The 121,896-nt window shown below is 62.3% G+C and overlaps 3 protein-coding genes and 1 long non-coding RNA gene across 11 annotated transcripts; all 4 read right to left on the bottom strand.

The window, feature by feature from the left end:
• Nucleotides 1-633: 633 nt before the first annotated feature.
• PEF1 (penta-EF-hand domain containing 1) lies at nucleotides 634-3,917 on the bottom strand. The gene is made up of 3 exons (XM_009908504.2): nucleotides 3,743-3,917; nucleotides 2,551-2,694; nucleotides 634-923 (listed from the first exon to the last, which is right to left on the bottom strand). The coding sequence occupies exons 1-3, from the start codon at nucleotides 3,915-3,917 to the stop codon at nucleotides 694-696; spliced, it is 549 nt and encodes a 182-aa protein (XP_009906806.2). The 3' UTR covers nucleotides 634-693.
• Nucleotides 3,918-6,474: 2,557 nt separating this feature from the next.
• On the bottom strand, nucleotides 6,475-30,331 carry COL16A1 (collagen type XVI alpha 1 chain). The gene is given in 68 exon segments (XM_054170894.1): nucleotides 6,475-6,677; nucleotides 6,766-6,843; nucleotides 6,945-7,121; nucleotides 7,209-7,275; nucleotides 7,368-7,556; nucleotides 7,655-7,699; nucleotides 7,839-7,874; nucleotides 7,985-8,074; nucleotides 8,215-8,265; nucleotides 8,386-8,439; nucleotides 8,513-8,566; nucleotides 8,663-8,707; nucleotides 8,897-8,941; nucleotides 9,024-9,077; nucleotides 9,215-9,286; nucleotides 9,419-9,481; nucleotides 9,711-9,746; nucleotides 9,836-9,889; nucleotides 10,003-10,047; nucleotides 10,165-10,218; nucleotides 10,516-10,569; nucleotides 10,676-10,729; nucleotides 12,015-12,059; nucleotides 12,416-12,460; nucleotides 12,621-12,701; nucleotides 12,960-12,995; nucleotides 13,233-13,397; nucleotides 13,624-13,677; nucleotides 13,772-13,825; nucleotides 13,915-13,968; nucleotides 14,055-14,120; nucleotides 14,201-14,227; nucleotides 14,356-14,409; nucleotides 14,514-14,582; nucleotides 14,651-14,704; nucleotides 14,903-14,938; nucleotides 15,063-15,104; nucleotides 15,200-15,253; nucleotides 15,325-15,447; nucleotides 15,644-15,751; nucleotides 15,858-15,893; nucleotides 15,978-16,058; nucleotides 16,240-16,293; nucleotides 16,426-16,461; nucleotides 16,796-16,891; nucleotides 17,138-17,173; nucleotides 17,267-17,383; nucleotides 17,580-17,615; nucleotides 17,847-17,891; nucleotides 18,117-18,155; nucleotides 18,285-18,380; nucleotides 18,465-18,509; nucleotides 18,616-18,678; nucleotides 18,826-18,861; nucleotides 19,419-19,463; nucleotides 19,543-19,584; nucleotides 19,730-19,792; nucleotides 19,958-19,984; nucleotides 20,426-20,461; nucleotides 21,386-21,439; nucleotides 21,898-22,029; nucleotides 22,742-22,822; nucleotides 23,677-23,952; nucleotides 24,042-24,165; nucleotides 26,503-26,620; nucleotides 26,740-26,802; nucleotides 28,760-28,868; nucleotides 30,290-30,331. Coding segments are annotated over 67 exon segments (4,740 nt in total). The 5' UTR covers nucleotides 28,836-28,868; nucleotides 30,290-30,331.
• On the bottom strand, nucleotides 15,643-16,090 carry LOC128898224 (uncharacterized). Its single transcript, XR_008462753.1, has 3 exons — nucleotides 15,978-16,090; nucleotides 15,858-15,893; nucleotides 15,643-15,751 (listed from the first exon to the last, which is right to left on the bottom strand). It is a non-coding gene; the product is annotated as an uncharacterized LOC128898224 (long non-coding RNA).
• Nucleotides 30,332-35,906: 5,575 nt separating the features above from the next.
• On the bottom strand, nucleotides 35,907-70,586 carry ADGRB2 (adhesion G protein-coupled receptor B2). 8 transcript variants are annotated; one of them, XM_054170454.1, is made up of 33 exons: nucleotides 70,366-70,586; nucleotides 61,209-62,001; nucleotides 53,954-54,037; nucleotides 52,925-52,984; nucleotides 52,303-52,467; nucleotides 50,369-50,533; nucleotides 48,968-49,132; nucleotides 47,901-48,065; nucleotides 47,714-47,815; nucleotides 47,385-47,491; nucleotides 46,744-46,938; nucleotides 46,573-46,641; nucleotides 46,354-46,462; nucleotides 46,134-46,280; nucleotides 45,735-45,810; nucleotides 45,560-45,662; nucleotides 45,152-45,195; nucleotides 43,949-44,075; nucleotides 43,315-43,418; nucleotides 42,956-43,058; nucleotides 42,549-42,699; nucleotides 41,953-42,022; nucleotides 41,763-41,829; nucleotides 41,552-41,637; nucleotides 40,864-40,962; nucleotides 39,817-39,988; nucleotides 39,631-39,726; nucleotides 39,353-39,392; nucleotides 38,556-39,205; nucleotides 38,176-38,211; nucleotides 37,768-37,872; nucleotides 37,541-37,594; nucleotides 35,908-36,679 (listed from the first exon to the last, which is right to left on the bottom strand). In XM_054170454.1, the coding sequence occupies exons 2-33, from the start codon at nucleotides 61,984-61,986 to the stop codon at nucleotides 36,479-36,481; spliced, it is 4,695 nt and encodes a 1,564-aa protein (XP_054026429.1). In that variant the 5' UTR covers nucleotides 61,987-62,001; nucleotides 70,366-70,586; the 3' UTR covers nucleotides 35,908-36,478. The 8 variants fall into 8 exon arrangements, with proteins under 8 accessions (XP_054026425.1, XP_054026429.1, XP_054026431.1 ...); XM_054170450.1 differs by lacking the exon at nucleotides 38,176-38,211 and having other exon boundaries at nucleotides 35,907-36,679; nucleotides 70,366-70,461; XM_054170456.1 differs by lacking the exon at nucleotides 52,925-52,984 and having other exon boundaries at nucleotides 70,366-70,585.
• Nucleotides 70,587-121,896: the final 51,310 nt, after the last annotated feature.

The following is a 121,896-nucleotide window of genomic DNA, read 5'->3' as shown; positions in this document are numbered from 1 at the left end:
CCCAGCACACAGCAGCCACTGAGCAGTGCATGGTGCCTTTTATTCCAAAGCTGTACAAATAAGCTCTAAACCATGTCTGAGTTTGGCTTCAGCAGGCAGAGATGGATCCAGAAGGAGCTGTTGGCATCAAGGTGGGGGTCGATGATCCTCCCTGTGGCACCTTCCAGCGGCTTGGAGAGAACCAGGGCTCAAAGCCCCAGAACTGCAGAGTGTTTCCAGCACAGATGAAGGGTTTGCCATGCTCCTGGTGAGGAAGGGCCAGCTGCCAGGTGAGGAAGAACAAGCTCTGCCATCGCTTGTGCCCTTCTCGGTGCTCTTCAAAGGAAGGCTCCGCTCCCAGTCACTAGAGTCCCCAAAAGCATCTCGAGGCAGAGATGTTCCACTGCAAACCCCCCCCAACAAGCACAGGTAGGGGCTAAGTCAGGTTTGGATCTGGCAAGGGATGATCTAAGCACTCCCTGGGAGCCATGGCACAGGCTCCTGCTTTGGCTATCCCCCCCCTAAAGCTCCGCTCTGGCTTCGGGAGGCCAGCCGGTGCCATCCAGCGGGCACAGGGAACCCCCGCAGCAGAGCTCCCCGGGGGCAGCAGGCTGGAAAGCCAGCCCGGGGTGGGGGGCAGACAGGAGGCTCAGCCCCATCTTGAGGAGGGGCTTGGGCTGCTCCCAGGGCGCTGGCAGGCCCGGGCTGGAGGCGTCAGATCATCCGAGTCACCACCATGGTGAGGAAGTCCTCGTAGCTGAGGCGCGCGCTGCCCGCCTGCCCCGCGTCCCGCTCGCGGAAGGCCTCGGTGCTGCTCTGCAGCTGCAGGCACAGCTGGATGAAGCGGTCCAGCTGGATGCTGGGGGGGCAGGACCTCTGCCCATAGCGAGCCACCAGCTGCTGGCTGAACTGGGGGCTCAGGTTGTAGCCCATCTGGGTGAAAGCTGGGAAGGGAAGGGAGAGAGGCTCAGAGGAGGAGCGGAGCAGCCCTGCCCGCCCTCGCTCCCTCCCCTCCGCCGTGTGCTGGCACAGGTCCCGCCTCCCCCCCCCGCTCTGCACGGGCAGGGCTCTCAGGAGAGAGGAACCAAGCCACAGCACAAATTCCTGGCATTTTTCCCCTTCATCAAGCACCAACACACCCAAGCTCCTGCCCCCAAAACAAGCTTCAGCCACATGCCGTTTAGCGGCGGGGGCTGGGGAGGGCACTGTGGGCTTCCTTAAGGAAGGAAGTTCAGGCCACAGCCCTGCTGCAGCTTCTCAACCCCAAGGGAAGGCTCTCACCAGCCCAGTTTGGCCAGCCCAGCGTGCCCCAGCCCAGTGACAGGCGTGGACTGTAGCCATGGCTGCATGGGAGGCACCCACATGGCTGTGGGAGGCACCCAGGAGCTCCCAGACACCCAGCCCAGTGTGTCCCAGCCCAGTGTCAGGTATGGGCTGCAGCCACAGCAGTGTGGGAAGGCACCCAGGAGCTCCCAGACACCCAGCCCAGTGTGTCCCAGCCCAGTGTGTCCCAGCCCAGTGTGTCCCAGCCCAGTGTGTCCCAGCCCAGTGACAGGTGTGGGCTGCAGCCACAGCAGTGTGGGAAGGCACTCAGCAGCTCCCAGACACCCAGTCCAGTGTGTCCCAGCCCACTCACAGGCCTGGACTGCAGCCACAGCTCTGTGGGAAGGCACCCAGGAGCTCCCAGACACCCAGCCCAGTGTGTCCCAGCCCAGTGACAGGTGTGGGCTGCAGCCACAGCAGTGTGGGAAGGCACCCAGGAGCTCCCAGACACCCAGCCCAGTGTGTCCCAGCCCAGTGTCAGGTGTGGGCTGCAGCCACAGCAGTGTGGGAAGGCACCCAGGAGCTCCCAGACACCCAGTGTGTCCCAGCCCAGTGTCAGGTGTGGGCTGCAGCCACAGCAGTGTGGGAAGGCACCCAGGAGCTCCCAGACACCCAGTGTGTCCCAGCCCAGTGTCAGGTGTGGACCTGCAGCCACAGCAGTGTGGGAAGGCACCCAGGAGCTCCCAGACACCCAGCCCAGTGTGTCCCAGCCCAGTGTCAGGTGTGGGCTGCAGCCACAGCAGTGTGGGAAGGCACCCAGGAGCTCCCAGACACCCAGTGTGTCCCAGCCCAGTGTCAGGTGTGGGCTGCAGCCACAGCAGTGTGGGAAGGCACTCAGGAGCTCCCAGACACCCAGCCCAGTGTGTCCCAGCCCAGTGTCAGGTGTGGGCTGCAGCCACAGCAGTGTGGGAAGGCACTCAGGAGCTCCCAGACACCCAGCCCAGTGTGTCCCAGCCCAGTGTCAGGTGTGGGCTGCAGCCACAGCAGTGTGGGAAGGCACCCAGCAGCTCCCAGACACCCAGCCCAGTGTGTCCCAGCCCAGTGTCAGGTGTGGGCTGCAGCCACAGCAGTGTGGGAAGGCACCCAGGAGCTCCCAGACACCCAGCCCAGTGTGTCCCAGCCCAGCTGCAGAGACAGTGCCCAAAGGAATCACCAGGCTAGGCTGGAAGCAAACAGCAAGCAGAGCCTGAGTGTGGCTCCCAGGGAGCTCAGGAAGGGTGATGCTGGGGGTCTCTGCTCTTTGCCCACCTTGCTGGAGCTCGTGGAAGCTGATGGAGCCTGACTGGTCCCTGTCATACTGCTGGAAGAGGCTCCTCCACTGCTGGATGAAGCGCAGCAAGGCTGAGAAGCCGTAGATGTCGATGCGCCCTGACCTGCTCCTGTCAAACATGTCTGGGGGGAAACAGCAAGGATCAGGGAGGAGAGGGACACCTCTCAACCACACCTGGTTGCTCAAGGCCTCCTCCTCCTCCTGGAGGTTTTTAAGGCCAGGCTGGATGTGGCTCTGAGCAACCTGCTCCTGTGTGAGGTGTCCCTGCCCATGGCAGGGGGGTTGGAGCTGGCTGAGCCTTGAGCTCCCTTCCAACCCTGAGAGTAGAATAGAATTAACCAGCTTGGAAGAGACCTTTGAGACCAGCAAGTCCAACCTATCACCTAACACCATCTGATCAACTAAACCAGTGCACCAAGCACCCCATCCAGGCTCTTCCTAAACACCTCCAGGGATGGGGACTCCACCACCTCCCTGGGCAGCACATCCCCATGGCCAATCTTTCTATGAAGAACTTCTTCCTCACCTCCAGCCTAAACCTCCCCTGGCACAGCTTGAGACTGTGTTCTCTTGTTCTGGTGCTGCTTGCCTGGGAGAAGAGACCAACCCCCTCCTGGCTACAACCTCCCTTCAGGGAGTTGGAGAGAGCAAGAAGGTCTCCCCTGAGCCTCCTCTTCTGCAGGCTAAGCAACCCCAGCTCCCTCAGCCTCTCCTCCCAGGGCTGTGCTCCAGACCCCTCCCCAGCTTTGTTGCCCTTCTCTGGACACCTTCCAGCATCTCAACATCTTCCCTAACCTGAGGAGCCCAGAACTGGACACAGGACTCCAGGTGTGGCCTAACCAATTCTATGATCCAACCTGGCCTTGAACACCCCCAGGGAGAAGGCAGCCACAACCCCCCCTGGGAAACCTGTTCCAGAGCCTCACCACCTTCCTACTGAAGAACCTCTTCCCAAGCTCCAGTCTCACCCTGCTCTGCCTCAGCTCCAAACCATTCCCCCCTTGTGCTGTCTCCAGACACCCTCAGGAAAAGTCTCTCTGCAGCCTTCCTGTAGGCTCCCTTCAGGTGCTGGAGGGCAGCTCTAAGGTTTCCCCCTGGAGCCTTCTCTTCTGTAGGCTGAACAACCTCCCAAGCAAAGGCAGGAGGAGGGCAGGGAGAGCCCAGACTCACTGATCATCAGCATGCAGGTCTCATCGTTGAACGTTGACCAGTTGGAGTTGACCAGAGCCTGCTTCAGCTCCTTGGCAGAGATGTAGCCACTGTGATCTGCATCCACTGCCTGGAACCAGGAGAAGGCCTCTGGGTCCACACCTGGGGGGGCACCACCTGTGTGAGGAGAAGCCATCAGCAGCTCTGCAGGGCAGAGGTCACTGCCTGCTGTGTGCCCAGGGAGAGCAGTGCCAATGTAGTCAGCACTGGGGAGGCCATGCTTTAAGTCCTGGGTTCAGTTTTGAGCCACTCACTCCAAGAAAGACATTGAAGGGCTGGAGGGGGTCCAGAGAAGGGCAATAGAGCTGGGGAGGGGTCTGGAGAACAGGGCTGGGGAGGAGCAGCTGAGGGAGCTGGGGGTGCTCAGCCAGGAGAAAAGAAGGCTGAGGGAAGACCTCTTTTGCTCTCTACAGCTCCCTGAAAGGAGGCTGGAGCCAGGTAGGGGTTGGGTTCTGCTCCCTAGTAGCAGGTGATAGAACAAGAGGAAATGGCCTGAAATTGTACCAGGGGAGGTTCAGGCTGGACATGAGGAACAATTCCTTTCCTGCAGGAGTGGTCAGGGATGGGAACAGGCTGCCCAGGGAGGTGGTGGAGTCCCCATCCCTTGGAATGTTCAATAAATGCATGGCCATGGCACTTTGGGACATGGTTTAATGGGCAAGGTGGTGTTGGGTTGATGGTTGGATGATCTCAGAGGGCTTTTCCAGGCAAAACAATCCCATGGCTGCATGGCTCACAGGGACACAGCCAACACCCAGGGACAAGTCAGCACTTCTGCTGTAAGCAGCTTTTCACAGCCACACCATCCTGGGATGAGAGCTCAGCAAGGCCCAGGGCTTGGGAGGCAGCCAGGGAAGTACATCAGAGCTCTCACATAGCTTGGGAGCAGAGGGCAAACCATGGAGCTGCTGCCCTATAAACCTGGCAGTGCCAGGAGATGGATGCATGGCTGTAAAGTTTTATTGCTGGTGCTCAGGGCTGTGGCCTCCTGCAGCCTCCTTGGGATTCCACAATCACAAACCAGGACTCTGCCAGCTCCTTCACAGAGTGATTTGAGCCAGGCTGGGAGAGGGGCACTGAGCCAACCCCTCCAGCATGGCATGGCGCCAGGGCAAGGCTGGGATCTGGCTGAAGCATGTCCAGGGATGGGCAACAGGGCTGGGGAAGGGTCTGGGGAACAGGGCTGGTGAGGAACAGCTGAGGGAACAGGGAAGTGTTCAGCCTGGAGAAAAGGTGGCTGAGGGGAGACCTTCTGGCTCTCTGCAACTCCCTGAAAGGAGGCTGGAGCCCGGTGGGGGTAAAACACCCTGAAGGTGTTCAAGGAATGTGTGGCCACGGCAGTTTGGGCCATGGTTTGATGGCCATGGTGGTGGTGGCTTGGTGGTTGGACTCGATCCTGGGGGTTCTTTTCCAGCCTTTAAAGACTCTGACCCTGCGCTCTGTCCCGGGGCCACCCTGGGGCCCAGGTCTCCCCCGCAGAAGGGACCCTTCCGACCCTCGGCCCTACTCACCTCCGGGCGCCGCTCCTCCGTAGGGCCCGGGCGGGGGGCCGCCGTAAGGCCCAGGCTGTCCATAGGGCCCTCCGCCGTAGGGAGCTCCGGGATAGGCTCCGGGATAAGCGCCGGGCGGGGGCGCGCCGGGGGCCTGCCCTGCGCCGGGGAAACCCTGGGGAGGGGATAGAGCCCTTGTGTGCATCCGGAACCGGCACCGAGCCCCCCCAGCCCACTCTGCGCTCCTTACCCCGGTCCCTCCTCCTCTACCCCCCCGCCGCCCCGGTCCCGATCCCCATCCCCGGCCACGGCCCCACCTGCCCCGGATACGCCGCCATGACACCGCTTCCGCCCCCGCGGGACCCGGCTCGTGACGTCACGAACGATGCGCACACCCATTGGATACGGAGGACGCAAGTCCCGCCCCTGGGAGGTGACTGGGCGGAGCTGGAGGAGGAGGGGCGGGACGGCGCGGGCGGGGCGGCCTTAAAGCGGCGATGGCAGCGAGGAGAGGTGGGGTCCACCTTCCCCGCGGGGTCCGCCCTGAAGCTGCCCGGGATGAGCGCTAGGAGCAGCCGGGGGGTGCGGCTGGAATCCCCGAGAAAGCAGGGCCAGGAGCTCCCTAGAGGCTGCCTTCAGGGCAGCAGGTCCAGGATCAGCCCAAGAGCAGACCTGGGATGAGCCAGGGAGCTGGGCTGAGATCCCTCCAGTGGCAGGGCAGGGATCTCCTGGGAGCAGGACTGGGATTCCCCCAAGATCAGAGCTGGATCGTCCCAGGAGCTGCTCTGAGATCCCTCCAGAGGCGGAGCTGGGATCCCTGGGATCAGGATCCTCCGGGATCACGGCTGGGATCTTCCCAGGATTCCTCCCCCCGCGCCCCGATCAGACCCAGTGCTGAGCGGCAGGAGGATGCTCAGGGGCACCGTGCCCCCAGCCAGAGTGGTCTGGCAGAGCAGAGTCCCTCCGGGACAGGGCCGGGACAAGGCGGCGATACGGCCGAGAAAGGAGGCGGGAGGCAGCGGGGCACCAGCACAGGTGTATTCGGCCGGGCAGGATCCACCCGCCCTCACGATCGATCGCGACAGAGCTGTACAACACCCACCCCACCCCTGGCCCCCCCTCCCGGGACAGGCACAGCCCCCGGCACAGCGGGGAAACAATATTAACAGCAAAGGCGGGGGGCACGGCGGGCACGGGCACCCCTCAGCCGAAGGGACCCTTGACGTTCTTGGGCTGGAAGAGAGGCTGCTCCAGGGGCACGGCACCCAGGCACTCTGCCGGGCTGCAGTGTCCCGTCTTGCCCGGCTGCCCCGTGGCGCCCGGCGGGCCGGGGATGCCGGGGATGCCCTGCTGGCCCACGGGGCCTGGGGGTCCCATCTTCCCGTAGCCTGGTGGCCCTTGAGGACCTGGAAGAGATGGAGAGCAAGAGACGGGTGGCAGGGTGTGAGGCTGGCAGCAAACTCCTGGTGGCCAAGCAGAGGCGGGGAGGCTCACCTGGGGGTCCCGGGGGGCCGCTGTCCCCCATCAGCCCAATGCCCTTCTCGCCCTTCTCTCCTTTGGCACCAGGCTCACCTGCAGGAGAGGTGGATGGAGAGGGGTGAGACCTTGGCACAACCACCCTGGCGGGGCGGGGGGGAGGGGACACCAGCAATGCCCTGGGGAGCAGCACCTACCCCGCATGCCCGGCACGCCCTGCCGCCCTTCTCTGCCAATCTGCCCTGGCATCCCCGGGGAGCCGGGGGGTCCCGGCCGGCCGGGCAGCCCATCCTTCCCTGGGGGTCCAGGTCTCCCTGGCGATGCCACCATCTCCACCGGGAATTGCAGGCGGGAGGTGTAGTAGGCCATGCGCTCTGCGGGGGCACAGGGCCACGCTCAGCACCCGCAGGGTCGAGGCGATGCCAGGGTGCCACCAGCCCCCGTCCCCACCCCCCCGTTACCATCGAACATCTTGTTCAGCTCCTGCCGGATGAACCTCTTGATCTCGTCGTAATTCACCAGGTCCCCCTGGGGACACACGCAGGGGGGCGCTCTGCCAGCGTGCCCCGCGGAGGGCAGGGGGTCCTGCAGCCCAGCCAGCGTGCCCACCCCCTCCTTACCATCATCCCCGGGGGGCCTGGCAGCCCGGGGCTGCCCGCGGGTCCCGGGGAGCCGGGGGGTCCCCTCTCTCCTGCAGGTCCCCTCGGCCCCACCAGGCCCATGGAGCCGCTCTTCCCTGGGCCCCCTGGCATGCCAGCTCTGCCCTTCTCCCCAGGGTAACCTCTCTCTCCGGGGGATCCAGCTTCACCCTGCAGAGAGGAAGGGCTCAGCCCTGGCACCCCCAGCACCAGACGTGGATGTGGGGTGCCAGGACGGCTGCAGTGGCACAGCCAGGCTCTCCCCTCACCTTCTGGCCAGCGGGTCCTGCGGTGCCAGGCTTTCCTGGGGGACCCTGGGGAGACACAGAGGGGCGGGATGGCAGAGATGTCCCCACAATGGGCACTCTGGAGGCATCATGGTCAAGCCAGAGGATGCCACAATCCAGCCCTGGGCCCTTCTGGGCAGGAGAGTGGCAGAGCCCACATGGGTACCTCTTTGCCAACTGGTCCATCTGGTCCCTGCTCCCCCTGCAACATCAAATTGGGACAGCTTGAGACAGTGGCTGGCACGGTGCCATCCTCGAGGTCCCTGCTGCACGGGCTCCATGCCACCACCCCTTGTGCCATGCTGCACTCACCGGTGGTCCCGGGTGGCCCGGGGGTCCTGGCTGCCCTGGCATGCCTGGCAGACCTCTCTCACCCATGGAGCCACGCTCGCCCTTCAGCCCCTGCAGGGAGGAGGGAGGCAGCCAGGAGCGTGGGGGACAGCACAGGGCAGGGATGGTGACCCCAAACCCACTCCCTGTGGCACCCCCCCAGCCCCTGCATCCTGCAGCTGGGGCTGGGCTGGGGCAGGGGCTGCACTCACCACTCCAGCCATGCCAGCGGGACCTGGCTGCCCTGGGCTGCCCGGGGGTCCCTGGGGGCAGAGAGAGGGGGGTCAGCTCTGGGGGGGTCGTGGGTGATGCCCCCACTCGCTGGAAGTAGACCCCAAGATGGGCACTGTCCTGCTGTGCCACGGGGCACGGATCCAACTTACAATGAGCCCTGGGGGTCCTTGCCGGCCTTGGGGTCCCATGGGTCCAGGGTCACCCTGAGGAAGGCAGCGTGATGGGGGGGGGCACATCCAGCTTGGGGCCCCCGTGCCCACCCAGCCACCCACTCACCTCTGCTCCTGGACGCCCTGTGCTGCCTGGGGGGCCAGGCTTGCCACAGTCACCCTAAAACGAGGAAGGGGCACCATGGAGACCCTGGCCCAGGACCAAGGCCCTTGGGGCTGGCACTGCCACGCGTCCCTCAGTGCCAGCAGCACTCACCTTCGGGCCTGGCAGACCTGGGTGCCCTGTCTTCCCCTTGAAGCCCTGGAGAGACAGAAGAGCTGGGTGGGGGGGTCCCAGCCCCAGCAACAGCCCAAGGCAGGTGACCCCAAGCCCAGCCTGCACTGGGCACCCCAGCTTGCAGCACTGGGGGGTGGCACACAGAGTGCTGCCTGCAGGGACGTGCCAGGCACTGAGCACCAGGCAGAGGTGGCACGGGAGGCTGTCACTTACCGGAGGCCCCATCATCCCTGGTGGCCCAGGGGGGCCAGGGTCACCCTGGGGAGAAAGAGACAGAGGTTGGGGGTGTCCCGGGAGGGCTGCAGGGCGGCCAGCACCCGGGAGAGCTCCAGAGCCTCACCCGCAGCCCAGGTTTGCCATCCTTGCCATCCAGTCCTTCCAAGCCAGCAGGGCCCTGTGGGGACAAGGTGAGGCTGTCACAGCGTGGTTGGCACCAAGGGGCTCTGAGTATTCCCTGCTCTGGGCACCCCAGAACCATGGGAGCAGGTCCTGTCCCCTCTGTCCCCAAGGGTGGCATGGGACAGGTCTTACCTGGATGCCTGGAGGTCCAGGGGGTCCAGGGGGCCCTGGCATCCCTGAGGGGCCACGCATGCCCTCACTGCCCTGCAAGGGCCACAGCAGGTTATGGGAGCTGCTGGGGCTGGGCACCCCTCTGCAGGGGCCAAACCCAGGCACCAGTCCAAGGGGTGCCACCAGCAGCCCAAGGGATGCCACACACTGCCCCATGGCACTCACCTTCTCAGCTGCAGGTCCTGGTGGCCCAGCTGGACCAACCTTCCCCGGGAAGCCTGGGGGTCCCTGAAGAGGAGAGGGATGTGGAGTGAGTGGGGGGCACCACCCTGGGAGAGCCCAGCCCCACTGTGCCCCCACCTCCAAACTGGGGGTGCTGTCCCCCCCCCTGCCCCCGCTAGAAGCTCCCATCCCCATCCCTGCCTGGCTGCCCAGCCCCGTGGGCACACAGAGCCAGGGCTGGGCATCAGCTCATGCTGGGGCACCCCTGCCAGCAGCCCTGCTGGCACATACTCACTGGTGGTCCTGGGAAGCCAGGCTGGCCCTGGAAACCCTGCAGAGAAACCAGAGCTGAGCTGGACCCCAGGAGCCTCAGCCTGCCCCGTGGGGGTGTCCCGGGGCTCCCCCCGGCCCCTCACTCACCTGCTCCCCTTTCTCTCCAGCATTGCCTGGGAGCCCTCGTTCACCCCTAGGTCCCTGCAGAGAGAGGGGGTGAGGTGGGTGGGGAGCACCCCACTGCACCCATGGCCATCAGGACCACCCTCCCTTGCCTCCCACAGCCCCCCCTGGAGCCCGAGTGGGGAACCTACCGCTGGCCCCGTGGGGCCGGGGAGCCCATCCAGGCCGGGGGGGCCCTGTGGAGGGATGAACAGAGTCAGGAGGACGTGGCTGGGAGGAGCCCAGCGCCAGTCCCCGTGGCGAGGGGGGGCACCTGGCATGGCCCCCAGCCTGGCACAGCCTCAGGGACTCACCAGCTCCCCTTTCTCCCCGGGGGGGCCCATGTAGCCTCGCTCACCTTTGATGCCCTGGGGAAGGAAGGAAGGAGATGAAGGCCCTGAGCAGGACAGGGGACAAGCAGGGACGTGCTGGGCATGGCCAGGACGTGGGGCACGGAGGGGAGGTGGGGGGGAGGCGGGGCATGAAGAGGGCACCAGTGGGTGGGGCATCTGATGGGCGATGGATGGGGCACCATGAATGCATGGGGCAGGGATGTGACACTTGGTGCCCATTGGTGCCCTGGCAGTGAGGAGCAGGGAGGGATGTGGGCACACAGGAGGTGGCTGGGGGCTGGCACATGCTGCCCAGCTCCCCACAGTACTCACGGGAAGGCCGGGGGGCCCCGTGGCACCGGGGTAGCCAGGCTGCCCGGGAGGGCCCTGTGCAGGAGGAGAATGGTGCTGAGCCGCCTGCAATGCCCAGCCAGGTGCCCAAAGCCCCCAGGGCACCGGTGCCTCCCCCGTCCCCTCCTCCCACGCTGCTCACCGGCTCCCCTTTGGCTCCAGCAAGCCCAGCAGGACCACGATCCCCCTGCAGGCCCTTCGGAGGGAGAAGAGAGGAGTTGCAGGAGGTCTCTTGCAGCCCCTGCCCAGGGCTGTGCCCACCTGGCAGAGCCTGGAGGCTCAAGGATCCAGGCATGGCCCATGGGATCTGTCTCCTCTGCCAGCCCGCACTGCCCAACGCCTCTGGGCACCGAGGACGCCCTTGGCATCCAGCTGGGCTCCCTGCACCCACGGTGCCAGCCTCACGCACTGGGTTCAGTGCCCAGGAGTGGCTGGGTACACTTACACTGACACAGGTCACTGCTGCCCGTGCCCTCTGTGCCATGGAAAGCTCAGCACTGGGCTTGCTCAGCTCTTGGCACCCCAGCCACTGCCCAGGGCACGCTTCAGACCCCGGCTCCAGCCTGGTGCCTGCCCCCCGCCCCCCGCTGCCTCCCCACCCTCCCAGGGCACATCGGGCACGGGTGACACAGCCAGGAGCCCCCAGGCTCTGTGCCCCAGCAGCACTGGGGGGGGTTAGTGGTGGGCACGTGGTGCCAAGGAGGTGGAGGCTGGACAGGACACACTGGCACACCGCAGAGCGACGACCACAGAGCCCCAGACAGCCCCAGACAGACCGTGGTGTTATGGTGACATTAGAGGACGAGGGGACAGGAGCAGGACACGGCTGGCACGGGCAGGATCCTGCAAGAGCCATTGGCACAGCCCTGTCACCACCTGGTGCTAGGAGCTGGCACGGGTGGGAGCAGGAGGATGGAGATGGAGATGAAGACTGAGATGGAGATGAAGATGCAGATGGTGGTGGAGTCTGGCTGAGCCCAGCCGAGCCAAGGACCGGGGAAGGAGCTGCCCAGGCAGCACGATCTGCACAGGAGGACCCTCCCAGCCCCCATAAGTGCCCCTGGCACCGCCCAGGGCACCCAGCCTGGCAGCTGTGACGCGCTGCGGGCACCGAGCCCAGGCAGCAGCTCCCTGGCACACCAAGAGCAGTCGAGTTGAGCCAGCCTGGTGCTTGTGGCTGTCTCTGGCACACTTGAATCCCCTGGCAGTGAAGGACTCCAGGCTGGGGCACTGGGCACGGCGAGTGCCAGCTCCCCGAGCTCAGGAGGATCATTCCCGACCTGCAGCCCCCCAGCTGTGCCCAGCCCACTCTGCGTGGTGCTGGAGGAGGTGAAAATGGGAGGATGAAGATGGGGTGGAGATGATGGAGTGGAGCAGCTGGGCTGTGGCTGCTGCCAGGTGGAGGGGCAGGGGGCAGGGGGCAGAGCCAAACCAAGCGGCAGCGACAGAGGGCACAGAGCGGAGCCGCGCTGGGTCCTTACGGGCAGTCCGGGCGCGCCGGGCGTTCCAGGAAAGCCTGGAGGGCCCTGAGGGGAGAAACAGGGAGGTCACAGCCTGGCAGTGGCACCCGGGAGCCTGGGCTGAGCCCTCGGAGTGCCGCAGAGCAGCCTGGCACAGCTGGCATCCCGCTCTGTCTCCGGGCTGGCAGCGCCTTCACCTCCATCTCCAGCCTTGCCGCGGCACAGCCGTGCCGTGCCGTGCCGTGCCGTGCCGCACCTCCTCCTCCTCACCACGGCCCTGGCGCTCTGCCCACCACCCCGGCCTCGGGGCAGGGCGCCAGGTCCCCTTGGCAGCTCGCAGTGGGGGGGCACCGAGCCCCCCCGGACCATAACGTGATGCCCACGCAGCCTGGCAGCCCCCCAGCCCGGGCAGGGGTACTTACGATGGGCCCGGGTGGCCCTGGGGGTCCTCGCAGTCCAGGTGAGCCCTGGGCAGAGATGAGTTCGGTGTCACCATGGTGGGGGACAAGGAGCTGGTGCCAGTCCAGCTCTGAGGGGCACCAAGGGACCTGGCACAGCCCCCAGGAAGGGCTGGCATGGGGGGGGGGGGGGTGGGGGGTGGGCAGGAGGGACAGGGAGGGCACCCACCTGCTCGCCTCTCTCGCCAGGGATGCCCGGAGCCCCTGGCAGCCCAGGGTCGCCTGCACAGCCTGGGTCAGGGCTGTCACCCTGTGGGCAATGGGCACACATCAGGACCCGGTGCCAGCTCTGCCCCCACAGCGCTGCCAAGCCCTGCCAAGCGCTCCCCTGCCCTGAAGCAGCCTCTGCTCCCCCGAGCCCCTCTTGCTCCCCCAGTGGGGGTAGGGTGCTGGGTGCTGCCCTGCAGGGACCATCCCTGCAGCACCCTGGGCACCAGGGAGCCACAGCTGGGTGGCAGCTCGGGCCCAGGGGCAGGGAGAGGGTGCCAGGGTGGCACAGTTCACTCACCCGAGCCTCCTCCTCTCTTGGGAACTGGGCAAAGCACTGGAAGAAAACCCAGGAGTCAGGTGGCAGCTGTGCCCGGGAGCCTGCTTGCCCAGAGCCTGCCCAGAGCCTGCCCAGAGCCTGCCCAGAGCCTGCCCAGAGCCTGCCCAGCCCAGCCAGTGCCTTGTTTTGCACGAGTGCCACACAAGCTGATGCCACAGGAGCTCCATCTCTGCACTTCCCCCCCAGGACCCACCAAGCCCAGAGGGCAGCTTCCAGAGGTGGGCAAATACTCACCTGGGCGCAGTTCTCGCTGCCAGGGGCTCCTGGCATGCCCCCATCCCCCTTCTCCCCCTTGACACCTCTGGGTGCCTCAAGGGCTGCCTGCAGCTGGGCACAGTCCCCACAGAGGGTCTGGGAAGAAAGAGGGAGTCAGGGGCACCCTGGGGGGCTCGGGGTCCCCTGGGCACGACCCGTGGCAGGAAGGTGCCAGGCTGTGCCCACGCTCTCACCTTCAGCACCTCGATGTTCCTCTCAGCCATGGCTGCCAGCGGCCCCTGGAGGGGATGCAGGAGGGGAGGGGACAGTGACTGGGCAGGGGGCAGCAGGTTGGGTGGCCGCAGGGCTGTGTGCCAGGCTGTGCCAGGCACAGCCACTGTGCCACTCCCACGGGCACGCTGCTACCCACCAAGTCTCCAGCTGGTCCAGGCAGTCCTGGCAAACCGTTGTGCCCTGGCATCCCCTGCAGCCGAGGAGGGTGAGAAGACTTCAGCCCCACAGCAGCAGCTGGGCAGGACTGGTGCCCCCTTGCCCTCTGCCCATCTCCCACCACTCACCTGGCGGCCCGGGGCACCGGGGGGACCTGGGGGGCCAGGGGCTCCGGGGGGACCCTGCAACACCCCAACAGACAGATGGAGAGAGGTAGGGGGGGTGGGGGGGGAGTGTTGGGGGGGTACAGTGCCATGCAGGCAGCACCCACCTGTGGACCCGGTTGTGGCTGCCAGGTGATGCCAGTCCACAGTCCTGGGGCTCCCTGGGGGTCAGAGAAGGGGGAGAGGGCTCAGAGGGGAGGGGAGAAGAGGAGCTGGGGGGGCACTGGTGGGCACTGGTGCTGCTTACTGGCATCCCAGCATAGGTGGGGTCCTGGCGGGGGCCAGCCGGGCAGGCACACTCCCCAGGGTCTCCCTGCGGAGAGAAGGGGGCAGGGCAGGGAGGGTGGCACGAGGGTGGCACGGGGGTACAGCCCAACCCAGACCCCCACTCACCTTCTCCCCCTGGGCACCCTTCTCCCCCTGCGAGGAGGAAAACCAAAGGTGGGCACCGGCAGGGGGCACTCAGCTCCCCAGCCCGTGCCCCCTACCCACGGCTGGGCGAGCACAGGCGGGCACCGCTTGGCACCCACGGGTTTCCCTGTACCTACCGGCTGCCCGCTGGACCCAGGCACCCCGGGAAGGCCCTGCTGCCCTGCGGGGCCCTGAGAGGAAGAGGAGGGTGAGGAAGCTCAGCTCTGGGCTCGGCTCACGGCACGGCAGGGGCCGGGAGAGGGTGGAGATGCCCATCCCGGAGGGCAGGACTCACCGGGGGCCCTGTGGCACTGGGTCCTGGCGGCCCAGGGGGTCCTGTGGCACCTTTGGGTCCCGGAGATCCCTGCAGAGGAAGGACAGCAGGAGTGGGGGGGCAGGGGGGGCAGGGAGGGCTGGGGGATGCTCCCTTACCTTGGCACCTTTCTCTGCTGCCATCCCTGGGGGGCCCTGGCGTCCGGGAGGGCCCTGGGGACAGAGGGGACATTAGCTCCCCCCGGCAGCCCCAGTCCCCCACCCCCCCCGCCCAGCGTGCCACGGTGACAGCAGTGCCCCCGGGGTGGCCTGGGCAGGACCCTGCTGCCACCCCCCACAGGGGGCACGATGCCAGGAAGGGGGAGGCTGCCCCACGGCCCTGGGCTGGGCAGCCCAAATTGGGCGACTTACAGGTGGCCCTGGTGGTCCCCTGCTCCCGGGCTCCCCCTGGCAACAAGAGAGTCTGTGAGAGCTGGCAGAGCCACCTGGCACAGCCTGGCACGGCACAGAACAGCCTGGCATGGCATGGCACAGCCTGGCACGGCACAGCACTGGTGCCCTGCGCACCCACCTGTGGTCCTGGCTGGCCAATGCCCTGCAGTCCTGGCTCACCCTGAGGAGACAGAGGGGCAGTGAGTGGCCCCAATGCCCACCCAGTGCCCAGCCCCGGTGCCCACCCCGTGCCCGGCCCCCTGCAGCCCCACTCACCTGCAGCCCCTTCAGTCCGGGGGGGCCCTGAACCCCGGGCAGTCCTGGCTTCCCCTGCAACACAGCAGCATCAGCACTGCGCCCTCAGCTGGGCACCGGCGGCACTGCGGGCAGGGGGCACTCACGGGTCTGCCCGGCTGGCCGATGCCCGGGGGGCCCTGGTCCCCTTTGGCCCCAGGCTCTCCTGGGATGCCAACCACGGCTGAGACGTCCCCGTGAGGAGCAGGACTGGGCACACAGGCATCCCCCTGCAGAGGAGGGGGCACAGGAAAGGAGGGCAGGGTGGGTGAGGAGAGGGTCAGGGAAGGGTGAGGAAGGGGTGAGGGGTGGGTGAGGAGATGGTGAGGAGAGGGGGAGGGGTGGGTGAGGGGAGGGTTATGGGGAGGGGGTGGGTGACAGCAGGGTGACAGGACCTGGGGCCCCACACCAGCGTGGGGGTCTCACCTTCTCTCCTTTGGGACCAGCTGGCCCCCTGATGCCAGGCTCACCCGAGAGCCCCGGGGCACCAGCCATGCCCGGGGTGCCCGGATCCCCAGGGCTGCCTGCATCCCCCTGGCAAAGAGAGGGGACGAGGCTGGCACGGGGCAGGGGGGCACACAGCACCCCCACAGCCCGGGGTGGGGTTGCAGCCCCCTCTGCCACCCCCAGCCCCTCTCACCTTCTGTCCCTTCTGGCCAGCGGCACCAGGTCTGCCCTGGAGGAACAGAGGAAGGGCTCAGGCCAAAGCACCCCCAAAAAGGGGCACCCCTGAGCGGGGGGCAGCGGGGGGGGCACTCACCACTTTGCCCGGGGGGCCACCCAGGCCTCTCTCCCCCGGGGGTCCTGGCACAGCCAGCACTGTCGCTGCCCCTTCGAGGGCCTGTGGCACAGGAGGGCACTGCCCACAGGACTCACCCTGCAGAGAGGACATCCTGGTGGCACTGGGCAGCAGGGCACAGGGGGTGCCCTCCCCGTGCAGTGAGCTGCACAGGGCTCAGCCTGGGGTGGGGGGAGGTGGTTGATGGTAGTTGACCCGGGGGGGTCCCCAGGGCAGGGCTCACCTTGTCTCCTTTGAGCCCCTGCACCCCTGGGTCACCTTTGACTCCTGGCAGTCCCTGCACCAAGAAGTTGTGGCAGAGGTGACCCTGCAGCCCCCAGCTCCTGCACCCCTGGGCTCCCAGCACCCCCTCTGGGCTCCCAGCACCACCCCCGAGCCCCTGTACCCCACCCCGAGCCCCCCCACTCACCGGTCTGCCCATGGGTCCTTCCTGGCCACCATCCCCCTGCAAGACACCATGGGCATGGGCATGGGCATGGGCATGGGCAGGCCCCAGAAGCAGCTGAGGCTGCTCTAACCCCATGGGGCAATGGGGCCATGGCTGCTCCCTTTGGGGGGTGCAGAAAAGAGGGGATGGGCATGGGGGGGGGGGGATGGGCGCGGGGGGGGTGTCACTCACCTTCTCTCCCTTGATGCCAGCCAGCCTGGGCAGCCCTGCTTCACCCTGCTGAACCCCACCGTGGTCACACACCCAGCAGCCACACAGCCCGGGGGGTGGCCAGGGTGCCCCTCTGGCGTGGGGGCTGGGGGTCGGGGGGGGCTCAGCCCCACAGACTCACCAGCGGCGCCGGAGCTGGGTCGCCCCCCAGCCCCTCGCTGGGTGCCCGCAGCAGCGCCGCCAGGGCGCGGGCATCGCAGGACAGGCAGGAGTCCCCCTGCCAGGGCAAGGAGAGGGAGCAGCTCAGGGAGGGGGGCACAGGGGCTGCCCACCAAGAGGCTGGGGGGCACGGAGGGGCAGACACCTACCTTCTCCCCTTTCAGCCCCTGGATGCCAGGATCTCCCTGGGAAGGAAGTGCAGGACTTGGGCTGGGTGCTGCCAGCAGGGGCCGGAGGGTGCTTGGCATCCCCGGCAGGGGCCGGAGGGTGCTTGGCATCCCCGGCTCAGCCCCGTGGCACCTACCCTGTCCCCTTTGGGTCCCGCGGGGCCAGGTCTGTCCTGGGGAGGGGGATGCAAAGAGGCAGCGTTAGGGGCGCTGAGACAAGCCCCTGCTCTGCCCCGCTCCCTGCCAGCCGCCGGGCTCAGACTCACCGAGACCCCGTCCACGCCAGGCGGTCCGGGCTCCCCCCTGGCTCCCGGCGTGCCAGGCAGCCCGATGGCACCCAGGCTCCCCTCAGAGAGCGTGGGGCACGCCTCACACGGCTCACCCTGCCCATGGGGACAGCGAGACACAGTCCCGGGGCTGGGGGTCCTCAGGGTGGTCCCTGAGACGCCCTGAGCAGCCCCGAGCCCAGGGGATGGGCACCGTGGAGGAGCTGTGCCGGCAAGGGCTGCCGTGCCCGTGGCCATGCCACGGTGAGGCATGGCACAGCCCTTCACCGGGCCACCCTGCCACTGCACCCACCTTGTCTCCTTTTGGCCCCAGCATGCCGGGGGGGCCCTGTGGGAAGAAGAGAAGGAATGAAGCAGCTTCGGGGAGGCTTGAGGCCAAGGTTTGCCCTGGCGGTGCCACCCTAGGACCTTCCAGCTCCTGCCACCGACCATGGCATGGGCCAGTGCCAGTCCCAGATGATGTCAGCAGCTCCCCCAACCCCCTCTCCATGCCTGAGCTGGGATGCCAGCACGGCTCCAGCCAAGGAGCCCATCCCTGAGCCCCGCTCAGGGTACTCACCGGTGTGCCAGGCGATCCTCCAGGTCCTGGAGCTCCTGAGCTGCCCTGCAGCCAGAGATGGCAGAGCCTGAGCCCAGCCACAGCCCTCTGCCCACCCCCCACCCTCCCCAGCACTTCTGTGCCCCCCAGCCAAGCCCTGGACCACCCAGTTCGGGCTTGCCCCCAAGCCAGCATCAATTCAGCCCCCGTGGGTCCAGTTCCAGTCGGGCATCCCTGGCACAACCCACTGCAGGCCAGGGGCTGGCAGGGACCCCTTGGCCCCCAACTCACCTTTTCTCCCTTTGGACCTGGGGGGCCACCAGGGTCACCCTGCAAGGAGGAGAGGACAGTGTCAGCCCTGCCCAATCACTTTGTCTGGCCATAGCCACTGCCTGCCCAGCCAGGGATGCCAGCTGGGCACAGCACCAGGGCACAGCACCAGGGCACAGGGCTCCTCACCGGCTTCCCTGGCAAGCCAATGCCTGGAGCTCCTGGCTTCCCTGGGGGTCCTGGCTCACCAGCCAGCCCCTCAGGACCCACCAGGCCAGGGTCACCCTGCAAGGCAATAGTGGCTGTCAGCGTTGGCACTGCCAGCCGGTACCCCGGCCCCCATTCGCCCCCCAGTCCCTCCCCACCTACCTTCTGGCCCTTGGGGCCCACCACACAAATCTCTCCAGGCCGGCCCTGCCAGGAGGGGAGCAGAGTGTGAGGGGTCCATACCATGCACCCCAGACCCTGATGCCCAGCAGGTGCCCTAAGGGATGCCCAGGTGCCACCTGGCACTACTCACGTCACGACCCGGGCGCCCTGGCTTGCCCTGCAGTCCTCCATCGCCCTTCTCACCCTTCTGGCCCTGTGGAACAGATGAGTGCCACCCACCTCGCCTGCCATGCTTCTCAGGTTGGCACTGGCAGGTCCTGGCACCTCTGCTGCCATCCTGGGAGCCAGGAGGCAGTTGTCCCCACTGCGATGCCAGGACCCACAGGTGGGCTGGACTTACCTTCTGCCCATCGGTGCCAGCTGCTCCTGGGAGACCCTGGTGGGTGGGAACAGCAGGGGAAAGTGGGTGCCCATGGGTGTGCCTCAGCAGGTGCCCATGGGCGGGCTCATGCAGGTACCCACAGGTGAGCTCATGCCAGTGCCCATGGGTGGGCTCATGCCAGTGCCCATGGGTGAGCTCATGCAGGTACCCACAGGTGAGCTCATGCCAGTGCCCATGGGTGAGCTCATGCAGGTACCCACAGGTGAGCTCATGCCAGTGCCCATGGGCGGGCTCATGCCAGTGCCCATGGGTGGGCTCATGCCAGTGCCCATGGGTGAGCTCATGCAGGTACCCACAAGTGAGCTCATGCCAGTGCCCATGGGTGGGCTCACGCCAGTGCCCATGGGTGAGCTCATGCAGGTACCCACAGGTGGGCTCATGCCAGTGCCCATGGGTGGGCTCATGCAGAGCTCCTGTCCTGCTCACACCACTACACCTTTCAGCCCCCACCCCCCCCAGGAACTCTCTCTTCAGGGCCAGGCCCCCAAGTCCCAGCCGAGGGTACCCACAGGCTGAGGGCACCACTGGGTGCCCCCTGGCACATCACTCACCACTTCTCCACGCTGCCCCTTCTCACCCCTCGGCCCCTCGGCACACTGGGGAGGAAGAGGAGGGAGTGAGGTGAGCAGCAGAGGCAGGGTGGGGGCGACAGGGAGGGCTGGGGAGGGGTCTCACCTCTATGGGACCGCCAGGGTGGGATCTCACACAGTCAGCTCCCTGCAGAGGGGGCAGACAGCTCAGGGGCTCTGCCCACGCTGGGCACGGTCAGGGGTGGGGGTCCATGGGGGGCAGCAGGACCCCCGGGCACTGGGGAGGCTCGGAGGGAGCAGCCCCAGGGCAGGGGAGGGCAGGGCACACTCACACGTTGGCCTTTCTCCCCCTTGCCACCCGCGGTGCCAGGCAGCCCACGCTCCCCCTTGCCGCCCTGCAGGAGAGGGGAGGTGACAAGGTGGGGCCACGGGTGCCCCCCATGCCCATGTGCGTGCCCACAGCTCCCGGGCAAGGGTGCCCCGGGCACAGCTGAGGGGCTGCGTGGCCACAGCCCTGCTGCAGCTGGGCTCTGTGTGTCCCTGGGGGGCGGCAAACCTACCTTTGGGCCCGGGGGGCCGAGTGTGACCTATGGAGAGAGGAGCGAGGTGACCCCCAGCCCCTGCCCGGGGACCCTGCCCCAGGCGGCGGCAGCAGAGAGCTCCATCCCCATCCTCCCAACAGCCTGAACCCAAGGGCCCCCCCGGGAGCTCCATGGGGCAAGTGGGGTCCCAAACACCACCACCCCCCCGCCCTCAGCCCCCTGCCTCCAGCCAGAGGCTGCCCTGGGACCAGGGCCACATCTGGAAGGGCCCAGGGACCTTCCTCGCAGCCAGATGTTAGTGGGACCCAGACCAGGAGGAGCTGCAGGTCCTGGGGGGCTGAGGATGATGGCAAAGCCATGGGGGGCATCCTCCCAGCCCCCCTCCCCAGCCAGCCCCTTGGTGGCTTTTGCCATCCCAAGCTGACAGCTCAGCCTCGCCATGCCCTCCCAGCAGCACACCCCACTGCTGCCCAGGGGCACACTCACGTTGGCTGAGGGCATCTGTGCTGAGCAGGGTGGGCACTGCAAGAGACAGGGTTGGCAGCCTGCACCAGCTGCAGCACTACCCCTGGCACCCACAACCCCACAGCCACCGCCCCGCTCCCCTGGGCACCCCAAACCCATGGGGCTTGCCCAGCAGCACGTCTCCCACCAGCCCTGGGGTGCCCTTGTGGGCACAGGGGGGTGCCCAGGGTGGAGGAAGGGAAAGCCAGGAGAGGGTTTGCCCCTGGGCATGTCCTTGGGCAGCTAAGGAGAGCACTGGCCTGGCACCCAGCTGCCCCTGTGGCTTTGTGGCTTGGCCACAGCTCCTCCAGGCCAAACCAGTTCTGCTCCAGCACGTTCCCACGGGACTGAAGCCGGCTGAGGCTACCCCAACCTCATGCCCAGCTGCTGGTGCCAGCAGGGCCGAGTACAGCTCCCACCCCGGGGTCCCTTCTCCTTGCCCCACACCTCACCCCCTCCCTGGATGTCCCCAGCTGCCTGGGGGGACCCTGTCACCCTGCACAGAGGTGACGTGGAGCAGAGGGTGGGAAGAAGCCCCCCCAGCCCCCAAGCCAGGCTGCCGGAACCTGTGGGCACCCAGGGGTGCCCAGCAGGATGCCAGCAGGGTGGGGCCAGCGCCACGCAGGGCTGGGACAGGGGATGCTCCGGAGACGCTTCCCAGCTGCTGGCAGCGCTCCGGCGCCGCTGCGAGGGAACAAAGAGGCTCTTGGCCGCGGCTGGGACGGCTCCAGCGGCAGCCGGGGCTGCGGTGGGGCCTCGGCTCCTGCCTGGGGGAGCAGGGCAGCAGCTTCCGTGGGCGGCCCTGCGGCAGCAGCTTCCGGAGAGCAGCAGGGACAGACCCAGCCCAGGGGGCAGAAGGGGCTCCCAGCACAGCCCTGGCGCCGGTGGGGTGCCAAGGGTGCCAGGCCTGGGCAGCTGGGCTCCTTCCCCACCTCCTCTCACCTTCTCCCCGCGGTCTCCCTTCAGGCCAGGCCCCCCTGACTTCTTCACTGGTTCCTGTGGAGAGAAGAGCACCCATGGGTGCCAGCTGCCTGTGCACCTCTGGGTTAGCTCTCCTGCTTGTGAGCCCATGGGTGCCACCCCTCCATGCACCCTGGGTTATCCTGCCTTGGGCACCCATGGGTGAACCAGCCCCAAGCTCAGCCCCAAGCTGGTGCAGATGGGCAGTGGGGATGCAGGAGCCATCCCCTCCCTCAGTCCTCAGCGTTGGCTGTGCCCAGCTCCCCTCCCTGCCCTTGCTCCCAGCCTGGCACGATGGAAAATGCCAGGCAGGACCTCTCCAGGGGCTGAGGCAAGGTGGCTGCTGGCATGGCAGCACCAGGAACCCATCACAGGGGCCAAGGGCTGCCCACCCCCAGGAGCTGGGAGCATCCTCCTCCAGGATGGAGACCTTTGGCAGGTTGAGGACCTGTGCCACGCTGCCAGCGGGATGTTGGAGGGGTGCTGGAGCTCACCATGCCCAGGGGCTCCTCCAGGCAGAAGCAGCGAGTGTAGACCCTGCCCTCGGGCTGCGGGGAGATCTCGATGAGGTTGCTGCTCTGCATCAGCTCCGCCTGCCGCCGGGTCTTGGGTGCCTCGCTGAGGCACTGCTGGCAGAGAGGGGAGAGAGGCATTGGGGGGGCTGCCTGGGGGCAGCTGGGAGCCCCAGCCCTGCCTGAGCACCCAGGGGTGGTTCAGGAGGGATGAATCCTGCACCGTGCCCCACGCTGGCCGTGGGGACAGGCATCGAGAATCCTGGAGCTGCCTGCTGGGAAAAGACCTTTAAGCTCATCAGGTGCTCAGTGAGTAGCTGTGGCAGTCTGGACAGGGTCCAGTGGTCACTGTGGGACTCTGGAGAGGGTCCAGTGGCCATGGAGGTGTTGGATGGAGGGTTGTGCTTGATGACTTTTTTCAGCCTCAAAGATTCTGTGATTCTATGACCATGGAGTCCAACCACAACCTAGCATCTCCCTGTGCCCAGCTCCTAGACCATGGCTCTCAGCTCCTCATCCAAAGAGCTTTTGAACCCTTCCAGGGATGAGGTCTGCACCACCTCCCTGGGCAGTCTGTGCCAGTGCCTTCACCCTTTGGGTGAAGAAACTTTCCCTGGTACCCAACCCAAACCTCCCCTGCAAAAGGTTTCGTTTGGATATCTAAAGAGACCTCCCGGGGCTGCCAGAGACCTGCCCTCTATCCCCAGCCACCACAGCGACCCACAACAGATCTGTCCTCACTGTGCCTCAGTCTCCCCTCTGGGGAAGACCCTGACTGTGCAGGGGAATGCCAGGACCCGGGGTGGGGATCTGGGGGGGGACTCACCCCACTGGTTGAGATCTCACAGCACCCTTCTTGCCTGGCCAGCTCGGCGTCGCAGTAGATCTGAGCTTGCTGGAGGTCAAACTGCAGCAGGGACAGGGCAGAGGGTCAGGGATGGGCAGGGACGACAACTGCACCACGGAAGGGGACAGGTCCTGCTCCACGGAAAGGGACAGGTCCTGCTGCACAGCAGGGACAGGTCCTGCACCACAGGAAGGGGACAGGTCCTGCTCTGCAGGAAGGGGACAGGTCCTGCTCTACAGCAGGGACAGGTCCTGCACCACAGGAAGGGGACAGGTCCTGCTGCACAGCAGGGACAGGTCCTGCTCCACGGAAAGGGACAGGTCCTGCTGCACAGCAGGGACAGCTCCTGCACCACAGGAAGGGGACAGGTCCTGCTCTGCAGCAGGGACAGCTCCTGCACCACGTAACGGGACAGGTCCTGCTGCACACAGGGACAAGTCCTGCACCACAGGAAGGGGACAGGTCCTGCTGCACAGCAGGGACAGCTCCTGCACCACAGGAAGGGGACAAGTCCTGCTCTACAGCAGGGACAGGTCCTGCACCACGTAACGGGACAGGTCCTGCTGCACACAGGGACAAGTCCTGCACCACAGGAAGGGGACAGGTCCTGCTGCACAGCAGGGACAGCTCCTGCACCACAGGAAGGGGACAGGTCCTGCTGCACACAGGGACAGCTCCTGCACCACAGGAAGGGGACAGGTCCTGCTGCACACAGGGACAGCTCCTGCACCACAGGAAGGGGACAGGTCCTGCTGCACACAGGGACAGCTCCTGCACCACAGGAAGGGGACAGGTCCTGCTGCACATCAGGGACAGGTCCTGCACCACAGGAAGGGGACAGGTCCTGCTCTACAGCAAGGACAGGTCCTGCACCACAGGAAGGGGACAGATCCCCGCCCCGCTGGGGCACTCACCCGGACCGGGGTGCCACGCACAGCATCCAGCCCCAGGAAGGTGTTGCCCTCCGGGACCAGCGCCCTCCGAGGTGCCAAGGGCTTGGAGAAGATGGAGGCACAGTCGAGGTGGATGGAGACGGCATGGCTCTGCAGGGCCACCACCACCTTGTGCCACCGCCCGTCGAAGAGGGACGCCACAGCCTTGCCCGCGAAGAGGGCGCTGACGAAGCCGGTGCCCAGCGCCCGGGCCTGGAACTCCAGGCTCTTCTCTGGGCCGTGCACAGCCAGGGAGAGCTGGGCAGAGAGGGGACAGCGCCGTGCTTGGGGCCAGCTCGTGGCTGTGCCCTCGGTGCCGCTGCAGCCCCCCCAGCCCGGGAGGGTACCTGGGGGTAGCCTTGTCGGTCGGTGACCTGGAAGAGATACCACTGCTCCCCGGTGCTGTTCTTCTTCAGCAGCAAGGTGAAGATGAGGGTGAAGGCAGGGGGCAGCCCGTGGGGAAACACCTGCCTGTGGGGACAGGCATCAGGAGCGGCCAGACCCTGCACCCAGCTCCACCACGGCTGGCAGCTGCAGTGGCCCCAGCGACCCACCCGCCTGGCACCCCCTGGCAGCATCATTCCAACAGCCCCCACGGGACCTGCTGGGGTCTGTTCCACCGCAGGTGCCAGCAGGGGGTGGATCCAGCCTGGACCTGGAGCTGTTCCTGTCTCAGCTGGACACAGGCTGTGCCTGCAGCACTTGGCCCAGGTGCTGAGTGTGAGGCAGAGGGCAGAGACATTCTACCCATCCTGGCACAGCCTGGGGAGCTCACCACAGAAGCTCAGCCCCACATCCCTCCTGGGGATCCATCCTTGGTCTGCTGGATGCACACTTGGTGGAGGGGACCAAGCCCAGACAGCCCCAGCCACCTCCAACCACTGTCCATCACCTCCAGCTCACACCCTCGGCCGTGCACTCATCACCACAGCATCCAGTTGGGTCCCTGGGCAGCTGGGAAATGCATCCCTGACCCCACAGGCTCCTTGGGATGGATGTTCCTATCCCACCCACTTCCCACCAGCAGCCTGGTGCCCCTCACCCAGTGGGAAGCATGGCAGCTGGGCTGTTCCCCAGTGGGACTGTGCCCAGCTCACCCACACTCAGCCACTGGAAAGATTTGCTGCAGGCTCTGCTCTGCTCCCAGCCTCAGCTCCACCACACCAGAGATTTTCCAAGCCACTGCTCTGGAGCTGAACCAAGGCATGGAGAGCAGGCCAGACCCAGTGGTCCTCTCTGCTCTCCAAGGGGCACAGGGTTGTTCATCCTTGCTGGGCACCGAGGAGCAGAGCTGGGCTGGAGGGGCAGCCATGGATGCCCATTCGGTGCTTGTGACCTGGCTGCCAGGACCAACCCCATGCTGAGCACGCCCCAGGGCTGGCTTTGGGCTGCTACAGGCACCCAGCCAAGAGCAACACCAGCCTGGGGCATCTGCCATCTCAGAGCCATCTAAGGACTTGGCTGCCCCGGTCAGGAGCCAAGGCTGGGGCTCCGTCGCCATCCGGAGAGCCCCATGCCCAGCGCAGCTGTGTGCCAGCCCCAGAGCAAGGTGGGGACACAGCAGGGCTGGTGCAAACCACAGCAGCTTCCTCCAGGAACAGCTCCTGAGAGCATGGACCTGCTCCCACCTTGCCACGCTGCAGCATCCCTGCCAGCTCCTGCCCCTTGGGCACAGCGGGGCAGGACGTGCTGGAGACAGCGTGGCCGAGGGCTGGTCTCTGTGTGCCTCCCCCAGCAGAACCCCAGAGCCTCAGCAACCCCAGCAGTGCCTGCTTGGAGCTGTGCAGCGTTTTGAGCTTGTCTAGACCCTGGTGAGCTCCTGCCAAGCTGAGGCCAGCAGCCAGAGCGGCCACAGAGCGGCCACAGAGCAGCCACAGAGCCGCGGTTGCGCAAGGGCTGGCCAGGACCCAGCCGAGCTGCTGCAGCTCATCGTTCACTTTCTAGGAGGAAGGTGGTTTGGGCAGCCCCAGCAGCACCTCTGTGGCTCCCAGGGGTGACAGGGATCTGCCTGGCTCTCTCCAGGGTGAGTTCAACCACAGAGCCATGGAGCTGTTGAGGTTGGAAGAGACCTTTGAGATCACCAAGCCCAACCTCCCGGCCGGAGCTCACAGCCCCAGCGCTGCTGCTGAGCCACCACCACTGAACCACAGCCCTCAGCACCACAGCCAGTACCTGAGGGGGGCTACAGGAGAGCTGCAGAGGGACTTTTGGTAAGGGCCTGTGGTGACAGGACAAGGGGCAACGGTTTGAAACTAGAGCAGGGGAGATTTGAGTTGGACATTAGGAGGAAGTTCTTTCCCAAGAGGGTGGTGAGGCACTGGAATGGGTTGCCCAGAGATGCTGTGGATGTCCCCTCCCTGGAAGTGTTTATGGCCAGGCTGGATGAGGCCTTGAGCAGCCTGGGCTGGTGAGAGGTGTCCCTGCCCATGGCAGGGGGGTTGGGACTGGATGATCCTTGTGGTCCCATCCAACCCTGACTGATTCTATGACGAGCTTTGAGGTCCCTTCCAGCTCAAGCCATGCTACGAACCTATCCACCTGGCTTTCAAACACCTCCAGGGATGGTGACTCCACCACCTCCCTGGGCAGCCTCTTCCAGTGCCTGACCACTCTTTCCTGGGGAGAAAGGTTGTCCTAATGCCCAACACCCCCCCCCCAGCACACCTTGGGGCCATTCCCTCTCGTCCTGCCACTTGCTGCGTGTGAGAAGAGACGAAAGGGCAAAGGCTTCTCCGTTAAACACCGTGGGGATGGTGGCCAGCAGTGCTTTGGCCACCAAAGGCCACCCCATGAGCTACCCACACTCACTGAGTGGGCTGGACCAGGGGCACAGCACCCAGCCTCAGCACCACTGGTCCCCTTGGGTTGCGGATTTTCTTGACAGAGGAGATCTGCAGCAGGTCGAAACGTTTGATCAGGTTAAAACCTGCAGGACAGAGCAGAGGAGGTAAGACCCAGCCTGGCATGGGGCTGATGATCTCCAGGCAGGGCACAGAGACCACCTCTGGGGAGTTGGGGCTGCATGGGGACCCCCTCTTTCCTCACCTGTGATGTTCTCATACTTGTCCCCAACCAGATCTTCATCCCAGAGCTGTGGGCATGGCTCCCCTGCAAGGCAAGTCAGCACCAGGGTGTCCCCAAGGCCATGGGGTGACTGCACAAGCAAGGCCCCTCGAGCCTTGGGGTGATGCCTGGAGCTTGCCCCAGCCTCCCTGGCACACTGAGCTGGGCTGGCAGCTGCGGGGCAGCACAGCTCCGGCAGCCCCTGCTCCCTTCCCTGCCAAGAGCCCACCAGGAGAGAGGCAGTTTGGAAGGGAGCAGTGGTGAGCTCAGAGCTGGCCCCAGCCACCTCCAGCAGCAAGGTCACCAGGTGAGAAATGCTTTTCCCATGTGCTGCCTGCTTTGCCTCAAAACAGCCCCGTGGCTGGAAGCAGCAGCAGGAGCCTCGGATGGGTGCCACGGACACCCAAGGCGAGGAGGTGAGCCCCAGGGCTGCCTGCTGGCCTTCCTCTCCCAGCCTGGGAGCATCCTCAGGTCTGGTGGTGCTCAGAGACACGTGTGAGGGCCCAGCCAAGGGCCAGTGAGAGGCTGAGGCGCAGGAAATGCCGTGTCAAGCTGTGCTCCAGGGGATGCTCTTTGGCACCACAACGATCTGTGATTGCTCCAGCAGCATCAATCCACCTCCTCCAGATGTTGGGAAGTGTGAGATCAAGGAGCAAAGAAGGGGGTATGGAAAGAGGAATTTGTTTTGTCTCCATGCACGCCAGCCCTGGAGCAGGGGTGACCCTGGATGGTTCACTCACCTCTTCCCCAGCCCACCCCTGGGGGGCAGCTCACTGCCCACCGCTGCCCAGCTCTACCCAGGAGCCCAGTCCCAGCAGGATGCTTCTCCCCCAGGATGACCACTCGCTCACACAGGGCCAGCAGCAGCACAGGGAGGGGTTCCTCATCCCCAGGACCCTCAGCAGCAGTGGGGGCTGTGGTTCTGGAGCCATCCCCCCGGCCACAAGTGGGCTCCCCCCCAGCAGGGCAGGGGCTGGACAGTGAGGTACAAACCATCCCCGGGCACAATCTGCTTTGAAGCCTTTCCCACCCCCCCACTGCCCACCCCCCAGTGCTCTCCCTAAGGAAAATCCTCACACCCCCCAACCCCCTCTTCCCTAATGAAGGGTCAGGAGCCTGGGGGCTGTGCCGTGAAGAGCAGGGGGCATCGGTGCCCGCTGTGGGGTCCCATGCACACGGGCAAAGATGAGTAGCCCCTGGGCCCCCCTCGGCAGGAGCCATCGCTCCACCCCCCTGAAGACTGATGCAACCACGGCTTGGCTGCCAGCAGCTCCTCCCCACCAGCCGCCTCCAGCTCCCCCTGAGCTGCGGCCAGCTCTGTGCTGGGACCCACACGCAACAGCCCCACAGCCACGGGAGACCTCCGCAGGGACCCCCGTGGCTCAGTCATCACGCCCGTGTCCCCAGCTGCATGGGGGCAGCCCCAAGCTCTCCACCATGGCCAAACCTCTTCTCACCTCGCAGACAGAAGCCAACCCCCCCACCCCCTTCAGGAGCTCTGAGCATCCTTGGCACCGCCCGGAGCGGTCCTGGCTCACCCACGGAGCAGCCTCCGCTCCCACCCAGCTCCCGGACGGTGCCACCATCGCTGCCAGCTGGCAGCAAGCATCCGGCGGCCGGAGCAAGGCCAAGCCCCCTGGCTCCGTGAGCACAGCCCGGATGCGGGGCTGGGCTCCTGCGGGGGTGTCCCCGGGCTGGCTCCCCGCGGCCGGGCTCGCTCGGCTCTCCCTGGCCCCCTGCCTGCACGGGATGCTGAACAAAGCCCCACAGCCAGGACGGGCAGAACTCAGCGGCAAGATGATGTCCACAGCCACTGCTCTGGCCACCAGCATGCCCCTGCGTGTGGTCCTGGCATGGTGGGGACAGAGCACGGCTCAGAGTGTCCCCTGGTCACCCCTGCCCTCTGATCTCTGGGTCTAACTTCACCCTTCCCTGCCCAGGGACAAGTAAGGAGGGGGCTGCTGCCATGCAGACCCCCAAGCTCACTCCCAGTGCCCCTTACCTTCTGCTGCTGGCAGCTCCTTCCCCTCGCAGGCACTGAGGAGCCCCCCAAGTATGAGGGCCCAGAGCCCTCTCATGGTGCCCACAGCAGCAGCCTGGGGCCAACACGGCTGCCTGCAAGGGAGAGAGGTCAGGCAGCAGTGGGGCAGACACTGGTGGGCACTGGTCCATGCTGGGACCCTGCCAGCAAAGTCACCGGCATGGAGCTGATGCTCAGCCATGGCTTGGGGTCAGTGTGGTCCCCATCCACTGATGGATCCCCCCTCTGCTCCACACCCACCCCAGGCACACAGGCAAGCCCCAGCATCCTGTCACTGATGGGTTCAGTCCGTCCCCAGCACCCAGATTTACTCTGACCCTCCAGAAAGGCAGAGGCTGGGATGTCCCATAGCAGAACCGGGGGTGTCCTGCACAGAACCCCCACGGGAGGGTCTCACTCCCTCCTGTTTGACCCCCCCAGCACTCTATGGAGTCCCAGGGTGGTCCAGACCCTGCAGGGTACCCTGACCTGGCCTCCCCCCAGCCTGTTTCCTGCCACGAAGCAAGGCAGGGCCGCAGGCAGGAGCCAGGCATGGTGACAGCACCGGCAAGCTCCTGTCTGGCATCCCTGCAAGCTCCAGCCCCATGCTCCACATCTGGGGACCCCAGTGACCAGCAGCTCTGCACCTCCAGCCCCATGTTCCACATCTGGGGACCTCAGTGACCAGCAGCCCTGCACCTCCATCCCCATGCTCCACATCTGGGGACCCCAGTGACCAGCAGCCCTGCACCTCCAGCCCCATGCTCCACATCTGGGGACCCCAGTGACCAGCAGCTCTGCACCTCCAGCCCCATGCTCCACATCTGGGGACCCCAGTGACCAGCAGCTCTGCACCTCCATCCCCATGCTCCACATCTGGGGACCCCAGTGACCAGCAGCCCTGCACCTCCAGCCCCATGCTCCACATCTGGGGACCCCAGTGACCAGCAGCCCTGCCTCTGTCCTGCCAACCCTTGGAACTTTTGTCCCCCCCAGCCCTTCCATGCCTGCACCCCAGCTCCTCTGCCCTGAACCTCCCAGTTCCCCTGGCCATGCCCCCAGCACACACCTTGCTCACCCTGTACCCACTCTGCCCCCTCTTCACTCACCCTGCTCCCACCTATGTATCCACACAGCTCTCCCTGCACCCATCCTGCTCCCCCCACACCCACTTCTGCCCCCTCTTCATTCACCTCTTTTTCCCCTGCACCCACTCTGCCCTCCCTTCACCAACTTCTGCTCCCCCTGCACCCACCCTGCTCCCCCTACACTCACTTTTGTTCTCCCTGCACCCAACTTTGCTCTTCCTGCACCCACCCTGCTCACCCTCTACCCACTTCTGTTGCCCCTGCACCCGTTTCTCCCTCCCCTGCTCCCATCTTGCTCCACTCTGCCCTCTCTTCACTCTCCTTGCTACCACCCCTGTGCCCACCCTGCTTTCCCTGCACCCACTTCAGCCCCCTCTTCATCTCCCCCTGCCTCCCCTGCCCGCCCGCTTCCCTCCTTCCCTACCCCGCTCCCTTCGCACCGGAGGGTCCCCGCGGCTCCGGGACGCCGCTCCCGTCCCTCCCGCCCCCGGGGGCGGTGATTAATGACGACGAATTCCGGGGAATCCCCCACCCCAGCCCCCTCCCCTGCCCTGTCCCGCAGTCTCTGCGCCGCTCCCGGGACTCACTTATTCGGTGCCCGGTGGGGCTCGGGGCTGCCCGGGGCGGGCCGGGGCTGGGTCCTGTCGGTTCGGGGCGGTGGGAGAGCTGCGGGACACCGGCAGCTCCTCCGCACCGCCTCCGCCGCCTTCCCCGCCTCCCTCCGGGGGGGGAGCCCGAGCCGCCCCCCGGCTGCTGCCCGCCCTCTGCCTCTCCCCAGCCCTGGGTGGGGGCCAGGCCGAGCCCCAGTTTCACCTCCTGGCCCTCCTCCTGCTCTTCCTCCTCTTTCTCCCCCACACAGGGCACCCTCCCACCCTGCTTTCCACCTTCGCCCCACCTCCCCCCTCGGGGCTGGACCCTCCTGGGCAGAAGGGGGGAGTGAAAGGGGACACTCCAAGTCCCGGGATGGGGGGAGCCCCATCCCTTTGTCACCATCCCTGCAGAGCAGTTCTTTCTCCTCCCAGGGACCAGAGGCGACCCCCGGGGCTGGAACTGGTGGTGGCATCACAGGTCAGAATGGCCACCAGAAGCGTCCTGCCAGGGATGCTCCTTCACTGGCGTGGCACTGGGAGGTGGCAGCAGCCCCGGGCAGACCCCACGGCAGCAGGGCAGCCAGAGCCCACCACGGAGCAGGAAAGGAGCAAGCTGTGGAACAGGCAGGCAGGGAACAGGCAAATAACTGGCAAGGGGGCAGGCAGGGAATAGGAAGGGAGCAGGCAGGGAATAGATATAGGGAGCAGGCAAGAAACAGGCAGGCAACAGGCAGGGCAGCAGGCAGGGAGAAGGAAGGGATCAGGCAAGGAACAGTCATGGAAGCAGGCAGGGAATAGATGTAGAGAACAGGCAAATAACAGGCAGGGAGAAGGCAAGGAACAGGCAGGGAGAAGGCAGGGAACAGGCATGGAGCAAGTAGGGAAGGAACCAAGGAGCAGGCAAGGAACAGGCAGGGAGAAGGCAGGGAATAGGCATGGAGCAAGTAGGGAAGGAACCAAGGAGCAGGCAAGGAACAGGCAGGGAGCAGGCAGGGAATAGGCATGGAGCAAGTAGGGAAGGAACCAAGGAGCAGGCAAAGAACAGGTAGAGAACAGGCAGCGATCTGGGGGCTGCGGTTTGGATCCGGGAGGGAAGCAGAGCAGCCGCGGATGTCCCCCCGGCTGCCCATCCCTGCATCCCCTCTCTCCGAGGGATGCCCGGCACGGCCCCGCCGAGTCCCTGCTCAGCCTCTTTCCTCCCAGATTGTGAGGGATCTGTTTCCTCTGGAGCTCCCCAGGCGGGTGCCGGGGACGTGCGTGTCTCAATAACTGCGCTCTAATTAACAACTGATATTTATTCAGCCCGCAGTAAACAAGCTGCGGCGGGCAGGGCGAGCGGCTCCGCGCTGCCATTTATTCACCCAACGGCCCCCGAGATGCAGTGAGGGAGCACTCGAGTCTCCTGCGAGCCGCCTGCTCGAGTAATTAAGGGTAATTAAAGCAAGTGGCTACGAAACACAACGAAGCTTTCGTAATTCCTCTTTGTCGGGGCAATTCCTCACCCAGCCCCGAGCTGTTCCTCATGGCCACCCCGGCAGCACTGAACCCTGGGCAGGAGTGGGGTTTGAAAATCTTATGGGCAGGTGGGAAGCTGCCTTTGCCCCCCAGCACTAGGCATAGCCCCAGAAACCTAGCTCCACAATCCAGCCTGGCCCCACAGCATAGCCCCATAACTCAGCCTGGACCCACAGCCCAGCCAGGACCCACAGCATGGCTCCATAACCCAGCATGGCCCCACAGCCCAGCCCTACAACACAGCCCGGTCCCACAGCATGGCTCCATAACCCAGCCTGGCCCCACAACCCACCCTGCAGCAGAGCTGGGATGAAAGGAGGCCTCGTCCCTTCCTCATCCCTGCTCCACCCCTTCCATGGCTTGTGGGGCTGAGTCACGGGGTTGTGCCTGATTCTGGGGGCCAGAACAGGTCCAATCCACCCATGAGATGCACCAGGATCACCAGCTCCCACGGCCCTCAACCAGCTGTGAATCAGTTTTGGGGGGGGGGGGGTGCTCCCACCCCTCCTGCTGCTCTTCCCCTGCCTCCATTTCCCTCCTTTGCCAGGGTGACCCCCGGGTAGGTTGTCCCCAGTCCAGTGGCCCGAAAGGACCTCGGGAGCAGCGGGATGGCCACGGTGTGGCTCCTGCTTCCCCCTTGCTTTGCCAGTGCCTGGGATCACCGTCTGCAGGGAAAGGAGGCTGGATCCTGCTCCCTCAAGCCTCTGCTGAGCGGGGGGAGCAGCTTGTCTCCAGCCCGTTCCGGCATCCCCTGGAGCGCTGCCAAGCTGGGGGATGGAAAACAGGATCCTGCCCACCGACCCAGCACGGAAAAAAGTGGAGGCAAGTCGAGCTTCCAAGAAACTGCCACGGCGGCTGCCAAGAAACACGAGCCGGAGCAGAGCCCAGCAAGTTTTTTTTCGGGGCTGGAGGCAATTCTGCTTCCAGCCTCCAGCGTCAGGCTGCGTTACCGCAGGGCTCCCCCCGCCGCCTACCCCCAGCTCAGTCCTTCCCCCCTCCAGCACCATCCCACTGCTGGAGGCTGAGGGTTAGGGCAACGCCAGCCAGACCCCACCAGCATGACCAGCACCCAGGAGGGAATTCCTGTGGGGAGGATTTTGGTGCCTCAGCATTTATTTCTGCCTCGATTCGGGCACAGTTCCCCCGGTTCCAGCTCAGCCCCAGCGCTGCCAGCACAGACTCCCCCTCCCTCCCCCCAGAACCACCCCACTGCTGCGGGGTGAGGGTTAGGGCAACGCCAGCCAGACCCCACCAGCACGACCAGCACTCTGGAGGGAATTCCTGTGGGGAGGATTTTGGTGCCTCAGCATTTATTTCTACCCCGATTTGGGCACAGCCACCCCCTCAGTTCCAGCCTTCACCAGGAAGGAGAAGCCAGCAGGGATTCTTTCCAGCCCGTCGGGGCCCCGTTTGTTCCCGCGCTGTTAAAGCAGCACTTTTGCCTCTTTGGGGAGGAAATACTTCTCCAAAGAGTGAAAGGAGAAGGTGGCTGAGCGGCCAAGGGGCTGAGCTCACTGTCTTCCCCTCTCCTCCCCCCCCCCCATCCTCTCCCCGCCACTGCCGGGGACTGCGCAGCCTCAGAGCTGCTTCTCCATCATTTCCTCCCCCCCAACCCCAACATTTTTTGGCACGGAGTAGGGGTGCAGCTTGGCTCAGATGGAAGCTGCAGATGGAAAACGGCTCCAGACTTCTCCAACCTTCTCAGACCCTCCCTCTATCCGTCCTCCTCCCCCAGTCACTGCGCTGGGACCTGCAGAATTGGGGGCTGGCTCCCTGGCCCCCCCTTCCCTGTGCTGGGACACACCACAAGCCTGTGCCTCTCTCGGCCGGGCTCCGTTCCCTCCCCGCATATGGCGGCTCCATGAGTAATAAAAGCTGCTAATTGCCAACAGATGCCCCAGGAAACCCTGACGCTGCCTCTCACGGCTGCCTTTGGCTGGGAAGGGAGAGGAGGGGAGCTGGAGCTAGCCTCAGGCACCCCCCCGAAGCGTGGGGCGGGGGGATCCCAGTGAGTGGCAGCTCCCAGCAGCTGGGGCAGAGGAATGCATTTGCTGTCAGCAGCAAAATGGCAGTGGGCAAACACCTCTGGGGAAGGACTGGTGCCCTCCAACCCACAGCACCACCCACCTCACACTCTCCATGGGGCTGGGAAGCCACAGATGAGCCCCACTGCAGCCCTTTGCCAGGCTGGGCTCTGCCACCCACCCACAGCCCTGTCCCCCCACAGTGTGGGCAGCCAAAGCCCTCACATTTAGACCTGGCTCCTTCCCTGGGTCACAGCATCTGTTGCACAACTGCAGCTGGCACCAGCCCAGTGCTGGCAAACCTGGGGCAGGAGGAGGCCTGGGACCTCCTGTCCTCATTTACTGCTTTGTTTGAGGTTGCTTTAATGGGAGGGGGAAATCTTTTGCCCCTTTCTCTCACCCCCTTCCTGCTGCAGCCCCCAGTTTGCTTCTCCCTGCACCCCAAGCCTGAACTAATGCTGCAGCAGAGCAAAGAGAAGCTGCCCAGGTCTGGCAATGCCCCTGACCCCCAGCACCCAGGGGACGTGGGGTGCTTGGGACATCACAGACAAGAAGCAAACCAACTGGGCAGCACCCTTTGCCCAGGAGGTCTGGGCAGTGCTGGCATCCCTGGAGAGCAGGGGGCCACTGCCAGCCCTACAGATCCCACCAGCTGCATCCCTGTGGGAAAGCTGCCTGCCCAAAATGGGAGTGCTGGGAGGGAGCTGTCTGCTCACCCCCAGCTATGCCCTCACCAAAGTGAGCCCTTGAGGAAGCTTCTGGTGGCTTGTCCCAGTGAGAAGAGGCAGCCATGAACAAGCAGGGTGTGTTTCCCACCAGCACAGCAGCCATACAACCCTCCCCATGCCATGGTGGGAGGGTTTTGGTGCCAGGGTCCAGCCAAGGCCCCTGGGCACCTGCCCCATGCTGTGGATCAGCACTCAGCATGGATCTCATCAGTCCCTGAGGTGCTGAGAGCCACCGGGCAGAGATGTCACAGACTGCATCTGGTAGGAAGGGACCCTCGAAGGTCATCTTGCCCAACCCCCCTGCAGTCAGCAGGGAGCACCCCCAGCTAGAGCAGGTTGCCCAGACCCCCATCAAGTTTGACCTCTGCAGGGGTGAGGCCTCCACCACCTCTCTTGCCAACCTGTTCCAGGGCTCCACCACCCTCATCGTCAAGAGCTTCCTCCTAACGTCCTCTCCTCCAGCACTATTCCTGTTCTCCCAACACAACTCCTGCTCCAGCATGAACCTGGTGGCCACAACCACTGGCCTCACCATCCTGGAGGCACCCACGGGGGTGCCACGGGCAGTGCACCCCCTGCCATGCCCAGCTGCAGCGGTGCCAGTGCCGGGGACACTCGGGCAGCGCGGAGGACCCCACGTTCTGTGCCTCTCCAGCTTGCATGGTAATTGCCTTTGGAAGTTGCTAATTTGCTCATAGATTAATTACCATGTAATTTACTGCTCTTGGCTCCCGTGATAAGACTCTTTCATTTGCATGGCAGCTCACGGGCACAGGCTCAGCCCTGGGCAGCAAGGATCCCGCAGGGCTCCAAGCATGGCCAGGGATGGAGCGGGGAGGGGAAACACAGAAACATTCAGGTTGGAAAAGACCCTCAGGACCACCGAGCCCAACCATTAACCCTGCTCCACAGAGCTCACCCCTAAACCATATCCCCCAAGCACCACATCCAAACCACCTTCAAACACCTCCAAGGGCTGGTGGCTCCACCCTGGGCAGCACTTCCCAACGCTGGGAAAAACTTCTTCCTGATGTCCACTCTAAACCTACCCAGGGTGGGGGGGGGGGGAAGCAAACAAGCTGGAGGGTCTCCAACAGGTGACAGCCACCCCCTCCTCCCTAAGCAGACCCCCTCCACCCCAGCACCAAGCAGGAAGCCGCAGCCCCACGGCACCACAGAGAGTGAACTTTTATTTCCAACAACGACAGCACCTGCCCCGTGGGGTGGGGACGGTGGGGAGGGCTGGGGAGGGGTTGGCCGAGAGGCCCCTGGGGTTGGGGTCGGTTGGGTCGTTTGGTTGTTGTTTTTTTGGGGGGGTGGGGGTGGGAGGGGAGAGAGAGCAGGGGGGCGAGGGCAGCCCAGCCCCGGGGGGCAGCCGCTCGCGTGCACACGGTGCACGGCGTGAAGAAACATCCCGGTAGAAAAGAAAGAAAATCTGGTGGCCTCCATGGCCGGTCCTGCCCCGGGGGAGGGTGCAGGCGTGGTCGGTGGGTGGGCGAGGAGGTGGGGGTGAGGATGAGGAGGGTGGTGGTGGTGGGGTGCACGTGTCCCCTCCACACCCGCATCCGGAGGGTGCCAGGGAGGAGAAACCGCGCGGGGTGGGGAGCATGGACCATCCCGTGGGGATGGCTCTGTCTGGCCAGGTAGGGACCCCTCCCCACGCTGCCCCCAGCCCGGCCACCGAGAGGATGAGGGCGGAGCAGACCCAGCGCGGAGGCTTCGCCCTGCGGCGGGGCGAGGGCGGCGGGCGCGGGGCTCACACCTCCGTCTGGAAGTCGCCGTCGGCCGCATCCAGGGCGGTGCAGGGGCTCTCCCAGTCTGCACAGCGCAGCTCCAGCCGGTCCCGGTGGGCACTGGGGAGGGCGCCCAGCGTCATAGCCTTGAACGTGCTCCACGGCTTTGGTGGTGCGGCCGGAGCCTGCTGCTGCTGCTGCTGCTCCTCAGGGTTGGCCATGTCCTGCCAGGTGAGAGACAGCTGTGGCTGCGCTGCTTGGTGACACCCCCTGGGAACCAGCCCACACGTCTCCACCCATCCAGGATTCATAGAGCCATAGAATGGTTTGGGTTGGAAGGAATCTTAAAGGTCATTCAGTCCCAACCTCTCTGCCGTGGGCAGGGACACCTCTCACCAGCCCAGGCTGCTCAAAGCCTCATCCAACCTGGCCTTGGACACCTTCAGGGAGGAGGCATCCACAGTTCTAGTGCCTCCCCACCCTCACTGGAAAGAATTTCTTCTTAATCTCCAGTCTAAATCTCCCTTCCTCAGGCTCAGCCTGGAGAAGACTGAGAGGGGATCTGATCAATATTTACAAATATCTGAAGGGTGGCTGTTGAGAGGAGGCCAGGATCTTATCAGTAGTGTCCTGTGAAAGGACAAGGGGCAATGGATGCAACCTAGAACACAGCAAGTTCACAGACTGACAGATGGCATCAGGTTGGAAGGGGACCCTCCAAGGTCACCTTGTCCAACACCCCCTGCAGGCAGCAAGGGACACCTCCAACTAGATCAGGCTGCTCAGGGACACTTGAGTTTCTCCAGGAACCTCAACCACACCCCTGGGCAACCTGTTCCAGTGTCTCACCACCCTCACTGTGCAGAACTTCCCCCTGATGTCCAACCTAAATCTGCCCTGCTCCACTCTCAAACCATTGCCTCTTGCCCTGTCACCACAAATCCTTCTAAACAGTCCCTCCCCATCCTTCCTGTAGTCTCCTTCAGGTACTGAAATGCAGTTCTAAGGTGTCCCCAGAGCCTTCTCTTCTCCAGGCTGGACAGCCCCACCTCAGCCTGGGCTAGACCAGCCCCTGGGGCACTTACACTGGCCGTGCTCTTCTCCCCACCGCCCGACGAGACGCTCCACCGCTTTTCTCGCTGCGGATGAGAACCAGCACTGAGCCCCAGCACCGCCTCAGGCATCCAGGATCTTCCCCCCCCGCCCCCCCGAGTCCTTCCTGGGATGCCTTCCTAGTCCATGCAAGGGGAGGTGAAGGATCATAGAGGAACAGATCAGAGCAGGATGGGACACTCCCCAACCAGGACCTCACCTTGGAGGAGCCGGCAGCCGGGGCCCGGTACCGGTCCAGCGTGTGGAACTTCTGGTTGAGCTCGTGGTAGAGCTCGGAGTGACGCTTCCGTGTGTGCATCACCTTCTGCGGGAGGAGAGCGGAGCCCGCCGCCATTGGCACCCAGACTGGCTCTGCACCCCCTGGCACACACCCCCCTCGCCCCCCTCGCCCCCTGCCTTCCCAGGGCACCCCCCAGACCTGGGGGAAAAGGGTGCAGGGGAGCAGCAGAACCAGCACCCAACTCGGTGCTTGAGGTTTAATCCCAGCTCGGTTACTGCTGTGCTGGCAGGGAGCTGAAGGGAGCTGGGGATGAGGTGTTTCAGACACCAGATGGCACCCAACACTGTGATGGGCACTGGTGATACCCAGTGCCGTGGCAGGGCTTACCTCAAAGTCCAGGTCAGAGTATCGCAACCTCTTCCTCTGGCAGGGGACGAGCAGGGACCAGAGCAGGGGGAGGAGATGGAGAAGAAAAGGGAAAGGTCTTTGGAGGTCCAGGATGCAGCAGGGAGCAGGGGCAGCAGGGAGGGTGAAGCTCATGCCAGCCTCAGGCTATGCCACTTGCAGGGGACAGAGCCCAGCTGGAGACACAGGGTGCCCAGCTGAGCTACTGGGGTCCAGCAAAGGGTGGGACACCGGGCACCGACTGTGGGGGCACCTCATGCAGCCCTGCACATGCACACAAGCTCCTGCACGCTCCTGCATGGCCACCCAGCTCCACCAGTGCGCTTCCCTGTCCCCTGTCACCAGCACAGGCTCCCACTCACCTCCAGGGACCCCACTTTCATGGCAGAGCCGGGCACCGTGCGGGGCATGGTGCGGCTGCGCTCCGACAGCTCCGAGGCCAGGATCTGCCTCACCGTGGGGTGCTGCTTGAACTGCAGGCCGTAGGGAGCCTTCATGGTGGCATAGGGCTGGCTCAGGCTGACGTTGACGTGATCCATGGCCACGAAGCCAGGGTAGGCATCGCCCTCGGCAGCCGGGCGCCCCGTCCCGCCGGGCATCCCCTCCTCGGCGCCGGGAGCCAGGGTGGCTTCTTCCCTGGGGAAGGGCTTGAGGCTGCTGGTGCGGCGAGGCAGCATCATGTAGTCGCTCTCCCGGGGGGGCTCGGGGGCCCGGACCCAGCCGTACTCCAGGGGCCTCAGGCTGCTCTCCGTGCACAGGTAGACAGGACCCGGAGCCTCCATGCCCAGCGGCTGCGCCGGCGGCTCGCCCAAACCTGCCACCACGTTGGGGGTCATCTTGGGCACCTGCACCAGGATGCTGGAGGGAGGGATGTTCCCTGGCAGGCTGGAGAAACCCAGGCCGCCTTCTGAGGTGGTGTTGAGCTTGGGGTCTTCGTCCCCATCCAGGGAGATGCGGGACAAGGTGCCCGTGATGGTGGCAGGGTTGCAGGTGTTCACCTCCTTGAACAGCACTGCGGGCGGGGAGAGAGGTCAGGGCTGGCCCCGGCGGTCCCGTGGGAGGGCCGCACCGATCCTCTGCGCCGGTGGCACAGCTGTCCCTCCCCGGGGCGGCACGGTGACGTCCCTGTCCCCAGCGCGGGGAGCAGGGGAGACCTCACCTGTCTGGCACGCCAGGTCAACGTCCTTTTCAAAATCTGTCTATAAAAACACAGAAAGAGGGGGAAGAGAGAGAGAGACAGAGACAGAGAGAGGAGAGGAGAGAGAGAAAGAGAGGGGGGACAGAGAGAGAGGGAAATGAATGCACCTTGGCCAGAACGGGGAGCAGCGGGATGTGCCAGGGCCACCCTGCCCCAGCCCTGCCCCGCGGTGCCCCAGCCCTGCCCCGCGGTGCCCCAGCCCTGCCCCGCGGTGCCCGCCCCGGCGCTGCCGCACTCACCAGGATCTGCACCTGGCCGTTCTTGCAGGAGTCGGGCGAGTTCTCATTCTCCTCGCTCCTGCACCCCCCCATCTGACACTTCACCACGTCCTGGACCTGTGGGGACAGAGCTGGTCACATTATCCCCCCCTGAGGCCAGGCCAGGGGACGTCCTCCCACCCCGGCACCCTGCTGGGGCCACCCCACCTCTCGGCGCAGGAAGCCGTGGACGGTGATGATGACGAAGCCCTGGACGGAGTTGAAGACGGCGAAGAGGACCTGGAAGAGGATGGAGCGCCGGTCGGTCATGGCGAGCACGGCCGACATCCAGGTCAGCGCCAGCAGGGGCAGGACCACGCAGGAGCTCCACAGCGATGCCCTGGGGCAGGGAGAGAGGGGCCGGGGTCAGCCCGTGGTGCCAGGGTTGCCCGGTGACAGCCCCTCCCCCGAGCATCGCCCCTCACCCCACAAGCGATGCCACGGCTGACTGCACACACGCAGGGTGGCACGGAGACCCGAGCCAGGCCCCCTGATCTCCCTTCCCCTCTTCCTCGGTGTCCCCAGGCTGGCACTGGCTGGGTGCTCAGGGCACTGCCTGCCTTAGGGTGAGGAGACCCATGGGCTCCTCCTGTTCCCTTAGTCTAAGTGGTTGGCATTGCCAAGGTGGCCCAGGCAGGGTACAGCCACGTGTGTCCCTGCCCCCGACACGGGCAGTGAGGGTGCTGGGGGGGGGGACACAGGGTCACTGTCGCTCTCCCACAGCCGCAAGAAGAGCAGAAAAGGGATTTCTTTCTTTCTTAAACGGTGAATTTTGGGGCTGCTTCCATTGTAACTAAGCCCTTGGGAGCAGGGACCTCGGTGTGTGGTCATAGCCCAGCCCAGCCAGAGGGCTCAGGTGCCAGGAGGAGGATTCTGGAGGCACCCCCACGGCCAAGATTGGCTCATGCCCCTCACCATGGTGCTTCTCACGCCCTCCCCTCTCCCAACCCCCTCCCCGCCCCCAAGGAAGAGGAACTGAGCCCCCTCAACGCCCCGACCCCAGAGATGAAGTGGCAGGAAGCCGTGCCATGCAGACAGGATGGCCATGGTGGGGGGCACGCACCCCCACCCTGAGCACACAGCCTTCACCCTCGAGACCCCCAGCCCGGATCCTCTTCCCCTTCCCCGGGGGCAACGCCCAGAGCCCGCCCTCCCCATCCCCCAATGGTTCCAAGGCTGTGCTCGGGGCGGGGGGGTGGCGCAGCGGGCACTAACATGGCACTGCTGGCGGTGGCGGAGGTCATGGCCGCGCTGGACACCACGCCGCACTTGGTGCATTTCAGCAGCAGGTTGCCACAGGGAGGGGGCTTGGAGCTAAGCAGCCCAACAACCCCCCCAGGGTGCCCCGCGGCCAGGACCGGGCCACGCGGGGGTGCGGGCGAGGGGGAGCAAGGCAGTGGGATGCGGGGGGGGATGGTAAAGGCGGGGGGGGAGGAATCGGACAGATGGATGGATGGATGGATGGATAGATGGATGGATGGATGGATGGACGGACAGACACAGGCAAAAAGCAGATGGGAGAAGGAAGAGAAAGAGAAATAAAGAGCAGGGTTAGTCGGGGGGGCAGCAGTTGTTAATGATGAGCCAAATGGCGGCGGGATGGGGCGGGCAGGGCTCAGCCCCCTCCTCTGGCAGTGGGCACGGGGCGAGGAGGGGGTCCACAGCGTGCCGTTTCTCCCTTCCCCAGGGGAAGGTGTGGGGGTAACTGCTCCCCCCTCCCCCTCCCAGTCCTCCACCGAGGGGCTGTGGTTGCCCAAGGCTTGGCCCTTGTGCCCACTGATGAGATGAGGTCTGCCCCGCTCCTCAGCCCGCTCCCGGGGGAGAACCCATGCCGTGCCCCACGGCAGGGCAGGGTGCTGCGTGCCAGCCCCAGGGACAGCCCCGCAGGGCGCAGGGCACTTACCCAGCTCGCTGCTTTTTGGACTTATCTGAAATGCCATCGCGGGACATGAGCTTGTTGAACACGATGATGCCAACCAGCATGTTCACCTTGGGCGAGAGCGGGGCCGCCGTTAGGGCCGGGCAGGGAGCCCTCCATCAGCCAGGACTGGCAGGAGCTGCCACCCACCAGGGTGGATTCTGGGGAGGGGCTCCAAGGCTCGGGGTCAGCTCACCAGCACGATGACTGCAGCAGGTCCCACGAAGGCGTAGAGCAAACCGCCCTCCAGTGAGAGCCAGCAGCTGCAGGGGACCGCGGCGCGTCAAGGGCCGGTGGAGAAGGGACATCCCCTGCCCCCAGGCCCTGCTGCCAACCCAGAGTGGTCCCCGTGCCCAGCCCTGTGCCCCACCCCCACGCCCACGTACTAGCTGGCCGTCCCGTAGCCTTTGGTCCGTGTGAAGCCGACGGAGACTGCGACCACGAGGGCTGGCAAGCCTGGAGCGGGGAGACAAGGCTGGAGCTGCAGGGTGGTGGCACCACCGTGCCCCTCCCAGCATCACCTCTGTGCCAGCCCCCACGGCTGGAGGGCAGGGGTGAAGCCATTCTGGTCTGGCTGGTCAGAGGGTGATGCCAGACTGAAGTCACCTCCACTGTGCCTCGGTTTCCCCTACTAGGGGGTGCCAGGAAGGGGCACAGGGTGAGACCATAGGATGGTTTAGGTTGGAGAAAACCTTTAGGATCACTGAGCCAAACCCTTCTCTAACTCTCCCAAGCTTGGTGCTAAACCATGGCACCCCAGCACCGCATCTCTGCCTCTTTGAAACGCCTCCAGGGGTGGGCATCCAGCCACCCCCCTGGGCAGCCTGTGCCAGGCTTTGAGACCCCTTTCAGCCAAGAAGTTTCTTCTGAAGTCCAACCTAAACCTCTCCTGGTGCAACCTCTTGCCCTGTCACTTGTTACTTGAGAGGAGAGGGTGCCTACCCTCCAGCCCACCCCAGGAGCAGCCATGCCAGGCTCTTACCCCATCCCAAGCACAGGAATCTCTTCCTGACCAGGCGTGTCCGGATCCGGCCGATCACCGCCAGGTAGGACTGCCAGGCCTCCGTCAGCACCCAGCAGAAGGATGAGAGGAAGAAGAAGTGGAGGAAGGCAGCTGTCATGGTGCACACACCCTGCAGGGACACGGGCACGTCACCAGGAGGCAGGCTGGGTGCCCAGCTGGCGCCGTGGTGGTTTAACTCCCACGCCTGGGCAAGGTTTGTGCCCGAGCCACCGGCACAAAGATTTAATCCCCAGAGCGACTTAATCCAAACCCAATCTGCTGCTGCGAGGCAGCAGGGACCGGGCAGCCGGCTGGGAAGAGGGGGCTTGGACCTTGCCCCAGCCCCTGTGCCCACCCTGTGAGGGTGGCACGCTGCTGGCACCCACCTTGCTGAGCATCTGGGACTGACCCACCAGGATGAGGATGTTGGAGGCCAGGATGGAGAAGCAGAAGTTGAGCAGGATGATGGAGCGCTCTGACTTGATGAACCTGTGGGCAGGAGCAGAGTGGGGTCGGGCTGCCAGCCTGTCCCACGTCCCTCTGCCGTGTCCCCTGCACGCTCCTGGGCCAGGGACGGTGCCAGGCAGCCTGGGCACTTTTCCCACCAGTCCTTCTCTTCCCACCACAAAGCATTTAATTACATCGACGCTGAGCTTTGCTCGCACTGTGCCCTCCCTTGCTGCCCCCTCCCCACATGGTGCCACTCCCCGGGTGCCCCCCAGGTCTCCAGCTGTCCCCGGGTCACCTCCAGAAGGCAGCGTAGATCACCAGGAGGGTCAGCAGAGCCATGCAGGAGACGGCACAGCCGATCATCAGCGGCACCGAGGGGGTGCCCGAGGGGTCCATGGCCTGGGAGGGGACGAGGGGGAGTGGCTGAGCCCGGCCCTCCATGGCTGCTCCCTGCCAGCCCCCACACTGGGCCCCTCCACCCTCCCGCCCAGCTGGGGACCCCCTGGGCACAGGAGGGGGTCAGTGACAGCGGTGGTGCAGCCAAAGCGCCTTCCTGGGGACCCGTGCCCATCTCCATGCCAACCGGGGACGCAGGCGGAATAGCAATGGGGTGGGGGGATGCCTGGGCTGCCCCCTCCCCTCCCTACACGCAGCAGTGCCCCACATCAACCCTTATCAACCACAGCAACCCTGCCCCCACCCAGGCCCATCCTCAGGGTGCCAGGAAGTCCCTTGGGTGCTGGGGGGCCACCACCCTCAGCCCCCTCCAGTGCCCACCCCACCCTGTTGAGTTGCCCACAGTCAATGCAGTCCCTGCCCGTCCCCATCCTCCCCCAGGACCCCCACCTTGGGCAGGCTCCACAGCCCCAGGGATCACCTCCCTGCTACCCAGGAGCCACGTCCCCAGCAGGCTTGGCCCTGTCCCCTACCAGGTCTCTGGGCAGCTGGGCGAGGACGGCGAAGGTGGCGAGCTGGCGGCACTGGCATTTGGTGTGCGCTGGGAGGGTCTCCAGGGTTTGGCAGCTCTCCGTGTCCCAGTTTCCCAAGCCAGCATCCCTGATTAATGGGACCAGAGCGAGGGAGAGCAGTTTGAAATGCTCAGACCCAGAGGGCAGCCCCTTCCAGCCTCTCCCCAGTTAACCCATTGCTGGCCCCTGTCTGGGGCGGGGGGAGGCAGATGCTGGGGAGGAAGGATGTGAGCACTGCCAGGTTAATCCCCAAAGCCCTTGGTGGGGGTGAAACCAGCCCTGCCCCAGTTCCCGCTGCCTGCCCCAGTGCTGATCCTCTCCGGGAATGGAGCAAAACACGAAGGATGATTTTTAATCAGCCCACCTAGGTTTGGGGCGGGGGGGAGGGGGTGGGCAAAGCGCAGAGGGAGGGGCCCAGGCACAGAGGGAGGAGTGGAGTGGTGGGGGTGGGTCTGAGACAGCGCTGAAGCAGGTGGCAGCAGTCCCAGAAGCCCTCTGGTACCCCTATCCCCCTCCCCCAGCAAGAGCCATGGCTTCCACAGCTACCCCAAAGCCTGACCTGCCTGGCAGTGGCTGTCATCCTCCTGCCATGGGGACCCCCCCCGAGGAGGGACCGGAGAGGCAGTGCCCCGTGGTGACACCAGCCGTGGGACTGGGGGCAAACCACCACTCCCAGCAGGGCAGGGAAGCTGGGAACTGAGCCCGTGGGACAGCCGAGGACGCAGCTCCCCTGGGGCTAGGCTGAGACCTGCCGCACTCATCACAACCCCTGAACTGCAACCAGCGACCCTCAGGTGCAGAGCACCCACGGGCACCTGGGCTGGGGGGGGAGGGGGGGAAGGTGCCAGCAGTGCCACTCCCCCCGCCCTCCCCTCCGTGCCCTACTTTTCCCTGGCTCCTGCCAGAGCGCCGGGCACTGCGCTAACAAATCGCATCTGGCAGGCTGGCAGCACCGTGCCCGCCTCACGCGGAGGAGCCACATCGACCCCCTGGCACCGCGGCTCCCCCGCGGTCAGAGGCCCCCTTCAGCCACGGGAAGGGACCAGCCCTGCTCCTCATCCCTCCCACCAGCATCCCAACGACCCCCAGGGCACTGGGACAGCCCCATCTCTGCCCAGCGAGGGCACTGCCAGGCTGTGCCTGTCCCCTTGTCCCCCCACTCACGTCCTCGAGTAGTCCCAGGTGACACACTGAGGGTGGGAGGTGCCCTGTGGACAGAGGGACGAGGTTAGTGTGTCACCCCCTGCCCTGCTCCCACCCCCAGGAGGGTGTCTGGGCCATGGGGACCTGCCCAGTACCCTAGCACTGGTGTGTCCCCACCAGGGCGCTTGTGGGCACCAGCTGGGAGCTGCTGGCTCTTGTTCAGCTCCCGGTGCCTGCGGGCAAAGGGGTCAGCAGGAGCCACGCGGCACCAAGAGGTGACACGGTGACATGGTGACACACTGACATGGTAGGGGGACACTCACATGGATGATGTGGGCAAAGGGGCCGGTGGCACCCAGATGGGACTGAGAGGTGACATGGAGACAGTGACAGAGTGACAAAGTGGTGGCGCAAGAGGGGGCTGCTCACGTTGATGATGTGGGAGAGCTCCACCAGGACCAGGGGCTCGGCAGGCTTGGTCGGGGGCCGCACCGTCACCATCAGCACCTTGGAGGTGACAGCCAGGGGAGTCCTGCAGGGAGGGTCGGCAGCTGGTCAGAGGGCCGGGCAGCTGGCACGGGGGGCAGAGGGCAGCCCCACTCACCTGGGTGGGGGCAGGATCAGCCCCAGCGTGCGGTACAGCACGGCCCCGATGACGAAGTGGGAGGAGTCCTCTGCCTCTGCGGGGACACGGGGAAGGGGCAGCAGGGCCGTGAGCCAGCGCAGGCGTGGGGGGCAGAGCCCACAAGCTGGTCCCCAACACCCCTGAGGGCACAGGGACCCCACCCCTGACACAGGCATGGCACGCGTGGGCGGGCACACACCTGGGCTGGCAGGAGGCCGGATGTGCACACTCGCACTGCCAGATGTGCACTGCCAGATGTGCACACACAAGCTCCCGCTCCCAGACGTGCACACCCCTGCACGCTCCCAGACGTGCACACACTGCCAGCTGTGCCCACACACACGTTCCCCCTCCCAGCTGTGCCCAGCCCAGCCTCACCAGCCGAGGCGAGGCTCAGCACCTCCCTGGGGATGAAGAGTTTGTCCTCGGAGCTCCTGGCCCAGTCCTTCATGCCCCGCCGCCCCTTCATGGGGAAGTTGATGTCGCTGGAGACGGCGGAGACAGGCTCCCTCTGGATGCTGATCACTGCCAGGGCAGAGCGGGCATCACCGGCCGGTCCCCGTGCCCGCCACAGCCCCGTGCCCACCCCGCCGCTCACCCAGGTTGTCGGTGACGATGAGGGAGCTCTGGAAGGCCTTCAGCGCGTTCCCCACCAGATGGATGAAGTCCTCCACCACCTTCATCAGGTGCACGGAGCCCGGCGAGACCTGCGGGCGAGGGAGCAGCTCTGCAGCTGTCGGGATGCGCCCCCGCGGCTGGGGACGTCCCGGCCGCCCCCCACCCAACCCACCCAGGGCTCACACCCTGTGCCGCTCACCTGTTGGGCATCCTCCCACTTGTCCCGGTTCTCCGCGTCCACCATGTAGCTCACCACCTGGAAGAAGCGCTGCGGGGACAGGGCTCAGCGGGGGCTGGGCTCCGGGGACCGACCGCCGCCGCCGCCTCCCCCGGAAGCGTCCCTCGCCGTCCCCCAGCCCCCGGCCGCTACCTGCACGTCCTCGGAGGACGGGGTGTAGGTGGCCCTCTTGAAGGTGTCGGTGACGTTGCGCAGGATCTCCACCGAGAAGAGCAGGTCCCCGCTGTAGTAGGTCTTGCGGGCCATGAGCTCCAGGAGGCTCCTCACCACCTGTGACATGCCCTCTCCTGCCAGCAGCCGCTGCCCCTTGGCCAGGTGCTCCCGCAGCTTGGACAGGGTGGGGACAGCAGTGTCACTCAGCCACCCGCACCCCCTCCCCAGCACCGCTCCCTGGCCCCAGCTCCTTCACCATGCCCCAGGAGCAGGGCAGTGGGGTCAATGCAAAGCTAATTGTATTAATTAGGGACATGGGAGTCTGGGGGAGGTTTTTAGGGAAGCAGTGGGAGAAGAGGGTCCCAGGGGGGTCCTTCCCGTCCCAGCCATTTCCCTAGGACACAGGAGCAGAGCTCAGACCAAGGTGTCCCCAACCCCAGCTCCAGGATGGGGTCCCCTTTCCCATCCCTGCCCAGGGAGCTCTTCCCCCGTTTCCCCATGTGGTAGCCAGCTGGTGACGGGGGGCAGCTGCTGGCTTTCCCAGCCCAGGGATGTGGCAGACCCCCAGAACTGGGGAGGGGAGGGCAGGGGGAGGGGTCCACGCCAGAGCGGGCACCTACTGAGAGATGCAAGTATCGGTACTCGTGGGAGATGCAGCGGGCGAAGCTGGGCACACCCCAGTAGGCAACTCCGTGGGGGCTCAGCAGGCACCGGCGGCTGGCAGACCCTGTGCCAGAGAATCCAGTTCAGCATTGGCAGGAGAACCACCTCCCAGCACCCCAGTGCCACCCAGCACCCCAGTGCCACCCAGCACCCCCTGCCCTGTGCCAGAGAATCCAGTTCAATGATGGCACGAGAACCACCTCCCAGCACTCCAGTGCCACCCACCACCCCCTGCCCTGCTCCAGGGCATGGTGGGGCTTGGGGGTGCTGTCTCCATGCCCCTCACCCGTGGCATTGGGGGGGCATTTGTTGTAGATGATCTCCCCAGCAGCTGTCTTCTTCCAGGTCATCAGCATGACGTACTCATCCTTGCACATCTCGTGGTAGGCTGGTGGTGGGGGTGAGAAGAGGGGGGTGAGACACAGCCTGGACGCAGGGTGATGGGCACCAGAGGGTGTGGGGGTGCCCCATACCTGGGCACTTCTTCTCGTTGCAGGTCTTCACCTCCTCGCCCGTGCCCTCGCAGGGGTAGCCCTGCATGCCGGTGCCCTCGCACATGCGGAAGCGCCGCTGCCAGCCGGTGTCGCAGGTCTTGGAGCAGAGGCTCCAGTGGTTCCAGGGACCCCACTTGCTGTCGGCTGTGGGATGGGGACACCGTGGGATGCCCACCTTGGCAGGGTGAGCTGCACCCGGCGGGGCAGGGATGGGTTGCTCCCCGCGTCGCAGGTGGCGAGCCCCGAGGGGTACGGAATCCGCAGAGCCATGATCGAAACCTCACTCAGACGAGACCAGTGCCCCCCGGGCAGCCAGCTGGCCACTGCCCACCAGCAGCCCAAGGACACCCTTGGGAGCATGGCTGCTGTGGCAGCCACGGCACAGCCATCACCTCCCTCCACACCTGCAACCAGCACAGCACATGGGGTAGAAGGAGCAGACGAGGACGGGGTTGAAGGACGGGATGAAGATGATGTTGAAGGACAGGATGAGGACGGGGTCTGACTACCCCCGTGCCCACTGTGCCCCCAGGTCCTTTGGCCTGACTACCCTCGTGCCCAGTGTGCCCCCAGTGCCAGCCCCACAAGCTGCCCCTTGTGCACTCACGAGAGATCACACTCACGAGAGATCACACTCACGAGAGATCACACACCCGAAGCACGCCAGGACCTGCAGCCACCAGGTCCCTTCAGTGTAACACAAGGGTGAGGCCACCAGGGTGAGGGCACAGGAATGAGGGCACAGGACAAATCCCTGCCTCCTCCAACTGCAACGTCCCCGGCAGGAGCAACCGACACGAGCTGGGCGGCTGCTGATCCCTGGCACCACCCCGGGTGGCTCCTGCTCCCCCGGTAACCGGCAGCGGATGGGGCTGCCGAGCACCCTGGGCGTCACCGGCGGTGACACCGCAGCGGCTGTACGGCTGGGCCGGGTGCCAACGTGCCACACACCGACGGGTCGTGCCAGCGGCACCTGTGGCCTCCCCATCTTCCCTTCGTCTCCCCCCTTTGCCCCCCCCTCCCAAACCCATCGCGCGGGTCCTTACTGGGACAGGAGGGGTTGGAGCAGTCCCGGGCGTCGGCGTGGGCCCCGCGGCACTCGGCCCAGCCCTGGGCTGAGACGCTGCACTTGCGCGTCCGCTGCTGGGTGCCGTTGGCGCAGGTGACGGAGCAGCGGCTCCAGGGGCCCCACTCCAGCCACTGCCCTTCCACTGCGGGGACAAGCGAGAGGGGAGTCAGCCCCGCACCGACCGGCGGCCCCTCGGCCGCCCGGCCACAGCTCCCTGCCACCCCCGGCGGCTGCTCCGTGCAACGGGTCCAGCCCTAGGGATCTGTCGGCTGCTGCCGTGCCAGCCTCAACAGAGGGCACCGAGTCCCGACCTGGACAAAAGGGACTGTCACCACCACTGTCACCTGAGAGGATGCTCCTACAGCCTGGCTGCACTGCAACATCCTGCCCCGTGGCAGGGCACAGCCCTGGGACTTCAGCAGATTTGGTATCAATCCCTGCCAAAACCAGCAGACCTGGCATTGCTTCCCAACAAAGCCAGCAGACCTGGCATCAATCTCTGCCAAACCCATCAGCCCTGGCACCACTCTCCACCAAAGCCAGCAGCACTGCCTGGCATTGCTTTCCACCAAAACCAGCAGCCCTGGCACTGTTCTCCGTCAAACCCAGCAGCCTTGGCAGTGCCCTCACCAAGCCTAGCAGGCCTGATATCACTCCATGCCAAAACCAGCAGCCCTGGCATCACTCTCCACCAAACCCTTCAGATCCAGCATTCCTCCCCAGCAAACCTCAGCCAGGACAGGAGGGGAAGGAGCTGCTGTGAGCTCCGGTAGCAACTCCACAGGGCTGCCGTGGGTGGCATGGCTCTGATGGAGCTGCTGCAGAGAGGGCTCTTATGTCCCTGCTGCTCCCAGACCACTGCCAGCCTCTCCCCACGGGTATGCCAGCCCCGACACAACCATTGCCACAGCCACCCCTGGCACACAGGAGGAAGGGACGGCGATGTGCTGCCACTCGTGCACAGACAGACCCTGCAGTGAACCCCTGCAGCCAGCTCCCCAATGTCCCACGATGTCCCTCTGCCACCCTGGCACCAGCGCTGTGCTCACTGGGGACAATCAGCCCCAGAAGGTGGGGAGGGAAGGAGCTGGCTCCTCTCTGGTCCCCAGTTGGTCACCCTTGCCCATGGCAATGGCTCAGGTCCCCCACCGAGGCCAACAGAGCTGACTGGTTTTCAGAGAAACCCAGAGCTGATCTGGGTTTCCAGCAGGGACAGGAGGGTGCACCCCATGTCACAGCACCCATGGGCCGGCCCAGGTCCCCATGGCGGTGCCACCCATCCCAGCCCCGCGCCAGGAGCGTGGTTCTGGCTCTCGGCCAGCGCCGTCTCCTGGCATTGCCAAGGGGAAGGAGGAGCAGGGGAGAGGGAAGTACTGACCCGGGCAGCTCGCGATATTGCAGGGCTTGACCTGCAGCTCGGGGCCCTCGCAGGCTTTCCCTCCGCGCCGCGGGGCCACGCACCGCCGCGTCCTGGTCCTGGCCCCTCGCCCGCAGGTCACCGAGCACAGGCTCCACGGGGACCACTCCTCCCACGCGCCGTGAGCTGCAACACAGCACAGCACCCATCGCTGCACCTCCCGGCCCCGCGGGGCCCCAGCCTCATCCTCCTCCTCCTGGCACTGAGGGGTCCTGGTCATCGCAGACCTCTCGTGTCCCCGGGGCACCATGGCAGAGCCGGGCACGGTCCCCTTGCTCCCCTTCGTGTCCCACCAGCACTGCCTGTCCCAGCATGGCTCCTGGGCATGAACTCCAAGGCTTTGGTGCTGCTGCAGCTCCCTGTCCTGCTCCAGCCTCCCCGTTGGGGGTCCCGGCACCAGCGGCGCATGCCCACGCACAGCCCAGCTCACCCCAGCCTATGCCAACACACCAGGCACGGCCACCCCGCACCCACATCACACCCACAGCAGCTCAACTCGCACAAGAAGGCAACAGGCACCTGTGGGGCACACAAGCATCCCAAAGGATGCTCCTCCGTGTCCTGCCATGCCCCTGGAGCCCCTGGTACAGAGGGCACACACAAGTTTTGGGGGTGCAAACCGCCCCCAGAACATCCCAGGCTTAGACACAGCACCCAGCTGCCTCTGCAGCACTCCAAAGCCCTTCCACTGATCCCCAGTGTCCCAGGGGAGATGAACAGACACCAGCAAGGACAAACAACTCAGTGCATGACACAGAGACAACCCCCAGCATCCTGCCTGCCCACTCCTGCCTGTGACCAGCCTCGAAGTGCAGAGCAGCTTGGTCCTTTCCTGCCCTGCATGAACAGGGACTCCACACCACCACACCAGACCAGGCAGCTGCCTAGCTCCAAGTCCCCAGCACAGGTTCCACCCCTCCCTTTTTCCCCAGTACAAAACCTTGGAGACACACTGGAGACACCTTGAGTTTACTGGGAGGGAGGATGGAGATGGGCTGCCAGCTGAGCTGCTCCCAAGGCAGATCCCCCCAGCAGCACCAGTGATGGGGCATGGGGCACAGGGACACCCATTCCAGATGCCCCACACTGGTTTCACAGAATCCCAGGCTGGTTTGGGTTCAAGGGGCCTCCAAAGCTCACTCAGTCCAACCCCCCTGCAGTCAGCAGGGACATCCCCAACTAGAGCAGGTTGCTCAGATCCCCAAACAACCTGACCTGGAATGGTGCCAGGGATGGGGCATCTCCCACCTCTCTGGGCAACCTGGGCCAGGCTCTCACCACTCTCAGTGTCAAACATTTCTTCCTTCTTTCCAGTTTGCATCTGCCTCTTTTAGTTCAAACCATCACCCCTTGTCCTGCCACAACAGGCCCTGCTCAAAAGTCTGTCCCCAGCTTTTTTATTGTCCCCTTTGAGTCCTGAAAGGCCACCAAAAGGTCTCCTCCGAGCCTTCTCTTCTCCAGGTTGACCAGCCCAAAGCTTGAAGCTCCCACAGAGCTGGGAGAGCCAGAAAGGTGAGCTGAGGGTGGTGAGACACTGGAACAGGTTGCCCAGGGAAGCTGTGGATGCCCCCTCCCTGGAGGTGTTCAGAGGTGCTCAAAGCCAGGTTGGAGGAGGATGAGCAACCTGGGCTGGTGGGAGGTGTCCCTGCCCATGGCAGGGGGCTTGGACCTCGATGATCTTTAGATGATCTTTAAGATGCCTTCCAACCCAACCCATTCTATGGATCAGTGACGGAGGGATGCCAAAGAAGGCTCAGAGCAGCCCAACACAGGACGGACAAGACTTTTTTTTCCACGACAGAGACCCCCCAGTCACGCAGGTGCCCACTGTCCCCATCCCCCCCAGCTGCTCGGCTGGCAGCCAGCCCCGCTGCTGTCCCGCTGTGCCCCCGTACCTGGGCAGGTGGCGGTGTTGTTGCAGGTGCGTGTCTCCCGGAGCAGTCCGCTGCACAGCGTCCCGTAGGGCGAGGAGACGCAGGAGCGAGTCCGCACCTGCGAGCCCTGACCGCACGTCAGGGAGCAGACGCTCCACTGCGACCACTCCTCCGCTGCCGGGTCCCCTGCGAGAGACACGGCCCCTGAGAGGAGGGGACTGCCCGGCAGGAGTGGGACAGGGAAGGTCCCGTGAGCGGAGACCCCTCCCCAAAGCGGCCAGGCAGCGCCTGGGAGCGCAGAGATGAGGACAAGGAGCTGCGGTGACAATGCGATGACGCCGAGGATGGAAGTGGGGGGAAAGACTCCATGGTGTGCTGAACAGTGCATGGAGAAGGGGCTGGGGTGCAGGATCACACCTGGCACAGGGATAGAATCCAGTCCAGGGTGGGATGGAGAAGCTTCCATGAATGGAGACCCTGCAGAGGGATGGGAAAGCAGCCGGGCAGCACCCGGGAGAGCAGAGACGAGGACAAGCTGCTGTGGTGACACTGAGATGACATTGAGGACACAAACAGGGTGAAGGACCCCACGCTGCCCTCCAGCCCCCGGACATGGAGAAGGGGTTGGGATGCAGAATCACACCTGGCACAGGGCTGGCATCCAACCCTGGGAGGAAAGAGGAAGGTTCCAAGAGGGGAGACCCTGCAGAGGGATGGGAAAGCAGCCAGGCAGCACCCGGGAGGGCAGAGATGAGGACAAGCTGCTGTGGTGACACTGAGATGACACTGAGGACACAAACAGGGTGAAGGACCCCATGCTGCCCTCCAACCCCAGGACATGGAGAGGGATCAGGGTGCAGGATCACAGCCGGCGCAGGGCTGGCATCCAGCCCTGGCGGTGCGGGCAGCGCGGGCAGCCCAGCACAGCTCCCTCTCCCCACCCGGGCCCAGCATTGACATTTACAACAACCCAGCTCTTATTAAGCTTGATGATGTCTCTGAAGCTATTGGACAGGCCAGAAGCAGAGGCCATCAGTTTAAATTAAAGAGGAGCACACGAAGGAGGGCTCCAAAGAGGACGATTTGTCCTGGAGTCAGGCAGGACACAGACTCTGGAGCAAGCTTCTCACCGAGGTGACAACACCCCACGGGCTGCTCCGCGGCACACAGGCACCCCAGGGCTGGATCAGTCACTTCTGGGGTCACCTCATGCTCTGCCTAGCAGCTCCCCGTGGGGCAGGACCCACTGTGAGTCCCCAGGAGGAGATCTGAATGCCAGGCACAGGGAGCAGAGCTCCTCTCCCAGCGCTGGGACTCATCCATCTCTCGCTCGCCTCTGAGCCCTCCGACCATAAATCAGGGGTGGTGGGGAGGAGAGGAGGGGGGGGGGGGGAGCAGCAGCTCAAATTACCCAGATGGATTTGCCAAATAAATACATTTGAAGGAAACAATTAATGGATTTTTTTTCTTCTCCTTCTTTTTTCTTGCTTTACAGCCCTCAGAGGAAGGTGTAAAGGAAAAAATATATAAATGGAGCAAATTAAAGTCGGGCCACGGGCAGGGAGGAGAAAGGAATCACTCTGTCTCCATCAGCCCTGCCCAAAGGAAGGCTCCTCAGCCCCAGAGCCACCAGCCTGCTGTGCCTGTCCCCGTGCCAAGGCAGTGCTGCTACCTGTCTGAGCCATGTAGACCCCTGGCTCATCTGCAGAGCGCGGCCACTGCGTTTTCACCTTCTGGTTCTCCTCCACCCCATTGCCTAGAAGAGAGAAGGGCTGTGGTTAGACCGGGAATGGGGGCAGGGGTGGAGTTCACAGGACCATAGGATGTTAGGGGTTGGAAGGGGTTCACAGTCTCAGGCTGTGCCAGGGGAGGTGCAGGCTGGATGATAGGAAAAAGTTCTTCACAGAAGAAAGAGAGATTGGCCACTGGGATGTGCTGCCCAGGGAGGTGGTGGAGTCACCATCACTGGAGGTGTTTAGGGAGAGCCTGGATGAGGCATTCAGTGCCATGGTTGAGTTGATTAGGTGGTGTTGGGTGATAGGTTGGACTGGATGATCTTGAAGGTCTTTTCCAACCTGGTCAATTCAATTCAATTCAATTCTATTCTATTCTATTCTGTTCTATTCTATTCCATTCCATTCCATTCCATTCCATTCCATTCCATTCCATTCCACTCCACTCCATTCCACTCCACTCCATTCCACTCCACTCCATCAAAGATCACCGAGTCCAACCCCCTGCCAGAGCAGGGCCATAGAATCCAGCACAGGTCACACAGGAGCACATCCAGATGGGGCTTGAAAGCATCCAGAGCAGGAGGCTCCACAGCCTCTCTGGGCAGCCTGCTCCAGGGCTCTGTGAACCTCACAGCGAAGAAGTTCCTCCTCATGTTGAGGTGGAACCTCCTGTGCTGGAGTTTCTCTCCATTGCCCCTTGTCCTATCCCAGGGTGCAGCTGAGCAGAGCCTGTTCCCTCCTTCCTGACCCCTGCCCCTCAGATATCTGTAAACATTTATTAAACCCCCTCTCAGTCTTCTCCAGCCTGAACAGCCCCAGGGCTCTCAGCCTCCCCTCCCCAGGCAGTGCTGCAGTCCCTTCAGCATCCTTGTAGCCCTCCCTTGGGCTCTCTCCAGTAGATCCCTGTCCCTCCCTCTTGAACTGAAGAGCCCACTGGGGGTCAAGGGCCATTGCAGGAGGGCAGTAGGAATGCCCTCACTGGCATCCCCAAGGGCTGGAGATGGTTGAGGGTGGCTGAGAACACTCAGAGAGCCCCCAGAGGCATCACAGCTCCCCCAGGGGAGCAGCTGGAGCTGCTCAGGGGCTGCAGCTGGAGCACAGCCCAGGCTGCCACGGCCCTGGTGCAGCTGGGTGCCCATGCCCAGCGCTGTGCTGGGCAGAGGTGCTCTCCTGTCCCCAGCTAACAGCTTGCTGCAGTGAGGTGGCACAAATTTATGGCTCTGCTCACCAAAAATAACAAGAGATCCATCAAGAGCACTTGGCGTGAAATTAACTGGCATGTGGAGGGCCTGGAGGGAGGTGTGGCTGTGGGCACAGCCCGGGGGGGGGCACCTTCCCTGGCCTCCCATACTCCTCTCTGGGCACCACCAGTGCCACCCTGGGCACTCAGCTCCCCAGAAATACCATGGGCACCTCCGTGCCGTGCCAGCCAGGACGGGAACCAGGAACGGCACCGTGCTAAGCTGCCCTGGCAGTGCCAGCCAAGCACAGTGATGTCCCCAAGGAACAGAGGAGAGGTGACTTGGGGACACTTGGCATTGGAAGGGGAGTGCCCAGCCATGCCTCGGGCATGCTGCAGCTCCCATTGAACCCACAGAGGTGGTGCACAAGCCTCAGGCAGGGGCTGCTGCCCACGCTGGCACTTGGTGCCATGAACCAGACCTGAATTTGCCAGCTTGTGCCTTCAAGCTGGCATGACCCCTGCCCAGGAGTGTGCCCTGCCTGGGCTCCTCCTGGTTTAGTTGTCAGGAGGTGTTAGGTACCATGTGACAGGTTGGGACTTGATGATCTCTGAGGTCTGGAGCACAGCCCTGGGAGGAGAGGCTGAGGGAGCTGGGGCTGCTTAGCCTGCAGAAGAGGAGGCTCAGGGGAGACCTCATTGCTCTCTACAACTACCTGAAAGGTGGTTGTAGCCAGGTGGGGGTTGGTCTCTTCTCCCAGGCAACCAGCACCAGAACAAGAGGGCACAGTCTCAAGCTGTGCCAGGGGAGGTTTAGACTCGAGGTGAGGAGAAAGTTCTTCACTGAGCGAGTCGTTCATCATTGGGATGTGCTGCCCAGGGAGGTGGTGGAGTCCCCAGCCCTGGAGGTGTTCAGGAGGGGATTGGATGTGGCACTTGGTGCCATGGTCTTGCCATGAGGTCTGTGGTGACAGCTTGGGCTGGATGATCCTCGAGGTCTCTTCCAACCTTGGTGATTCTGTGAGACTCTCTCTTCCAACCTGGTTGATTCTAGGATTCTATCACCACCACTCACCCTCAGCTCCTCTCCACGGGCAGTGGAGGGGGACAGGGGCACTCAGGGGCTGCCAAGGGGCTGCCCTGGGGTGGGGTCTGTCCGGCCATGGCACCGAGATCCCCGTGGGGTCACCCTGGCTGGCACGAGCAGCGAGGCAGAATTACAGACGGCACGGCGAGCGCCTGGGGGGAGCCATAAATCCTGAGGATCTATGAGGCTGCTCTCCAGGGCTGTGTTCAACAGAGACACCAAATTCAATTTCCTGCAGAGAGCACTAAATCCCCACCTGTCACCCTGGGGCAGCCATGCCCAGCACTGCCACCCACGCCTGCTCCAGGGCACCCCCGGCACCCCCGCACCCCACCCGGGCTGCTGGGCTGCGAGGGCAGAAGGATCCTTCTGGGAATCATAGAAGGCACTGGGATGGAAGAGACCTCTCTGGGAAGCCCAGGATGACCCCCAAGGCCAGCTGTGGCCCCTCGAGCCATGGCTCTCTCCCACCATCACCTCCCTGGGGGTTAGAGGTCGATAGGTTTGGGGCAAGGGGACAGGTAGCCCATGGTAGTGCCAGGGGACTGCCTGGGGAGGTATCTCCTAGCCATGGGATTGCCTGGGGAGGTGTCTCCTAGCCATGGGATTGCTTAGGGAGGTATCTCCTAGCCATGGGATTGCCTGGGGAGGTATCTCCCAGCCAGGGGATTGCCTAGGGAGGTATCTCCTAGCCATGGGATTGCCTGGGGAGGTATCTCCTAGCCATGGGATTGCCTGGGGAGGTATCTCCCAGCCATGGGATTGCCTGGGGAGGTATCTCCCAGCCATGGGATTGCCTGGGGAGGTATCTCCCAGCCATGAGATTGCCTAGGGAGGTATCTCCTAGCCATGGGATTGCCTGGGGAGGTATCTCCCAGCCATGGGATTGCCTGGGGAGGTATCTCCTAGCCATGGGACTGCCTGGGGAGGTATCTCCTAGCCATGGGACTGCCTGGGGAGGTATCTCCCAGCCAGGGGATTGCCTAGGGAGGTATCTCCCAGCCATGGGATTGCCTGGGGAGGTATCTCCTAGCCATGGGACTGCCTGGGGAGGTATCTCCCAGCCATGGGATTGCCTGGGGAGGTATCTCCCAGCCATGGGATTGCCTAGGGAGGTATCTCCTAGCCATGGGATTGCCTGGGGAGGTATCTCCCAGCCATGGGATTGCCTGGGGAGGTGTCTCCCAGCCATGGGATTGCCTGGGGAGGTGTCTCGTAGCCATGGGACTGCTTAGGGAGGTGTCTCCTAGCCATGGGACTGCTTAGGGAGGTGTCTCCTAGCCATGGGATTGCCTGGGGAGGTATCTCCTAGCCATGGGACTTCTTGGGGTGGTGTCTCCTAGCCATGGGATTGCCTGGGGAGGTGTCTCCTAGCCATGGGATTGAGGAGTTACCTCCTAAACCAAGGGCAAATGCAGCCCAGAGCTGGAGCTGCTCAGCCCCACAGCTGCAGAGGTCTACCCCCTCCCCAGTGCCACCCCACAAAGCCCCAGCCCCCACCCAGGCCCCCAGCAGGGCCTTCCCCCCGTGTGGACTGCACCCCGCACCGCAGCGGGGCTGCGTCTTCCCGACCACCCCCCGCCCCCAGGCGTGGGGACAAGGGCAGGGAGCGGGGACACCGTCACGGGTGGGAGCAGGGAGGCCCTGGGGAGCTGCTGGGCTGGTGCCAGCCCCTGCGTGGCTGCGGCGGAGGAGGAGAGCCGCTGAGATCAGCGCTGGGTGCCCGCCAAGCCTCGGCTCACAGGCGCCATTCAGCCCCCCAGCCCTGCCTGCCACCCTGAAAGCCACCATTCTCCACCCCGAGGGGTGCTGGGGGGAGGCCAGGTGGGAGCCCAGGATCCCCCCCTGCCTGCCCCTGTTGCCATGGAGGCAGCTCTGTGCTCCAGCCCCGTGGCACGGCACTGGCGGCGCGGGAAATGGCCCAGGGCCGGGGGGTGGCGGCGGGGAGGCTGCGCTGCCGTGGGGGCTGCGCTGGCACGGGGGCTGCACCTTCCCCTCCTGACTCCAGCACTGCAATAACACGGACCCCCTGGGTGCTTCCAGGTTTTAATGGAATGTCAAATGCAATCTGGGGAAGGAGCAGGAGTTTGTGCTCTGCCTGCTGCAGCTGGTGGTGCCCGAGTGTGCCAGCTCTGCAGGGGCACTCCCCCCACTCCTCGCCCCTCCAGCATCCTCCCTTTGAGCCATGCTTGGCAAAGCAGCCATGGGGATGACAGAAACATACACACACCCCCCAAGAATCATCACAGAATTGGTTAGAGAAGATTCACAGGATGGGTTGGGTTGGATGACCTTAAAGATCATTCAGTTCCAACCCCCCTGCCACGGGCAGGGACACCTCCCACCAGCCCAGGCTTCTCCAGGCCTCATCCAGCCTGTCCCTGAGCACCTCCAGGAAGGGAACATCCACAACCTCCCTGGGCAGCCTGTTCCAGGGTCTCCCCACCCTCACTGTCAAGAATTTCTTCCTGCTCCCCAGTCTCAACCTAACCTCCAATCTCTAAGATCATCGAGGCCAACCATCAGCCCAAGGCCACCATGGCCATTGAACCACATCCCCAAGAGCTAGAAGCAAGGTGATAGAGCATCCTGCAACCCCCAGCACCCACTGCCCCCCAGCAACCTCAGCACAGGATGAGTGCCAACCCCTGCAGCACCCCTGCCCGGAGAGCTTGTGGAGCCTCTTCTCTCTGGAGACTTTTCAAGCCCCATCTGGATGTGTTCCTGGGTGATCCTGCTTTGGCCAGGGGGGTTGGACTCAAGGATCTTCTGGAGGTCACTTCCAACCCCTGGATTCTGTGATCCTATGGTTCTAGGACCTTGGGCATGGCACCTGAGCCTGGCACCGAGCTCTCAACCATCAGCGTGGAGTTGCAATTAAAGAGGATGGGGAGAGGGGGAGGAGGAGTGGGGGGAAAAAAAAACCCCTAAAACAATCAAATCAAATCAGCTCAAGCAGCTCCCCTCAGGCTGAGGAGATTTGTAACCCTGCAGCTGTAACAGACCAGGGGATTTACTCGGGGGATCTGCCCATAATGACATTTAGCTCCTGGAAGGAAGGCTAAAGCCCAATGAAATTATCCCGACACCCACAGCCCATCAGCACCACCTAATCTGCCAGAGAAAGCCTCTCACGCAGCTCAGAGGGGGATTGCTCCTCACCCAGGCCTGGCAGTTGGGGGGGGGAGGGGGGAAGCAAAACATCTGGCCACATGTGCCCACAAAGCCCTGCATCCCCTCACCGGGCTCCACGGAGATGCCTCATGGGTGAAGGGGTTGCCTGGGGAGGCATCTCCCAGCCAGGGGACTGCTTGGGGAGGTGTCTCCAACCAGGGGACTGCTTGGGGAGGTGTCTGCTAGCCAGGGGACTGCTTGGGGAGGTGTCTCCTAGCCAGGGGACTGCCTGGGGAGATGCCTGCTAGCCAGGGGACTGCTTGGGGAGGTGTCTCCTAGCCAGGGGACTGCTTGGGGAGGTGTCTCCTAGCCAGGGGACTGCCTGGGGAGGCATCTCCCAGCCAGGGGACTGCTTGGGGAGTTGTCTGCTAGCCAGGGGACTGCTTGGGGAGGCATCTCCCAGCCAGGGGACTGCCTGGGGAGGTGTCTCCTAGCCAGGGGACTGCCTGGGGAGGTGTCTCCCAGCCAGAGGATTGCCTGGGGAGGTATCTCCTAGCCAGGGGACTGTCTGGGGAGGTGCCTCCTATCCATGGGATTGCTCTGAAGGTATCTCCTAGCCAGGGGACTGCCTGGGGAGGTATCTCCTAGCCAGGGGACTGCCTGGGGAGGTGCCTCCTATCCATGGGATTGCTCTGAAGGTATCTCCTAGCCAGGGGACTGCCTGGGGAGGTATCTCCTAGCCAGGGGACTGTCTGGGGAGGTGCCTCCTATCCATGGGATTGCTCTGAAGGTATCTCCTAGCCAGGGGACTGCCTGGGGAGGTATCTCCTAGCCAGGGGACTGCCTGGGGAGGTGTCTCCCAGCCAGGGGCAGCCTCATGGCCAGGGTGCAGGCTGCTTTCTCTTCTCTCAGGGCTCCTGTGATGCCACACGGAGCAAATGGCTCCATTCCGCCTGGTTACCAGCGCGGCCGTGCCCGTGCTGTGCCAGCCTGCCTGGAATACCAAGTGCCCAGGCTGCAGCAGTCAAGGGTAATTTGCCACAGGAAAGGGTCATTTTACCTGCAAATTGTTTCCCACGTCTCCACCAATGCAGAGTGACAAGGCTCCAGCTCCTGCCTCTTGCCCAGAGCAGCAGCCCTGTGCCAGGGAGCGAGGCCTCGGGGCCGTGGGGGCTGTGCCAGGGCAGCCGTGGCAAACAGCCGGGGCGGGCACAGCGGGAGCGATGCTAACAGAGCCTGAGCTCAGCTCCACTCAGCGAGGGCACTGCTCAGGAGAGGTGTGCCCAGAGCTGGAGTATGCAAAGGATTTGCCCTTCGTGTGGCTTCCCAGCTCCATGCACAGTACCCAGTTTGTGCCCTTCTGTCCCACAGGCAGGATTCATCCCTTGCACAGCCTCCCTCCTCCATGCACAGCACCTGGGTTGTGCCCTCCTGCCCTGGGGGACAATGAATGGGCAGGATTCATCCCTTGCACAGCCTCCCTGCCCCATGCACAGCACCTGGGTTGTACCCTCCTGCCCTGGGGGACTATGAATGGGCAGGATTCATCCCTTGCACAGCCTCCCTGCTCCATGCACAGCACTCAATTTACACCTTTCTTCTCCAGGGAGCAAGCATGGGCAAGATTCATCCATGCCAGCCTCCCTGCTCCATGCACAGCACCTGGGTTGTGCCCTCCTGCCCTGGGGAGCACGAATGAGCAGGATTCATCCATGGCACCCTCCTCCATGCACAGCTCCCCTGGGAAGCACCCAGACGAGCAGGGGGAGGGTCTACCTCTGGGAGTCCCCCCGGCCTCCCCCACACTCACCGTATGGGACCTCGGGCAGGTCCAAGTCGTTGGCATTCGCGGAATGCAGGTCGGGCGGGCAGCAGTCGGCGGGCGGCGGGGCTGGCGTGCGGGCACCGTGCCGGGTGGCGTTGCGGCGGGGTGCCGGGGGGCTCTCCGCCTGGCAGCTGCAGCCAGCGTGGGTGAAACCACAGCGCCGGGCCCCGGGAGCCTGCAGGCACTCCTCCAGCCAGCGGCACAGCACGCTGCAGGTGAACTGGCTGGAGTTGTTGTTGTTGATCAGCAGCACCTCCACGAAACGGAATTCCAGGGCCTGGGGGGCCAGCAGGCGGGGGGCGGCCTCGGGCTCGGCCGCCAAGCAAAGCTGCACGAAGTTCTTGTCGAAGTGGAGGAAGGTGAAGGGTCCGGCACCTTCACACAGCTCCAGCTCGGCTTCCTCCTCCTCCTCCTCCTCCTCCGGTCGCTGGCGGGCAGGGGAGGGGCTGGCAGCCTCGCCGCGGGGGTCGCAGGTGTAGTTGGCCAGGTAGTGGTCGAGCGGCAGCACCATGGGCGAGAAGTGGGTGCAGACCTGCTCCTCCCGGTTGAAGCGGAGGTAGAGAGAGTACTTGGTGGGGTCGGGGTTCTCCAGGGTCCAGGAGCAGCCGGAGGAGATGGTGGGGAAGAGGTCCTTGAGGGAGAAGGAGCCGTAGAGGACGCCGGAGGCCAGAGCGGAGCAGGCGCTGGGAGCTGGGTCGAAGCCCCGCGTGAGCCACAGGACAGAAGATATCACAGCCAGTAAGAGGGGACCAGCAGCGGTCATCCTATGGCATTTGCCCTGGGGGACAGGCAGACAGACAGACAGATGCTCACCAGGAGGCACCCCACTGCGGGATCCTCACCGTGCTGCAGCTGGCACAGTGGGGCCAGCACCCTACACCGAGCCCAGTCAGTATGGAAGCACCACCCCAGCTGATCCATGTCCCCAGCAGGAAGGGGACAACCATCAGAGCCCCCTGCCCTGCCCCCAAGGTGTGCCAAGGGGTCTGCACCCCATAGCCACCAGAGCAGAGACCCAGCTCCCACCTCACAGCTGTCATCCCCCTGCCACAGAGACCCCCTGCCCTGTCTCCCAGGCTGGACCGAGACACCCCCTGAGCTGGGGACAGCACCCCAAAACCACCCCAGCAGAGGCCCAGCACCCACCCTTCAATTGGCACTCCCCCCCCCCCAGAAACTCCCCCTGCCCTCAGCTCACCCACCAGAGCCAACCAGGCACAACCTGGGCACGGAGCCACCAGCCACAGCTTCTGCCCAGGTGGGGGCTGTAAAGCCCTTCCTAGCTGCTGCCGGTGCCCCAGGCACGGTGGGTACAGGCTGGTCGCTCAGCAGAGCAGCCCAGAACGATGTGCTGGGGTACATGGGCACCCCACCAGCACGCTGCTGTCACCCCCAGCTGCTGTGAGAGCCTGGCACAGGGCATGCAATCATTAAGGTACATCTTGCTCGGGCACCACGCCGGGGCCGCAGCAGCGTCGCCGTGGATGGCTTTTTAATAACTCATTAATGAAATAATGCAGGAGGAGGCCTTGTTAAGTGGGACTGGAGCGTGGCTCTACAGAGGCTGAGGCCACCTCACACGTGTTGGCACCACTCTGCCAAACCAGCCTGTGCCAGGGCAGCGGTGGCAAAGGGGTACACCCCCCCCCCCAAGGAATAAGAGCACAGAGTGGGTTGGGTTGGAAGGGACCTTAAAGATCATCCAGTTCCAACCCCCCCTGCCGTGGGCAGGGACACCTCCCACCAGCCCAGGTTGCTCAAAGCCTCATCCAGCCTGGCCTTGGAACTTCAGGGAGGGGGCATCCACAGCCTCCCTGGGCAGCCGGTTCCAGTGTCAAAGGGCACTCAGGAGGTGGCTGCAGGTGATGGATGCCAGCCCGGAGGTTGCTTTCCAAAACGCCCCAGCTGCCCACTCCTCTCCATCCCAGCCATGTGTGGGACTCGAGTGCCTGGCACGACACAAGGATGCCCATCTCCATCTCCTGCTTCCAAATCGCCCCTGGCCAAGGCTTTGGTGCTGGGGCATCCCCCTGCTCATCGAGGAAGGAGCCTGAGCTGTGGCTGAGCCTGCGCTGAAGCCACCACGGGCACATTAGAGAGCTAAAAATAACCCAGTTCTCATGCAACAGGCTGGCACCGGCTCCTGCCGCCCTGGCAGCGCGGGGGGCTCGGTGCCGGCAGCTGGCCCCCGCCAGCACCACGCAGGCATGGCCAGAAAGGGGCTGGGATGGAGCAGCCAGACCTGCAGCTGGATCCGGGCAAGACCCTCCCCCCAGTGTAAGCGGGGAAATCTGGGGCAAAAAGAAACCTCCCACTTCCCTGCAGCCACTGCCACCCCGGGAGACCCCGCGGGATTCAACAGGAGCCCCTCCTCCCCTTCCCCCCCTCCCTCCCCTTCCCCCAGCCATGGCAGAAGCAGCAGCAGGAAGGCAAGGGGCAACCAGACCGAGGAGCCCTGTAAGCATCCCCTCCTGATGCTCCTCAAGCACCCAACAAGGACCTCGAGGTCCCCCCAAAAAGTCACAGCCCTCTGCTGCTGCAGGAGGGGCAGAGATGGGGGAAGGAGAAGGAGGAGGAGGAAGAGGAGGAGAGGAGAGGAGAGGAGGAGGTCAGGCAGGGACGTGCTGCTGCTCTGCAGCGAGCTCCTGGGGCTCCCGCAGCCTGGCAGGGACACAAGATGGTGCTTGCTTCCCTCGCCCGGGTGCAGGGAGGAGGGACGCTCCAGCAGCACCATCCATCCCCGTCCACCCCCCACGGGCCCTGCCCTGCCCGTGCCCAGCGTGCCTTCCAGCATTCCACCGGGGAAAACTGGCTGCAGGCAGGCTGGGTGGGATGGGCACAAGCAGGCAGCCTGCTGCTGCTCCTCATCTTTTAAGCAAAACACCACACGAGACCCAAGTTCTCTGGACCGCGGGGAGCTTCCCCCCTACCCCCAGAAAAGCCACCAGGGTTGGGGCTGGTGGGTGCCAGGGGGCCCGGTGCTGTGCCAGAGCTGCTGCTGAAGGCCAGGGCTTGTGAGGAGCAGCTCGGCTCTGCTACAGCTCGCTCGGCACCAGCTCTGCTCCCTGCAGCGTTTGCTGTTGCTGCTGCAGTGAAAATATTTCACTGAGCTGCAAGCTGGGCCTGAGAAGATCTTTAACATCTGGGGCACCGAGTCACCCAGCAGGAGCTGCTGAGTGGCACAAGGAGGGGCCAGCCTCACCCCGTACCTGGCACAGCACCCTGCAGTGTCACCATCCTCGTGCTCCAGCCAGGCTGAGCCCAGCCTCCCCAGGGTGCCAGGGCACGGTCCTGCTGCCCACCACCCCTCCAAACCAGCCTTGGGCCATGCAGAAGAAACCACCTGGCACCAGTGTCTGCATCCTGGCACTGCCAGCAGAGCCTGTGGATGGGGAGGTGGGGTGGGGTGAGATGCTGGTGGCCCCAGCCACCTTGCTGGGCTGCTGTGGGAGTATAGGATGGGGCTGGCACCCAGAACACGGCTGGCACATTTGCCCACCGCAGGAAGCTGCTCCAGCCCCTTCCATTCGCCTTTGTGTGCAGGGGAGGGGGAGGGCTTTTAATTAAGGCTTTTAAAGAGCCACCACCGAGCTGGGAAGCGACACCCCCTCAGCAACCGGCGCGGGATCCCTCTCCATCACTGCCGCTGATCCCCTCTCCATCACTGCCACCATGTCCCTTCTGGCCCCAGCAACGGGCAGGCTCTGGCTAGGGCTCCCCTGTCCCGCCCCAGCAGCTGTGGCACGGTGGGAGGAGGGCACCGCTCCAGGCCAGCCCTGCTCACGCCGCACTCACAGGTTGTTTCCCTGATGATGCTTGGCCTTGAATGGGGATTTCGGCATGGAACTGCTCCAGCTCCATCCTCCCAGCATGGTAGGGACCAGCTTTGGATCATCAGGCTCCTGCTCTGCCATGGACACCTCTCTCTCCAGCCAGGCAAAGCCAGAAACAACCAACCAGCCCACCCCCACCCCCACCCCCCCCCAGAAAAAGTGCTTAACCAGGCAGCACTAAACCCCCTTGGCATTAATAATGTGAAGAAACGATTAATAGCAGAGTAAAGGAGATTTGGGCTTTGAGGGACACGCTTTTTAACCCACCACTGTGCCTTTAATAGGCTCTGGAAAACGCACAATCCATCAGAATTCCTACCACAAGGATAGCCTGGAACCGGGGTATGAGGGTAAGGAAGGGACGAGGAAGTTCTGAGCGTCGAACCGCGGTGGGAATGGCCTCGCCCCCTCCTGAAAGACAGCAGCGACTGGGCAGGAGCAGGCTGGCCGGCAGCACGGCCAGGCAGCCATCAAACGGGCTCCATCCCGCGGGAACACATCCAGAGGGGATGCTGGTGAGCAAAGCACCACGATGAGTGAGCTCTTAAAATCCAGGAGAATCCACAACCCTCCAGCTCCCAGGATCTTCTCTCACGGCTTAAAGGCATCCGGGCAACTTCAAAGCCACCTCTGTCCCCGCTCTGCCCCTGCCCCCCCCCCGGCATGAGGGACCCCAGCAGCACCAACAGCCTCTCCAGCAGCTAATGAGCACCGTGGGCACCACTGGAACAGCTTCACAGCCCTCACAATCCTGGCTCCATGCCCAGCATGTGCATGCACATGTGTGTTCACATGTGTGCACACACGGGCACTCAGCAGGGTATCTGTGCCCCTTCCAACTGCTGTGGCACAACCCCTCGGTGCCCAGCACAGCATTTCCTCCTCTCGAGGCTCCCACCTCGCCCACCACCCCGTTGTGCCCCTCTCCCACACAGCTTGCCCTCAAAAGCACATCTCCCTGCCAGGCATGGGCACGGACATGCACACACAGGCACTCAGCAGGGAGCAGGGTACCCGTGCCACTTCCACCTGCCACAGCACATTCCCTCGGTGCCCAGTGCCACATTTCTTCCTCTCAACATTCCTATGTCCCCCCACCACCCTGCACCCCATCTGCCCCTCAGCCTCCCCTCCAAACCACATCTCCCTGCCAGGCATGGGCACGGACCTGTGTGCTCCCCACACACACGGGCACTCAGCAGGGGATCTCTGCCGCTTCCACCTGCCGCAGCACAACCCCTCGGTGCCCAGCACCACATCTCCTCCTCTTGATGCTGCCACACACCCACCCCTTGCCCTCCTCTTTCCTCCCGCCCCCACTTCCCCCTCCAAACCACATCTCCCTGCCAGGCATGGGCACGGACATGCACACACAGGCACTCAGCAGGGGATCTCTGCCACTTCCACCTGCCACAGCACAAGCCCTCGGTGCCCAGGGCCACACTTCCTCCTCTCAAGGCTTCCACGTCCCCCACCCCGTTGTCCCCCTCTCCCTGCCAGCTTCCCCGGCGTGCTGCCACCCCCTTTCCCGAAGCAGGCAGGCTGGCAGCAGCGCCGAGCTGTAATTAATGGTGCTGCTTTGCCAGTCACTGGCTCAGCCTCGCTGGCACTGGCAAGCAGAGGCCTTTTTATTTATTTTACTTAACTGCTGTTGGTAAAACTCCACTCTAAGAGCAGGGCCGAGAGACAGCAGAGTGAAATCTCCCCTGGGATTAGGGATTACGCTGCCACGGAACAGTCTGTGCTTCCCCACCCTCTTCCGTGGCTGGGGAGGGGGAGGGTTCCTGGAGGCGAGCCCCCCGACCCAGCAGCAGGGCACCTGCAGCTGTGGATGCTCCTGCTGCTCTTCCATGGCTGCTTCTGAGCGGTTTCTGTGTCGCTGGGATGTGGCTCCCTCTCCCTCCATCAGCTCCGTCCTGCCCTGGCACCGTGCAGCAAAAGGACGGAGGGCCGAGAGCCCCAGGAGGGTTCCAAAGCTGGGTCCAAGGGGCAGGGGTGGCAGCAGGAGGGTGGCAGCTCACGGCTGACGGGTGTTTCTGTAAGCCACGGTCTCAGCCAGCCCTGGATCCACCCAGGAGCCTCCGAGGTACCCCGAGGAGAAGGAGGAACCTGGCTCCATCCCACTCTTGGAGGACATCAGGAAGGAACAGACGGGGCGAGGGCAGGGGGGCACAGGATGGCCCTCACGAGCACCGAGGAGCTACGGAGCTTCTGACTTTTGGCAACCAAGAGGGGTGGCCCAGGGCCAGCCCTGCCCCTGGTAGAGGACAGCTCCGTGGTGGGAAGTGAGTTTGCAGGGCCTCAGTCCAAAATCCTGGGGAGCAGCATCGAGGCATCGCAGCAGCCCAGCCACGAGGGCTGAGTGGGGGCTGGACCAGCGCTGGTGGCTTGTCCTGCGGTTGGTCTGTCTGTCCAAGTGCCATCCTCCTCTGGGCACAGGGGGCATGGAGAGCCCATCTTGGAGCCCCCATCCAGCCTGGAGCACAGGGACTGGGCAGCGATGGGAACAGTCCAGGTGAGGAAAAACCAATCTGCCGCGCACAGGAGCTCGGTGCCCTAGCAGGGCTCTTCGCAGCACAGATGCCCACCACAGCCCTCCAGGAAGAGCCTGGCACTGTACCCAGCACTGACACGGCAGAAGCGTCGTGCTGGGCAGAGGAGCTGCACTGCTGGAGGACCTTGGAGGCATCGAGAAGAGCTGGAGGCAGCCACGGAGAGCAGGCAGCATGTCCCAGCTGGCGCTGGAGCACCTCTGCCACGCAGCTGCCGGTTGGCAAGCAAGCCACCCACGGTGCCAGCTCCGTATCCATTTTCCCTCCAGCACAGACCAAATTTGTAGGATCCTGGCTTCTTGCAGATTCCTTGGATCAAAGCAGGCTCTGGTGACAAGGCTTGACGAGCAGCCGGGCAGACCTCAAAGAGGAGCCGCTGCCAGGCTGGGGGAGCTGGCACTGCCCCATGGCCAACTCCAGCATCCACCAGCCCGCCAGCGCCCGTGCCACTGGTAACAAACCCCGCTGGGAAAGGGGGCACTGAGAGTCCCTGGTGAGAGCAGCTGGAGAGCAGCCAGGCGATGGTGACGGTGACGACAGCTGTGCCAACCCCGCTCCGCCCCATGGGCACCCAGTGTGAGCCCGGTGAGCCAGATCCCTCCCCATGAGCCCTCCTCGGCTCAGCCACTGCCACCTTCAACAAGGTGGGGAGAGGCTGGTGCCAAATAATCACCCCAAAGGTCATTTGGGACCCACCAAATCAGCATGGTGCCACCAGGGTGCCACCAGCTCCACACCCACCAAAGCCAGCAGCCAGAAACCCTGCCCAGACTCCGTGCCACAACCCAGCCAAAGCAGCACAGCTCGGTGCCAACCCAGTGCTGCCAGCTCCAACCCGGTGCTACCAGCTCCACACGTGCCACAGCCATCAGCCAGAAATCCCAAGCAGATTCTGTGCCACAAACCCAGTCAAAGCAGCACAGCTCGGTGCCAACCCAGGGCTACCAGCTCCAACCCGGTGCCACCGGCTCCAGGCATGCCACAGCCATGGGCCACAAACCCTGAGCAGATCCTCTGCCACCACCCAGCCCAGTCCCCCCGAGGGGGGCACTTCCCCACGTCACCGGCGGCCCTGTCTGCCTGGCACCACGGAGCAGAGGCAGCAGTGCCATGACCTAGAAAAGCAAAGGGTGGTTCACAGGCTGTGCTGTGCCAGCCCCCAGCACTGAGCAGGCGGGCACGGAGCACACGCACCCCCCCCCATCCCCCCCCTCACGTCCCGTCGCCCCCCCCACGCCAGCTCTGGGCTGCAGAGAAACCTCCCCGTGCTGCAACAAGTGACCTGCGTGGGCACATGGGTGGGCACACACGTGGCACAGCTCCCACCATGGACCCCAAGGCTTGCAGGGCCCCCGGGAAGAGAAGCAGCATCCCTGCTGGTCCCCGTCCCCCCCCCCCCCCAGCCCCCCCAAATCCGGCTACCACCTGCACGCTGCACGTGCCCCGTGCCAGCACCCGCTGGGTGCCCGCGTGTGTGCCCCTCGCTGTACACCCATGGGCACCTGGGGATCGCTGGTTGTCGTCCTCCCCACACCCCCCAGCATCTCAGCCCGTGCCACGGCGGGGTCCCTGCAGCCTTCCACGCTGGCCCCAGACAAAGCCCCACGCAGGGGAGAGCTGCAGAACCTGCGTGCTGCCAGGGCTCTGCCAACATGCTGCCCACACCTCCCGGTGCGTGCCCATTCCCCGTGGTGACGGCATGGGGCCAGGCAGTGCCCGTGTGGGGTGACCCACTCCCCAAGGCACCCAGGCGTGCCAGGCTAGCGGCACACATGTGCCCACGCCGCGGCTGGCAGCAGTGCCAGCGCGCAGCCAGACGCCCGTGGCCTTGCCGTATGACACACCAGGGCGCCACACATGTGCCCAGCCACACACATGTGCCCACCGACACGCGTCCAGCCCCTTCACCTTCGGGCTACCGGTGCCATCGGGTGGACAGGCAGCACCGGGGGTGGGTAGTGGGGAAACTGGGAGCCCTCGGTGGTAACCGGCAGCTTCGGAGGAGGACCGGGAGCCCTGGGAGGGGGGACAGGCAGCACCGGAGATCAGCATCCAAGAGGGTAACCGACAGCCGCGGAGGAGGACCGGCAGCCCGAGAAGGTAACCGACAGCCGCGGAGGAGGACCGGCAGCCCGAGAAGGTAACCGGCAGCCCCGGAGGAGGACCGGCAGGCTGAGAGGGTACGGCAGCACTAGAGGGCTAACCGGCAAGCCCCGGGCATGCCCGGTGCCGAGCCCGCCCCGCCGCCGCAGCCCCGCGCAACTTCCAGGGAGGGCCGGGGCCGCCCCAGGGCTGCCACTGACCGCACCGAGCACCGGGAACCCCCCCGGTACCGGGACGCGCCTGCAACTCGCCAGCTTCTGTAGCCCCGTTGCCGGGGCAGGAAAGTTGGCCGGGGGTGGCGGAGAGGAAGCAGGGGAGGGAGGTGGCGGGGGAGGGAGGGGGGGTGAAGGGGGGGTTGTCAGTGTGAGGCACAGCGGAACCGGGGCTCTGCCAACCGGTAGCACCGGCCGCCGCATCCCGCATCCCCAGCGAGCTGCCGCCCCCGCTGCGCCGTGGAGATGAGGGGGGAGGCGGCGAGGGGGGGAGAGCACCGGAGCTCGGTGCACCGGGAAAGAAGATAAGGAAGGGTCGGGGGGGAAAGGTTGGGGGGGGTGGAAAGAAGGGAAATGAGGGGAGGTCGGTGCCCCGGTCCACCGTGGAGGTGTCGGTAAACCGGGAAGGGGTAGGGGGGGCCACCGCCACCGCCGCCCTTACCTGCGCTCCGTCAGCAGCCCGTGTAGCCCCGGCGCGGCGCGGCCATCCCCGAGCGGCGGCGGCGGCAGCGGCGGCAGGAGCGGCGGCGGCGGCAGGAGCGGCGGCGGCGGCAGCTGCCGGTGCCCGGGCGCGCCCCGGGGAGCGCGGAGACGCGCGGGGCCGGGAGCGGGAACGCGGCGCGCCCGGGCCCCGGTGGTAGTGGCGACGGCGGCGGCGGCGGCGGCAGGAGGCGGCGGCGACGGGGGCGCGCACGACTCGGGCACTTGCTGCATGCGCCGGGAACGGGGCGGTGTGACAGCACCGGGCATGGCGGGGAGCCTGCGCGGCGGCGGGGCCGGGGGCGGCGGGGAGGGGGGGGAAATGAGAGGGGCGTGGGTGTTGGGCTCCTACCCCCCCACCCCTCAGCCTTCGCTGCTGCACGGGGAGAAGGCAGGGGGGGGAAGGTGACCCCCGGGATGCTGCAGAGGTGGACGGGGTTGGACACGAGTGGATGGGGTCTGCACACGCACACGAGTGGGGGCCAAGCAGGGGGGTGAGAAGGTGGGGGGTGCTTGCACACGTGTGAGCACAGTTTGGTGGTGATTCACGTGTGTGCACAAGTGGGGGGGCCGTGCTGGGGTGGGCAGCGTGGGTGTGCAGGCTGGTGGGGGCTGTGGGGTGCACACTCGTGTGCGTGGCACACCCCAGTGAGTGCCACACACCAGTGCATGGCACATCCCTGCACGTGGCACGTTCCAGTGCATGGCACAACCCAGCACATGGCACACACCAGTGCCTGGCACACCCTAGTGCAGGACCCACATGCTGCTCACTGTGTGCAGGCCGTGGCACTGTGTGTTGTCCAGGCATGCGGTGGGGAGGTGTGGGGTGCCCCATGGCACGAGTGGGGTGTTGGCAGAGTCCCAGAGTCACAGCTGGGTTTTGGAGGGGTGCTGCAGGGCTGTGGGGTCCCACCTGAAGGCCATGCACAGGCAGGAGAAACTGAAGCATCTTGGTGGCACATGGGGGACCAAGAGCAGCTGGCACACAGGCTCCACTGCACCCCAGATGGTGCCCAGAGCACACGGGGAGCTCTGCCATGGGGTGCACAGGGTGTCACCACCACCAAGCCCAGCAGGACAGCAGAAGCAGGGCTGGGAATGCCACGTGTTCCCAGTACCCTGCCTGGCCCTCTCCACTGTCCACAGCCTGCTGGGTGCTGCATGTGCTCTGCTCAGCCCCAGGAGGGCACAGATCTCCAGGTGGCATCTTGCAGCCTCTGTCCAAGGCTGGGTGTGACAGTAGCAGGAGGCACCACTGGGATCACCGCTCAGCACCTTAGGGATCTGCAGCTCCAGTGCCAGCCTGGCACCGCTGGAAGCTCGGGGTCACATCCACCTGGGTGCATCCAGCTCCTTCCCTCCCTGGTGTTCCCTTTTCCCAGCATTCCCAGGCAGACATGCTCATCCCTCTGGGTCACAGCAGCTTTCCAGGCTCTTCTCTATCCCGGGGAGGAAAGCAGCATCAGCTGAGCCGGAACCGGAGGAGATTCCAGCAGAGGAATCAGGCAGCAGCTGCAGCTCAGCAGAAGGCTGGTCCCGAATCCACAGCGCTCCAGGTCACATTCCCTGCTTCCCGTGGGCTCTCTGCTCCTGCAGCCATAGCTCTGCATGCTCCAGGGGCTTCCAGAACTCCCAACACATCGCTTGGCACTGCTGCCACTGCCCTGTGAGCAAGACAGGGTGCCAGGCGGGATGGGAGCTGGGATGCCAGGCGGGATGGGAGCTGGGATGCCAGGCAGGATGGGAGCTGGGATGCCAGGTGGGATGCCAGGCAGGATGGGAGCTGGGATGCCAGGTGGGATGGGAGCTGGGATGGGAGCTGGGATGCCAGGTGGGATACCAGGCAGGATGGGAGCCGGGATGCCAGGTGGGATGGGAGCTGCGATGCCAGGCAGGATGGGAGCCAGGATGCCAGGTGGGATGGGAGCTGGGATGCCAGGTGGGATGCCAGGCAGGATGGGAGCTGGGATGCCAGGCAGGATGGGAGCTGGGATGCCAGGCAGGATGGGAGCCGGGATGCCAGGCAGGATGGGAGCAGGGATGCCAGACGGGATGTGGTGGAGGATAAGATATGGGATGCAAGGTGGGTGCAAGGTGGGTACAAGGTGGGATGCATCATGGGATGTGATGCAGGATGCAAGGTAGGATAGAGGGTGGGATGCAATGAGGGATGCAATGTGGGGCATGAGGCAGGATGTGGTGCAGGATGCACTGAGGGAGGTGATGAGGGATCTGATGTGGGATGCAGTGGAGGATTCAGTGCAGGATGTGATGAGGGATGCAATGTGGGATGCCATGAGAGATGCAATGCAGGATGTGATGCAGGACATGATACAGGCTGTGATGCATCATATGAGGCAGGATGGGATGGGATGCAGGATGAGATGTGGGATGTGGTGCAGGATTCACTGCCTGTGTGTTGCCCACCGGCTCTGCCCTGACCCTGATGCCAGCTGTGGCACAGCCTGGCCTGCACTGCCCTGTCCTGCCAGCCCTCCCTGCTATGAGGCCTGCCCACACTCCATGGTCATGCACATAACCTCCCCCTGTGCCTGCTGCTGCTCTCCCAGCCAGGGAATCATTTCCACATCCCACCCCCAAGTCGCCCTGCCCCAGGCTCCCTATTGCTGCAGGCAGCATTCCCAAAACTCTGCCCTGCCCCAGCTGGGGCCCTGCTGGTGGCAAGGAGGGGCTGGAGGGCTCTGGTGCTTCAGGAGCTGGAGGCACCCACTGTTTCCAGGACAACTGGGTGCTCTCCATAGATGCTTGTTGCTGCTGCATCCCTGCAAACCTCCCCCCCAGCCACAGTATGAGCTCCATCATCAGTCATGTCCCCAGCCCAAAGCATGGCAAGAAGGGTGCTGAGTCCCCCACCCAGCTTCCCGAGGCCAAGCAGTGCTGGGGAGGGTGCTGGAGACCCCTCCAGCCAAAACAAAGCATCTTCCCAGTGATCCTTGAGAGCACCCAGAGCCCCCCAGCATCCTCCTCACCCCTATGGACTGGTGGGAAAACGCTGCTCAGGGCTCCCAGTGTCCACAGACTGGGGGGGTGGAGAGGAGGGGAGGGGGAGAGGGCTGGGGAGCAGCAGAAGCACAGCAGCTGTCAGAGCATCATTAGAGCAGGGCCCATGCGAGTGGAGGTTGTGGCACCAGGGCTTTGTTGGCTGGCTGGGAATTAGCCCTGCCCATTAAGGCAATAATTACCCACCAGGTTGTCACAAGGTCCCCGGTGCCACCACGGTCATTATGCTGGTGCTGCCGCAGCAGAGAACAGCATCCAGCAGGATGAGTGTGGGCATCACTGGCACAGGAGCGCCAGGCAGGGGCTCTCTGAGCCCCTCCCCACCAACCAGGCGCTCGGCATGGTTCTGTTTCCAACCTGGGGCTCTTGTTTCCCCTTCATTTGGCACAGAAATCAGGGATGGGGACAGTCACCGAGGTGGCAGCTGCTCCATGCCCAGCCCTGGATGAGGATTGAGGCAAGAGAGTGAGCCCAGCTCCCTGCTGGGGGGGATGTCACAGAACCCCCTGCTTGGAAAAGGCCTTAAAACCATCGAGTCCAACCACAAGCTCACACCTCCCTGTACGCAACTCTCAGGCCGTGTCCCTCAGCTCATCACCCAAAGGCATTTTAAGCATCTCCAGGGATGGTGTCTCCACCATCACCCCGAGGTGGTGGAATGCTGGAACCAACCCCTCCCAGCTCCTGTGTGTTTTGATGGGCCCAGGGCTCACCCTCTCCAAGCACGGCAGGGAGCAGCAGCTTTTCAGAAAGGCTTAGCAGGAGGATCTCAGCTGGAACGGCAGGGGTGAGGCAGGAGCAGGAGGCAGCCCCCGAGAAGCCAGCAGCTGCAGCCGCCTGTCTGAACGGCTTCCCGTAAACTTCACCGCCGATCGCTCCAGCGGGGAAACAAAAGCAGCCAGGGAGAGGGAAGTTCTGGCTGGAAGATAATCTGCTGCAACGGGGAGAGGCAGCAAGCACCGGCAGAGGAGCTTGGTGCCCATCACCAACCAGCCTCAGCGCCTCAGGCTGCTGCTTCCCTCTGAGCAGCCTTCACCTGAAGTTTGCTGCTGGGGGTTGCAGGGAGAAAAGCGAAGGAGGAGGAGTGAGGGAAGCCCTTCTGATCAGAGAAGCAGAGAATGGGTTGGGTTGGAAGGGACCTTAAAGATCATCCAGTTCCAACCCCCCCTGCCATGGGCAGGGACACCTCCCACCAGCCCAGCTTGCTCAAGGCCTCATCCAGCCTGGCCTTCAACACCTCCAGGGAGGGGACAGCCACAGCCTCCCTGGGCATCCTGTGCCAGTGTCTCCCCACCCTCACTGGCAAGAATTTCTTCCTTATCTCCAGCTTCAACCAGCCCTCCTCGAGCTTCTCTCTATTCCCTCTCCTCCTGTCACTACAAGCCCTTGTGATGAGCAGAGGAGGAAGGATGTGAACAAGCTCTGAAATCAATTTCACTTTGTTCTGGCCCGAGGAGCATTGCCATGGTGGCACTGCCAACAGCTGATCCCAAGTGACTCCTGGCCTTATGGACATGGACATTGTGCCTGGGAAGATGGCTTTCAGCTCAGCCTCTTCCTTTTGATTTTTCCAGGCACTGAAGGATGGATCAGGGCTGATCCTGCATCTCCCTGCACCGAGGCAGGGAGGATGTGTGGGCACAGGCAGGGCAGTGTGAAGGATTCATGGCACTGGGCCAGGCACACTGGGAGGAATTTCTGGGAGAAACTGAAAGAAATTGGGAGAGTTTCTGCTAGGGTAGGGAGCAGAGGATGCCTCCTGGAGCTGTGGGACTGAGGGATCAGAGGGGACACCTGTGGGGTGCTCACCTCTGCGTCTCCACGTGGCAGAAAGCAGCTCTGCTACCTCCCAGGGTTTAGAGGGATGAATCACAGAATCATGGAGTGGCTCTGGTTGGAAAAGCCTTCCCAGGGGATCGAGTCAGCCCAACATCACCATGGCCATTGAGCTGTGTCCTGAAGTGCCACAGCCACAGGTTTCTTGAACACCTCCAGGGATGATGACTCCACCACCTCCCTGGGCAGCCTGTGCCAATCCCTGACCACTCCTGCAGGGAAGAAATAGTTCCTTAAGTCCAACCTAAACCTCCCCTGGGGCAACTTGAGGCCGTTTCCTCCTGTCCTGTCACTTGATACTAGGGAGAAGAGACCAAGCCTCACCTGGCTCCAACCTTCTTTCAAGGAGCTGTAAAGAAGCAGAAGGTCTCCCCTCAGCCTCCTTTCCTCCAAGCTGAACAACCCCACTTCCCTCCGCTGCTCCTGGACAACCTATTCCAATGCCTGCTCCAAATCCCTCCAGGTCCCACCCTGAGGGGAGCAGCTGAGAGCCAGCCCTGCCTCGCCTCCTTCCCACCGCGGGGCTGCCTGCAGCCTGCGGCCATCGGGAGCCGTTCGAGAGCCCGGAGCGGCAGCAGGAGGTGGATGGTGCCTGCACACGAGCAACCACCCAAGAGCAAAGAACTTTGCATAAATATTCATCTCGATTAATAAACATGAGGGCTGCAGAGAGCCTGGCTGGAGCCGGCGGCAGGGACCTTATCTCTGCTGCTCCGCCTTGCCGAGTGTGGCCGTTCAGCACCGGCTCCTGATGGCTTTTCACAGCAGGCAAACCCAGGGGCTGGATGTTGGGAAGCTGCTCAGCCACGTCCCCCCTGTCCCCTTCTAGGCAGGGAGGTGTTGTCTAGACAGTAGAAAGAAATTCCTCACAGGGAGGGTGGAATAGGTTGCTCGGGAAGGTCGTGGATGTCCTCTCCCTGGAGGTGTTCAAGGCCAGGCTGGGTGAGGCTTTGAGCAAGCTGGGCTGGTGGGAGGTGTCCCTGCCCATGGCAGGGGGTTGGAACTGGATGACCTTTAAGGTCCCTTCCAACCCAACCCATTCTGTGAACCTCTGACAGCATCTCCCCCAGAGCTTGGAGCACCAGTGCCTCCCACAGAGCTGTGAACTGGGGTGCACAGGGTGCAGGAGGCTGTGGGAGGTGAGGGCAATGCCAGGCTGCACCCAAGGTGAAGCTGTTCTGATCCTCTTGGCCTTGGCTGCACTGTGCTTTGCACCTCCCCAGTGCCAGCCCCACTGAGCCCCAGGGTCCCTGCCACGGCACGGTGGCACTGAGGCCACCACGCCAGCGGTCCCCACCACCAGAGCGTGCAGGGAGATGGATCTGGATGCTTTCAGCTCCCACCATGGGGGAATCTGAGGCTAGTGGAGAAGCCCAGGGCCGCTGGGGGAGGCGGTGGCAGCGGCAGCAGCTCGGTCCCGGCCCTGTGGGAGCGGTGAGACTGTGATGCTGGAGCTGGCAGGGCCAGGTTCCGCCTGGCTCCTGCGGGGCTCTGCCTTTGTCACTCCGCCAGCAACCTGGGGCATAAACAAGTGCCTGACATTTCCTCACCGCTGCCAGGCTCCTCGGATAAAAGCAGAAGATAATTAGCAAATTAATCAGGAGACAATAGCCAGGGATCCAACGCTGCCCAGCCGTCCTCAGCTCCACGTGGAGATGACCCCGGGGCATGTTAGGGGCCAGGCGAGATGGGGATGGCCATGCTCAGGGGAGGGAAAGTCATGGTCCCTGTGTCCCCACCAGGCTGGTGGCCTCTGCCATGCCCCTTCCACCTTTGCAACCATGGCAGCTGGTGTGGCAGCTCCGAGTCAGGAGCTTGGGAATGAAACCTTCGAAGGGCAGCACCTTCCCTTGCTCATCATAGAATCACAGGACAGGGAGGATCAAAAGGGACCTCTGGAGATCATCCAACCCAACCCCTCCTGCTCCAGCAGGGCTCCCACAGCAGCTTGCCCAGGAGCACAATGCCCAGGGGGGGTTGGAAGCTCTCCAGAGAAGGAGACTCCACAGCCTCTCTGGGCCTCCTGCTCCAGGCCTCCAGCAGCCTCACACCAAAGAAGTTTCTCCTCCTGTTGAGGTGGAACCTCCTGGGTTCCAGTTTGTGCCCATTGCCTCTTGTCCTGTCCCTGGGCACCACTGAGCAGAGTCTGGCCTCAGCTTCTTGCCCCCCAACTCTTTATCTCTTGCTGAGCATTGCTCAGCTCCCCTCTGGGGCTGCTCTTCTCCAGGCTCAACACCCCCAGGGCTCTCAGCCTCTCCTCCTCACAGAGATGCTCCAAGCCCCTCAGCATCCTCATGGCCCTCTTGCTGGACTCTCTCCAGTAGTTCCCTGTCCCTTTTGAAACTGGGGAGGCCAGAATTGAAATGGGAGCATCAGAACTGAAGTGGGGAGGCAAGAACTGAAGTGGGGAAGCCAGAACTGAAGTGGGGAGACAAGAACTGAAATGTGGAGGCAAGAACTGAAGTGGGGAGGCAAGAACTGAAGTGGGGAGACAAGAACTGAAGTGGGGAAGCCAGAACTGAAGTGGGGAGACAAGAACTGAAATGTGGAGGCAAGAACTGAAGTGGGGAAGCCAGAACTGAAGTGGGGAGACAAGAACTGAAATGTGGAGGCAAGAACTGAAGTGGGGAGGCAAGAACTGAAGTGGGGAGGCAAGAACTGAAGTGGGGAAGCCAGAACTGAAGTGGGGAGGCAAGAACTGAAGTGGGGAAGCCAGAACTGAAGTGGGGAGGCAAGAACTGAAGTGGGGATATCGGAACTGAAGTGGGGAGGCAAGAACTGAAGTGGGGATATCAGAACTGAAGTGGGGACATCAGAACTGAAGTGGGGAAGCCAGAACTGAAGTGGGGAGGCAAGAACTGAAGTGAGCACATCAGAACTGAAGTGGGGAGGCAAGAACTGAAGTGGAGAAGCCAGAACTGAAGTGGGGAGGCAAGAACTGAAGTGAGGACATCAGAACTGAAGTGGGGAAGCCAGAAGTGAAGTGGGGACGCCAGAACTGAAGTGGGGAGGTGAGAACTGAAGTGGGGAGGCCAGAAGTGAAGTGGGGAAGGCAGCACAGAATGCTCCCAGCCCGTGACTGCCATGGAATTTGCATTCAGCGTGTTGGAGGCCCTGCAAATACACCGAACCTCGTTCAAACACATTTCAGTGATAAAATGATATTGACTCTGAGTAATTAAAACCCATTTCCATATTCAAATACAGCTGATTGAGGAGAAATGCCTTCCTTTTAATTGCCTGGAGGGGAATTAGCAACTTTTGGAGCGTGCAGCCCGGCAAATGCGTCTTCGCTTGGCAGCCTGCGAAAAGCCCAGGGAGGTGGAGGAGGAGGAGGAGGAGGAGGAAGAGGAGGTGTAGAATGAAGAGGAGAAGGAAGAGGAGGTGGAGAAAAAAGAGGAGGAAGAGAAGGAGGTGTAGGAAGGCTGGCACACAGGCAGGGTGAAGGTGTGAGAAGCTCTTCCCTTGCACGCTTGCCTGGCCCCCAGGAAGCCAGAGCCGATGTCCTGGTTTGACCCTGAATCAGTGCCCTCCTTTTCCCCACCCCCTCCATCCGTGGGGTCCTCCTGGGGACTTGTGGCCTCCAGTCCCTGTGACAGCAGAATTCTGAGCTGCACCAGGGTAGGGGCTCTGGAGAGCCCCCAGCTGCCTGCTGCTCAGGAGGGGATGCTGCAGGGGAGCTTTGAGCAGATCCTGTGCAAGGCCGTGGCTGAGAGAAGGGCAGGGACATAGCCCAGTGCCAGCGCTGCCTCCAGCCTCTCTCTGTCCCATCCTGGTCATTTGGGAGTGCCAGGGGAGTGCTCAGAAGCTGTTTGGTCACCAAACCCTCCCCTCCAAATGCCCACCACCACCACAGCTGAGCTGCCACCAGCACAACCCCTCTAGCACCATCAGCCCCTCAAGTGCCACCTCCCCGTCACTGCCATCGATGTCCCTGAAGCACCAAGGGGGACAAGAAGGCTCTCTGGGCACAGAGCTCTCTGGGCCACATTTCAGAGCCACTCCAGCACCTCCCTGCAGGATTTTAGCTCCTGCTTGGTTTCCTAGGGAAACCAGGATGCAGCTCAGCTCATCTCAGCCTCCACACGTGTGGGTGTCCGTGGGGACGTGGGTGTGCATGGGGACGTGGGTGTGCACAGGACCATGGGTGCCCCACACCCTCCATCTCCCTTCCTGGTGACCCTCAGTGCGGAGCATGAGGCCTCCCAAACCTCCAAGCTGGGGTCCAGAGCAGAGGGGAGCAGATCACCTACTCCTGGGTGCCCCCTTAGCAGGGGCATCCCTGGGGACAACGCAGACCCCACCCCATGAGGGTGCTCCGTGCTGCCCCAGCCACCTCCAGCCCTCAGGAGCCTGACTGAGGGTGCTCAGCACCCAGCAGGATTGCCTCTTGCCTCCTCAGGGATCTGCATGGGGCAGGAGGAGGGCTCAGGCCAGGCTGTCCCCATGTCCTGGTGGCACATGCCCTGCTGCCCAGCCTTTGCCACGCTCCGTCACCTTTCCAACCGATGCCGAGGTGCTCTCACTTTGCTCTCATCGATCCTGCCTGGCCCAGAGCTCTCACTGGCTCTGCTGGTGACACACCACTCTGGTGCAAAGCTCTGTGCCCCCTGTGCCCAGCTGCAGGGACACACAAGAGCCCCCAGCATCCATTCAGCTCTCTCCAGGCACCCACGTGCAGCACCTCGGGATGCATCCAGGGCCTGCTGCTGGGGCAGGGAGGCTGCAGGGGGAAGGAAAGAGGGGGAAATGGGATGGGGGAAGGAAAGAGGGGGAAATGGGATGGGGGAAGGAAAGAGGGGGAAGTGGGATGGGGGAAGGAAAGAGGGGGAAATGGGATGGGGGAAGGGGATGTCAGCCCTGCAATGTCCCCCCTACCCCCCCATCCCCAGGGCAGCCCTGCCCACTGGAGGGGGTTGGACTGGAAGGGGTTGGACAGGATGACCTTTGAGGGTCCCTTCCAGCCCAATGCATTTGTGCTGCCCTGCCTCAGCCTCTTTACAAGCACCAATGAACCTTCTGCTCCTCCAGGGCAGAGAATCAGAGAATTGTCAGGGCTGGAAGGGAGCTCAAGGCTCAGCCAGTTCCAACCCCCTGCCATGGGCAGGGACAGCTCACACTACAGCTCAGAGCCACATCCAGCCTGGCCTTCAAAACCTCCAGGGATGAGGCTGCCACCACCTCCCTGGGCAGCCTGTGCCAGGCTCTCACCACCCTCCTGGGGAACAACTTCCTCCTAACATCCAATCTGAATCTCCCCACTTCTAGTTTTGTTCCATCCCCCTTCAGGCCTGGATTTGAGGAGAGCAGAGGAGCCAGCAGCAGCAGCAGCAAACTGAGCCATTGCACCAGGATCCTCCTGCAGCCTCTGCACCCCCCCAGCAAAATGCACCTAAAGGGATCATTATCCACAGTCAAGTCCTGACATCAGCAGGCAGGATGCTCCTGCTGGCATCGGAGGGTGAAGGAAGAGGCAGGAGAAGTCTTCTCTGAGGGCAGAGGCTGGCAATGCACAGCAATGTGCCAGGCTGGCTGGGGACCTGGAGGAGCAGGAGGAGTGGGATGAGCTGGCAGAGGGCCAGGCCCGTGGGATTTGCACCAGGATGGGCATGGGGCCACTGGAGCTGGGGGCCAGAGGTGCCAGATGTGCCAGCTCCAGCTCCCAGGCCAGGCTGGGGGCACTCCTGAAGCTCACACTGATGGATTTTCCAGTCAGGATTCCCATGATGAGCCCAGGGAAGGTCCTTCCCTCCTCAGCATTGCTCCTGAGCACAGCCCCAAGCACTGAAGCTTCTGGAGGTGTTTTGCCTTTTATAACCCACAGCCAAAGGCTCAAGGTGCTTGAGAAAGCAGCAGGGAGAGCCCAGCCTGCTCCTGCAGCCCCAGGAGCTGGGCTTTGCAGGGACACTGGGCCTCAAAGCAGGGATAAATCCACAGGCTGCTCACAGGAGCTGCTGATTCCTTCCAGCCCCTTTCATCCCCCAGGATTACAACCCTGGATCCCCATCCAGGCACCCTGTGGTGGCACCAGGGTGCTGCCTGCCCCAGGGTGGCACCAGGGTGCTGCCTGCCCCAGGGTGGCAGCAGGGTGCTGCCTGCTCCAGGGTGGCAGCAGGGAAATGCCTGCCCCAGGGTGGCAGCAGGGTGCTGCCTGCTCCAGGGTGGCAGCAGAGTGATGCCTGCTCCAGGGTGGCAGCAGAGTGATGCCTTCTCCAGGGTGGCAGCAGGGTGATGCCTTCTCCAGGGTGGCAGCAGGGTGATGCCTTCCCCAGGGTGGCAGCAGGGTGCTGCCTTCTCCAGGGTGGCACCAGGGTGATGCCTTCTCCAGGGTGGCACCAGGGTGATGCCTTCCCCAGGGTGGCAGCAGGGTGCTGCCTTCTCCAGGGTGGCAGCAGGGTGCTGCCTGCTCCAGGGTGGCAGCAGGGTGCTGCCTTCTCCAGGGTGGCAGCAGGGTGCTGCCTGCCCCAGGGTGGCAGCAGGGTGCTGCCTGCCCCAGGGTGGCAGCAGAGTGATGCCTGCCCCAGGGTGGCAGCAGGGTGATGCCCAGAGGGCCCTCTCCCAGCCCCAGGACCCTCTCTCCTTAGCTTGCAAGGGCAAACAACCAACCCAACCCAAGCTGCTGAGAGGCTGGAGGTGGCTGTGAGCAGCCTGCTGCGGTGTGAGGTGTCCCTGCCCGTGGCGGGGGGGGGTGGAACTGGCTGAGCCCTGAGCTCCCTTCCAACCCCAGCACTTCTGTGATGATTCTACGAAGCTAAAGCCAGAACCAGAGGAATTCAAGCACCATAATTAAAGACAAATTCTTGCAGCGTGTCGAAGGCAGAATAGGATCATTGTGTTTGCCTCCCACACCCCAGATGGATGCAGGAGGGCTGCAGACAACGGCAGAGCTCCGTGGGGAAAGAGGAGAAGGAGAAGGAGAAGGGGAAGAAGGGAGTGAGGCAGCCCAGGAGGTGTGTGAGCAGAAATTGAATTCTTTTATCAGTTCCTATGTAGATTGTGTTTATTCATCTGTCTCCTATCCTTCTCCCCCTGCATCTCCCTCTTTCTTTAACCAAATTACTTTCCTCCTTTGGCCTAATTTTGTTTGTACAGATAGTGGCTGCTGCCTTCCATTTCGGTGCTAAAAGAAGGAAAAAAAGGGGGGGGAAAGGGAAGGAAAAAATAATAATCAAAGAAGTAAAAATCTCTCAGTCAATGAGGTGAGAGAGATCCCCCAGCAGAAGTCAGAGCTGCTCCCCAAGAGCACATTAGCCTCCTGCTCCTGCAGAGCCTCATTTCCATCACAAAAAGCTGAGCTTGCTGCCTGCCCTTCCCGAAGAGAAAAGGATCCTGGCGCCTCTGCCACCCCTGGGGGGCAGGGGGGGAACCACAGGGCCAGGCTCAGCCCTTGCAGCCACGGAGGATGGGCAAGCTGCCCCCGAATGGGTTGGGTTGGAAGGGACATTAAAGATCATCCAGTTCCGACTCCCCTGCCACGGGCAGGGACACCTCCCGCCAGCCCTGGGTGCTTAAAGCCTCATCCAGCCTGGCCCTGAGCACCTCCAGGAGGTGCCTCCAGGAGGTGCCTCCCTGGGCAGCCTGTGCCAGAGTCTCCCCACACTCACTGGAAAGAATTTCTTCCTAACCTCCTGTCCCAGTCTCCCCTCTTCCAGCTCTAAGCCATTCTCCCTCATCCTGTCACTCCCAGCCCTTGTCCAGAGTCCCTCCCCAGCTCTCCTGGAGCCCCTCCAGGCACTGGAAGGCTGTTCTAGGGTCTCCCTGGAGCCTTCTCTTCTCCAGGCTGAACAGCCCCAGCTCTCCCAGCCTGGCCTCCCAGCAGAGGGCTTCCAGCCCTCCATTTATTGCTGTGTTCTCTTCTGGCCCCACTCCAGCAGGTCCCTGTCTGTGCTGAGCACTCCAGAGCTGGGCCCAGCACTGCAGGGAGGGGTGGGGGTGGGGGTCTCGGCAGAGCAGACCAGAGGGACAGAATCCCCTCCTTGCCCCTGCTGGGGAACAGCAGGCTGTTGGCTCATACCCAGGAACAGCAGCACAACCCACTGTGGTGGCTTGAGATTTCCCCCTCACCACCACCTCCAACACTGACTTTGCCAGGCCAGCTCAGCTGGAAGCAAAGGAAAGCCTAAACCTACCACAACCACCTGAGAAAGAGAGCTTGGCCATCCCAGGCTGGGGGAGGGGGTCCATGCCACCCTCCCCCTGTGCTGGGAGCTGGGAAGCAGGAACCAGCTCATCCTTGTCTCAGGGAATTGCTTTGTGCTGTGCCTTGCAGTAAGGGAAACTCAGCTGCTCAGCCCCTGATTGATTCTCCCCCAGGGTCCCCCATTTAACATGTATGGAATTACTCATGCAAAGGCCTCCCCCACCCCCCCCTTACACATGGGGCTTTTGTGAGGACATTCAAATCCTGGTGTTTGTCACTCACTCACCCACTGCTTGGGATTTGCTCCCATTTGTTATCAGGAACAATCCAGCATTGATTCTGGTTTCCCCTCCTCACATCACACCCAGCTCCCAGGCTCCCTGCTGGCACTCTGCGTGCTTGGCAACCCCACCCCCCCCAGGCTGGGACCCACTCGAGGGATTGACTCTCCCCACCCACCCAGGCCTCCCTCTGCCACGGGGAAAGCCCTCCTGGGGAGAGGCTGGGGGAGCATTGGGATGCTCTGGATGTCCAGAGAAGGGCAAGGAGTCTGGGGAGGGGTCTGGAGCACAGCCCTGGGAGGAGAGGCTGAGGGAGCTGGGGTTGCTTAGCCTGCAGAAGAGGAGGCTCAGGGGAGACCTTCTTGCTCTCTACAACTACCTGAAGGGAGGTTGGAGCCAGGTGGGGGTTGGTCTCTTCTCTCTAGCAACCAACACCAGAACAAGAGGACACAGTCTCAAGCTGTGCCAGGGGAGGTTTAGGCTGGAGGTGAGGAGAAAGTTCTTCCCAGCAAGAAAGACTGGCCGTGGGAATGTGCTGCCCAGGGAGGTGGTGGAGTCACCATCACTGGAGGTGTTTAAGAAGAGCCTGGATGAGGCCCTTGGTGCCAAGGTTGAGCTGATCAGATGGTGCTGGGTGAGAGGTTGGACTGGATGATCTCAAAGGTCTTTTCCAACCTGGTCTATTCTATTCTATTCTATTCTATTCTATTCTATTCTATTCTATTCTATTCTATTCCATTCCATTCCATTCCATTCCATTCCATTCCATTCCATTCCATTCCATTCTATTCCTCAAGCTCAGGATGCTCCAGATCAGCCCCTGCAGCCCCTCCCTGCTTCCTTCCCACCCTCTTGTGGGGAGAAGTTCAACCTCAGAGGTCAGGAGAGCATCAGGATGCTCAGGATCAGGCTTCCCCATCCTCTCCCTGCTCCTTCCTCACCTCTAATGAGAGCAGAACCCACCTGGGAGAGCATCAAGATGTTCAGCATGGTCAGGATCAGACCCTCCCAGGTCCTCTCCCACCTCTTGAGGGGAAAATTCCACTTTGAGAGGTCAGGAGAGCATCAGGATGCTCAGGATCAGGCTTCCTCATCCTCTCCCTGCTCCTTTCCCACCTCTGCAGGGGCAAAGCCCACCTGGGTGTGGGCCAGGAGAGCCCTGGGATGCTCAAAATGGGAAGGGGCTTTATCCTCTGCCCAGGCCCTGGGCTCTCCACCACCCCCTCCTCAGGGTTCCCTGCACCCTTCTGTGCCAGGCTGGCTGCGATGGGCGCCCAGCGTGCTGGGCAGTGAGAGCTGCAGCAGGCAGCTCCTGTTTGCATCCCAGGCTGCTGGGGCTGGGTGGGAAGCAGCACATTGGCACTCACAGCACAGGGAGGTGGAGGAGTGTGGAGAATGCAATATTTTGTGTTCCCTGGGTTCCTCTTGCTGGGAGGAACGGGGCTGGAATCACAGAACGCTTCCCCTCTGCTCTCCGAGCATTTCAACTGGTAATGCATTTCCCTCCCTGCCTGAGCACCTTGCAGAGTCAAAAAGACAAATTTCCCAAGGCTTCAAAAGCTGCTGAGAGCCACAGCTCCCTGCTTGCAAACCATCACTCACCCACCCAAACAGCCTCGGTGGCTCCTGCCCTCCCTCGCCGTCCTCTCCCCTCCCACCCCAAGCGACAAGCCAGCGCCTTGCCAGGCTCTGGGGCCAAGCACAGCCCCCAGCTCCCAGATCCCGGGCATGGGGCCTCCTCCCTGCCCACCCCAGCTGCCAACAGCGTGAGGAAGCCCAAAAAGCAAAGGGGGGTTGTAGGCAAGGTGGGTCTGGGGGCTCTGGCTGCAGGGAGGATGTGGGAAGCCGGATCCGACCCTTGGTCTGGGTGGTGGCAGCATGGGGTGAAGCACAGATGAGGAGAGGACAGTGCCATGGTCACCATGAGCAGCACCCAAAGTGGCAGCAATGCCTGTGGCACCCACAGGGATGGCACCACCAGCACCCAACCAGGGCTCCTGGCAGGAGGTGATGCCAGTACCTGGGCAGGACAGGTCCCACAAACCACCCTGGGACTGCCACCCCCCAGCGAGCAGTTAGCACACCACCAGCCCCCAGCTTCACAGTGTTTATTTACCCAGCAAGAGGCTGGCAGGCCTGGATGGTGCCCTGGCACCAGGACAGGGCACAAAGTGCCAATGCAGCCAAGCCCCAGCACGTGGAGCTGGTGGCAACAAACCAGAGCCAAGTCCCAGGGAGGGCTCCCGAAAAGAGGCCGAGGAGGACCCCAGGAGGTGTCACTTCTCCTGCTGGGGAGCCCAAAGAGACACACCCAAGGTCCATCCATCCTTAATGCCAACCCATGGCACCACACCAAGGCAGAGCTCCAAGTGTCAGGGAGCACGGCAGGGTCTCTCCTTCCACACACAACCCCAGACAAGAGGCTTTAAGCCTGAATGCTTCTCCCTAACCCAGAGCACAACTGAGACCCTGTCCCTGCCTCTTCCAACCCGAGAAGAACTTTTCCTGGAGATAAAACCCACATCACCTGGTGCTTGAGAAGTGAAAGGAGGTGGGGGGGGGAGGGGGGAGGAAACAAGAGGAAAACAAGGAAACCACAACAAAAGCCAAGAAAATGAAGCAAGCCTCAATTTGCTTCCAGCCAGCAAGGAAAGAAGAGGCAGCGGCGGCGGCGGCGCGAGAGCTGCCGCTTGGTTACGGCTCCCACAGCCTTTGTTCTCCTGACTCCTGAAATCAGAGGGAATCAAAACATTTCACAGCCACTGCAAATCCCTGCTCAGGCACCATCCACTCTTGCCAAGCCTCAGCTCCTCGCAGAACCTCAGCAAAGGGGGGGGTTGGGAGGGGCCGCTGGAGATCAGAGAATCACAGAATCAGCCAGGTGGGAAAAGACCTCAGAGCTCATCAAGTCCAACCTGCTACCTAACACCTCCTGACAGCTAAGCCCTGGCTCCAAGGGCCACATCCAAGCCTTTCTGGAACATCTCCAGGGATGGGGACTCCACCACCTCCCTGGGCAGCACATTCCAAGGGCCAATCTCTCTTAGGAAGAGCCTGGATGGGGTGCTTGGTGCCATGGTTCAGTTGATTGGATGGTGCTGGGTGATAGGTTGGGCTGGATGATCTCATAGGTCTCTTCCAACCTGGTTAATTCTATTCTATTCTATTCTATTCCATTCCATTCCATTCCATTCCATTCTTTCTGTGAAAACTTCCTCCTCACCTCCAGCCTAAACCTCCCCTGGCACAGCTTGAGACTGTGTCCTCTTGTTCTGGTGCTGCTTGCCTGGGAGAAGAGACCAACCCCCACCTGGCTACAACCTCCCTTCAGGGAGTTGGAGAGAGCAAGAAGGTCTTTCCTGAGCCTCCTCTCCTGCAGGCTAAGCAACCCCAGCTCCCTCAGCCTCTCCTCACAGGGCTCCAGACCCCTCCCCAGCCTCGTTGCCCTTAATCATCCAGTCCAACCCAGCTGCTCCAGCAGGGCACCCACAGCAGCCTCCAGGAGCACAATGGCCAGAGCGGGTTGGAGGCTCTCCAGAGAAGGAGACTACAACTTCTCCAGGCAGCCTGCTCCAGGCCTCCAGCAGCCTCACACCAAAGAAGTTTCTCCTTAAGTTCAAGTGAAACCTTTACTGTTCTGGTCTGTACCCTCTGGCCCTTGTCCCTGTCATTGGCCACCACAGAGTCTGACCTCTGCCAGCCCAGCCTTGAAGCACAGCCTCCCTGGGCAGCCTGGCCCAGTGTGTCACCACCCTCGCTGGAAAGGATTTCTTCCTCATTTGCAGTCTCAGTCTGCCCTCCTCAAGCTTCTCCTCATCCCCCATTCCCCATGAGAACTCCATCCATGCCCCAACCTCCTGGTGAGAACAACCAGAGGAGCAGCCCATGGCAAAGTCCTCATGGAGCAGCAAGGTACCAGCAGCAGCACAGCCCTGTCCCTGGGGATGTCCCCTTGCTGTCCCCAGCAAACAGAGGGGACCACCTGGGCATCCCTGGGCTGGCAGGCACTGAGGCCAGGATGGCACTGAGGCCAGGATGGCACTGAACTAAAGATGTCATGGTGTTCAGGATGGCATGCTGGTCAGGATGGTACTGAGGACAGGCTGAAATGGAGGTCAGGATGGCACTGAGGATGGCACTGAGCTCAGGATGGCAGGGAGGCTGGGATAGCATCGAGCTCAGGGTAGCACTGAGCTCAGGATGGCATGGAGTTTAGGATGGCATGGATCTCAGGATGGCATGGAGTTCAGGATGACATGGGGTTCAGGATGGCATGGAGTTCAGGATGGCATGGATCTCAGAATGGCATGGAGTTCAGGGTGGCATGGAGCTCAGGATGGCATGGATCTTAGGATGGCATGGAGTTTAGGATGGCATGGAGTTTAGGATGGCATGGAGCTCAGGATGGCATGGATCTTAGGATGGCATGGATCTCAGAATGGCATGGAGTTTAGGATGGCATGGAGCTCAGGATGGCATGGATCTTAGGATGGCATGGATCTCAGGATGGCATGGAGTTCAGGATGGCATGGAGTTCAGGATGGCATGGATCTTAGGATGGCATGGATCTCAGGATGGCATGGAGTTCAGGATGGCATGGATCTCAGAATGGCATGGAGTTCAGGATGGCATGGAGCTCAGGATGGCATGGAGCTCAGGATGGCATGGATCTTAGCATGGCATGGATCTCAGGCTGGCAGCAGCTGCCCCGGAGCCGCGTGGCGAAGCCGCGCAGGCAATTAGCAAATGAATTCTGGAGCGGCAAGGGAGGTTTCCTAGCTGGGAGCTGTCACAGCCCCAGTGCTGTGTCAACCAGGATGACGACTGGGAGAATGATTACTGCGGTGCTGGGGCTGAGAGGAGAGGAGAGAGAGACTTGAAGGGAGAGGGGAGGATAAAAATATAAAGGGAAGAGCTGGGAAGGAAGAAGATAAGTAGGGTTTGGTGCTAATGGAAGCTGGCACGGGGACAGAAGCACAACCAGCCCAAGACGACACAGACTACGCTGGGAGTGCCTCTGAAGGAGCCTCCTGATGATCAGCCGGCACAAAGGGAGCCTCTGCCCACCTCCAGCAAGCGGTGCTGCACCCAGCGGCAGAGCCTGGAAGGGCCTTGTGGAGGTTACCCAGCCCAAGCCTGCTGCCAAGGCAGGGTGCCCCGAGATGGTCACCCAGGAACACTTCCAGGTGGGCTCAGAGGGACTGCAGAGGTGGAGACTCCACCACCTCTCCCAGAACCAAGGAAGTGTTTGGGTTGGACGAGAGCTCTAAGATCACATTGAGTCCAACCACTGAGCCCACACCACCAGCGTGGCCATCGAGCCATGGCCCAGGGGCTGCAGGGATGAATCACAGAATCATGGAGTGGCTCTGCTTGGAAAAGCCTTCCAAGAGGCTCAAGTCAGCCCAACATCCCCATGGCCATTAAACTGGATCCTGATGTGCCATGGCCACAGGTTTCTTGAACACCTCCAGGGCTGGGGACTCCACCACCTCCCTGGGCAGCCTGTGCCAATCCCTGACCACTCCTGCAGCAAAGAAAGTCTTCCTAACAGCCAACCTAGACCTCCCCTGGCACAATTTCAGGCCAGTTCCTCTCGTTCCATCACCTGCTACAAGGACAAGGAGACCAAGCCCCCCCCTCACTACAACCTCTCTGGGCAGCCTGGTGCAGTGCTCCACCACTTTGATGTTAAAGAAGTTCCTCCTCGTGTTTAGATGGAACTCCTTCTGTTCCAGATTGTGCCTGTTACCCCTTGTCCTGTCACCCCTCCCCCTGTCACTGGGCACCACTGCTGAAGGAGCAGGCACAGCCCCATGGGAAGCACCTCACACAGCCAGGTCAATCCAGTGAAGTCCCAAAATGTGTGGGGATGCTTGGAGTGGAGGAGATGCTGGGAGCAGAGAGGATGCTTGGAGCCAAAAGGATGCTTGAAGGAGGTGCTGGGAGCAGAAGGGGTGCTCAGAGCTGAAGGGATGCTCAGAGCTGAAGGGATGCTCAGGACCAAGAGGATACCCAGAACCAAGGGGATGCTTGCAGCCAGTAGGATGCTCAGAACCAAAGAGGGGTGCTTGGTGTGGAAGAGATGCTTGGAGCAGAGGTGGTGCTCAGAGTCAAGAGGATGATTGGAGCTGGAGAAATGCTCAGAGTTGAGGGGATGCTCGGAGCAGAAGGGATGCTCAGAACCCAGAGGATGATTGGAGCTGGAGGAATGCTCAGAGTTGAGGGGATGCTTGGAGCAGAAGGGATGCTCAGAACCCAGAGGATGATTGGAGCTGGAGAAATGCTCAGAGTTGAGGGGATGCTTGGAGCAGAAGGGATGCTCAGAACCCAGAGGATGATTGGAGCTGGAGGAATGCTCAGAGTTGAGGGGATGCTTGGAGCAGAAGGGATGCTCAGAACCCAGAGGATGCCCAGAGCCAAGATAATGTTCAGTGCAGGAGGAATGCTTGGAGCCAGAGGTGATGCCCAGAGCTGAGGGGGTGCTCAGAGCTGAGGGGATGCTCAGCACCAAGAAGCTGCCCAGAGCCCAGAGGATGCTCAGAGCAGAGAGCCCTGTGTGGGGCAGCCTCGGGCACTGATGACAACTCCACAGCTTTGCCTTCCCTTTCTTCAACGACTTCCATTTCGCGCCTGGGACGCACCCAGTGGGGGCCTCACCAAGCGCTTGCACAACTCCCTGTCCCCTCCTGCCCCCCAGCAGCAGCCTGGGCAGGAGAGGGACGTTGCCCGGCGCAGCCTGGAGCTGCTCACCGGAGCCGGTAGCTGCAGAGCAAATAACTGCGGGACGTGATTTCCCTTCCCCACCCTGCCCCGTTTCCTCTCCGTTTTCCAGGGCCAGATTTAAGCTGCATATCCAATAATATATAAAAATAACAGCCCGCCCTCCCACTTGGGAAATTGATTCCTGCGCTTCCCACCCGCCTCGGGCTTTAAATAGCCCCCATTGAAATGCAGATTGTGCCGCCTCCCTGCCGCCCTGCCACCGCCTGGTGCCAAGCTGGTGGCTGCATGGGCGCGCTGGGGCCCCGACCCGCTGCTCTGCTCCAGTATGAGGTGGGGAGGGAGCATCTGGAGCCTCCAGCAACGTTCCCGTGATGCTCCTTCCCAAACCGAGACGGGTATGAGGTGGGGAGAGAGGGTCCAGAGCCTCCAGGGAGGCCCCCATGATGTCCTGATGCTCCTTCCCAAACCAGGACGGGTATGAGGTGAGGAGAGAGGGTCCAGAGCCTCCAGCGAGGTCACAAGGATGTCCTGATGCTCCTTCCCAAACCAGGACAGGTATGAGGTGGGGAGAGAGGGTCCAGAGCCTCCAGGGAGGCCCCCATGATGTCCTGATGCTCCTTCCCAAACCAGGACGGGTATGAGGTGAGGAGAGAGGGTCCAGAGCCTCCAGCGAGGTCACAAGGATGTCCTGATGCTCCTTCCCAAACCAGGACGGGTATGAGGTGGGGAGAGAGGGTCCAGAGCCTCCAGCAAGGCCACAATGATGTCCTGATGCTCCTTCCCAAACCAGGACGGGTATGAGGTGAGGAGAGAGGGTTCAGAGCCCCCAGTGAGGTCCCCATGATGTCCTGATGCTCCTTCCCAAACCAGGACGGGTATGAGGTGAGGAGAGAGGGTTCAGAGCCCCCAGTGAGGTCCCCATGATGTCCTGATGCTCCTTCCCAAACCAGGATGGGTATGAGGTGAGGAGAGAGGATTTGGAGCTTCCAGCAAGGTCGCTGAGATCCTCTGCTGCTCCTTCCCAAGGTGGGCACCACCTGCCCCAGCATGGCACCGTGGTCCAATGCCCACATTCTCCCATGGGAAGGCAGGCAGAGAGCTAACAGAGCAGCAGGTCCCATCCTGCACCCAGCCTCCTCTAAGCCAGCACTGGACCCTGCTGGGTGCTGCACCCCGGGAGGGTCACCTCTGCTCCCCCCCATGGCTGGGAGCAGCAGATGCCGCTGGAGAGGGAGGGGATTAGGAGCCGTGGGCAGCGCTGCTGCGCCCTAGTTTGAACAGGGAGAATCTGGAGGGGGAAGCAGAGCTGTTGTGTGAGCAAATACAGCAGCTGTGCCGACTGGCAGAGCTCACACCCACGGCCCCCAGCCTTCCCCAGAGGAGGGAAAGCAGACCGGGGGAAGAGCGAGCATGGAGCACCGGGGAGATGGGGTGGGATGAGAGCCTGAGGCCATGGGAAGGGATCTGGGGGTCTCCCACGTGTCACACAGGGAGGCTGAGGCATGGATGTATCCTGGAATCACAGAGTGGGAGGGGTTGGAAGGGACCTGCTGAAGGTCACTGAGTCCAACCCCCCACCCCCCTCCAGAGCAGCATCACCTACAGTCCGAGAAGCTTCGGATGGGTTGGGTTGGAAGGGACAAGGCTGGCAGGAAGCAATTCTGTCCAGTGAGGGTGGGGAGGCACTGGCACAGGCTGCCCAGGAAGGCTGTGGATGCCCTCTCCCTGGAGGTGTTGAAGGCCAGGCTGGATGAGGCCTTGAGCAAGCTGGGCTGGTGGGAGGTGTCCCTGCGCATGGCAGGAGGCTTGGCACTGGCTGAGCTTCAAGCTCCCTTCCAGCCCAACCCATCCTGTGATTTAAAGGAGCTTCTGGGAAGAGGGATGTGGGTGCTGAGGGGAGCTTGCAGATCCAGGCAGCTCAGCTCCTTATCCCTCTGTACCCCAGCGTTCCCTGGCCCAGAATCACCTCCTTGGGCTGAAGCTGGCAGGAGAGCATCGTTCTTGCTGAGCTGAAGGAGGCACCAGGGTGAGCACAGAGAGCATTTCCATATTCAAGAGCCTTAATTCTATTTTAGCACCTCTCTGGCTATTTTTGTCCCAGCAGAAGCACAACAGGAGGACAAGGCCGGAGAAAGGGCAAGAAGTGGACTCAAAATGTGGGGCAGAGGCAGGAAAAAACACAACATAGATCCCTACCTGGGCACAGGAGCTGCTGAGACCTCTCCCCCCTCATCACACCCAGCACCCTGAGCTGTGCCTGCCCATGTGGCCCTCTCCCCACCTCAACTGGGAGGAGCTGCTGCTGCTGCTGGGATTAAACTGGGTGTGGAAGGCTTGCTCCATGCCCAGGGAATTTCTCCAAGGGGGTTTAAAGTGGGAGAAATTTCCACACCCCCCCCCAGATGGAGGTGATTTGAACATCCCCCCCTGGTCTAAACTGCTGCTTGCCAGGGTTTCAAGCCAGCAGGGAAGTTTCACAGCTGCTGAGACTGGGAGGGGGAGATGGGTGGCTTGGCTGAGTCTGGGGGGAGCTACACCTAGGCCCCCAGCCCTGGACAGGACCCCCACAGGGCTCTGCCGACCCCCACCCCACGACTAGGGGCTCAGAAATCCCAGGAGAGCCCCACAGCAAATGGTTTGATGCTGGCAGGCAGGCAGGGAGCCTGTCCATCATTAGCTAATTGCTACCCTGCTGTGCCACCAGCCCTGCTTTGCTCCTCACCCCCTGAACAATCACAACCCACCCAGGAACTCGGTGGGGCTCCCCCCCGGAGCCCCTGTGCTGGCTGTGCCCAGGGGGGCAGAACAAGCCAGGGCCATGAGGATAGGGCTGTCCCTGTGTCCCTGGGGCAGAAGCTGCCTGCTGGCTGGGGTGTGCAGCAGGCCCCTTGGATCCAGGCTCAGGGTGGAGAGGGCAACCCCCCTCCCCACCCCCCCCAGCCCGGGGCTGCCTCAGCAGCATCCTTGGCTGTTGCCAGGACAACAGGATGTGATGGAGCCATCTCCATCAGGGCAATGGCAGGCCCTGGGAGATGGTGGGGTGGGGGGAGAAGCAAGCAGCCAGCAGGTTTGGGGTGCTGGGGAAGCCTCCCCAGGCTGGGGTCCATATAAACCTCTTGGGAACACTCAGACACAGACACCCCCCACCAGGAGCCTCTTGCACCATGCAGCCCAGTGGGCCCCACAAGGACAGGGCCATGGCCCCGTGGCACAGGGCACTGTGGGGGCATGGGGAAAGAGGGATGGAGCAGGGAGCCCATAGGGATCCACCCCAGATCCCTGGGGAAGGGACAAGACACAAGCCACGGCCCAGCCACCCCTGCCCTACAGCTCAGCCCCTCCACAGACACGGGGCAGAGGCTGGGGGGGGTGGGGGGTGGGGGACCATAGGGTCCTTTGTGCCCCACAGCATCCCAGCAGCAGGGCAGAGGGGCTGGGAAGGCTGGAGGCTCCGGAGCAGCTATAAAGGTGCAGCTTCGTTCCTTGGCTCTTGGTGCCATGGCAACCTTTCCCACTTGGCTTAATTACAGAGCCCTGCTGCCTCAGCAGGGGGCTGGGGGGGGAGGGGGGATGCTGCTTGTTTGCTGCTCCCCAGAGCCAGGGCTGCAGGACAGGAGCTGATGGGAGCCCACGGTTGGAGCCCCACAGGGGCATCCTCATGGAGCTGACCTGCTGCCTGGGCAGCATCCCACCCTCACACCAGAGAAGTTCCCCCTTAAGTTCAGGTGAAACCTCCTGAGTTCTGGTTCATTGCCCCTTGTCCTGCCACTGGGCACCGCTGAGAAGAGCCCAGCCCCATCCTCACCACCTCCACCGCTGAGATATTTATATGCACTGAGAAGATGCCTTCTCAAGCTGCTCTGCTCCAAGCCAAACAGCCCCAGGCCTCTCTCAGCCTTTCCTCCTCACAGATGCTCCACGGGTGGGTGTGGGGAGGGGTGCCCCACATCCCAGCGATGCTCCGTGGGTGGATATGGGAAGGATCCACCGCAGCAAGCAGCTTCCCGGGCAGAGGAGCAACGCTGGGGTGAAACCTTGCACCCCTCCCCCGGCATTTACCGGCAGCCAGCACCGAGAAGGTCGCATCCAGAGCAGTCCAACACCAGATCCAAATGAGCAGCCAGGAGACATCTCCAGCCCCGTTGGGATCGAGCCGGGAATTTCCCTCGGCGGGGCAGGCGAGTGCCCGCGGGGCGCTCCGGCAGCGAAGTTGCTGCTCGTGGCTCTTCATTATCAATTACAAACAATTATCTTCCCGTGGTGGCTGACCCCAGCCCCGTGTCCGACTGCCAGCTGGCCAGATGGAGCCTGGCCACGGCCGGCTGGTTGGGATTTAATCACCTTATTGATCTGCCAGACAGCCCGACACGCTGTGCCCGCCGCGCCGGAGCCCGTGGGGAGCATCCAGCCGAGCCCATTCCCTTCGCCGGGAGGAGGCTTGGGAACCCACTGGGACAAGGAGGACCGGGGAGGAGGCAGAGCATCTCCGGAGGAATGCAATTTAATGCAATTAAAAGGGAAAAAAGGGAAGAGAGCGAGAGAGAGAGCAGAGGAGGTGTAAAGCAGCTTCTGAAGCCGGGGAGAGCGTGAGGGAAAAAAATAAAGGAAGGAAAAAAGAACTTCAGCTCAAGCCAGCAGCAGCAGTGCTGGGCTTCAAAGGTCACCTCTGGGCATGAATTTTAATTTCACACAGGAGTTTTGTTCATTTGTTAATTATTTTCAGATGAAAAGAGAGATATTCCTGCAGAGGGTGAGGAGAGGGCTCCGGCACCATTTGAATTTCAAAGGCAAGCTGTTTGCAAAGGAAACAGAAGGGGGAAAGAACTTCAGGAGGAGCAAGGGGCTGGTGAGGGTCCCCTGCTGCCCTTGGGCTCGCCAGAGGATGTGCCAAGGGCACAGGGGCTCGGCAAGGAACCCCTAGCCCTGGCAGTCCGTGCTCCAGGCTGAGAATCGTTCCTAGCTGGAGCAGATCACTCACTCCGACCATCCTCTGCCAAGCCTGGGGCTAAACCACGTCCCTCAGCACCACATCTCTGCAGCTTCAAACACCTCTGTCCTGTCCCCTCACTGTGTCTTCCCTGGCAGAGTGGTCAGGCATAGGAAGAGGCTGCCCAGGGAGGTGGCAGAGTCCTGATCCCTGGAGGTGTTGGAGGAACAAGCGCTTTGGGCCGCGCTTTAGTGGCCGTGGTGATGGTCGGACTTGGTGATCTCAGAGGTCTTTTGCAACCTGTGTGGTTGCATGTGTGCCCTCCCTCCCCCTCCTAAAGAGCAGGGACAGCAGTGCTGAGTCCTGACCCCAGAATGTGGCACAGGGCACTGGGGGCCTTGGGGATGCTCCCCAGAGCAGTCCGGAAGCGGGAACTGGAATCATGGAACTGTCCAGGCTGGAAAAGAGCTCTGAAACCAACCACCCCCAGGTCAGAACTGCCTCTGCCCCTCTACAAAGAGGAGCAAAATGAATTGGAAAGCTGGAGTGAGACAGGAGAGGACCTGGAGCAGAGAGGCAGCTGAGAGCTCTTTCCCCCTCCATTTAGTTTTTAAAGCAGCCGTTTGGGTTTTATGGAGTCAGAGGCCCACAGAGGATCCCAGAGCGCTGCACATAAAGCACAGCCAGGCAAGAGAAGCCCTGGAGGGTTGTAGAGCACAGCTCTGCAGCACATCATGCTGCCAGCGCAGCCAGCACCCCCGCAGCTCCCCCAGTACCCCCAGCACCCTGCACCCCCAGCACCCAACCCAAAAAGCGGGGTGAGGCATGGAGCACACCCTGGAGCATCCCTGGGAACCTGCTTGGATGGGAGGGGAAGGGACCCTCAGGTTCCCATGACCTGGACAAATCCACCCCGGATCATCTGCAGTTTATTTTTGGTTTATGGCAGAGCCCTCAATCCCTGGGAAAGGAACTCCTGGAAAAGCTGCTGCCCATGGCAGGGAGCAGCCTCAGCTCCCCCAGGCACAAATCATAGAATCATCATCAAATGGTTTGGGTGGGGAGGGATCATCCAGCTCCAGCCCTTCTGCCACGGGCAGGGACACCTCCCACCAGCCCAGCTTGCTCAGGGCCTCATCCAGCCTGGCCTTCAACACCTCCAGGGAAGGGACATCCACAGCCTCTCTGGGCAACCTGTGCCAGAGTCTCCCCACCCTCACTGGCAAGAATTTCTTCCTCATCTCCAGCCTCAATCTCCCCTCTCCCAGCTTCAATCCCTTCCCCCTCCTCCTGTCACTACAAGCCCTTGTCAAAACTCATCCCCACCACAGTTACTCCTCGTGTGAAGAAGCTGTTTTTTTTCCACAGAGGGCAGGAAATGTTTCCCCTCTCCTTCCTTTATTTATCCCAAAACCAAAGGGTGGGAGGAAGGTGTCTGGGGCTCTGGAGAAACCCCCACGCCACTGCCTCCAGGGAAACCCTCCACCAAACCCCCACCCTGGCTGGGTGCTGTTGGTGCTCTGCTGCCCCCTGCCTCAGTTTCCCCCCCTGCCATCTGGAGGTGGCCCCAGTGCTCTGCAGTCAGCCCACGCAGGAGCAGCTGGGAGCCATCGTTACTGGGGAAGAGGAAGATTAGACCAAGGCTTCATCATCGTTTCTGGACTCCTCTTGATCTCCTGCTGAAGCTACCAGGGGGATTTCGCTCTCAGCTGCTCTGCAGCAGCTCTACCCTGCCAAAGCCAGGGAAAAGTCCAATCTCAACAGCTCTGAGTCCGTTCTGATCTCCCAAATCCAAGCACATTTATGCCTGATGAAGAATTAAACCGCAGCAGCCACGGCGGAGGGGAGGGTGGAGGTGTGGGGAGGGCTCTGGGGGCAAAGCAGCTGCAATCCCACTCCCCAGGCAGGGGATGCCCCCCCAGCCCTTCACACTCACCTCTCCTGGCATCATCCCTCCTGTCACCAGCGATGCCAGTGGCACTTAAAGGCAGCAAAGGGACCTGATGACCTGACACCCCCCCACAGCCCCCCATTTGCTCACTCACAGCCCCAACCTTTGCAGGTGCCAAGACCTGAAGCAGCTTCAGGCTGCCCTGGGCAGACCCTGGGTCTGTAGGCAAAGAGCAGAGCCTGGGACACCCTGATGCTAACCCTCCAGGTCCACAGGACAGAGACATGCAGCACTTCCTGGGGCTCTGCAGCCTGCCCCTCTGCCCCAAGCCTGGAGCACTCATGGGGTTGGTGTGACCTAAGTACAACACTCAGCACTTGGCCTCACTGAACCTCCTGTGTTTGACCACTTTAGGGTGTCAGGGAATGATAGGACTAGAGGGTATGGAGCAAAACTAGAAGTGGGTAGATTCAGATTGGGTGTTAGGAGGCTCTCACCACCCCAGGAGGGTGGTGAGAGCCTGGCACAGGCTGCCCAGGGAGGTGGTGGAAGCCTCATCCCTGGAGGTGTTGAAGGCCAGGCTGGAGGTGGCTGTGAGCAACCTGCTGTAGTGTGAGGTGTCCCTGGCCATGGCAGGGGGGTTGGAAGTGGCTGAGCTTTGAGCTCCCTTCCAAGCCTAACAATTCTATGATTCTATGGCCATGAAGCAACCCCTGGAGATTTGGAGACCATCCCCTGCCCCTGCCCCAGCCCCATGCAGACACATTTTGCCTCACTCCTGGGTCCCACAAAGTCCAAAGCCCTCCCAAACTCCAAGGACCAAGCAGGTGAATCCCTGAGGTCCCTTCCAACCCTGACAATTCTATGACCTCAGCCCCCACAGCCAGCTCAGCCAGAACTCTTTGCAGAGCCTTCCCCTCCCTGGGAAGCAAACCACCACTCCCACCCCATTTTTAGAGTGGAATGGAATGGAATGGAATGGAATGGAATGGAATGGAATGGAATGGAATGGAATGGAATGGAATGGGATGGAATGGGATGGGATGGGATGGGATGGAATGGGATGGGATGGGATGGGATGGGATGGGAGAGAAAAAGAAGAGAAGAGAAGAGAAGAGAAGAGAAGAGAAGAGAAGAGAAGAGAAGAGAAGAGAAGAGAAGAGAAGAGAAGAGAAGAGAAGAGAAGAGAAGAGAAGAGAAGAGAAGAGAAGAGAAGAGAAGAGAAGAGAAGAGAAGAGAAGAGAAGAGAAGAGAAGAGAAGAGAAGAGAAGAGAAGAGAAGAGAAGAGAATTAACCAGGTTGGAAAAGACCTCAGAGATCATCAAATCCAACCTATCACCCAACACCATCTGATCATCTAAACCCTGGCACCAAGTGCCTCATCCAGGCTCTTCCTAAACACCTCCAGGGATGGGGACTCCACCACCTCCCTGGGCAGCACATTCCCATGGCCAATCTCTCTTGCTGGGAAGAACTTTCTCCTCACATCCAGCCTAAACCTCCCCTGGTGCAGCTTGAGACTGTGTCCTCTTGTTCTGGTGTTGGTTGCTAGAGAGAAGAGACCAACCCCCACCTGGCTACAGCCTCCCTTCAGGGAGTTGTAGAGAGCCATGAGGTCTCCCCTGAGCCTCCTCTTCTGCAGGCTAAGCAACCCCAGCTCCCTCAGCCTCTCCTCCCAGGGCTGTGCTCCAGACCCCTCCCCAGCCTTGTTGCCCTTTTAGTGCCAGCTGCAGAGCTCGCAGCTCATGCCCTGCCACCCCCACCCTGGCTGCCAGGCCCCTGCCCCTGGCCCCCCTCCTGCAGCAGCCTCCCAGTATTTTATGTGTCTGCAAGAAAGCACCAAGTGGAGTTTGCAAAGACTGGGAGCATTTAAATGCAAATTGTGTTATTTTGGGCTTGAAAAGTGTCATTAATACATTTGCTGCAATTTGGAGAAATCAGCAGCAATTATTATAGGTTTTTTTCTTTCTTTTTTCTTTTTTCCTCCTTTTTTCTTTCTTTTTTCTTTTTTTTTTCCTTTTTTCTTTTTCTTTTTTTTCTTTCTTTTTCCTTTTTTTTCTTTTCCCTTTTAAAAAATTTTTCTCTTTTTTTCCTTTTTCCTTTTTTTCCTTTTTCCTTTTCTTTCTTTTTGCTTTTTTTCACCTCTCCCCTCCCCCTCTATTTCCCCCTCCCCCCTTTCCCCAACGAGCCATTAGCCAACTTTCATTTGAAGGGAGAGAAACCATCAAGCAAAGACAAAAAAGAAAAGACAGAAAAAAAATCATTAGCTGACTGACTGACACATTTCCTCCCAGGCCTTCTTGCTGCTGAGGAGCTGCCTTCTCATATCAAGGATAATTACCAAGGAAAGGAGCTAAAAAAGTGCTTCCAGGAGGCAGATGGATCCCAAGCCAAGGGCTGGTGAACCAGCCCCAGCTCAGCATCCACCACGCTTCAGATCAAGCCCAGCCCTCATGCCCATGTCACAGTCTCACAGCATCACCAAGGTTGGAAGAGGCCTCAAAGATCATCAAGTCCAAGCTGTCACCACAGACCTCATGACTAGAGCATGGCACCAAGTGCCACATCCAATCCCCTCTGGAACACCTCCAGGGCTGGGGACTCCACCACCTCCCTGGGCAGCACATCCCAATGGCTAACGACTCTCTCTGGGAAGAACTTTCTCCTCACCTCCAGCCTAAACTTCCCCTGGCACAGCTTGAGACTGTGTCCCCTTGTTCTGGTGCTGGCTGCCTGGGAGAAGAGACCAACCCCCACCTGGCTACAGCCTCCCTTCAGGGAGTTGTAGAGAGCCATGAGGTCTCCCCTGAGCCTCCTCTTCTGCAGGCTAAGCAACCCCAGCTCCCTCAGCCTCTCCTCACAGGGCTGTGCTCCAGACCCCTCCCCAGCCTTGTTGCCCTTCTCTGGACACCTTCAAGTCTCTCAATGTCCTTCCTAAACTGAGGGGCCCAGAACTGGACACAGGACTCAAGCTATGGCCTAACCAATGCAGAGTACAGGGCACAATGACTTCCCTGCTCCTGCTGGCCACACTGTTCCTGATCCAGGCCAGGATGCCCTTGGCCTTCTTGGCCACCTGGGCACACTGCTGGCTCATGTTCAGGCAGCTGTCAATCAGCACTCCCAGGTCCCTCTCTGTTTGGGAGCCCTCAGCCACTCTGACCCCAGCCTGTAGCTCTGCCTGGGGTTGTTGTGGCCCAAGTGCAGCACCCGGCACTGGACTTGAATGCCATCCTGTTGGACTCTGCCCAACCGTTGGAGAAGACCTTTGAGATCATGGAGTCCAACCTCTCACCCAGCACCATCTGATCAGCTCAACCATGGCACCGAGTGCCTCATCCAGGCTCTTCTTAAACACCTCCAGTGATGGTGACTCCACCACCTCCCTGGGCAGCACATTCCCATGGCCAATCAACCAGGCCAAGGGCTGGGTCTTGCATTTGGGTCACAACAACCCCATGGATGCTCATGGGGGGCTGGAAATCGCCTGCTGGAATCAAACCTTGGGGGATGTTGGTCAACAGCTGGGGAAGGTGAGCCAGGATGTGCCCAGGAGGCCAAGAAGGCCACCAGCATCCTAGTCTGGATCATGAATAGTGTGGCCAGCAGGACCAGGGCAGGGATTGTCCCCCCCTGTGCTAAGCACTGGTGAGGTCACACCTTGAGTACTGGGCTCAGTTTGGGGCTCCTCACTCCAAGAAGGACATTGGGGCACTGGAGAGGGTCCAGAGAAGGGCAGCACAGCTGGGGAAGGGTCTGGAGAACAGGGCTGGGGAGGAGCAGCTGAGGGAGCTGGGGGTGCTCAGCCTGGAGAAGAGGAGGCTGAGGGGAGACCTTCTGGCTCTCTGCAGCTCCCTGAGAGGAGGTTGGGGCCAGGTGGGGCTCAGAACAAGTGATGGGACAAGAGGAAATGGCCTCCTGTTTCACCAGGGGAGGGTTAGGTTGGACATTAGATGAAACTTCTTCCCTGGAAGGGTTCTCAAAGCCTGGCCCAGGCTGCCCAGGGTGGGGGCTGAATCCCCATCCCTGGAGGTGTTTCAGAGCTGCAGAGACGTGGTGCTGAGGGCCATGGCTTAGCACCAGGCTTGGTGGAGTCAGAGAATGGTTGGACTGGGTGATCTTAAAGAGCTTTTCCAGCCCAAACAATTCCATGATCCTATGCCTGCCGTCCTGTTCTGACCACAGCAGAGGTTTCCCACTTTGCAAAGGGGTGTAAAAGGGCTTCTGGAGGGGTGCAGGATGCCCTAAAGGGCTCCAATCTCCTTTCAGGGAGCTGTAGAGGGCAATGAGGACTCCCCTCAGTCTCCTCTTCCCCGGGCTGAACCCCCCCAGTTCCCTCAGCTGCTCCTCCCCAGCCCTGTTCTCCAGACCCTTCCTGAGTTTGGTTGCCCTGCTCTGGACCCTCTGCAGCCCCTCAGCGTCCCACCGGGTGTGGAGCTGCTTTGTGTCCCACCTCCAAACCCCCCCCACACACACACCAGTTTGAATGCAGCCCTGGGTGTGATCTCCCAGCTGCTTTGTTGCTAAATGAAAGGCAAAGGAAGGAAAAAAGCAAAGAGGATCTGTGGTGAGATTAAAAGAGAAGAGGGAGGGGGGTGTTAAAAAGGCACCTGCTCGTGTTTGATTCCTCGGGGTATGAGTGAAGAGCAAATTTACATAAGGCTGTAAGTGCTCATTAACCGGTGTTAAACGACAGGCACCCGCCCCTGGAGCAGGCAGGCAGCTCTGCCACCTCTCCTCTCCTCACCTGCTTGGCAAAGCCACCTTCCAAGCCACCCTTGCTCCCCAGAGAGGGGCACTGAGCCGAGCCAGAGGTGCCAGGCTGCTGTGCCGACTCGGGGTCGGTCGCCGTGCCAGGATCGTGCCTGATTTTCCCCAAGCTCCATCGCAGCCTCACCACAGCATGGGGCTGGTGCCAGGCTGGCAAACGGCAGCCTGTGCCCCTCTGACAGCTGGGGAGGCTGCTCAGGCTCTCTCTGTTTGGGGTCCTCACTCCATGAAGGACACTGAGGGGCTGGAGAGGGTCCAGAGAAGGGCAACCAAACTCAGGAAGGGTCTGGAGAGCAGGGCTGGGGAGGAGCAGCTGAGGGAGCTGGGGGTGGTTCAGCCTGGAGAGAAGGAGGCTGAGGGGAGAGCTCATTGCTCTCTGCAGCTCCCTGAAAGGAGGCTGGAGCCAGGGAGGGGTTGGTCTCTTCTTCCAAGGAACAAGTGAGAGGACGAGAGGAAATGGCCTGAAACTGTGTCAGGGGAGGTTTAGGTTGGGCATGAGGAACAATTTCTTTGCTGCAGGAGTGGTCAGGGATTGGCACAGGCTGCCCAGGGAGGTGGTGGAGTCTCCATCCCTGGAGGGGTTCAAGAAACCTGGGGCCATGGCACTTGGGGCCATGGTGTGGTGGCCTTGGTGGGGTTGGGTTGATGGTTGGACTGGATGAGCCTTAGAGTTCTCTTCCCACCACAATCATTCTCAGAGGCTGGAGCTACTGAGCTCTGCCTGAATGCCACAGTCCCTAGGACACCCCTATCAGCATCCAGGTCCCTGAGGTCTTGCAGTGCCTTGCTCCTGCTGGATAATTAATGTCCACACTCATTTTTCCTCCCCAGGTACCCAGGAGCTGGCCCAGCAGCAGCACAAAGGATGGAGGACCTCACTGAGTCCTGGGTTGATCTGAGCCCTAGCCTCCATCCATCAGTGCTCAGAAACACCCACACAGTGGCACAGCCTCATGGGCTCTGCACTGCTGTGGCTGGAGGGGTCTGGGGGCAGCAGCAGAAGGGGCAGCAGAGCTGGGTGCAGCCATGGGAGCCCTCACTGCACTGCCCAGCTGCTGCCAGCCCCTCTGCTCCTGCAGCTCCCAGCCCTGCTGCCCATAAATCCCTGTCCCTTCACCCAGAGCCCTGCTGCCATCCCCTCTGCTGGGTGACAAATGGCTGAGGGAGCAGGGGGGAGCCAAATCCCCCCAGAACCTGGAGAGGTGCTGGGCAGCTGGAGCTAGGATAAGGCAGGGCTGCAACAGCAGCTCCTCGCCCGTGATGGATGGGCCCTGCCATCCCTCCTGACCCTTTCCTATTGACTTTTCTTCCTTTAATACACATCAGAACCCCTCAGAGCAGCAGCTGCCACGACCAGGCAGTCACCCACACGTCACCTGTGGGCAGTGGCAGGGCAGGGGATGGCAAGGTGGACGATGGATGAGGGCTGCAGGACATTGCCAGGGTAAATACCCTCCTGGCATGGTGGGCACAGAGCTGTGGGGATGCCAGCTGATGGGGCAGCAACTGAAAATCAATCCCACTCTGCCAAAAAAAGTGCCCCCCAGCCCATCCTTGGGCACCCCAAAATGCAGAGGCTTTGGAGCCTGGCTTGCTCAGGGTGGGGAGAGCTGGGTCCTGCCCTCAGCGAGGCTTCGTTTGCTGTGCTAATTAAATCCTTGCTCCTGGGAAGTGTCTCCTTTGCTGCCTCTCAATTCCCTCTCCTTCTTGAGTGACTGAGGGCACTGAGGTTGCTCAGCCTGGAGAAGAGGAGGCTGAGGGGAGATCTTCTGGCTCTCTACAGCTCCCTGAAAGGAGGCTGGAGCCAGGTGGGGTTTGGTCTCTTCTCCCGGGGATCAAGAGATGGAGGTGGCCTCAAGCAGCACCAGGGGAGGTTTAGAATGAACTTCTTCACTGAAACACCACTGGCACAGGCTGCCCAGGGGGGTGGTGGAGTCACCATCCCTGGAGGGGTTCAGGAAACCTGTGGCCATGGCACTCTGGGCCATGGCTTAGTGGCCGTGGTGGTGTTGGGTCGATGGTTGGACTGGGTGATCCTGGAGGTCTTTTCCAAACGACCAGTTCTCTGCTTCTCTGCTGTTTAGCATTCTGTAAGCTGAAGGAAGCCTCTGAGTTTCACCCTGGACAGCAAGATCCAAGGCTGGAGAGGCCAACCTGCTCCACAGGGATATTTTTTCCAGCCCACCTAGCAGCTTTGCAGGCTGCCTCTTCCACAGGTGCCGAGCTGCTCGTGGGGTACCAGCACCTTGAACCCCTCCATGGCCTCACCTCACCCCTCTAGGAGCTCCTAGCACCCAAACCTCATCTTCTCCATTGGAGATGACAGCTGGCAGGAGCAGGTCTGGCTGGGGGGTGGGGGGGGACGAATTCCTGCTGGGACGGTGTGGTAGTTTTGGGGGGTCCAGAGCCCTGCAGCTCATCTGCCTCAGAAACAGTTGTCAGGGCTGAGAGTTTGTGTGCTGCTCCTGTATTTTTTTTTTTATCCCCAGCCACTAAACTTCTGCCACAGTTCCCCCATTTGTTATCTTTATGGCTTTTGGACGCTGCAGGAGATATTGGATCCATATCGAAGCGAAAGAGGACGTGAAAGAAGCTCCTAAAAGCGGCGAGGAGATCAGTCAAGGCGTCGGGTGAAATATGCTGCTTTGATTAAGCATTCTGCAGGTAGCCCAGACATAATTTATGGGGCTTAAACAGCTGCACAGGGAGTTTTTTCCTGGCTGCTCAGAGCTGGCTCCTTCAAAGAGCGTCGCTTCGGTGTTGCCACAGCTGGCCGGAGCTGGTGGAGAGCAGGGACAGCCCTAAGGAGCCCTCTGGAGAGCCTCACAGCCTGGACCCCCCCCCCCCAGGACTGGCATCTTGCTCTCCTCTCAGCCTCCTTTTCTCCAGGGTGAGCAACCTCACTTCCCTCAGTCTCTTCTAAGGTTCAACCTGAGCTTCCCCTGGTGCAACTTCAGGCCAGTTCCTCTCGTCCTGTCTTGATCCTTGGGAGCAGAGCCCAGCCCCCACCTGGCCCCAGCCTCCTTTCAGGGAGCTGCAGAGAGCAATGAGGTCTCCTCTCAGCCTCCTTTTCTCAGCTCCCTCAGCTGCTCCTCCCCAGCCCTGCTCTCCAGACCCTTCCCCAGCTGTCCTGCCCTTCTCTGGACCTATCCTAGCTCCTCGATGTCCTTCTTGGAGTGAGGGCCCCAAAACTGAGCCCAGTACTCAAGGTGTGTCCTCAGCAGTGCTGAGCACAGAGGGGCAATCCCTGCCCTGGCCCTGCTGGCCACGCTGCTGCTGACCCAGGCCAGGCTGCTGGTGTCCTTTAGAATAGAATATTAGAACAGAATTAACCAGGTTGGAAGAGACCTTTGAGATCATCCAGTCCAACCTATCACCCAGCACCATCTGATCAACCAAACCATGGCACCAAGTGCCTCATCCAGTCCCTTCTTAAACACTCCTGGCCACCTGAGCACACTGTTCAAACCCAAGGGATTCCCCTTCCATCTCAGGGTGCCCTCCCTGCAGCACAGAGCTCCAGCAAGGCTCAGGTAAGCTGCTAATTAAACCACACCAGACTCCAGCTTCATTACAATTAAAAGACAATTAGCTGCACGAGCTAGCATGTGGGAGCAAGCAGCATCTTCTGGCAGGGTGACAAACACCTCCCTCCCTCCCTCCCACCTCAGCAGCCAGGGCTGCTCCTCATTGCCAGCTTGGAAGATCAGCAGCTCCTGGCCACCAGCACCTTTGTGAGCTGGGAAAGCCTGGGACTCCCCAGCTGCTGCCCAGCACTGGAGCTGCTCCACCACCTCACTCTGCTTCCAGCCCCAGGAGGAGGTTTTTTTCCCCTCCAGTTAAAACTTCACCAACTCCCACCCAGTGCCTCCCCCACTGCTGCTCCTTTCTCACCCAGCCTGTTGAGCACAGCACTCACTTATTTTCTCTTTTTAATTTCTAAACTCCTAATGCCTGGGTTATTAAGCCTCTAATAAGCAGCTAAATTGTGCATGGCCTTCTGCTGGATCCCATCCTGTGAGGAGGAGAAGCTCCAAGCAGGATCCGTGCCAGGATGGCAGCACCACGCAGAGGAACCGGGACCGTGTGGGGAAGAGGGAGCCCAGGGCTGAGCTGGAAGGTGCTGCTCCCTGCCAGGGAAATTCCCTCTTCCCATTCCCAAGGGATGGACTTGAGTCCAGGGCTATCAAGGGTGGCTCCAGACATGGGTTCAGGCCAAGGGGACAGCAGGGGACTGGCCCCACGCTCGTTCCCAGGGCAGGATGGAGAGACCCTGTAGAGGCAAAGCCAGGTTTTACCTCCACACCACACTCCAAGCCCAGCCCAAACCTCCCTGGATTCCCCACCAAGACAACTGGGACTGCTTAAAGCTCACAGATTTAGTTGGGACGTGGCTTAGTAGGCATGAGGGTGCTGGGTTGATGGTTGGACTTGATGACTTCAGGTCTTTTCCAACCCTAATGGTTTTCCAGCCTTAATGATTCTGTGTCTGATGGAAGTCCTCCTCTGTGGGGACAGCCTGAAGGAGTTGGGTCTGTTCAGCCTGGAGATGAGAAGGCTCTGGGGAGACCTTCTAGTGGCCTTCCAGTACCTGAAAGGTACTGCAGGGGAGCTGGAGAAGAGCTGTTTACAAGGTGACAGGAGAAGGGGCAATGGTTTGAAACTAGAGCAGGGGAGATTCAGGTTGGCCACTAGGAAGAAGTTCTTTACTTAGGAGGGTGGTGAGACACAGGCTGCCCAGAGAAGTTGTGGACAACTCATCCCTGGCTGTGTTTGAGACCAGGCTTGATGAAGCCTTGAGCAGCCTGGGCTGGTGAGAGGTGTCCCTGCTCATGGCAGGGGGGTTGAAACCAGATGATCTTTAAGGTCCCTTCCAATCACAGAATCAACCACGTTGGAAGAGCCCTCTAAGATCACCAACTGATCACCTAACCCTAACTGATCAACCAGACCATGGCACTGAGTGCCTCATCCAGGCTTTTCTTGAACACCTCCAGGGACATGGAGCCCACCCAAGGGCCAATCCCCAGGCAGCCCATCCCAAGGGCCAATCTCTCTTTCTGGGAAGAACTTCCTCCTCACCTCCACCCTAAACCTCCCCCTGCACAGCTTGAGGCTGTGTCCTCTTGTTCTGGTGCTGCTTGGCTAGGGAGACCAACCCCCTCCTGGCTCCAGCCTCCCTTCAGGTAGCTGTAGAGAGCAGTAAGGTCTCCCCTGAGCCTCCTCTTCTCCAGGCTAAACCCCAACCGTTCTCTGCTGCTTTTCCTGACACAAGCCAAGATGCCACACAGCCCCGCAGCAGCCCGAGCTTATCAACAGCTTATCAAAACCCACACCGCAGCAGCCCTTTCCCCGCCGCCGCCCCCGGCTCCCCGGCGGCACCGTGGGATCAGGCAGGAATCGCTTTGCTGCGCTGGATCTTGCTGCAAGAGCCTCACGCTCGTTCGGTTTGATCCTCCTTTGCCACGATCCCAGTGGAGCAGGATGACTGCGGGGGCCAGGCTGGGCTGGAGCCACGGGTAGGGAGCAGGGATGCTCCCCGGGAGCGGCCGCGGCGGCGAGCTGGCAGCCGGCTCCCGCGGGACGCAGCGATCCGCACCGGGAGCCGCTGGAGAGCAGGGAGGAGAAACCCGGGCTTAAAGGCTCGATAATTAGAGCCCTCCTGTCAGGGTATTAATACCTAAACGCAACCAGCACATGCATTAGCAGGGATCCCACTGGGGCTGTTTGTGCTGCTTTATTGGATGGGGTTAATTAATTGATTGCTCCGCACACCACTGCTTCCCGAGCGGGGGCACAACCTGCCTGGCTGGCTCGGCCTCAAGGGTGGCTCTGGAGACACCCCAAGGTGGCACAGCTGGGCTCTGTCACCCCCCCAGACAACCACGCAGGGCTCACCCACTCCAGGCTTAAGCATGGAGCTCAGCATCACATCTCCACGGCTTTGAAAGCCCTCCGGGGATGGGGACTCCACCACTGCCCTGGGCAGCCTGGGCCAGGGCTTGGCAACCCTTTTGGGGAAGAAATTGATCCACCTAAACCTCCCCTGGGGCAACTTGAGGCCATTTCCTCTTGCCCTATCACTTGTTCCTTGGGGGAAGAGCTCAACCCCCACCTGGCTCCAGCCTCCTTTCAGGGAGCTGTGGAGAGCCAGAAGGTCTCCCCTCAGCCTCCTCTTCTCCAGGCTGAGCACCCCCAGCTCCCTCAGCTGCTCCTCCCCAGCCCTGTTCTCCAGACCCTTCCCCAGCTTGGTTGTCCTCCTCTGGAACCACTCCAGCCCTTCAATGTCCTTCTTGGATTGAGGGGAGCAAAACTGAAGTCAGGATTCAAGGTGTGGCCCCAAAGGTGGTGAGAGCCAGAGCCAAACCCTCCATGCCACCTGCTGCAATGCCAGTGCCAGTGCCACCTCCTTGTCCCCACCATCCCTGCCACCACAGCCATCCTGGGGACAACAGGAGGAGGCTGCAGTGCAGGGTGAAGGGACAGATGGGTTGAGTCAAGGTGAAGGTCCCCACCTCGATGCTTCCCCATGGTGAGGAGCACCCCAGAGCTTCTGGCTGCCATCCTTTACACACCAGAAGCAGCTCCCTCCAGGCACACTCAGTCCCAGCAGCCTTCAGAGGCCAACAAATCACCACCTGTGATGTGACAGCACGGAGGGAGCACCCAGGAGGTGGGAACTGGCGGTGGGCACTGGATCCAGCCAGCTCCAGGTCCCCATCCCAAGCCCTTATGCATGTGACAAGCCACCTCTGCCCACCACAAAATGCCACATGCCAGAGGTGCAGGCTTCCCTGGGCTGCACACACCTCGGGTTCCCCATCCTGCATCCTCTTTGCCAGCAGCAGCAGCAGCCTCGCAGCAGGGGAAGATGTGAGCAGCCGTGGCCACCACATCTCCCTCTCCCCAGCTCCCTGAGGAGCAGCAGGCAGCTGTTTGCTCTGTGACAATCTGCATCCTGCTGGATTTGATAATAGTATCAATTACCCCAAGCTCTCATCCACGGAGCTCCACGCTCTCTGGAGCAGGCTTGGATGGAGCCTCTTCACTGCCAGCCAGAGCGGGGGGAGTGGGGAGGGTCCCACACAGTTGTCCTGGGCATGCTGAGCCTGGTGACAGATGGGGAGGCCGCAGGGAATTGCTTGCAGAAGGAGCAGGGAGAACCCAGGGCTGGATTCCCTGTGGGAAATGGAGAGGAAATGCTGCAAACCTTCCCATTTCCAGCTCAGCTGGAGGGGAAGCCCTGAGCTCTGCATCGCTGGGGATGGGCACAGCACTGCTGCCCGGGGAGATGCCAGCCCCAGGGCAGAGCCTGCCCAGCAGATGGATGCCAGCAGCTCCTTGGCAGGCCTCTGCCCCCCCAGAAACCCACTGCAGGACCATCCACGCTCAGCCACCCCCTGCACCCCAACCACTCCCCTGGGCTCTGAGCTCTCACTCCCTTGGGGCATCCCTCTCCCTTCGGGCTGAATTGCAGCCCTGGGGGTGAAACGAGCTGCGTGCACGGGGAGAGGAGGGGCAGGTGGGGAACACCACCCCCCCACCACCCTCCAAATCTGCCCTGGAAGCCCAGCTGGAGCCCTGGGGCTGTGCCCACGCCCTGGGCTGCTCGTGGAGGGGGGATCTCTTTGTCAGACGTGTTATGGTTTTGGCAGCGCTGGAGTCAAGTAGCTCAATTAAGCAATAACTGCCTCTGTACAGCTGCCCACACAGCCCGCGGTAAATAATTAAACGCTGAAATAATCCAGCAGATGGGAAACAGCACGGAGAGAGCTCCGAGAGCAGCCCGGACGGCTCCTGCCACCGCGGCAGCTGCGCGGGGCCCGGCATGCTGCTCCCGGTGCCGCCAACCTCCCGAGCAGCAGCGCTGGTTGCCTTCGGTAGCACCCAGCCCCGGCTGCAGCCAGCCTCCCACAGCCCTCCCCGCACCCAGCACCCTGCAGCCCTCCCCACACCCAGCACCCTGCAGCTCTGGTCACATCCAGCCTCCCACAGCCCTTCCCGCACCCAGCACCCTGCAGCCCTCCCCACACCCAGCACCCTGCAGCTCTGGCCACATCCAGTGACCCAAAGCCCTCTCCACACCCAGCACCCTGCAGCTCTGGCCACATTCAGCATCCCACAGTCCCAGCTGCATCCCAGCATCCCACAGTTTTGGTCGTGTTTAGGTCTCCACAGCCCTGGCTGTATCCAGCATCCCTTAGCCCTGCCTGTCTCCAGCATCCCTTAGCCCTGCCTGTCTCCAGCATCCCTTAGCCCTGCCTGTATCCAGCATCCCTTAGCCCTGCCTGTCTCCAGCATCCCTTAGCCCTGCCTGTATCCAGCATCCCTTAGCCTTGGCTGTCTCCAGCATCCCTTAGCCCTGCCTGTCTCCAGCATCCCTTAGCCCTGGCTGTATCCAGCATCCCTTAGCCCTGCCTGTATCCAGCATCCCTTAGCCCTGCCTGTCTCCAGCATCCCTTAGCCCTGCCTGTATCCAGCATCCCTTAGCCCTGCCTGTCTCCAGCATCCCTTAGCCCTGCCTGTATCCAGCATCTTGCAGCTCTGGCTTCATCCATTATCCCACAGCCCTGTTTGAATCCAGCACCCAACAGCCCTGGCTGCATCCAGTATCCCACAGCCCTCTCCACACCCAGCACCCTGCAGCTCTGGCCCACATCCAGTGTCCCACAGCCCTGGAAACATTCAGCATCCCCCCAGCCCCAGCTGCATCCCAGCACCCTGCAGCCCTGGTCGTATTTAGGTCTCCACAGCTCTGGTTACATCCAGTGTCCCAGAGCCCTCTCCACATCCAGTATCTCACAAGCCCTGCTGCACCCAGCACCACACAGCCCTGCCCAACCCTGCTGAATGCACAGCCCTGGCAGGATGCACCTGGGGGTGCTCTGCTAGTGGAGGGTCTCCAGGAATGGAGAGATTGAGATGCCCTCCTCCCAAGATGGCATCAGTGGGGACTGTCCTGCCTGATCCCACTCTGGAAGCCTGAAATTGTGCCAGGGGAGGTTTAGGTTGGATATTAGGAACAATTTCTGTCCTGCAAGAGTGGTCAGGCACTGGAACAGGCTGCCCAGGGAGGTGGTGGAGTCCCCATCCCTGGAGGTGGTCAAGAAACCTGTGGATGTGGCACTTGGGGACATGGTTTAATGGCCCTGGTGGTGTTGGGTTGATTGTTGGACTTGATCTTAGAGGCCTCTTTCAACCCAATCAATTCTCTGATTCTGCATAGCCAGCAGGTTGAGGGAGGTGATTCTCCCCTTGCTCCACTCTGGTGAGACCCCACCTGGAGTACTGCAGCCAGGTCTGGAGCCTTTGTCACAGGAAGGATAAGGAGGTGTTGGAAGGTGTCCAGAGAAGGGCCACGAGGAGGAGCAGAGGGCTGGAGCTGCTCTGCTGTGAGCACAGACTGAGGGAGTTGGGGTTGTGCAGGCTGGAGAGGAGAAGGCTCCCAGGAGACCTATTTGTGGCCTTCCAGGATCTGCAGGGGGCTCCAAGAAAGCTGGGGAGGGACTTCTGAGGGTGTCAGGGAGGAATAGGACTGGGGGGATGGAGCAAAACTAGAAATGGGGAGATTGAGACTGGATGTGAGGAAGAAGTTGTTCCCCATGAGGGTGGTGAGAACCTGGCACAGGTTGCCCAGGGTGGAAGCCTCATCCCTGGAGGTGTTTGCAGCCAGGCTGGAGGTGGCTGTGAGCAACCTGCTGTGGTGTGAGGTGTCCCTGCCCATGGCAGGGCGGTTGGAACTGGCTGAGCCTTGAGCTCCCTTCCAAGCCTGACAACTCTCTGATTCTATGTCTCTGCACTGCATCACCAGCCCCCTCCTGCCCAGCTCATCTCCATCCCTGCCCACCACCAAGGACACCAAGCCTTGGAAAAAAAACCCCAGACATGTGAAAATGCCTGGAGGGGGAATTCCCCTCCAAATCCTCCCTCCCTCCTCACATCCCCCGTGCTGAGGAGGCTGCAGAGCAGGCTGAGGGGGATCAGCAGCACATGGAAAAGCAGCGTGGAAAATTTTAACCGAGCCCCCTGCCATCGATCGAGAGGCAAAGCACATCCCTGAGCCAGCCTGCCAGGGATCAGCTGCATGTCTCTGCTTCAGCCAAGCACAGGAGCATCATCTGAAGGCCTAATTGCAAGCTGCTGATAGATAAATATTAGTAATGCCAACACCACCACCCCCTCCCCAGGAGGCAGCACCCAGCTTGGTGTTCGTGGGAGCCTTGGTCCAGCCACGAGAGCCACTTTGCTGTCCCAGAGAGAGGCAGCAGTGGGGCTGGAATGGAATCATAGAATGGGTTGGGTTGGAAGGGAACTTGAAGATCATCCAGTGCCAACCCCCCCCCCCCTGCCACGGGCAGGGACACCTCCCACCAGCCCAGGCTGCTCCAGGCCTCATCCAGCCTGGCCTTGAGCACCTCCAGGGAGGGGACAGCCACAGCCTCCCTGGGCAGCCTGTGCCAGGGCCTCAGCAGCCTCCCTGGAGTGAATTTCTTTTTAATGCCTACTTATCACCTGAGCACCACATGTGCCAGGTTGCCCTGGGCACAGCTGGCAGCAAGGGCAGCAAAAGCCTTTCTGAAGGGCTGGGTGAGCGATGCAGCCCTGGCACTGCCCAGCTTCCATCTACCTGCCTGGGAATCACAGAGAGCCCATGCTCAGGGCTTCCATGAGCCTTGAGAGTGGCTCCTGCCCTCTCCAAAGGGCTGGCAGCATTTGTCCAGGCAGCTGGCTGCAGGTCAGTGGCCACAAGTTGCTGCTTCATTAAGATCTCAGAGGGCAACCAGCTCCCAGGAGGCAGTTGGAGCATCCTCTCCATATTCACATTTCCATCACATCCTCCTCAGACAGCACCAGCTCCACTCCTCCATCTGCTTAAATGCCACCTCCAGAAGGGATTGGCTCCAAACATCTTCTCCCCTTGTCATTCATTTCCCATCCTCCTCTGAAGGATTCACCTCCTTGGTCCTTGGAGTTTGGGAGGGCTTTGGACTTTGTGGGACCCAGGAGCGAGGCAAAATGTGTCTGCATGGGGCTGGGGCTGGGGCAGGGGATGGTCTCCAAACCTCCAGGGGTTGCTTCATGGCCATAGAATCATAGAACTGTTAGGGTTGGAAGGGAGCTCAAGGCTCAGCCAGTTCCAAGCCCCCTGCCATGGCAGGGACACCTCACACCAGAGCAGGTTGCTCACAGCCACCTCCAGCCTGACCTTCAAAACCTCCAGGGCTGAGGCCATGCCAGCAGCACCACACCATGGCCCCACAGCCAGGCTTTGGCCAGGCACATGGAGCCAGCTGGCCTTGGGCACCTCTGCAACGAGGGGAGAGGCACCACATTCCCTTTGCCCATGCAAACAGCTCCTGTCTGGGTCCAGCTCACCCTGGGCAGCACTGCAGTGTCCAACCCTAGATGTGACCCAGGTGGGGCTGGCCCTGGGGAGGGCTCTGCTGCAGGCTCACAAGCCAGGAACAGCTTCACTGCTGCTTATTTTCTGAGCGTGAATTGAATCTCAGCTGACAATGAGCTCTGCTGCAAGATCTACCTGCCTGGTGCCAGGCAAATCAGATCTGTAAAGTGACCCCAGGAGACTTCTTCCAGATCTTCATCTCCTCCATTATCAGCTCCTGGCCAATTTCAACCCCAGCCCTGCACGCAGCTCTGAGCCACTCTTGCAACTTAATCTCCTGCTCAGCCCCAGCCAGAGCAAGACACTGAGCTGGGATGAGCTGGGATGAACTGGGGTGCTGCAGGTGCCTGGGTTGAACTGAGGTGCTCCAGGTGCCTGGGATGAACTGGGGTGCTGCAGGTGCCTGGGGTGAACTGGGGTGCTGCAGGTGCCTGGGTTGAACTGGGGTGCTGCAGGTGCCTGGGGTGAACTGGGGTGCTGCAGGTGCCTGGGGTGACCTGGGGTGCTCCAGGTGCCTGGGTTGAACTGAGGTGCTCCAGGTGCCTGGGGTGAACTGAGGTGCTCCAGGTGCCTGGGATGAACTGGGGTGCTGCAGGTGCCTGGGGTGAACTGGGGTGCTCCAGGTGCCTGGGATGAACTGGGATGAACTGGGATGTTTCAGGTGCCTGGGATGAGCTGGGATGAACTGGGATGTTTCAGGTGCCTGGGATGAGCTGGGGTGCTGCAGGTGCCTGGGATGAGCTGGGGTGCTGCAGGTGCCTGGGATGAACTGGGATGTTTCAGGTGCCTGGGATGAGCTGGGGTGCTGCAGGTGCCTGGGATGAGCTGGGGTGCTGCAGGTGTCTCGGGGGGTGTGTGCCTGGGGCAGCACCAGCCAACATCCCGTGATAGTTTCAGGCAGTTTTCAGCTCAATGCTGGCGGGGGGAGGGGGAATTTCCAGCCACCACACATCTTCCTCCGTGCATGGATGACCCTGGGGGTCTGCTGCCTGCTCTGATCATCCCCAGCCCTCCCTGTGTCACCTCCCCGCTGTCACATCCACCTGCCTGTGGGAAGCATGGAACCAGAGCCCCTTGCTCCCCAGCCGCCCCCACTTGCCAGGCGGCTGCTGGTGGCGGCAGGGGGGAGGGGGGTGGGGGGGACCTGGCGCAGCTGCCGCTGGCAGGGGATGTGACAGGGTGTCACAGCCCATCGTGTGTGCGTGTCCCCTCCCCTCAGCACGCTGTCAGGGAGCGGTTTGATTCCCGGGAGCTGCTGAATAATTTGCATCCGCCGAGACGCAGCTCCTGGGCCCTGTTTGTCAAAGTCAATCTGCAGCTCCCTGCCTCGGGAGGCTCCAGCGCGATCGTGGCATCCAGCCTCAGCCCCATGCAGGGGCAGTGCTCCAGCACTGACCCCCCCACACACAAACACACAGTGGCAAGGAGCTGCCCAGCCAGCCCTGAGCACCATCACGGAGCTGGGCTGGCGCTGAGGACCTTCTCTCCGTCCCAGAGCAACCTTCCTCACCCTCCAGCTGGCAAACTCCTAGGTCTTGGGGGAGCCACCAGCAGGTCTCTGGTGGTTTGCAGCCAGCTGGATCCAGACACTCCCTCCACGTCCTGCAGCACAGCAGGACCTCCCCTCTGCTTCCCCAGGCTCCCAGTTCAAGGGGAGTGGGGGTTGTTCTCACTTCTATGAGCTATCTATAGCCCCCTCTATACCTCTATATATAGATTATATATCTCCCAGCTAATCTCTTTGCAATCATAAAACCATTAAATTAATTAGCCAAGGGAAAGAGAGGAAAGGCTGGATGCCCCCCAAAGAACAGATGATGGCTTTGCAGTTCCTCACACCAGGATTAAAAGCAAACCAGTCCCCAGCTCTACCTGTCCCAGCTCTACCTGTCCCAGCTGTATCAGTCCCCAGCTCTACCAGTCCCAGCTCTACCAGTCCCCAGCTCTACCAGTCCCAGCTCTACCAGTCCCAGTTCTACCAGTCCCAGCTCTAGCAGTCCCAGCTCTAGCAGTCCCAGCTCTACCAGTCCCCAGCTTCACCAGTCCCAACTCTACCAGTCCCCATCTTCACCAGTCCCAGCTCTAAGAGTCCCCAGCTCTACCAGTCCCCAGCTTCACCAGTCCCCAGCTTCACCAGTCCCAGCTCTAAGAGTCCCCAGCTCTACCAGTCCCCAGCTTCACCAGTCCCCAGCTTCACCAGTCCCAGCTCTACCTGTCCCAGCTCTAAGAGTCCCCAGCTCTACCAGTCCCAGCTCTACCAGTCCCAGATCAACCTGTCTCAGCTCTACCAGTCCCCAGCTCTACCAACCAGTCCCCAGCCTGCTCCAGCCCCTTGGGAGTCCACCCTGATGGGCACCATGAGCTGTGCCAACACCATCAGCCTCCAGCTCTACCCTGCCTGTTTTCCAGGTGGGGAAATGGAGCAGGATGAGGAGCTGATGTCCCTCCCAACCCCTACTACTCTGCCATAAGAGGTGGCTGAAGCCTTGCAAGACCTGCAAGATCCCACAGCATCTCCATACTGGATCTGGAGCATGGGGAGCAGGAGCAGAGCAGGGATTTTTGCCCTGCATGGGCATGGGTGAGGCCACACCTCAGATACTGGGTTCAGTTTTGGGCTCCTCACTACAAGGAGGACATTGAAGGGCTGGAGTGTGTCTAGAGAAGGGCTAGGGAGAGGTCTGGAGAACAGGGCTGGTGAGGAGCAGCTGAGGGAGCTGGGGATGTTCAGCCTGGAGAAGAGGAGGCTGAGGGGAAAACCTTCTGGCTCTCCACAGCTCCCTGAAAGGAGGCTGGAGCCAGATGGGGGTTGGGCTCTGCTCCCAAGGAACAAGATGGGACAAAAGGAAATGGCCTCAAGCTGCAGCAGAGGAGGTTTAGGTTGGACAAGAGGAACAATTCCTTCCCTGAAAGGGGCACTGGGCACTGGCACAGGCTGCCCAGGGGGGAGGTGCTCTCACCTGGTGATGGTGAGCGGAGGGCCATGGCCTGAGAGTTGTGCACAGGGAGATGTTAGGCTGGGGATGGACTCTCTGCTCACGAGATCTTTTCCAACCAGACACTTCTGTGATTCTGTGAAGGCTGGGAGGGGGGTGCTGAAGCCCACCCCATCCCCTGCTTCCCCCCTGCCTGGCAGAGGTGTGATGAACGCAGGCTTCGAGGCGGGGTGGGAAGGGAGGGTGTGAAGAGCTGAGAAACCAGCAGCTCCTGCCAGCAGCAGCAGCAAGCAGCCACAGGCACTGCAGGACCCCTGCTTGAGGGGGGAAGAAGGCTGAGTGTGGGCTGAAAGCTGAATATTGACAACATCCATCACAGGAGGGAGGGCTGAGAGAGCTGGGGCTGCTGAGCCTGGGGAAGAGGCGGCTGGGGGGGGGGGATCTTATCGATGCTGACAGAGGGGGGGCTGTCAGGAGGATGGGGTCAGACTCTTCCCAGTGGTGCCCAGCGACAGGACAAGAGGTAAAGGGCAGAAATTCGAAGAGAGGAAGTTCCATCTGAGCATGAGGAGGGAATTGTTTGCTTTGAGGGTGGCAGAGCGCTGGGACAGGCTGCCCAGGGAGGTGGTGGAGTCTCCATCAGTGGAGGTGTTCAGGAAATGAGCAGATGTGGCAGATGGGACATGGTGGTGCTGGGTGGAAGGTTGGACCTGGGGATCTTGGAGGTCTTTTCCAACCTTAAGAACCAAGGGCTCTAAAGCCTCTTTCCAAGGAGTCTCTGGAGACTTCCAAGGCCTGCCTGGACGTGTTCCTGTGGGATCTGCTTTAGGTGAGCCTGCTCTGGCATGGCAGGGGTTGGACTTGATGAGCTCCAGCTCCTCAGAGGTCCCTTCCAACCCCAACCATTCTGTGGCTCTGTGCAAAGCAGCCCCAGCTCCGCTGCTTGAGGCTGGGAAACGTCACTGCCTGGAGCTGGGCATGCCTGGAGACCTTCCAGCGGGTTGGAGCTGAACCACTCGCTCCAGACGCGATGGGAGAAGGATGATGCTGTAGATGAGCTCTCCGGGAAGGAGACCACAAAGCACCCAGAGCTGTTTCCTCCCTGAGGCAGCATTCCAGGAGCTGGAAGCTTCCCGCTGGGGCGGCTGGGCGGTGATTGATCGGCTGTCTGCCTGCAATCCCCGGCCGTCACTCAGCCTCTAATCCGCAGCCCCGATGCATTCTCCCGGCTGACAAGGAGCTGACACGGTTTTCATTGCACTTAATCAGCTCTTTAAATTTAATGCCCCAATCGGCAGCATCTGCATCGGCCACGCCGCGGCGGCCGGGCCCTGCAGAGGTGGAGACCAGCGGCAGGGCCGAAATTCCCTCCCTGGAATTTTAAGAGCCGAGCCGGCAAGACGAAGCTGCTCTCAGCATGCAGGAGCCCTGGCAAAGGGCCTCCAGCCAAAACCCAGCTCAGCTCCCAGCGCTTCCCAGACCCGATGGCAGCAGCCAGCCTGATGCTGGCTCCTCTCCCTCCCCCTCTCTCTCCCCTTCTCCCTCTCCCTCTCTCTGCCCCTCCTCGTCTTCCTCTGCCTCACCCTCCCTCTCTCCCTCTCCCTCTCTCTCCCTCCCCCTTCCTCTCTCCCTCCCCCTCTTTCTCACTCCCCCTCCTCTTCTCCCCCTCCCCCCCCCCTTTCCCTCCCCTCTCCCATCACACTGACAGGGAGCAGCCCTGAAGGATGACTTCTGTCCCCCAGTTCTGGTGACCTCCTCACCACACCACCACCCCTGGAATCATAAAATCAAAGCATTAAGGTTGGAAAAGACCTCTGAGACCACCAGGTCCAACCACCAACCCAGCAGCACCGTTAAACCAAGTCCCTCAGCACCACATCCCCATGGCTTTGAAGTCCCTTTCAGGGCTGATGACTCCACCACCTCTCTGGGCAGCCAGTTCCAATGCCTGGCCACTCATGCAGGAAAGAGATTGTCCCCAGTGTCCAATTCACATGTCCCCAGCAAGAGCAGCTGGAAGGGGCCACAAATGGATCCCAAAAACTGTCATGGGTGGTGCTGAGGCCTTGGCAGAGCATCAGCCCCATCTGTGTGTGTCCTCTCCCTCTTCACACACCTACTGGGGAACCATCAGGTCCTTCAGCAGCTCCTGTTTCCCACCAGCTTTTCAGGAAGCTGGTGGAACTGGCATGGGGCCACAGCACTGGTGCAGCACCCACAGCCTGGAGCCACGGCAGGAGGAGACAGGGAAGAGCAGGAAAGGGAAAAGAAGGGGAGAGAGGAGGAGGAGGAGGAGGAGGAGAAGGAGAGGTTTTGCTCATCTGATTCCCAGTGATGTGAAGCCAAGGTGCAGACTGTGCTGGACCGTGGGTGTAGCTGTGAGTGGTGGCCCCAGAGATGCCATGCTCCAGGACACAGCTCCTCCCTTCAACCCCAGGCCAGTGGATCCCCAGAAGCGACAAAGGAGGGGACCCCAGAGGCACAGGGACAGTTTGGGACCCTGGAGGGGTGGAGCTGGACCATGGGCATGGTGGAGCAGTGGGAGGAGGAGGAGGAGGTGACAGTCGAGATGCAAGGCTGGGCTGGCCAGGCTGTGAGGGAGGACTGACAGACGTGGGAAAGGAAGCTGTGCTGGGAGCAGGGAAGTGAAGCTCTGGGGACAGCCACTGCCAGGCTGCTGCTGCAGGGGAGGTGGCACCTGGGTGACAGGCTGCAGACAAAAGGGAGCAGAGAAGGCTGCTGGGCTGGAAAGCAACAGGAATGAAGAGCCCAGAGAGGGCTTGGGGCTGACCTGCAGCAAAGGCAGCCTCAGCCCTTCCCATGTGCTGCTGAAAGCTCTCTGCTGGCAGTGCCTGGGCATGGGCACAGAGACACAGAGAAGGGTGGTCCCAGGGCTGGAGAACCACACAGAGGAGGGTGGTCCCAAGGCTGGAGCACCTTCCCAAGGGTCAAGGGGCTTCCAGAGCACAGCCAGGGACTCCCACCATCGCTAGCAAAGGACTCTGGGATCGGGGTGATGTTTCCTTCTCACCTTCCTTTGTGCTTCCCTGCTTCTTAGGAAGAAGTTCTCCCCCATGAGGGTGGTGAGAGCCTGGCACAGGCTGCCCAGGGAGGTGATGGAAGCCTCATCCCTGGAGGTGTTTGCAGCCAGGCTGGATGTGGCTGTGAGCAACCTGCTGCGGTGTGAGGTGTCCCTGGGCATGGCAGGGGGCTGGGGCTGGGTGAGCCTTGAGCTCCCTTCCAACCTTGACAATTCTCTGATTCTAATGGCAGGAGGGGACTGAACCATCCCCCGTGGTGCAGCAGAACAAAGGCCTCTGCTGAGAGCAGATCGGTGCCACCCCGCTGCCAGCACACTGCCAGCCACATGGCAGCAGACAAAGAGCTGGAGCAGGAGTGGGGAGCAGTGAGCCAGGGAGCCCCCTGCACCCCTCTGCCCAGCCCCAAAGCCAGGGCTCCTCTGCCACGGGTGCACCTACACCCCCCCGAGCCACAGCGAGAGCCCCTTGGGAGGCAGCCTCGGGGGCGCTGTGCCAGCTGGCAGGAGCCGCGGCGTGCCCGCACCGGCGCGCCCGGGCAGCCCCCGTCTGCGCGGGGGGTCAAGGCAGCCCCTTCCATCCCCCTCCCCCCGCTCCCTGCTTCGTCTGCCAGAGCCTGCGGGCAGCTCCAGCCCTCACATGCCGCGGTCCGTGCGAGAGAGGCTGTGGGAAGGAGATCGCCTGGGATGCTCCAGCCTGCCCTACATTCCTCCTAAATATAGCCCACCAGGTGCTGCCGATTGAGCCGCCCCAGCCAGCTGGGCACACGCCTGCCCCTAGCTTCCTCCAGCTCGCTTCACCCCAGCACACCCAGCCCACCGCTCCCGGTGCCCCTCCCCCGGTGCCACCCCCGGCATCGCCTTTCCCAGCCCCGTCCTCAGCGGCGGCAGCTGAGCTGGGGTCAAGGGGTTGGTGGCACCCAGGGGAGATGGCACCCAGATGGCTGAAGGAGCCATTCCATGCAGCTGCTCCCCTCTCCTCCAACTGCTCCAACCCCAAAAATAGCCAGGAAGGCTCTTCCCTCACCCCAGCAGCGAGGGGGTGGCAGGGGAGGGTGGCAAAGGCAGAGCAGAGCTCCTGCCGCCTGCTCGCTCTCACCTTCTGCTTCCCAAACCAGGGAAAGAGGGTGGCTGTGCCAGGGATGAGCCACGCTGGAAAGCAGGGAAGGGATGGGAGAAGGGTTCAGCCCCAGCTCAGCGTGTCCCCAGATGCCTCCTGTCCCCAGCAGCTGACGGAGGAACGTCAGGATGGGAGCATGACCTGGGGCTGCAGCGCTCGCAGGGGATCCTGGCCCTGACCTGGGGCTTTCTCCTCTCTGCAGGCAACTGCTTGGTGCTGGCAGGGCTGGGGCTGATGCACCGCCCTGGCTGTGTTTGTTCCTTGCCAGCTGCTTTGCTTCAGGCTGTGCAGCAGGGCTGTGAGGCTGGTGGAGACCCCCTTGTGCCCCGGGGGGCAGCAGGGCTGTGCTCCTGCCGGATTCCAGCTCGCACCACAGCTCCACAGCCAGTTGCCGTCCTGGCTTTTCAGCTCGTCCCTTCTGTTTGTGCCTGGGACCCAGAGAAGTGCCTCTGCCACGTCGTGCTCAGCTCTCAGCCACCCCATTCCCCTGCTCACCATGGGGCTGAGATCTTCTGGAGTAGCCATGAGGCAAGCATGGACCCGGAGAGACCTCAGCCCCACTTCTCTACCCTGCACCCCAGCTCTCTGAGGCGCTCCCAGAGCCCTTCTCCAGGCAGTCCAGCACCGAGGGACTTGATGCCCTCATCCCAGGCTCCTGCTGATGGTGACTCTTCCACCTGCACAAAGCCCCAGATCCCTGTGAGCTGCAGCTCTGTCAGGAGCCTCTTCCCAAGCCCTACCAGGAGCTGCCCTTCCCCCTTGCCACCTTCACAAAGCAGCCCAAAGGAGCCTCGAACTCCGTGGAAGATCCTCTAAGGAAGCTCCCAGGGCAGGACCCATCCTCCCTCCTGTGGCTGCAAACTCAGCACCAGCCTCCTCCAGCTGCCAGCCTCCCGGGGGCATGCCCAGGCCAGCAGCCTGAGAGGCGCTGCTGAGGGGGCTCCGGGTGGGCAGGGGGGCACCCGTGTGTGAACTGAGTGGGCACTCATGCAGGGACTCCCGGGGTGGCCATGCACAAATGAATTGGGTGTTCGTGCATGGGCTGAAGGGCTGCTCATGCATAAATCATCCAAGTGTTCTCACATCAGCCCTCTGAGCTCCCAGCACAGCCCCCTCCCCTGCCCAGGGGTGGCTGCTTTGGCACCCAGCACTTTGTGCCCGACGGAGATGGGCAGTGGGACTGAAGAAGTGGCACCCAGGGCACCACTGGCACCAGGGTCAGAATGTTTCCCTTTCCACCCTCGCTGCCCCTTGGATCTCCAGGTTCTCCCCTCCCCATCACCCCCTGCACTGGCAGTGCTGGGCATGGAGCAGCATCCCGGACCCCAGCTCACACTGGCCTTGTCTTGGCTGTCCCTCAGCTGCCCCCAGCTCCATCCTCAGGTGTGCAACCCCCCTGTG

Source organism: Dryobates pubescens, chromosome 20 (genome assembly GCF_014839835.1).
Source record: "Dryobates pubescens isolate bDryPub1 chromosome 20, bDryPub1.pri, whole genome shotgun sequence".
NCBI classification, from domain to species: domain Eukaryota; kingdom Metazoa; phylum Chordata; class Aves; order Piciformes; family Picidae; genus Dryobates; species Dryobates pubescens.
This window is presented reverse-complemented; position numbering and strand designations above follow the sequence as displayed.

Bases quoted from the DNA above. Each gene is read 5' to 3' on its own strand.
- PEF1 (XM_009908504.2), bottom strand. From the start codon at position 3,917: ATGGCTTCTCCTCACACAGGTGGTGCCCCCCCAGGTGTGGACCCAGAG. The intron at 2,695-3,742 runs GTGAGTCTGGGC...GTTTCCCCCCAG, and splicing joins GACCTGCATGCTGATGATCA to ACATGTTTGACAGGAGCAGG. The intron at 924-2,550 runs GTGGGCAAAGAG...TTCCCTTCCCAG, and splicing joins CTTCCACGAGCTCCAGCAAG to CTTTCACCCAGATGGGCTAC.
- ADGRB2 (XM_054170454.1), bottom strand. From the start codon at position 61,986: ATGACCGCTGCTGGTCCCCTCTTACTGGCTGTGATATCTTCTGTCCTG. The intron at 54,038-61,208 runs GTGAGTGTGGGG...TCTCTCTTCTAG, and splicing joins CCTGCCCGAGGTCCCATACG to GCAATGGGGTGGAGGAGAAC. The intron at 39,727-39,816 runs GTGGGGTGGCCC...CTGTCCCCACAG, and splicing joins ACGGCTTCCTGCGCCGAGAG to GTCCAGGACGTGGTGAAGTG.